The sequence below is a fragment of the Glycine max genome, chromosome 8 (assembly GCF_000004515.6).
Source record: "Glycine max cultivar Williams 82 chromosome 8, Glycine_max_v4.0, whole genome shotgun sequence".
In the NCBI taxonomy this organism is placed as follows: Eukaryota; Viridiplantae; Streptophyta; class Magnoliopsida; order Fabales; family Fabaceae; genus Glycine; species Glycine max.
In genome coordinates, this window is record NC_038244.2 from 16,351,931 (window position 1) to 16,487,275 (window position 135,345).

A 135,345-nucleotide genomic window follows, 5' to 3' on the forward strand; every position below is an offset into this window, starting at 1 on the left:
TTTCTCTTGCACTCATGTGTCTCATCGGAGATATAATACTGATCTAATGATGAAGAGAGAAGAGAAGGAAGAAAAAATTACGGACTTGAATTTCCCCGAAACAAAAATTAATAATATATTAAAAATTAGTATTTACTATAAAAAAAATGTATGCGGTCACTTGTTTCTTTGTAAAGAGTTAAAAAGCTTAATGTTTTGAGTGGTGGAAGGAAAGGGATCAGAATCTGGTTTCTCAAGTCATTTTCAAGTTTGGCAGATTGTGGCTCATTTTTTTTTCCTTTCTCTCATTACTATCTCCTATCTTGATAAGAATCCCACCGTGGACAATGATCATTCCTACCTATACTTGCATCAGCATCAAAGATAACAGGAATAGCAGTAAGGTATATTTATCATTTTTCTTGTTCAGCCAATAATTAGCTCCAATTGTAGAAATACATGTCTAAACTATTTAAAGCCCATTTGAGTGGGGTACTATGAGAGAGAAGAAAATATATTAGACAGCATATGCTGATGATGTTTGTACTACGACCATGAAGAATCATTATTACCAACATAACCTAAAGAATTGAGAAAAAAGATCATAAGCAATGTCAATTTTTCATGACTTTTAAATCAGGATGAGATTTATTTATTTTTTAAATGTTGTAAACTAAACTAGAAAGTAAGAGATAAAATGAAAGAATATTTATCTTTAATTAATAACCTACCAAGCATAACAAATTATTATGTTTAAGTGCCTTCATGTCCATCTTTATGCCAAAAAATATTGATGGTCTATTCGAATCAGTCAGATTTGAGAAATTATTAAGTAATATAAGATCATATTATTTATATATATATATATATATATATATATATATATATATATAAAATTCTTATTTGACATGTATTTAATTTTTTTTAATTTACAAAAAATAATTAATAACAGTTAATTAAAATGTGATATGAAGATTAATGTGAATCATAATAATCTCAGACCACCCGATAATTTCTTGAAAAACAAAAAAGATCCCATGAAAAAAAGTGACATATGGACGAATTGCATTCAACCACATATGAGATGCCACGTCAAAGAATAAGCTTCTGATATGGGTTACCACGTTGAAGCATCAACAAGTGAAGGACCTGAGAAAAGGCAATACCTATTCTTTCCTTACCTCATCAAGAATGTGGTGACACGTCTTTAGGGTATGGAGAGAGGTTAGCAGAAGTTGCTTTCAAAGTGACTGTATTGTATTATATTCTATCTCCTCTGGCAGCATAAATTCTGCTCATCTTCTTCACAACAGAATCCATTGGTAGGAAGACATAACATATTGTTGAAAGCAGCTAGCATGCATGCCCACTAAAGACAACGCAACTTTTGATCTGTTCTCCAAAAATTTTATCCAACAAAAGATAAGATGAACAAGAAATGATCCTCGTAGTAACCTTGAAAAAAGGAGGGACCAACAACACACAACATCAAATGCCAACAAAGGACGATAGATAGATATATAACTGGCCAAATCAGTGAAAAGAAGAAAACACTGCCACCAAGTAATCAGGTACTCTTACTATCACTCACAAATGCAGTTGTCAGCATGTCCTAGAGACACGAGAGATATTGTCAATATAATCATGGCTTCTTATGCCTTCTATGTTGTCATAATAAAGCTCTTATTCTTATACAGAAAGAAATACATAACAATGCTAGGTAGGTAAAATTCGAGATTCAGAAACCAGAATGAAGCACAGTTCAGCCAATCAATCAAGCTTGGGAAACAAGGCTCAATAATTGATTATACGTACTCTATACAGAATCCTCTAAATTATAATTTGCAAGAATACCATATATCACCAAGTGTAAAAGATCAAAGAACTTGTATATCACTCAAGCCACACCCTTTGGATATTTTTTTTATCATATTAGGTTAAATTATTCATTTATTCTTTATTCTTTATGATTGTCCCTAAGTTTTAGGTTCTACATGAAAAAAAATATAATTCTCATGCGGTTTTTATTTATTCTTTATTTTTTTATAACAGTTTATTACTGCAAAAATGTTTTTATAGCAGTCGTTCTTGATAAATTATGCTGTGACCAATACCCCAGTTAGTCCTATACATGTGACCCATTATCAAGAAAAGAATTGCAATTGTGGTGTATAATATCCGTTAGTTATAGACCTCCAGTTGATCTAATCCTTCACCAAAAAAGTCAGAAATTCTGCGTATTTTGACCAGTGTTCAAGGTGAAAAAGCTACGATTCAAGACTAAAAGCTTAACTTTTAGACTTTCATTTGGAAAGGATGTGAATAAAAAGGAAAGGAAAAATAGATAACTTTTAGATTGTTTGGCTTGAAAGAAAAAAAAATATTTTCTCATGTTTAATCACATAGAAAAAATATGTATATAAAATTATATAAATACCTCTAATAAAAAAAAGTGTGTATAGAAATAAGGGTAATTCTCTACTATATCTCACAAAAGCTGCCCGCAACACCTTTTTCATACAAAATGAGAAAATTGTAAAAATAGTGGTATCTATTTACTTTTTTGGATTGTGTTCCTTCGTTTTAATCAATCAAACGGGACAATGGTTATTTTTTAAAATCTTTTCCATTTCCTTCCTCTCAGTTTCTATTATTCCAAACCAACGTTTATGCATTAATAAGTACTAAGTGTTATTCAGAAAAAAGTACAATATAAATGTCTGTTTTTTTTTCTTCAAAATTCCCACACTTTTCAATTCAATTGAGCATGATCAGGACGGACCTGCTTCTTGGAGGAAGGGGATAATTTTTCCCACTATTTTTTTTCTTAGTATAACATGTATGTGTAGTTATCTATTATTTTTATAATTTAAAATTTAGTTAAAAAAATAGGTTATAATATGAATCTTGCTCGGTCTCATTTATATATGTGAGTTTTGCTCCCACAACTAAAATATTTTGGATCTGTCCCTAAACATGATTAAGTAAAAGGTTCAATTGTTGAACAGGTTTTGAATGGAAAAATAAATACAACTTAAAATTTATTAGTCTTATATAGAGATCAAAATGTAAAACTTGTAACAGTGACAATTATGATGAATAGTTTAGATTAAATTTATATATATAGACTTTAAATTATCATATAAAACATAATAATCTTACAATATTATTATTTAGTTGTAATTTTTTTATCACAATTTTTATTTTCATGAGAAATAAGCACTTGAAATGGTTAGAATAATATAGAATACAAAATTTTCTCTTTGATTATTTAATATAACTGCATATTTAAGACTAAAACTCAAAACTATTAATTAAATTAGAATAATATATCTCACACCAATTCATCTACACAATCTCCAATACTTGATCACAAATTCTATACAAAAACAGCTAGCATATGTTGAACAGAGAATATGATCGAAATGAAAATCAAGAAGGGAAAAGTGTTAAAGGCCCCTGTATAATTATTAGATTTTTTTTTAGTCTTCAATAGTAACTAATGTTATCATGTTGATAAGTTGTTCATACTCAACTCTTCTACAATAATAAGTAAAATCCATAATTTCAAATTTATTAATTTAATGATTAATCTTTCTATATATTAAATTTAAAACTTCATATTAAACATTAAAACTTTTATCAATAGATTTTTACTCATTGTACCACGTGACTCATTCTACTCTAAACACATTATAATTTTTTTCCAAATATTATTATTTAAATTTATCAATCTTAATGTTAATACCAAAATATTTTATATCTATAAATTTGATGTTCATAAATTTTATACTGGGTTCTTCTCCCTCTACTTCCTTCCTCTCAAGTCTCTACCAAAATTATCCTTAAGGTTTCAAGCTGATCTAGAAAGGAACATATATTGTATAAGGAGATTCAATTCAATATTTATGTAAATGGATCAAATAAATTTTTAGTCTTTCTACATTTTGAAGTTGAATTTGATTTTAGTCTCAAAATTTTTTTGTTCGTCTGTCTAATTTTGAAATGCACAGCTTTTAATCTTCAAGATAACATTTAATAGTGCTTAAATATGCAATATTTTATTTCCATTTTTACTTTCTTTGTGATGGGATTTTTATTCGTTTAACTTTTGATCATGTGATTGAATGGATAGTTCAAAGAGATTGGACTAAGAGTTAATAAAGCCCATGTAATACGGATCAAACTATTCTAATTACTGGCCTTCTTCGGCCCAACTTCAAGGAGAATTATTTTTCACAATCTAAAATACTCTTTTTTTAGAGGATCTAAAATATTTAATTTTACTATTTTTTTTCATAATTATTATATTGAGCTAAGGCAAACCTATTCTCATGTAACTGATCCTGCACTCCCGAATGTTTGCGAGTTACTCTCCCCTTATAACAAAAAAATAAAGTTCAAGCAGATACGTAATAATTGGAACATAATTAAGTTGAGAAAGATTATGAAAGTTATTAAACAAACTTCATTTTTCTAAGGCACATATACTTAACTGAATTGCTAACTATAAAAATCCTTAATATATTATTTTTTTATTATGTTCTCTTAATTAAGTAGTAAAAATATCGAACAAGAATAATCAAAATAAATGTTTTTTTTTTGTTTTCTAAAATGACATAAAATGAATTAAATTAAGTCTATCCTAAAGAATTCACCAAAAAAAAGTCTATCCTAAAGAATAATAGATATAGATTTTATAAAACAAATTTGAAGTGCTCGGATTTAGATGACTCAGCTGATTTTATTCAAAGATTCCTATGCTCATTCGTATATGTACACTCAGGAGAGTGTGCTACATAGGAGTACAAGTTTTCTTCAACAGTCAACAAGTTACATTTGGTGATGCTTTCTTCTGGAGTATGTAGCACTGCACATAATCTAAATGATTATAATGAATAATTGAAAGGAAAAGTGGCATGCATAATAGTATACATTTTCTTTTTGGATCCACAATCTATATTATTGTATTTATGCTTGTGGATGCTTACAAATGCTTCATTTTCTAATTTAAATTATTGTCACATGAAATTCATATCCAAATACAAAATATTTCAAGCTCTGCTTGAGTCCATCTACCTATATTAACAACCACCTTAACTTCTATTCCACCAAATACAATAACTTGGGCAGAAAAGTAAGAAAAAACATTTTGTAATAAAAAAAAACCCAAAAAATTGAAAAATGGTTTATTTTCACTTCACCGGTAGCCTCTATAGAGTGGTGTATACATAGAGCTCTCAGCAAACTTCACCAAATCTTTTGGTTGAGGAAGGCTAGTGGCCAAGCCTGAGCAAGAATGTGAACTCAATTTCATTATTGTTGTAAAATTATTTATAATATTTCAAGGAGAAAAAGTATTAAAAACATGAAACATAAAAGCCTTTATTTAGATACTAAAAGGAAAACTAAGGCTCACCAAGCTCATAGGCCTTAGCAGCAACATTGGCAGCAATGCGTGCTGAAATCTTTCTGATGTTGCTGAATGGTGGGTATATGAGTCCCTTGTCATAGTCCTTCTGGGTCACCTGTGAAGCCAAAGCCTCAGCTGTTCCAAGAAATAGAATTTGTCATTTAAATAATTAAAAAAAGTATGTTCCAAGCTTAATATTTGAGTAAATGTTTGAATTTCTAATGCACTTACAAGCTGCCAGAAGCAGGTCATCGTGCACTCGAATGGTCCCAGACATTATTAAACCAAGACCAAATCCAGGAAAAATGTATGCATTATTAGCCTGATTAACAAAGAACACATTCAAATTAAATTTCATTTTCATATGATATGACAAATTTTTAACATTTACAAGAACTACATTAAGACCTGGCCAGGCACAAACACTTTTCCATCATATTCAACGGGGGCAAATGGGCTCCCACTAGCAAAAATGGCACGTCCCTGATAGAAATGCAAATGGATAAGAAACATAAAAAGAAGAAATGATAATAGTCATTACTCATCCATTCCAGCCAAATAATAGCAATCTAATTATATAAATAAGCTAGGTAATATTGTAATTATTATAATAGGAAGATGGTAGCTTTGTTTTCATATTACCTGGCTCCAAGTATAAGCTTCTTCAGCAGTGCATTCCGACTGTGATGTTGGGTTGGAAAGAGAAAGAATAATTGGTTTCTACAAGCATTACAAATGATGGATTAGATTCAGTGGCACATCAAAATGCATAGTAGGTAGGCAATTGTAGATTGACATATTACCTCATTAATGGAAGCCATAGCTTCAATAACATCTTTAGTAAAAGTTCTCCCTTGTCCTGATGTTCCAATTAACACCGTTGGCTTAATTTCCTGAGAAGAAAACAGTGAAATGTAAGACATTTGAAACTAGTGTTCTCTCAGGGTGGGAGAGCGAGAGAGAGACGGAGATCATACCTTAACAGCATCTACAAGTTCCTTAACAGGTTCATGTTCATGAGCCCATGGCTTCTTAAAATGTTGAAGTGATTCTTTACGGGAACTCACAATCAAACCCTGCCAAAGTAGGAACAAAAGATTAATAGATTGGAAAAGAAGCAATTTACTCTCTACAGGAAGGAACTAAATTGGATTTCAGTACTACCTTTGAGTCCACCAACCAAATGTTCTTGCGCACTTCATCTAGGGGGACATTTGTCTGTAAAAACAATAGTTAGTTTCTTGATAAATCTAGATCATTCATGCAATGCTCACACATCATAAATCTAACCCGTTTTGATGTTTCAAGTGCTATGAGTTCTGCTATTCCCGTGCCAGCCTGCAACCACAAGCCATACAATTCATCCACAAGGACATGCATGACATAATAGTTAGTTGTAAGGAAATGTAAGTGAACAATTCAAAGTGATCTGATAATGTTCAACACTTTTTTTTTTAACACCTTTTTACTCTGACAGGAAATGTTTAAACTTTCCTATCTCCAAGAAACAATGAAGAAGGACACATGATCTTAGAATGGTAGTAACTTACCTCTCCAGCACCAAGGAATAAGAACCTGTGATCAGTCAAGTCTCCCCCAACCAATTTTAGAGCAGAAACTACTCCTGCAAGGACCACTGATGCTGTTCCCTGAAACAAAGTGGATAAGATATAAGAGATAATTATCGGTTACCAAACTATCCAAATTCATTATTGAAAACATGCAATACTTTACTTACCTGAATATCATCATTAAAGACAAGATGTGTTGATCTATATTTTTCAAGTAGATCAAAAGCATTGTGGTTTGCAAAGTCTTCGAACTAAAATATGGCATAACAGATTCAGAAAACAGGAAAATTGAAATTAGCAAGCGTTGCACTTTCCGTCCAATAAGGCAAGAAATGATATCTTTGCATACTGCTTAGTACCTGAACGAGGATTCTTTCACCATAATTTTGCTTGACTGCATTCATAAATTCATGCAGAAGTTCAGTGTATTCCTGAAAACCGAAAAGGTAGAAGCAAATTTATTATTATGGCATATATAATTTGACAGGATGCCTGAAGCTAAAAATGAGGCCAAGTAAATAAAACAAATTATGAACCAACCTGCCCAGTTGCTCGTTTATGCCTGAGCCCAAAATATAATTCATCATGCAACAACTTCTGATTGTTTGTACCCACATCGATGGTAATAGGCAAGCACTGAAACAGGATGATAATATAATGATACAATTGTAATAAGTGGAAGCCACATACAATTTTTTAGAACATAGGAGCCACTCTACATAAACTTCCATAATTGAATGCTACTCATCAAGCTAACTTGGAATTAGAACATTACTTTACTTTTCTGTATAAAAATCATAACAATCACTGCAAATTTTAATGTTGCCCATTGTTGAAATCAAGATTTTTTTTCTTCCAAAGAGGTAAGGACCTAACTAGGGGCCAAACATAGGAATCTCTCAAACAACTTCCTTTCTTTTTTTTTTGTTTTTTTTTCCTTGCATTATTTTAACCTATTCAATATGTTGAGGGCTAAAATCTGCAGCTCAAATTTCAGTAGCATCTTAAAACAAAGTAACATATCACAAGAAGTTTGTGACAGGCATAGTAGACTGAAAATACTTACAGCAGAAGGACGAACTCCACCAAGTGCTGAATATAAAGAAAGTTTTCCTACTGGTATTCCCATCCCCTGATAATATAGTAGAAAAGGAGAGACTACCTTATTAGATCATACAATATAAACATCGTAAAATTTTTTACGTGAACAAGTATAATAAAATCACCTGACAACCTAGATCCCCAAGACCCAGAATTCGCTCTCCATCAGTTACAACAATGACTTGAATGTTCTTCTCAGGCCAATTCCTTAGTACTTCAAGAATCCTCCCTCTTTAAACCACATCCAAGTGAAAGTGGAATGATTAATTTAAGAAAAATAATAGAAACAGTACATTCAACTAAAAGGTTACAAGGACAAAGAACTCAAACTTACTTCTCCTTCAAACTTATATAAAGACCCTGAGGATGCATGAAGATGCTCCCATATTTCTGACAAGCTTCACCAACAGTTGGAGTATACACAACTGGGAGTAACTCCTCAACATGATCAAGTAGAAGCTTGTAAAACAGCCTTTCATTCCTCTCCTGCAACCCAGCAAATAACGAATGGAAAACATTAAAATCCACTCCCAAAATTTGCAAACCAAGTTCAAAACAGAAATCTTGACAAAAACAGTACAAATGTGCAGACAAGTCCAAATTTATGGAAACATACAAATCTTCACAGATTTCTATGAAAATGTTTTGGAGTCATTATTCACAGCTTATCTTATGCACTTGCAATTTATTGATGCTGCATTGTACGAATATTTCAGTTCCATACTATAAGCAAAAGGGTGTAGCCAACAACTAATGGTGTGTTTGGAATGGTGCTGATTGCCGTTGAATGCCAATCCAATGAAAGGAGGATTGGCATTCAACATGCATTGGAATGCAAGAATGCCCCATAGCAAACACACACTAAGGAGTGCCATAAGGACGATGCTTAAAGAACATGTAATGCACCCTATTAAATGTTCCTAGTTATTTATAAAAGCTTGTATTGAATTTTTTTTAATAAAAGTTTCCTTTTTCGATTGAAGTTTTCTACTTGTGTTTTATTAACATCATAACATGTACCGTGTCTGCCAAAGTAAAACTAAAATGGAGAAACAGACTGAAAACAATATTAAATATATAATTCTCTTAAAAAATAAGAAAAGGGAATTGTTCACAAGGGCACCTGAAGATCCATCATTGCTATGTACTTGTGCAATGGAACTTCATACTGGCGTATATGTCGGATCATTTTCGTCACCTGAACAAATGAGACATCAATAACTAGCAGTCAATGTAGAGCAGCCTCACAGTCATACACAACTTCAACAATTTTTTTATTAAGGTTAAACTATTCACATATTCACTATGTTCTCTTCATTTTTTAAGTTTTAGTTCCCATACAAGAAAACCATAAGCTTTAATTGCTATACAGTTTATCACCATAAAGTTTTCTCTAAGGACCAAAACTTAACTTTTATATATAAAGATTTTTTTTTTATCTAAACCACACGTATCCTCCACCGGTGACAATCATGTTTGAGTCGGGTAGGATCAGTATGACCGGCAAAACTCTCCCTTTAAGTATTTAATACAGCTATATACTCAGAACTCAAATGCGCAAAACCTCTGATTAAGCTTGAACAATCCCACCGGTTGATCCACATGCTTGGTGATTGCATATATAAAGACTAAAACTTACAGGTTTTTTTTTTTTTTTTGTAAAGGAACTAAAACTTAAAATAAAAACAATTACAGAGACCGGATGAATAGTTTAACCTTTTTTATTAGAAAAGGAATGTTATTAGGAACAAGTTACAGAATGAGATGATATACCTGAGTTTCCTGAGAAATAACTGATGGGGGAAGAAGGCCACGCAAATAGTGAGCATCCCTCTCTTTTTCAGTGAAGGCCAGTCCTTTGTTGTAGTGTGGATCTCTCAACAAAGAATATCCACTAAAAAAACAAGAGTGTCCAATTCATTCAAACAAAAAAACTAACTATTAACATTTGCCAATAAATATATATATATTCATTCATTCATCACAAACACAAATAAGAAAATGGAAGATGATGACAATTAAACAAGTTTCACTGACTCACCTAGCAACAGAGATACTCCAGGGAGTCACAAACTGATCCTCAGTGGCCTTGTCCTCGCCGTACACATCCCGAACGCCGCCGCTGGGGATGGGGTTGACGTCGAAGTCGTCCACCGTGGAAGAGCCATTTGTCTCATTCTCCATGACAACGCCGCCGTGGCTTTTGCTATTGGTTGGAGCACAACACGTGATTCTCGAAGAAGAACCCAAAAGCTTCCTCTGTGAAGCAGACAAGTTGCTGCACGAAGACCACCCACCTATGCCCGGCTTGCACTGTGCACAAAGTTGACACCAAAAACGGGAAAATGAGATGATTCTATGAATGCCAAGATAAAGAAAGGAAGAGTGGAGTTGGTTTTGGTGAATGTTGAATGTTGAATGTGGTATGAGAAGTGTTATAATTTACCATGAAGGAGTATGCATTGGAGGAGAACATGATGAGGAAACAAGTGTGTGACAGAGAGAGAGTTGCGGTAGGGAGAGAAGAGAGTCTTCAGGGGATGCTAATATGCTATCCTTTCTTTTCTCTTCCTCTGTTTTTGAGATGGATAGTGCCCGGAGAGGAGAGAAGGAAGCTAGATCATGAATGATATTATTACATTTTCATGTGTTATTTCTGTTACAATTATTAAATATGTTTAATGATATTATTAAATAGAAGTTTTTATTTAATAACTATAAAAATGGGTCATGTGCTTATATTATAAAGCAGCTTACATAATTGTTTAATTCATTACAAGTAATTATATATTATAAATTTATTGACTTTTATAATAAAATATTTTTAAAATTATACTATTTCCAATTGATTATGCCAAAGTTTTCTCTAAAAAAATGTTTTTTTTTACATTAACCATATATACAAATTAAACTCTGAAACATATGAAAAAAATACTTCATGCATTGATTGTGAAAATAACTTTTATATTATAATTCAATTACATATATATATCAAGTTAATTAGTTTTTTTTTTATAACAATCATTTGAAAGATTATACCATTTATGATTTCTAATTACTTGATGGTGTAAATTTTACACAATAGTACATAAAAATTAAAATAAAAAAAAATATTTTTAATATGAAAATATCAAATCATTATTATATTTTATTTAATTACTGCAAATTTTAGGCTTAAAAGGAGAAAATTTCTTAATGTTTTATTAAATTTTGATAACAGTTTTACCTATTGTTTTTTAGAACAAAGATTAAGAAATTAATTTTATTTTATTTTTGTTAAAAAGTAGCACTACAATTAAAGAGAAGTACTATGATGTCTTTGAGATTTACATAGAATAGTGTCTTTTTCGCAGAACCACCTAAAGACTCAATTAAAGAGATTCTGTACGTAGCTGTCATAAGGTTGGGTGTGAGTGAGAACAAAAAATTGTCCTGAGTTTTGGGAGTCTCTTGCATCTGCATCTTGTCGTGGAGATACAATAGCAGCACCTTCCAAATAGGGCAACTTTCAAGGGTAATGCTATTGCTGGCTTCTAATTAACAAAGTTACAAAACCTCAACCTGTTGTTTTGCCCACTTGTTTTTTTCGACCCCAAAAGATATACTTTTATGCTTTAAACACTGTCTTTGGAACATGCCTGTGAATATGGTGCTTGATTGTTTGCCAAGTTGACCTTCAATTTATAAAATATTTTTTGTCATGTTTAAATTTTTTATTCAACATTTTTTTAAAAAAAATGTGGCAAAACTTAAAATTTATAAAAATTAGTAGTTTGTAAGAAAAGACTAATTTGAGGAAGGTTTTATATCTTAGAAAATTCCATTTTAATAAAAAAAATATTTAACTAATATAGTCACACTAATTTTTTAATTTTTAAAAAAATACTTAATATTACACCCACGCACGTGCAAATCACACACTTAGTTTTATATTAAAATTTAATTCTAAAACTGAAATAACTAAAAATTTAATAACCAATTTTTTCCACCGCTGAAAAATTTGGAAAATTATATTTATATAATAGAATAAAATAATTAATAGATAATATAATAATAAGATATAAAATAAAATAATTGATCCATACATGGAGAGCATGACAGAAAAAGTACTAAATAAATAATATAACTATAAAATATTTTAGTAATTTCCGTATTTAATATGGCAATAATATTAGTTTCCTTGTAAAGTAGAAAGCTCGAACTCCACACTTGCTCACTGATTGAGACCACACACAGAGGTCCTTCTAAGTGGTGCTAAGGAGTTGTGTCCCCATGGTAGGTTGGTCGTCATAACATTGATCGTTGAAATAAGGTCACCAAGAGTGACCCAAAAAAAAAAGTATCATGCTTAATGATATCTAACAAAAAGGATCAGACTGTGATTTAATTAGGAAATAAAAAAATGACGAATCTATCATGGATAAATATTCCAAATTAATATTATACTATATAAAAATTATAAATTTATTAAAATATATTTTTATTAACGACCAAGATATTTTTTTTTCTCTAAAGTTAATTGCGCATTACAAAGACAGATTATAATTTGAAATGAAATATATTTTAAAATATAAAAATGATTTTTTTTAAGATTAACATACTTTGAGCTTATAAAAAAAAAGATTAACCTACTTTGATAATCACTTACAGTTGTATGAGCTTTAAGGATTAATTGTAGGTGCTAATAGGGAGAATTACATTGATTTTATAAAGTTAGCATTAATTATATTGTTATTTCTCTTACACGATAGTGTGATTTTCCTATGAGCTACAAAATATTTTACTAGCTAAACTCTATTTATGAATTATATAAAATGTATGATTCTTCAATTGTTCTTAAAATAATTTTAACTCGTTGTGTTTCAAAGTGATTCAACTCGTCGGGTTTACATAGTATATCTCATCACAATACTCATCGCACATTAATTCATCACCATTAAAGGGGTCTTACAGTATGTGATTATACAGTTCATAGTTTACAACTCAATGCACATAACATCTCAATACACGTATGATCTAATTATTTAACACTTACTCACCTTATCAGATACACCGAGTCTCAATCACAATATTATAATTTCAAAGCAATATGTTATCATACCTCATGAATCATATATATGTCACACAATTATTCAATTGTATTTAAAATCATTTTAACTTGTTGCATCTCAAAGTGATTCAATTTGTTGGGTTTTCATAGTGGATCTCATAACAACTTAAAGAATCTTACAATTGTGTGATTGCACAGTTCATAACTCACAACTCAATACATACAATATCTTAATAGGCATGTATCTCACAATTCATCACTTATTCAATTCATCACTTACACACCATTTCAATCAGAATTTCCTGATCCCAATATAATAATTTATCACGTTAATTTAGTAAATCTTGTCCAAAATATAAACAAATAATATAAAAATGTTTCTCACAACATGGGGAGTAAAACCCTTCAAACAATTTCACATAATCATAAAAATCAAAGCAATCAAAATCATAGGTCAAAAACATGAAAACACCAAGAACACTTAATTTTATCAACCAATTCACATCAGGGCATCAATAGGTTCGTCAAATACAATAATCTCGTAATTATAATTGTAAAGAAAGAATTATAATACAATAACCATCCTAAAATAAACCCCAATTTGATCATCTAAGGATCCCTACATATGTTCATTATAATCCCAATTATGATAAACTCATCTCTTACCTCTAAGCAGACTCAAGTATGTAGTTTGGCAGTGATAAAGGCGTCTCACGTGATTCCCTAAGATTCTTCAAGTTTTTCTTCTGGTTGTTCTGTTAGGATTTCCAAGCATTAGAGAGAGAAGAGATTGAAACTTCAATTTTATTGTCTCCGTGCGAGAGACATTTCTCTCTCTACATACATTATTTCTCAAATCCCAATGGTGGGACTATGACAAATTGAGTTCCAAAAGTGGTGCCCCAATTTCATGATGATCCAATGGTTAATAACTGTGGGATCATAGTTTTACTGAGATAAATTTGAGTGTATACGGGAAAAATAGCCCTTTTAGGAAATGAAGAAGGGAAAACGAATTTGAGAAAAAGAGATAGTAGAGACATATTGTAAATATAAAAACTGACCTAATATGTCTTTATTTATAACTAGGGTACTCTCAACGTATCGTTTACTCTATTTTTCTTTATTTTATTATTTATAAAAAAGAACTCTATTTTACTCTTTCATTGAATAAATAATCAATTAAAACATCCATTTATTTTTCTAAAATATCATTTTACTCTATTTATTTTCTAATACTATGAAACCCTTATTTTAATTAACAAAAACTCTTTTCTCTCATTTATTTATTTTCTAAAAACTATTAATTTTTAAATAAAATTATTTTTATTTATTTGACGAAAAATGTAGTGTTACGATGTGTTAAGATGAAACTTTGAGTGCAATTTCTTTCTTCTTTTTGTCATTTTCTTCATGCTGATTAAGTCTTGCAAGTTCCAATTCATGTCCTTGAAGTTTTCTAAAGAGAGTGACAAGAGTCATAGTGGTCAAATCCTTTGATTTTGCAATAAGCGTCACTTTTGGTTGTCATTGTCTATTTAAACATCTCAATACTTTGTTAATAAGATCCCCATTTGAAACTGTCTTTCCCAATAAGGCAAGATGATTAATAATATGAGTAAACCTCTTTTGTATGTCTTGAATGCTTTCATTTTGATTCATTCTAAAGAGTTCATATTCGTGTGTGAGAGTGTTTATTCTAGATCTCATGACATCACTCATTCCTTCATTTTTTACTTCTAAGGTGTCCCACATTTCTTTTGCACTTTGACAATTTGATACTATAAAGTATTCATCAATTCTTAAAGCAGATGTGATTATGCTTTTGGCTTTTAAGTTATGTTGTACCTTCTTTTTATCATTATCACTCCACCCGCCTATCTCTGGGTTTATCAATTATTTGGTCTTCTATCCTACTTTTAGGGATGAAATGGTCATTTTCTACAACATCCCATATATCTAAATATATGGCTTGTATAAAGATTTGCATGCGGGTTTTCTAATAATGATAATCATCATCATTCAAAATAGGAGACCTATTTATAAAGTTTCCTTCAGGAAAGAGAGAATTTGATGAGACCATAATTATTCTTGAATAGTTTAAGCCTTATACATGAATCCTACTTTGATACCACTTGTTATCCAAGTGACCTTAATGAACTCAAGAGGGAGGGGGGGTGAATTGAGTTTATAAAGATTTTCTTTGTTAATACAGTTTATTTCCTTTTTATATGATAAATATGATAATGCATTAAAACCTTGATTAAAAACAAAAAAACAAGTAATTAAGATCTCTACCAATATAAATGAATACAATGAATTTACAATAAAAATAAAGAGATGAGAGAAGAGAAAATTATTAACTCGGTTTATACTGGTTCAGTCACTTCTTGTGCATATGTCCATTCCTCAAGTAATCCACTTAAGAGTTTCATTATCTTTCAAATCCTTTACAAAAACAAAGCAGTTTTACACTTTAGGATTCTTCACCCTTTATGTTTGAGTCTTTCAAGAATTAAGAGATACCACAATCTTGTTCTTACAAGGGATGTCTCACTCTTTTCAAAAAGTTTAGACAAAGAATATAAGAATTCACTCTCTGGTTTAGAGGAAATGTTACAAACTAAAGCACTAGAAGGTTTCTCAATAATAAGTGTATTTGACCAAGTTTTTTTTTTATCAAGAACTTAATGGTTGAGAATGATTGTTAACAATATCTTTTTAGAAGTTTTTCATGCATTTTAAACATGTAAAAATGATGAATATTTATAGGAAAAATTCGTATAAATTGTCAGGGGTCATTTCCAAAAGACTTGAAAAATAACTTTAACGCTTTTAAAACAAACTTGAAGACTTAATTTAAATTAATCGAATGGCCAAATATTCTTGTTGGAAAAACCTTTTAACAATTTAACCTAAGTCTTGAATCTTCTAATTGCTTAACTTGTTCGTGTTCAAGATTTTTCATGTTATTTTGCTTTTGCCTTTCTATCGTTTGGTTTTTGGCATCATCAAAACCTACCACATTACATAACCACATTTGTCTTATAAATAAAACTCATTTTACGAAAATTAAAAGGTTAATTAGAGAAAAGTTGCTATAGGCAAACAAGAATAGACTATCTTAATAGAAAGTTAATGTAAAAGAATAAGCTGCTATTTATAACAAACAATGTTGTTGCAAGAATTGACCATAAGAAACATCTAACTTCTTCTAGGTAGCAAATCAAACTAATAACAGTACAATTGATATAGATTTACACTTGCTTAAGAACCCTCTGCTAGCAAAACTATCGTGGTCATCTATTAAGCTTATAATGTTGCATAATAAATCTTGAGCATTAACTCCAGCCTCAGTTATTTACATTCACAGGTCATTTAGACCGTTACAACATGCCGTAGCATAACTTGTACTTCCAACATTGATGAAGTTCTTTTATCTTGTTTGGAAGTTCAGTGCCTTGATGCAGAAGGAAAATACAAAGGCAAAAAAGACAGTGAAAGCTACCAAAACTGCAGCAACTGGACCCATGAAGTCGGATTTGAACCCGTAGTGGTCTTCAATATATCCTTTGACAGTGAAATTTTGAGTAGTACTCCCAGGCACAAAAAGTGGGTCCTCTATATCTCTATATTGAGAGACAATTAATCCATACACTGTCCATGCCACTGGACAAATCCAGTAATACCACACCCACCATTTAGGAATTTTCTGAAAAGCCAAAGTTGGTAGAAGAGTTTTTAGTAAGGATTATGTAAGATATGCTTGTTTCAATAAAATTACGAAACTGGAATGGTACTCACCGGTCTTGGGATAAAGAAACCAGAGAAGAGATTAAAGAGTCCATAGAATGCTGCTGCAAAGATTGATGCCACTTGGTGGTTTGGTGTGATGGACACAGTCATCATTCCATAATATGTGAAGTACAAGAAAGAGAAGAAGCTGACAAAGAAGAACCAAAAGAACTTCTCCACTTTCCATTCAAAGCTCACCATTGCATACACTATGAGTGAGTAATAAACAGTTTGGAAAAACACATATGGTATTTCGCAAAAGACCTGCAATTAAAAATGCATTGGCATAAGGATAACGTGACAAGGCAATGGCCTCATAACAAGCAACGAATACTAAAAAATAAAATTGTTCTTTGAAGTAAATCAATCCACTTACCTGTGCTAAGGCATAAGGCAAAGGAGCATACATTCCAGCAGCTCTTTCTCGATAGAACACTGTTCTTTCAACGGCTACAATTGGTTGAACAGTTTGACAATTGTTAATCCCAACAAAAATAACAGCAGCATACATTGCTCCTATAATCATTGTCAGATCAGCTGAGCTCTCCCTAAACAAGAATAACAAGAGAGCAATTAGCTAAAATTTAAAACTGATGATTGAATAGAGTTAGATTTAATCACAGGAAGCAACTCTTACCTGTTTTTGCCAATTCTCCAAAATACTGTCCCTATCATGAGGGCACAAGCCAAGGTGAAAAAATATCTGACGAGATTATAATCTGGACTCCTCCAGTATGTCAGCCACTGCTTCCAAAAACAGGATTTAAATTGCCCCAATGTGGATTGAGAATACTTGGTGGGGAAATACAAATCAGTAGCTCCAGGCGGGGGTGTGCTTAACTCCTTTACAAGAGCTTTGTTTCGCCTGTTTGGAAAGCATACGTGTTAGCTCAAACGAACAAAATCATGCAAACCCATTTAACAATGTAGGCTTTCTAATTGTAAGTTGACTTACTGGAATAAAGATGATGTTTTGTAGTATTCAGCAAAGTCCATTCCAAGACGAACTTCAGCTGCTACAGAACTCACTTCTAGCATCCATGTTGCTGGGTTGTACATCTCTTTAATTTTTGGGACCCCTGGAATTGCCTGTGACCAAGGACATGGGATGAAACTTGATACTAAACCCTATGTTAAAGTACATGATCAAATAAATATAATCAGTTTGTTGTAATACCTCAAAGTATTCCGTAATCTTGTGGGAATTTCGGCCTAATGGTCCTGAGTAGATCACTTGTCCTCCTCTTTTCATCAACAAAAGCTGGCGAAAAAAGAATATTTCATTAAGCATTAAAGAGGATAGGAGATACAAAGAAAAGAAATACACAACAAATGGTTTGTAGGTTGGTTGGTACCTCATCAAAGGCTTCAAAGATATCAATGCTAGGCTGGTGAATTGTGCAGACAACTGTTCTTCCAGTGTCCACAGTGTTTCTCACAGTCCTCATAACAATAGCTGCTGCTCTTGCATCAAGACCAGAAGTGGGTTCATCCATGAAAATAATTGAAGGATTAGCAACAAGCTCAACAGCGATGGTCAGCCTCTTTCGTTGTTCGGTTGACAACCCAGTAACTCCTGGAAGCCCCACTATAGCATCCTTGAGATTATCTAACTCTACCAAATCCATCACTTGGTCCACAAATTGCTGAAAAGATAATAAAAATAATTGGAATTTGTTAGTTCACCTTTTCTATGAACCCTTATTAAGAGAAGAATCAAAAGATATACTAGTGCTGAGTACTAACTATTTTTTCCTCCTTGCTAACTTCTTTTGGTAACCGGAGGAAGGCTGAGTAAAGCAAAGATTCTCTAATAGTAACTTGGGGTGAATGAATATCAGTTTGTTCACAGTAACCAGAGACTCTTGCAAAGGTTTCTTGGTTCTTAGGGAACCCCGAGATTCTAATATCTCCTTCAATGTAGCCACCCGTCTTTCTTCCTGCTAAAACATCCATTAAAGTTGTCTTCCCAGCGCCACTAACTCCCATTAGTGCAGTTAGGACTCCAGGCCTAAAGGAGCTAGTTACTCCCCTAAGCAGTTGTAGCCTATCTTCTGTCACTCCTTGATCTCTCATTTCCTGTGAAAGTTGTCAGAGTTAGAACTTCCTTTGTAGGTATGTCATGGATTGTTAATGATGTAGATTATGAAATTATACTAAACAAGTAATTGGATCCTTACTGCAGGCATGTCGACGTAGTAATTAACAGTGTCAAAGGACATTGCAAGTGGTTGGAAAGGTAAAATCATTCCTTTTTTGGGGGCAACTCCAGTAGCTGAATCGTTTGCCGACTCAACTTTTCTTAATCCACTGGTAGCTTGGCTACCCATTCGCTGCATTGCCACTTCTCCTGGAATGATTCACATAGCACCAACCCACATTACATCAATAAACATATTTTTAGTCAAACCATATAAAAACTAAGAAACTAACAATTAACATTTGCTTATAAAAAAAAATATTGTATGCTTTAGCACTTACTTGAATTGTTTCCATCAGCAGTAGATAATGATCGAAGCATTGATTCTCTGTTTGATGGGGGCCTTACAAGTCTGGGTTCTTCATTGGTGTCTCCTCCAGACTCCATTTCACTTGCATCTTCCTCAGAAATAATTGCTTGTTTCTTTCCAAGAGCTAATGCACCAAACAAGAATAGAGAAAATTAAGCTTTAGTAAGATAGAAAATGAAAGAAGTCACTTGAAATATTGATCAAGATGCAAGAGCTCTTACGGTTAAGGTACATAAGCGCAAGGGTGAAGAGAACGTTGTACAGAACTGTGAAACCAAGAAGAGCAGCAGCTCCAATCCAGTACCAATCTTTTTTAGCATAAACATCAAAGTTCCTTAGTACTGATAGACCCAATGTGGTATTTTTATCAGAAGAAGTCTGCAGTCAAAGGGCACGGTTCAAGTTAGAAACTAACAAGTTTTTTCCTTAGTGAATTATACTCATTTTCATTTTTCCAATTAAAAGCTTCTGCTATTAATTACCTGTGGATGCATCCACCTTGGAGCTAACATTTCATTCACAGACAAGGCATTAAAGCCGTATGTCAATGGTGACACCCAGTAAGCCCACACCCACCAATCAGGAATTTCACCTATAACCATTGAGCATCTAGGTGAGCACATTCTTTGAACAAATTTAAGTTTGAAGTCAATTTTCCGAATTCTTTTGCTTAAAAAGTTTGGATTTGTCACTCACGTTTTGGAAGGATGAAGCCTCCAAGTAGGAAAACAAGAAGGAGCATGAGGGCTCCTCCAGTGTTAGCTATAATCATTGTCCTGCACACTCCAGAAATGACCCTAAACATCCCAGCTGCCATTTGTTGGATCAGAAACACCAACAACAATTGCTTGAAGAACCTAAAAATTGGAATAGGCAGGAAAAAGGCTCACTTAATTATCATAAATACATCTCATCATAACATGATATTATAGATCGAGTCTTATAAAAAGAAACAAACATCATTTTAAACTTGAGTCTTATAAATAGGAACAGAGGGAGTATCAATGATATTATATAAGCCATCTCAATTAATGAACTAAACTTGTTAGGTTGGTAGATAGATGTGAGACACATGCAAATGAGTAAAAATGTAGATGCAAATTGTGAAAAAGGAAAAAGAAAAAAGTATTGGAGTTTACCTGCTGGCATCAGGAGCAAATCCTATGATGTAGTAGGTGACACCAACCCAAACAAGAGACTCAAACACAGAAATGGGAATACGCAACAAGAAATTGGGGAGGGTGTAAGTCCAAGCAGGGTGGAAAAGGTGGTCTCTGTGCTTGTAAAACACGGGAAGCCTTCCAATTGTGAGTGCTAGCTCAGCAAAACCATTGAACATGTTCATGATCATGGTGAACAAAATTGCACCAATGTAGAGTGCAGCATCATCTTCATTTTTCCGGTGCATTTCAGTCCTCAAGAACAGTGTCGCGGCTATGAAGGCAATGAAGATTATTTGGGCTGTCTTGAATATGTAGACGAAGGAGTTCCTCTTGATCAGAAGCCACTCCTTGTCCCAACATGCTTTGAAAAGGTCCATTGTTGGCACAGAGTTTTTACTATATACAAGAGCTGCTTTGTGTGCACTTGACTTGTCAAATGCCACAGACAACTCGCTCTCAAGCCTTATTCCAACATGGAATCTCTTGAACTTGTTTGCAAATTCAGTCACTGTAACATAACGGTATGGCATGTTTTTGTCTGCCCAATACTGCTCTTGGTCCTTCCTTGAGGTAACCTGTTCAATATTTCAAAGTAACATTGTAATTCTAATTGCCCTTACTCTTTTTTTTTTTTTTTTTAAATAACATCATCATCAGAGAGAGCCTGCATGTTTTGATTGAAGTTTAAAATATTATATGCATATTTAAATATAAATTTAATGAATAAAAATCAAAGTAAAAATTTTGATCCTTTGATAAAATTACTTTTACTTTAAAAATATTTTTTTTAATTTAAAAACTAAAGATACACTTATTATAAAAAGTTATAAAATAATAAAATAATTTATACACTCATATTATACTATAATCCAAATTCAAATTAGAAATGATTAAGGTATGATAAAATTATTAACTTTTATGAAAAATATTAATTAAAAGTCATATTTAATATGATTTCTGATTGATTAATGGTCCAAGCTCGTAAAATTCAGCTTGCCTTAAATAAGTTTTTATTTCTCGGAAGAAGAAAAAAGTTTCCATGATTGGAATGCGGCGTTTAAGTTAAGAGTGCACAAGTTATGTGATGTTTGATAAGGTATGTGAAGGTGCATGATAAAATAAGGTGGTTGTTATGATGATCACACACCTCTTGCAAGAAATCAGCGGTTCCCTTTCTTTCGGGACAGCGGAACCCACAGGATTCAAAGAATTCCACAATGTGCTCACGAGGGCCTTGATACACAATCTGGCCCTCTGATATGAGGATGATGTCATCAAAGAGATTGAAGGTCTCAGGAGCAGGTTGGAGAAGGGACATTAAGATAGTTCCTTCATTAAGGTGCACAATCTGCTGCAAGCACTTCACAATCTGATATGTTGTTGAGCTATCAAGACCCGTTGATATTTCATCCATGAATAGTGTTTTTGTGGGCCCTACAATCATCTCTCCTGTATAAAAATCAAAACCATGTCGTTGTAAGAAATCAATATAATTTGGATAATTATGCATTTGATCCTTGGATTGTCATAATCTAAGTTGGTTATACGTAGCTCTAGATATATTCAAGTATACAACGAATACTATGACAAAAAAAGAGTTTAACTTTAGTATATTTTTAATTAAGTAAAAAATATTTTAAATAGTTTTTAAAAGAAATATACATTATAGGAAAAAAGATTATACATTGATATTGTAAAAAAAATTATATAAACATTTCATTATAATTCATCATAATAAATTTATTAATTTTTTAAATAATTATTTTAAAATAATTTAATTGATAATTTATAATTAAATAATAGTGTAAAATTATTGCTTGGACAAACTAGATGGTAGGTGAAGAAAGAATAAGTGAGTGTGGGTGGCAAAAGTTCAAGTGGCCACGCTCTCTTAATCTTAAAAAATGATCTGGTTGAGTGTATCTATATATGCAACTTGTAGCCGTCTTCCAATGCATGATTAAATTAAGCTTCATCAAAGTGTTGGACTTTTAAATATTAGAGCAGGAGATAACCTTAGATTTGTTTTATAATTTGGAGCTATGTAATCTCTGATAAATAAAAAATAAAATAAAATAATTGGACATTTTAGTCCTTCTAACCTGTAGTGACACGCTTCTTTTGGCCACCGGATACCCCTCTGTGCATTTCATCACCCACTATGGTATCCTTACAAATATCAAGCCCCAATATCTGTTTCACATAACAAGGAACAAGAATGATTGATTAGGATATAAAACAAACCGTTAAGCATAGTGACTAGCAATAATTATGTTGATTATAAATTATAAAAAATCTAAAGAATGGGGGCAGTTATGGTAGTCCACATTGTCACAAGCGATGCTCCAATGGGGACATACTTAGCCAAAAAATACGTTGACATCAGTCAACATTGCGGGGTAGGAAGAGTAGAAATATTTGGCAAGAAAAACTATTTTTTTTTTATATTTTTGTGGAGTAAACGTGGAAAAGTTTTGAGAACATATCCATCTTACTGACTCTGCATCTCTTTTTTCTACGCGAAACAGAAATTGTTGAAAGAAGAAATGACTTACTTTGAGTGTGTAGTCGGTAATGAGACTGCTTTCTGTCCCTTCCATAGCAGTTGCCTAAAATGCAAGAATTCCATAGATTAACAAATTGACATAATTATCGACTATTACTCTATTACTTAGTCCATTAAGTATTATTTATATAATAGTTATTACTTAATTAGGAAATTAATGAAAATATACCTTCATGAAAAGGTCAACATCTGCCTCTGGGAATATGCCGGCTTCCTTCTCCCTTCTAGCAAGCTCGGTTAATAGGTCTATAATTACATTATTTTAAGACCAAGATAAAAATGTTAATAAACTATTTAAATGGGATTTTTTTTTATAAAAAAAAATGGGTTAAAGAGAAAATGTTGATTAAATTACCATATCGAGTCCCAACTCCTTGACATCTAGCTGAGAAATCCAGTGTTTCTTTTACAGTCATTTCTCCAACATGAACATCATTTTGGCTAATGTATGCTGAAGTTTTTCTAGGCTCAAACTCATTAAGTTTATGTCCATTGTATGTGATTTCTCCTTTTACCTGTTTCATCAAAACCAGTCATTTATTTTAATTAACTCTTGTTCATCATCATTTATCGTTATTCTTTATCAACATTATTATTAATTTATTATGTATGAAGAATAATTTTGTTAAGTAAAATGATGGGGTTGGAGCATACCCTCAATTCGGAGTCCAATTTTCCAGCCAATGCCAACAAAAGGGTCGTTTTCCCTGAAGACGGGGGTCCTAGTAGAAGGGCCATCCTGTGCAGAACCATAAAACAAAAATCCATATAAGAAGATCAACTAGGCTACAATTTGTTTTTTTTTATATCAAGATTATCCCAATCACACTATATATATGTAACAACTTGGTTGTGGTACCTTGATGGTTTAACAATGCCAGAGGTATTCTTAAGAATTGTGAGCTTTGTTCTCTTAGCTGTACTAATGCCAAAAATGCCAAGAGCTGATTCAAGAAGGTTCAGTGCAACATTTGGTAGGGTTGGTAGAGCTCTGCTGCCGACATAGGAATCTGCCTCAACAGTCAAATTTTGGAACCTCACTTCTACTGTTGGAAGTCGAATTCCAACCCTGGAATTGGTAAAACAAAAAAAGAAATCAATTCCACTGTTCCAATTGGTTAACAACTTGATCAAAACCGTGCACTTACAATTTCAAAGTAACATTACTCCAAAGTCCAAACAATTGAATCATGTAACAACATTAATTTGTCTACAGAATAAGTCAGTTCAAAAATTTGATTTCACCTTCATCAGGAGAAATTTCATCCACTCAAGTATTAGGTATTGACAAAAAAGATGTATTAGGTGTGCTTTTAATTCGATGTCTATTTTGTTTTGACAATGTCAAGTTTGAAATATGACGATTGGTTTTCAAAGTTTAAAGAAAAAATTAGCTTTGACAAAGATCCTGATTAATGAAGGATTGAAGTTTAAATTAACTACATCTTCAATAATATTCATATGTAGATCTGGTTCCCTCTACTTCGTAGAAGCAACACGAAACTGGTCTTAAACTTGATTTTGTCTTAATCAAATGACAAAGACATGTTCAACATGATAATATGGGGGGATAAAATGAAAGAAGGCACACAGTATAATCATAAGAGAAAGTAAGGTTTTCTAAATAGATGGGGTTCCTTGATTTCAAAGATTGAGACAAAAAACTTATGTAATCTTTGTTTTGTCTAAGTTATCAGAAACCTTACCTATTCTATTTGAAGATTTTTTGTGTGAACGTGTGGGGTAGGTTGGTGAGGAAGGGGGAACACTACGTGTGAAAAATCAAACAAAAGACTAGACTTACTTGTCAATTCTGTTTCTGAACTTCTTGAGGAACTTTTCATTATCTTCTTCAGCAACCTTGAAAATCTTGTCAATGATTTGTTGCCTATCATTCACATCTAACTTCCGAACATCGATTTCCTTGTGCACACCGGCTTGATCGCCCTCGGCAAAGGTTTGGATGATACTTGTTCTTAGCCTATCATAGGTGGGAAGTTTCTCTATGGCAGCCCATTTGAGAGCCTCCTCATCCTCATCCACATGTGAAGTCCTGCGAGAATACCTTCCACTCGCAAACACTTCCTCCATTTTCCAACTTGACCTGCTTATGCTCCTGCTTATGCTTCTGCTGAAATTATTCCCATCCATTTTTGCCTCCCCCCTTGTTCTGAAATTAGTAGAGTCAAAGTTGAAACATGATATTACTCTCTTCACTAATTCAAAATCAAGCCTTGAAGGAAACCAAAAACCATTTCTTTTTAAGAGATTTACATGAACAAAACAAACACCCTCTTGTTCTTTTTACTTCTATATATCTCTGACAAACCAAAGAGAGAAAAACATGAAAAGAGTATATACACTTACATGATAAAACAAGGAGTACAAGAATCCTCTACTCAACTGAAGGAGGTTTAACTCTTCTTTTACGTGTATGATTCTTCTCCCTCTTTGTTTGTTTGTTTTCTATTGTCACTTCATCAGAGTGATTCCGAGATATTGGCCAACTGACCAGAACTGAGTCTCAGTTCTAGGAGATAAGGAAACGAATATATTGGTGTAAGGGTGTTACAAACAACTATATATATATATATATATATTCTTCTCTTAATATATAGTACGTGTAGGTGGGATAGAGTGGCTCTCCAAGTAGTGGATGAATTGTCGTATTTGATAATCCTATCTATCTTTCCTAAGAAAAATAATGAGTACCCTTTTCTTATATAATAATAAAAAGCACGTTCCTGGTGGTGTTGAATGTAACCATAGTAACAAAAAGTCCATTCAAACATGACCAGCGTTTCCGCTTTCGCACCTGCTTCCTACGAATGCGTTGTTGTGAATAGAAAGTATATATTATTATTAGTCCTTCTTTTTCTTATATATATATATATATATACATATATATATATATATATATATATATATATATATATATATATATATATATATATATGGCTTTTTCTTCTCTTTCTTCTAAAATCTTGCTTCAATGTATCATTGAACAATTGTGCCACGTGACTCAACTGGGAATCCGGGAAAGTGTTAATAGTATATGATAATTTGATATTTAATTTGACAGAAAAATATCACAAAATAGTTTCCAGCAGCGTGATAAAGAAAAAACAAATACTCATGCAGTCATGCCTACTGGGCAATTAGAAAAACAATAACTGGGAAACTATATGTTTAGTATATATTTATCATTTGCTATTATATGATGTCAGATTCTTCTTTCAAGAATTAAGACTTTAAAAACTTCATCAGGCTTGAAATTCAAATGGAATAATTTTTCTTCTTTCGAATAAGAAATAAATGAAAAAGGTAAATAGTATGAATAAATGATATTTGTTACTTTTTTTTCTCATCTATTTTTGTTTTAAAGAAATGTTGTTGAGGATTTAGTCAATCTGTTAGTATGAATAACTTATGTCTAGTGCCGGACGGACGTTAATACTTGAATTTAACAAATTGAGTAATTAAGATTTAAAATATGTTCAAGAGGAAATTTATGTCTTAATTTTCACGGATTTGACTAAGTTATATATGCTTACCATACAATTTGGAATCATTGGTGAAAGAGAGCAAAATGTTACCAACAAATGAATGATGTTAGACTCATTCCTCTAAGATTTCGGATACAAATTTTATGGTTGAAAAAAATATAGAGAGATCTCACTAAAGATGATCAATCAAATTTCTTCATAAAAATTAATCATCGGTATAACTGATGAATATTCCATACTAATATAATGGTATAAAAAAATATAAGATAAGATGATGTACAATTATGTTCTTTTTCACTCACCATCTACTCTATGTGACTGTATATGTATATTTTTTACTCATCTTCTCTTATTTCTCAAATAAATATCAAACATTATTTACCGTCTTAAGAAAATCAATGCCAACTCTTCTTTCACATAAATCATACACCAAAGTCTCCACTTTCTTTTTTGTTGAATCATACACAAAAGGCGCCTCAGGAATGCTACTCTTTCCTGATTTTACAAAAAAAGAGGCTACCTTAACCTTGCTAAGTTGTTAAGGCTTCTCCAAACTTTTACATTTCTTATAATCTGTTTGTAACATAACAAATTGAAAATTTAGTTCAAAAGGAAAATTTCTAATATGTTTGTGTTTATGAAATATCTAAGATAATGTATTTATTGGTTTAAAGCATGTTAGAGAAATAACTATGCTTAATTTAATTTAGGAATGATAGGGATGAGAATAAGTAGTATATATTATCCATTATGAGGTCCATATTTAAAAAACATATATGTATATTGCTTTATATGTGGACAAATAACAATTTTAATTCTCATTTTTATATTCATTTTGGTACCTATATATATACTCGTACTCCACCTTCCCTATAGGTACAAAGTTGTGACAACAAAATTATAAGATTTTAGACAAAATTTATATTCAATATTTAATTTAATATAATTTGTTAAATATCATTTTATTTTATTTATTAACTAAGAATTATTGATCAAAGTTTAATAATTAAGTATTTTTAAATTTTCATTATCAGTATATGAAAAGACAAATTCATTCATTGACTAGTTCAACAAAAAGAACATTTAAAAATATTATTAATAATATTTTAGAAGTGATACATGTATTTGAAAAATAATATAATATTTTTATATAATTTAGTGAATTGTGAAATTTTTTTAAATATAATATATATAAAATATCTGTGCAAAACCTTTTTAACATATCTCTAACAAAATTTGATAATTTTATCACATCATACTATTCATTAATATAATATTGTCATATGGTGTTTCATATTGAATATATATGTAAAAAAAAGTTTTAGACTAACAATTTTTTTATTAACAACAATTGTAATTACTCGATTCGGAGTTTAATCATACTTAAGGCTCTTCACTCCTTATCAAGAGTGTATTATGTGAGAATTGAAACTAAATTTTTCCCTACAAACTTAACATGTGTTATCAACTGAATGAATTACATTCATTAGATCTAGCAATAGATATAAAGTCTTACTTTCTTTTTAACTTCTTACATATATTTTAATTGTATGTGTGTGTGTGTAAATGTGAGGGTACCATATTACCCAGACCTGCATCCATCTCCATTATACTTTGTAGGTAAATACTCAATCTTGGGGCCATCTCCATTAAGTGAGTATCTCTTATGAATACTTATAGGATTCAGTTAGAATTGTCATTCTCATTTTTTTGGGATCACCATGATATTGGTATAGAATATCTACTGATTTTACCGATAATTATACTCAATCGAAAAAATTTAGTTGATTGGCTCTAGTAAAATCTTCTTTCCTAACGATTTTTTTTTCATCCATTGAATTTGAATCCTATACATTGTTTTAGGAATTCGAGTCTAGAACTACTTAAATAGTTGGTTGTCATCCCATTTAAGAAGTTATCACATTTAAATGTTATTTTTTATTTGAATTTGATAATTACTTATGCACATTGCGTAAAAAAATAAGAAGAAAAGAAAACAAAAAAGCAAAGCATAGTAATTATAGACATAATAACATTAGTAATATATATAATAGAATTTTGAAAGATTAGTTGATAATTCAACACTACTAAAAAATAGTTTTTTATGACACACCTTCAACGACGGATCTCGAAAATCGTCTTAGTATATAAAGCGATGGTAACTTTGTAAATATAAGGTTTTTTAACGAAGACGGTTTTTGTCTTCGAAACTACCATTCGACAATGGTTTTGCAAAAACTGTCTTAGAATGGTTGTCATTCCAAGACGGTTTTTCAAAAATCATCTTAGAAGGTTGTTCTTCGTTGAAAGTGTCCTCTACTCTATTGCTTCTCACTCTCCCTCTCATTCTCATTCGATTCCATCACAAACCCTAGGACCTCCTTTGTTCTTTTCATCTTCCACTCTCTCCATCTTCTTCCTTCTTCTTTTTCAAATTTGTGTCTTCACAATTGTCACCGTCGAACAGTGACACCCCACTCCACCACACAAGTCAGTCGATCCTCTCCCTTGTTTATTTCGCATATCCCTTTCCCTCTTGGTCTCCGACGACAAAGGGAGATGTGAAATAAAGGGCATGGTGGTGGTGTAGAAAGAGAAAGGAAGTAAGAAAAGGAGAGGCAAATGATAGGAAAGAAAAGGGACATCATCGCATACGACAGTCGAAAATCACCATCGCATGCGAGCAACACTACCAAATTGCCATGGCAACACTCACACAATGAATAGTGGCATCTTCCATTCTTCATTCCTACACACTCTGACGCACACCATGCTTCTTCCTCTGTTTTCGCTTTCCCTCCACTTTCTGCAACTTCACATTGTCCCCTTCTAATTTTGCCGTGAAATCTTCTTTATGTCTCACTGTCATCTCTGTTTCATCATCCACTGAGCATCACCCTAACTCCTCCTCATCTCCATACCTCACTGTCCTTCTCGAAGTCGACGGGTGATTCTCTGATTCCTCACTCCAACAACCTTATCTCTCACTGTGTTCCGTGATTTTGTGTTCTTGTGTTGCTTCTCACACTCTTAAACTTAAACCTCTTGTTTTGTTGTTTTAGGGTTCTTATGGACTCATACTCTTAAATGAGACGATAGATATTTTCTTTTGTGTTATTATTTATCTTATTTTTGTTTATTCTGGTATCATGTATTAATTGGTCCATATCCTCTAATACAGAAATATGATTCATTAGAATAAACTTGGATCTCAACAAAGAGTTATCTACATTGGAGGTAAAGCTCGATGCTAGAGAAAAAGATGTTCTTATACATGTTCATATCCTTATGTATTCTTGGAAGTTATGAATACGGGTGGTCTTCAATGGTCCTATATAAAATTGATTTATTCTTTCCATTACTATTTTGCTACTTTGGTCGTTCAAAAGTTAGCACAATGGTTGAGCGTATGCTTTTGAATGTGTTATGGCTTCTCAATTCGTAATAACACTTGAAAATTTTATATTTTATAATCTCCATGTGAATTTTATAGAGCAATTGACAATTATGCAATTTAAACCAGAGTGAATGACCTGAAAGAATATAGCTATCATCACATACCATCAGTTTAACGTTATCTGAAAGACTTAGTTTGTTGATTAAGCACGTTGAAACTAGGATGAATCTTAAGGCCACAGAGTTGAGGTAAGGAAGTTGAACCTGATATGAATCGTAAGGCCTCAGAGTTGAGGTTGAGATTGCTTGGGGTGATAAGTTTCAAAAACGTTCATGCAGTGGCTCTATTGTAAGCCACAAGAGATCTTGCGAGAACCCATTATGGAAAGCCACTTTTGTGAGCCTATATGTTTTTTATTTTAGAAAAGAAAGGATAACTTCTTAGATGTTGTTGTTTGTCAAAACCAATTTTGTGGGCTACGTTGTTGAATTTTTTTCTTTTAGAATGAAAATGTTGTATTCAATTTTATCTTTTTATTGTCCACCAAATCAATGTCATTTTAATTATGTTAATTTACAATTATTTTTCCTTTAATATTTCTTTTTAGTTTTGCATGTTGTTGCCATCTATATCATTGGCTTAGTGTAATATTTTGACAAATAACAGTATTTATTAACCTCTTAGCATATTAGATATTCCAAAGTTTATTGCATCCTCAACAAGACTACGCACTATGTTTCACCATATAAGTAGTTGATCATGACAGGTATGATTTTTGTTTTGCCAAGTACAAGTATGACTAAAATTAGCCTAACAATTTGACTTTGTCTCACTATTCAAACTTTCCAATCAGATTTTAGAATCTTACAACTACATGTTTCGAATAAGGACTATGGCATATTACTTTAATCAAACATTTTCAAGGAAGGCTTTTCTTCTTGCTAATCATTTCTATCATATCATCATCAAGGTAATTCTATTTGTCATTAAAAAGCCTTGGTTTTCATTTGTGAATGTCTTTTACGTGTAATGGATCTAGTGTAGTATGGGTACCAAAATCTAATTGTAGTTGTTTTAGGTTTTAAATTGCAAGATATAGGTTTTTTTAGTAGTTTTAGTATAGTTACTGATTATTGATTGTTAAATCACGAGTTTAAAGTTTAACTTTTGCTAATTACGAGATATTTTCATCATCGATATGACTAAAATCAACTTCTGAATTATAGTTTGTCACACTATTCATTAGGTCCATACAGTTACATGTTTGGAGCAGGTCTATGACATACCATTTTAATGACACATCTGCTATGAAGGCTCCTTTAATTGATTGTTTACTATTCTATACCCTCACACTCTCAGGTATTATATGCACCCATGATTCCAATCCCAAACACTTTCTAAACCATAACCACTTATTCTACTCAACTGATCACAACACCATATATAAATGTTGAATTCTAACTAAAACAGGCCATATATAAATGTCCTAGATACTCATCAGCTACTATGAGGAAGTTCTTGCTATGAGTTATGAAGAATAGTTTCTTGCATAGGTAGCCTAAGGGAAGATGAATCTTAAGAACTTTACATTATTGTGGAGAAGTTGATAAGGTGTAGTTGGTGCTTATTGTGGTGTTTGTTAAAGGTTTGATGACATGGAGAGCTCTTTTTAAAAGAATAAATTAGGGTAGCAAGATGCACTTGATCGTTTTGATGATGTGATTTCATTTCATGTTCTCAAAATCACTTAATTTTTTGAGTTGTTCTATTTATTTGTGTTTTTTATGATATGATTTCAATATGATTGAATAAGGTGAAGGTGTTTGGTGAATGCAAGAAAATCAAGTTTTCAATTTAAAAAAAATCTACAAATATATTTTTAGTTGAATGGCCATATCTCTGCCCTAAGGATTAGGATCTTAACCAAGATACATTCTAAGACGATTTTTTGAAAAATCATCTTAGGATCCTTAATTTTTATTTTTTTTAAAAGAAAATAAAAAGATATTTTAAGATAATTCTCTGAAAAACCATCTTAGAAAGTCTACATTCTGATAAAACCGTCTTAGAATCTTTAATTTTTTTTTAAAAAAATATTCTAAGATGATTTTTCCAAAAATTGTCTTAAAAAATCTACTTTCTAAGACATTTTTGGGAAAATCGTCTTAAAATTTTTAATTTTTTTAAACTCTTAAAATTCTCAATTTTTTAAATATATTTTTTTAAAAAAACATTCTAAGAAACAAAATCGTCTTAGAAATTGTATCCTTTTAAGACGGTTTTTGTTTAAAACCGTCAACGAAAACCGTCTTAGAATCATTTTTTGTGTTTTTTTCAAAACTAATTCTAAGATGGTTTGTTAGTAAACCGTCATAAAAATGACACCTCCGAAGACGATCACAAAACCATCGTGAAAAGAATTAACTTTTCACGATATTGGTTTCAAAGACAATTCTAAACCGTCTTTAAAAGTCTCCTAGAATCGTCTTTGAAAGACATATTTTTAGTAGTGTACAACTAGAAAAATATTATGTGTGTGAGGCTCTGTTGTATTCATATATAAGTGAGAATAATCTATTTAACAAAAGAATTTGTATTTGATTCTCATCATATGCAAAATTTTCTTAGACTAATTATGTACTCTAAGCGGGATTAATCTTTGACTCAATAGATTGGGAGACACTTGTGGTCATTGACTCAAAACAAAAAATATAATGTCAAGAATTTTGTTATTATCATCTAATCGGAAATCATTATTCGTGATAAATTTATTAATTTTTACAATAATTGTATCTCTTCCAAAAAAATGAGTCTTTGTGGCTCCATCGCTTTTTCATGTGTTTCCAGTGAGTCAATCACTAAAAAATGACCTACCAAAAAAATTGAACTTCAATAAGAGTGCAATGGATCCAATAACTAGTTACCTCACGAGGAATTCCATGAATGACATTTTTCGACTAGCTAACAATAAAATTCTACTGCATATAGTCAATTCTTCCCACTTCACCTCTATTTCTCTATTGGAAAAATTGGGAATGATTTAAAGGGGAAAAGGCTGCAAACTTAGTGCATCTTTTGCAATATGCATTCATAACTGTATCACTAGAGCAAGAATGATAAGGACATGACTTGGAATTTTGTTATCCATCATTAGACCATGTTCTGTAATAGTTCGCATATTTTTTGTCACAGAATTGCAAACACTTACTATTGGATCTAAAGAAAATCCCAAGTCAACATTACCAAAAAACATATCCTTATTCTATATATCAAAGAAAGAAAGGCAATTCACGTTACTTATGTTTACTAGATCTGATTGACCCTATAAATTTTACAATTAAAACCAAATCAATTGATTAATTTAGTTAGTGTATTCTTTTCACTTCGGATCTTTTTCTTTTATCAACTATAATTCATTTAATTTTCAAATTTATCTTTTTTCAACTCAAAATAATCCAATGATCCATTCAACAAATTTTAACTTTATATCCATATGCTATAGAATTTAACACTTAAATTTCTCTTCTACTCAGCTCTGCAACCAAGATAATTAAATTAAAAACCTCAAAGAAAAAGAGTACACATGTTATCTCGCAAAATGGGAATCAAAATAATATAATATGATTGATGTAAAAAAAGAATAGTGCATAGTTGAATCTATGTTTTTTTAAGATATTTTTTTATTAGCAAGAATCGAAGACACAGTATTAAAAATTTATAATAATTCATATAGTTTGTTCAATCAAGTAGATTCTCTTGACTCTTGGATCTAGAAAAAAATTCTAACAATTTAAATGAGTTTGCTCGACCAATTGAGTCCAAGAAATTAAATGGTTAATATGAAAGTCGTGGGCAAATTCACACATAATAAATGTATTTACATCTAGTAGTTATTTATTTGTTCACTTCTTTACCTTCCTTATTCAAAAATCATTATTACTATTATGTTTTAGGGCACGTAACGTTTCCCCCACGCCAGTTGTGGTTCATTCCTTTCTAGAACTGGAATAAGTAGTGTATAGAAAAGATATATCAAGTCAATATTATATTCTCATGGTGCTCAAGCTAGCTAGAAACACTTTATTTGGATCCCCCACTGAACACATATTTAATTGCATTTTGCAACAGTATAAGAACTTGGAATTCAAGCTCAACGCTTCGCACTTGACTTGAGAATAGCATGACCATGGACCAATTTATTGATCGTTTGAGTTTTGACCAAGTTAACTAAAATATAGGCATAATAACATCTTATTTATATATGCATGTTAGAGACACGTATACTGCTTCTTACATATCTTCAATTCCATGAGGGTGTGTTACAACAAACATATGGGTTGTATATTGTACGGTAATTTACATATATATCTTCAACGATTGACTAGAGTAACCTTGAGCTACTGATAAACTATTCGCAAAGCATCCTCCCAAAATACAAGGACAAATTCAGTAAGAAATATACATTTTATTTTATTGTTTAGATAACACAATATATATACGTTTTATTGATCATGAAATCGTAATTACAAATTTAATGTAAGCAATATGCATATGCCATTGTCACTTGGGAACACTACTATGCCCCCTCCAACTTTCGCTCTATTGATTTTTGTTGGCTGATGCTGTTGGTGCATGTAGTTAGAGTTGGGACCTAGCTAGTTTCTTTTTACTCTTCCGACTTATAAAAACAAATGTACGCAAATCCCCATTCAAGTTTAGAACATAATTTGAAATAAGTTTTCAAGGATTAAAATTAATAAAATTCATATATGCATATCATAATAAATTACAATGTTACTTTCCACCGTTAAATTCTTAAATTTACTGTTAATTATAATAATGCCATACTTAATTTAGTTCAAAAAGTGCATTCTACATTTTAGAAAAGTTAAATCCATAATTTTTAATTCATTAGTTGAATGAATTTTTTAAGTTGAAATTATTGCTTAAAGAAATGGCATTACGTATACTACATGAAATATGTATATTTGAGTGTTGTTTTATAGAATAGTAAGTGAGAATGTTATGTATGTATGTATTATTATTATTATTTAGAAGCTTTATGAAAGAGTTTCAATATTTATCTTAATTAATATTATAACGAGAAATTGTGCGTAGTCTCTATTCTCTAATTTTAAGAATTCCGCTTCTATATAAAAATAACTTAATTTAATAAAAAAAAAAGATATATATATATATATATATATATATATACTATTTTGAATAATTAATCTTCATTATTAAGTGAAATTTATATAATTAAAGTTTTAAAATATGTAAATGTTAATAGTGTTTTATCTAATAGAAAAAATAATCACACAAAGTCACAAACTACATAAACCTAATTAGATATAATTAATGCGTTAATACAAAATGAATAATACTAAAAACTATCAAAAACGTGTAATTCAAGACTAAAAACATCATTCATTAAATTATATTTTAATTTGCAATATGAGGGGAAATAGTTGACTGACTACTCAAGTCTACGTGAAAGTAAGCAGTGATAGAATAATTAATTTGAAATCAACTGCCAAGTACACTTAATTCATTAGCTATCACCGTTTATCTGTGGTTATTTTTTTATCTCGTCTTCACTGTTCTCATATTAAAGTTGTTTAGCTACCTTTATTTAGAATTAAACAACAGCAAACAGGCAACCAATTAAATAACCGACTTTGAATTTTTACCTTTCTATGTCTCTCTCAACTAATTAACAAACCATTGTTGACTATATATTTAACGGTTCACTAACTCTTAACCACCGTGTATTATATATATATTATAATAGTAGTACTGAACGAAGTACGTAATTTATTTTATTTGGTTATGAAAGAACTATGTGATTGTTGGTAACAACTCAAAATTTTCTACTATCGTCGACTATTACTGCATAGTTTTTATTATTTTTATTATTTTATTTAGGTTGAGTCAGAGATAAGCAAAGTTGAACGAAGATGTTGAAATAAGAAGCAGAATTAATGATCTCATCAAGGCGTGCCCAAAACGCATCATGCCAAAGTGAGCGAAATCGGTTATGAACCGTCGGATAATCATTTACGAATGTATGGTTGCGATTAGAAGCAAAAAAAAATTGTTCAACCTTTCATTTAGAAAAAATTATGCACAACACAAAATAAATAAATGAGAGCATGACAAAATTTCAACGTTATTATACTGTATATTTTGAATTTATGTTATTTTCTATATAACTTACTTGTATATATTCTTTGTTTTGAGTTCACATAATATTTTCTATCTAGCTTACTCGTATATATTCTCTCTTTTTTTTCTCTCCAAATTTGATAGTATATAATTTCTTGACATGTATTATTGTCTCCTTTTTCTAATTTTTTTATTGACTATATAAATAAGGTAATGAAATTTTTAATAAACCAACACAATGACGGTTATAAACCACTATATTGGTAAAAAAAAATACATATGCACACAATTCATCTTCAGCGACGATTTTTGAGGAATTTAATTTTAAAAAATATTAGCATAATACTTTATACTCAGCATTTATTTTATACAATATTCAAATTATTGTAATGGTTTACAAATTACAATAACCAGTATTGTCATGAGTTATAACAACCACGCTTAACAAATGAGAGGGAAAAAATTTACGTAGCATAAGGATGACAGGGGTTGCAAATAGAAAAACCCCAAGCCCTACGACAACAAGGACAGAATAAAACACGTGGAATAAAATTTTAATATCAACATTTAGTTTTAAATAAATAAATAAAAAAAAAGCCAACCCGGTTCACACCCAATAATCACAACCATACATTCGTAAATGATGAAAATCGATTTCGCTGACTTTGACACGGTGCGTTGACAGTTTCACACTTTCACTTGCACACGCCAGAACTCGCCTCTCATGAATATACTTTGTGTCCACACTTTTCTTTTGCTGAGGGATTAATATTACCCAAAGTTATTTATTGGAGTAAGTTTTATAATTTTAATTTGTAGTTGGACACTCACTTAAGTAAATTGTATCTAAGCATCACTAAGTTTATGTTTGATAGTGTGAAAAAAAAAAGATAAAAATATAAAGATGAAAATTTTAAATTAAAATATAAAATAAAAGTGTGGATTCTATGAAATTATACTGTTAGATTTTTTTTTTTATCATCTTTGGCATCTATCAAATGCATGATAAGTCCATAATTGAGTAACTGTTTCGATTAATTATTTTTGTAAGTAAGTAAGATGCAGTAATTTCTTAAAGATTCTAGTTATATTAGATGTACGCCGCCAGATGTTAATACCTCCCCATAATCTGCAACATCTCAGTCGACAGCAAATTAACCTTGGCCCACTTTTCCTTTTTACCATCAAGGGGGAAACATTGCTATTTGCTAGTGCCTTCACCTAACCTATCAACATCTCAATTTATATGATTATAGTTCATAATTAATAAGTATTTTTTAATATATTAATTTTATAATAAATAATTTGAATTATGATACAAAATTAACTATTAACTATTTTATGTCATTATTTTACAAATTAATTTGGTTCGGTGGGCCATTACACTGGTCTGGCCTGGCCCGCTCTACTAAAAATCATAACTAAAAGATGATCAATGTTTTTAAATTCCTTAACATAATAGATAATTTGAAATAAACTAATTTTTTAGAAGTGATAATTATTTCAAGTTGGAAGAATATCATGACAAAACCAATGATTCCAAACATGAAGTCACGGACATGGATCCTGTGAAGGAATAATACTGCATTCGTTGAACTACTATTTATATACGGAAAGAACAATAAACATATTGAAGCAAGGGAAGACCTAGCAATGTTACTACAAAAACAGTGCCATCCAAGCTATATATATATATATATATATATATATATATATATATATATATATATATATATATATATATATATATATATCATCTTCCAATTTCACACGTAGTTTTCTAATTTCTTTTGCGTTTGTCTGTCCAGAGTGTGCTTTATCTATTTAGACTTAGTAAACAAGAGAGAAATTATGGAGCACTCGTAAAATAATATATACCATATATGTTAACAGATGGGTAAGTGTATTAATTTTATTATAAATAATAAAGATTAAACAAAAGATTGAATCTCAAGTCTACATGAACTTTATTTTATTTGTACTTGTGTTAATAAATACTCAATTTGTAAGAAAGAGAAAAGGGAATAGAATAGAAATAAGAAGAAAAAAAAATTAAAAAGGTAAGAATAATAAAATAGAAGAGATGAGTGTAAAAGATGATTTAAGGATATAATTATGTTGAGACCTAATATGTCTAACTATCATTGATGCAATATTAATGTTTTTCTTTGTTAATTGTTTTTTCAATTTTCACCCACAATTGCTAAGATATTCAATCTCTTGATCCCTCATGATGGAGAGCATAATTTATGTATTCTCTCCCAAGTTCTTTTGCAAAGATTGAATCATATGAAGATGTATGCAGAGGCACAACAGAATCACTCTATCTCTAATAATGCATTGTTGAGATGCTAGTTCTTAAGATATTACCATCTCTCAATATATAACTCCTAAAAATATATGCATGGATGACCAAACCACACAATAAAGATGAAGAACATAAAAGAGACAATAGAAATTGAGATTACATTAATAGATAAGAAGATCAGTTACATTGCAAGGACATTGGCTGCTAGGCTCCCAACAAAGGAGTTTAGCCTCTCATAACATAAGAGGCTTTACACTTGAGAGGCTAATAGAAGAAGGGATTTGGTGACTAATAGCAAGAAAATGGATAATGACTAAGAAAATAGGGTTTCTCCTAAGGAAAATGCTCAGACTTTGGATTTCTAGAGAGTTCTGAGTCTTGGTGTGTCTTTCCCTCCTACTTCCTCCTCCTTTTATGAGCTTCAGGTAGCTTAATTTTTAAGTTGACTCTACACTTAGCGCGAGCGCACCTTTGAACTTCATTGTGGACTTTTTCGCGCGCTAAGTCTATGTGCTAAGCGCAAGCACGCGCTAAGCCTAGGTGGCATGCTAAGTGAGTTATCAATTTCTTCAATTTTTTCTTCAAGATTTTTTCTTTCACTTTTTTGTCTTAATTTTCCTTCAAAGCACTTGACTTCTACTCATTAAAAAATAGCAAAATTTTTAATTTCTTTATTATTTCATTAAAAATAATAATAAAGTAAAAAAATTACACTCATTTATTAGACAAAATTTACTATCAAATTAACTCATATTTCATAGTTATCATCATAATTATAAATAGAGTTATAGAATAAGATATACTACAATTTTTTTAATTTCTATTAGGAACATGATCAAAATATACGGTCTTTTCGAGTTATGAACTTCTGATAGCCAAGTCCTAGTTCTACATATATATGAAAATCAACACGATTATTCAACTTTGGCATTCTGGGAAATTAGGCTCCTTTTTCACGTATATATATCACTATCTCAACATTTTTTGTGATGGGAACGGGGCCTGGGGGATTGGATTTTCCAATTGAAGTATATATATACAACATAAAAAAACAATAATATATCAGCAAGACGGCAAATTGTTGTTACGCGCAAGGAAATGAAGAATACAGAGACATAATGGATATCATCTAGCTAGGTTCAATTTATATATAACACCGTATTTTCAGTTGTTATAAAAACTAAGCTGGCGTGCAGGCAAATGTATTACGCTAAATTATCAATTAATTAATGCGTTAAAATAGTATATATGTTGCTATCATCAACATCATAGCCGGAGCATTCCCTTTGTCTCTTTTTTTTTTTTTATAATTGAATATCCTTACGTTCACTTCATCTAACACAGAGAAAATGACTAAACTCAACCAAAAAGAGAAAAGAAAAGATGGGTATAGAAATTGGTTTGTTGTTCTGGTTAGAGAAGTCCCTTGAAATTTTTATTTGTTTTTGAGTTCCTAGAGAGGTGGAAATAGTAGTCATAAGTAATGTAAAGGAGAATTGCAACCGATATGAAGGTGTAAAGTCCTAATTCTTATTGACTATGACATAAAAATTATTCTACGTATGTGTGTGCTTCAAAGGTCCTCAAGGTACTGAGGCGTATATATTAATCTATTGATTGTATATGGGTTCGGTATCCCTTGTGCTTGTTAATTAGTTATATATTATATTTTACTGATAAAAAAAATATGTTAAAGAAAACATGTATGAGTTTATAATGTTTTGTTTGAAATATATACAGCCTAAAACTCTATAAAAATGATTCTTGCACGTGTCAAATAAACTGTACGGGGGTGTCGTGTGTGTTATGCATGCACTTAATGTGTCAAGTACGTAGGCTTTTTCGTTAAACTTAACAAAAAATTTAATGGATGAACACTAGTGTAAATGGAAGATTATAAATCTAGGAACTACTTTTTGTTTATTAAATTTAAAGATTAAACTGATGATATTGGTCAAATTCAAAGATTAAATTGAGTTGATCCACTCACTACCTTTCTCCCGTTGGAAAACGAAGAAAACGTTTGATAATTGACTGGCAAAGTTAATCTGTTATTTTAATTTTGTGGTTGAAAGTTCACAGTTCAATTTTTAAAAAAAAATGAAAAATAGGAATGGGATATGAATTACGAACAATCCCTCATCCCTCCATTCTCTTTCCACACGCAAAGAACCAAGAAATGGACTTGGAAGTCTTTGTTATTTTCTTGTGGTTCAATATATTCTTCCCCTACATTGCTGATGCTCATATATCAAATTGAAACATAGTACTTTTGGCATTTTCTAACTAACATGTAAAATTTTAGTTATATACGACGCTATCTAATATCTCACACACACACACACATATATTTTAAGATACTGCTCATTTCCTAAAAATTATTGTAAAGAAATAGTTTTTTGATACAAAATTAACTTTATTAAAAAAAGTAAAATGTAAATGTGAATTTATTTAAGTATTTAAATGAGATACTACCACTCTAAGCAGATGGAGTATATACAGAGTAAGGAATGGGTATTCGGTATTGCACTGTATAATTTCTACCCAAACAGTATTGACCACTTTGCAACTTGCGAATATAGAAAGACTAGGTTGAGATTTTAAATTTGACATATTTACAGAAGACATTGCTAGTGGTTGCATCACTTTCCTTCCCTTCATTTATTTTTTCTTCCATTTTATGCGCGCAAAAAACTTGTTTTCTTTTTTCAAGTGGTGCCTTCAAATTAATTATTTTAAACATCACTTTCATTCTTAATGATTCATCTTTGATTCAGATGTCTCAAACTCAATTGAAAATTATGTCTATCTTGCGGGTGACTAATAAGGTAATTACACATCATAGAAATCTTTCTTTCCTTAGGGAAGTTGAAACATTACTATCTATACCGAATGCATGTGGTCTTTTTCTAATATTATTCTTTTAGGAATTTCTCCTTTATTTTTTTAAAGTTAGACTTCTTTTGAAAAAGATATAGTGATTGAGTCTCCAACAAGAAAAAAGACAAAAATCCCTAACTATAAGCTACCAAAGAAGACTAATTTTTGTTAGTATAATTTTTTAACGGCATGTGTTAGTATAATTAAACATGCTTACCGTAAATTAATTCGTGAAGAGCTAGGGCCCATCAATAAATACATTGAATGACCAGATACAGACATTTGGTTCTGATTAAAAAAGTACATCTATTTGCAAATAATTCGAGCAAGCTGGAGGACAATGTTATTATTACTATAAACAGTTGGTTAGAAACAATTCAATTTTATATTTTTACTCATGACAGTGATGGGCACCAATTGCTGTGTCTGCTGCTCAATATAATACATAAAAGAGTTATAGGAACTGCAAAATCTTATTGGAGACGCAAGGTACGGTTCATGTTTACTTCATTTTAAGAAAGATTCAAACCTTATGCATAGAAAAGCTATGAACAAAGCACACGTACGAAACTTAGTTAATCAGTTGAGGGAGACTCATCATATGGCTTTTGATTTCTAACCCATTCAATTCCCTCACATCTGTAATTAGCATAAGGAAAAAAACTGTCGATAAAATTTATTAAATTATATATGGATTGGTGTAAAAAAATAATAATGTGACTTTGTACAGATAAATACAAAAATTCAATTGCACAAAAACACTATGTGTAGCTTTTGATTTTATATTCTAATAAACTATTATTTTAAGAGTCTAAAAATTACAATAATTTCCTCTTGGTGCATAAAGAAGATATTACAACTTGGATTTAAGATATGTTCAAAAATTTTCACTCACACCAAATATATGAATCAATTGACACGAAATTATTTTAATTTAACTATAACTAGTCTCAAGTCAAAGTCTTAAAAAAACATTCTAATTCACACCAAACATCTATGCCTTGATCCCTATGCAGCCATAATCTGTTAAATTTCAGCATAAATTCTCCAAACTCAGGAATAGATTTTTCAGCATGCAATGAAAAGTGCAGAAGGTAATAGTGGGAGTACAGGTCCCAATTTTCTTGCCTCTCACGCTAAACTGACTAACTTAGGTAGAAGCCCACCAAGGAAGCCCAATCTTTGTTCGGGTATAATCCTTTAAAAGTACGCCTAATATTTTGTGGGGTGACAACATTGGTTTGTCAATTTCTTTGTTCACCCAGTATTTTTCTTGTACATCCAACACAAGATGGATAATTTTAATATTGTCCTTACCCATGCAAAACTCAAATTTGTGACTTTCACGTTATTAACATGACGCTCAAATCAATTGAGCTAATAGACCAATTATGTTATAAAATAATTAATGTCACTATATACAAGACTAAAATTTCTAATGTATATTTAATACACATATAAGTTTACATAATAAATTTTGTAACAATTAATTTTGTTCTAAGCTTACGGATTATGAATCTATAAATTTACAGATTACAAATCCGTAAGTTTGCCAGGAATAATTTTGGAAAAAAAACAAAAAAGTTACACATGTATTGTACAAGAAAAATGTTAGGTGCACAAAGAAAAAGCCCATATAGGCTCTTTACCAGTAACTTGTGAGTAACACATGTATTGTAGCCCATTAAATATGGACTTAATTCCTGTTGTCGTCGTCGTTTTGTTGATGCCAGAACTCGACTAGTCAGGTGTTTCTCCAATACTATTTAATTTTGATTTGGCTTTTGTTTATATTTAGATTGTTGGTGCAACATTACTTTTAGCATTGGATTAAGGAGCTTTTGCTTTTTGTTCAACCTTTTTGGTATCCCTTCATTGTCTATCATTGAATTCGAATTATGAGATTCGTTTAACAATTGAATTAACTTTTTTCTTTCTTTCTAAAGTCGATAGTTGTGTTGAATCATGAATGAACTTAGCTTAAAATACCACGATAACAAACACTCCATTTCTGAGCTAGTTTACTTCAAAACAATTCTACGATTAAAAGAATTACAGGAGACATTGTATTTGTATAACTTATTTTATATATAAAACTGTCACATTTAACATAATCTAGCATGATGAGATAAGTTCCAATGGAGTTAACTTTATACGTGAGATAACATGCAATAAAAAAAAAGCGTCACAAAGAAACATTATAGTAGTGACGCAAAATAGCCCCCACAAGGAAAGAAGTAATAATACACGTTATTATATTATTCCTCTTTCTGTGTGAAATGAAATGATGAGGAATATCTGGTAGCAGAGCAGTGAGCAAAAAGCAAAACGAAAAAAAAAGAAAAAGAAACGACGTCGTGATTATTCCCGGAATTAATGTTGGCGCTACAACGGACACGATGATCACCACTTTACTTTGCCACCAAAACCCTTCTCATTCCTTTCAAATAAAAATAACACACTCACAGTGTTAATGCAATCGCCATTAACGCCAATGCCGGATATCACCGTCGATTTCCGCGCTCCACCTCCCTCTCCGGTGGCTTCCGGCCGGAGTTCCACCGTCACCAACGACGACGTTTTGACGGAGTTTTTAGAGGCCTCGCTCCGCGTCCCCGATCTTGTATTGCCCGACAAGATCTTCCCCAAACAGAACCACCTCGAAGCACCTCCCGAGGTTGATTTCGTCTCCCTCTGCTTTCACTGCGACGACGCTCTCCGCGACATCGTTTCCGACTCGCTGGCCAGAATCGGATGCTTCCAGCTTCTCAACCACGGAATTCCATTACAGCTCATGACCGCGGTCGCGGAGGCCGCCGCCGGAATCTTTCAAGTGCCACCAGCGAATAGAGTGTCGGCCACAAGGTCGCCGGAGAAGCCCTGGGGGTTCGAGGAGTATCACGCTGGAGAGGAAGAAGGCGATGGGAGTGAAGAATTCGTGTGGTGCAACGACCACGAGTTGAAGTCAAAAATGGATGGAATTTGGCCAATTGGATATCCAAATTTCAGGTTACACTATAAATCTATAATATACTAATATATTATAATTTGGAGGAATGTTACCTATATTCTTTTATTCTTTACGTGATTGGTTAAAATTTATTAATAATTATTAATTTTGGTGAATCTTATATTTAAATTAAGAGATATGATCTACCAAAATGGTTAATCTTTAACAAATTTCAGTGAATATTGAAAAGAGTAGGCTAGGTGTTGCAAGCATTTTATGCATAAGCTTAATTATAGTATTTGTTTGAACTTGGTGCGTGCACGCAGTGAGAAGATGGAAAAGCTGAAGTCACGCATAGAGATGGTGGGTAGGAAAATGTTGGGTGTGATATTGAAGAAGGGGAGCATAGAATTTGTGGGTAGTGGGCATGAGGTTGGGACACTTTGCTGTGTTTACAAGCATCGAAGAGATGATCATAGCATTAGCAGCTCGTTGAAATATGATGTGATTAGAATGCTGATTAGGGGAACCGATTACTCCCATTCATTGTGCTTCCATGTTTGTAATGGATCTTCACAGTTTCACGTTTACTCCAAGAAAAGTTGGCTCTCTTTCTTCCCTCAGCCAGGTGCCCTTATTGTCACCGCTGGAGATCAAACCCAGGTCAGCTTAATAAATTCATACTTTTGCCTACATTATTTTCTTGCATAGTTAAATTTTGAAAATTAAGTTACCCTAATGTATCTCTCAATTAACGAGGTTGATATTGCTTGGCTACAGACATTCAGTGGTGGAGAGTACAAGCACGTGATTGGAAGGCCAATCTTTAAAGGAGAGAAAGAAGAGACCATTTCAATGGCTTTCCTCTATTCTACTCAAACCACCAAGGACAATTTTCAAACCAGTAGGGGAAGAACTATTTCACTTGGCCAGCAAGCCATCTTGGCTTTAATTCTGCCCCTTGTGTACCATGTCATCAATTTTTTCTACAAAAAACTTAATTAAAACGTATAATACACATCCATAGTATACCTCGAGTTCACAAACACTCTTGTACACTTGCCACTCTTAGGGTCTATAGTTACAGCCCTTATTACTTGTTCCCAAACATGGGACACTTGTACACCTTTACCATGTTTGTCCCTTTCCGAGTGTTAATACTTTTTTGGCTTTAATTTTTCAAATCGAGGTTATTGTAACCATTTTCACAAAACTAGAGTGGAGGATTTTAGTTTATCTGGCATTTCATTTTGATTTGGGCAGACTAAATTTTGCTTCTACTTAATTGAAAAAATAAAAATTGTTTTTGGCATGAGTTTTATATATATAGTGTTTGGATGCATCTTCTCAAAGTAGATATATCTATATATGGCTTCAGCCGTAACGTGGATTAAGGTATAGGTAGCAAAACGGATATCCGATCAAATGCGGGTCAGCTGGATATAGGTTGCAGGTTATAATGGATTGAGCCAAAAAAACAAGGAATTTAATTCAGATCTAAATTCAGAAACCCAAGCCTCAATTTTTGTGGGCTTTTAACAAGTTTTGGTGGACTCAATCCACATTTGACCATGATTGGGTTGGAATAAAAACTACACATTTTATTTAGACTAAAAAATTTAAATTAAGTCCTACATTTCATCTATGGTTTGGACCTAAACTTAATTATTTATTGTCAATTTCAATTCTTGAAAGTACCTTAATATTGTTCGATTTAAGTCACATAACTTTTTGAATTTTGAAACAAAATAAGTGATGATTTGCACTTTAAGGGATGTTTTAGACTTTTGGTGTAATCGTATGACAAATCTTGCATAGGAATCTTAGGTTTTCAATTTATTAGATTCTCACAAAAATTTTCATTACTTAGGTTGACATTCTCACTTTTGATTTGTCCACCATTATTATTGTTGATCCTCCCCTCTAAGGTAATGCTCCCTTACATATTCATATTTTTATATCACAATAGATTTACTAGATCGATTGTAAAGAAATGAATAATAATTATGCAGTATCATTTGTGGGCCTAAGGTAGTTGACATAATTACTTTATTGTATATAAATTTTGAACATAACGACTTTGATCACAACATAAGAAAAGTTGAATAAAAATATTATTATTCGCTTAAGTAATAAAAATATTATTTTAATGAAATTATGTATCTATTTTCTTATGCAATATATATTTATATTTTTAAAATACTTTGTACATAAGATGTCTTATTTCTTGTTTCGTCTAAAGCCCAAAAAATGTTAACATTGGGTCAATTGGGCCTAGTGATGTAGTAAATCGATTTTGTGTAATTTTATAAGGAATTTTGTGCATGGATCTTAGATTTTGAAGATATTAGTTTCTCATTGTAACTTTTACGTTACTCAAGCTCACATTTTTGCTTCTAATTCATCTATCATTGTTTGTGTGGATCCTTCCCTCTAAGGTAGAATGCTCACTTGTAAATTAGTTTTTATATCACCATAGATTTGGTAGATAGCTTAGCTCTATTTATTTTCAACGTAGCAATTTTATTTACTTATACAATAATTGTCTCTAAAATAAGTTTAGGGGTATTTTTAAACTGGGTAATGAAGGTGATCGGTAATGAAGGTGATGTTTTTTTGCATAGACTACATGCATGTATACTCTACCAAAAACATTATTGTTTAAATTAGATATGATCATTTTTTTATATCAATGTACATTTTAAAATTATATTTAAAATGTCAAGATTTGGCCAATTGGCCATAGTGCATCTAGCAAACCACTTTTGGTGTAATGTTATGCCAAATCTCATGTTTTCAACATTAGATTCTCATAAAAAATTTCGTTACTCAAGTTGACATTGTCGCTTTTGATTTGTCTAGCATTGTTCCTATTCATCCTTCCCTCTAGGTAGAATGCTCCCTTACAAATTCAATCTCATATCACTATAGATTGGTAGATAACTTGTGATAAAATGAAGGCTTAAATAATTTTAAGGTCCCTGGTAAATGATTGAATTTTATTTTGGGTCTCTAATATATTTTTTCTTTGTTTTGAGTCTCCAATATATTAAAACTTTTACTTTGAGTGCCTATTGTTTGTTAAGTGATAACATGACATTATTACAATCGTTGATAATATTTGAAGGAATAGTTTGTAAAGTGACATGTCGCCACTTAATTACTATGGTGGGGACTCAAAACAAAAGTTTCAAAATATCAGAGACTCTAAACAACGTAACAAAGTTCGGTAATTTATCAAGAACCTTAAATATATTTAAGCCTAAAATGAATAATAATTAGTGATAATATAAGTTGCTCTATTGTATATATAATTTTGACCTTAACGACTTAGACCATAACATAAGAAAAAAAAAATGAATATTCACTCAAGTAATGAACATATATCATTTTTAATGAAACATAAGAAAAATTATGGGTTTATATTTTTAAATACTTATATTTGAGATGTCTTATCTCTTATTTTTTGTTTGCCATGGGCTCACAAAATGTTGGGACTTGGTCAATTGGCCCTAATGAATGTAGTAAACTGCTTTTGTGTAATCTTATAACGAATTTTTTATAGGAATTTGAGGTTTTCAAGATATTAATTTCTCACCAAGTTTTTGGTCATTAAAGCTAACATTCTTACTTTTTATTCGTCCACAATTGTATGAGTGGATCCTTCTAAAATGCTCCCTTACATATTATGTATTAGTTTTTAATCACCATAGATTTGGTAGATTGAGTATCTCTCCTCAATTTCAATGTGGTAATTTATTGAATTTTATAATAATTGTCTTAAAAATAAGTTCAATGTTAATTTTTGACGGAGTAATGAAGGTGTATTTTTTTTGGTATAAATTACACATATACTCTATTAGAAGCAATCATATTTGAATTAGATAGAATCATTTTTATATCACCATAAGTTTTTAAATAATTTATAATGTGTCAAGATTTGGTCGATTGGCCCTAGTGTATGTAGTAAACCACTTTTTTCGGTGTAATCTTAGGTTTTCAATATACTAGATTCTCATAAAAAAGTTTGTTATGCAAGATGACATTCTTGCTTGATGTGTCCACCATTGTTTGTGTTAATCCTACCCTCTAAGGTAGAATGCTCTCTTACATATTCATTTTTATATTACTGTAGATTTGATGGATGGCTTGTAATAAAATGAAGTAATTAGTGATATTATAAGTTATGGGCCTAAGGTAGTTGTCTTAAGTGTTGTATTATATATGACTTTGACCATAACATAAGAAAAAATTGAATAAAAATATTCTTATTCACTCAACTAATAATGCATATAATTTTTAATTAAATTATGTGTCTATTTCCTTATGCAATAGATATTTTATTTTTAAATATACTTGTGCATAAGAGGTCTTATTTCTTATTTTTGTTTCGTCTTAGGCCCATAAACTGTCAAGATTGAGTCAATGGACCCTATTGATGTAGTAATCCATTTTTGTGTGAACTTATGATGAATCTTATGCAAGAATCTTAGGTTTTCAAGATATTAGTTTCTCACCAACTTTTTCGTAGCTCAAGTTGACATTCTCGCTTCTGATTCATCCACCATTGTTTGTGCAGATCCTTCCCTCCATGGTAGAATGCTCCTTTATAGATTACAAATCAGTTTGAATATCAAATCGCCATAGATTTGGTAGATCGCTTAGTCATGTTCATCTTCAATGTGGTAAGTTATTGACTTTTACAATAATTATCTTAAAAATAAGTTCAGTGGTAATTTTTTATTAGGTAATGAAAGTTGTATTTTTTTGGTATATATTACATATATACTCTACCGAAAGCAATTTTGTTTGGATTATATAAGATCATCGTTATGCCACCATAGGTTTTTAAACCATTTTTTAAAAGATCAAGATTTGGTTGATTGACCTTAGTGTATGTAGTAAACCAAATTTTAGCGTAATCTTATGGCAAATCTTGTGTAGGAATTTTAGGTTTTCAAGATATTAGATTATCACCAAATTTCTTGTTACTCAAGCTGACATTCTTGCCTTTGATTTGTCCACCATTGTTTGTGTTGATCTTTCCATTTAAGGTAGAACGTTCCCTTAGAGATTCATTTTTATATCACCATAGATCTGGTAGATCGCTTAACTTTATTCATCTTCAATATGATAATTTTATTGACTTTTACAATAATTGTCTTAATATTAAGTTTAGTGGGAATTTCTGACTAAGTAATGAAGGTGTATTATATAATATAGATCACATGTACACTTACCAGAAACAATCTTGTTCAAATGGAATAAGATTATTTTTATTATTTTAGCATAGGTTTTTAAATCATTTCTAAAATGTCAATATTGGGTGATGGTTAGTGTATGTTGTAAACTTGGTTTGGCATAATCTTATGACAAACCTTGTGTAACAATCTCAGGTTTTAAAGACATTAGATTCTCATAAACTTTCTTGTTACTTTGACTGACAATCTCGTTTCTGATTAGTTCATTCATCATTGTTCATATTGCCTCTCCTCCAAGTTAGAACACTCTATTACAAATTCATTTTTATATTATTATTATTTTGATAGATCTCTTAACTTTGTTCATCTTTAATGTGATAATTTGAGAGCTCATCAAGGCTAATGCATACCTCAATGTTCAAAAAATATTTATAAAAATACTTACAAATTATTTATCAATAAGGTCTTCAAACGGTCAACAATAATCAACCTAACTAACATTTGTTGGCAATGTAGTAATTTATTGATTTTATAATAATTATCTTAAAAATAAGTTTTTAGTAATAATTTATGACTTAATAATGATGTTTTTTTGTATAAATCACACGTATAATCTAAAGTCATGTTCAAATTAGATGATTATAAGACTAAAGGTTGACATTAAGGTTCTGCTACATTTAGATGAGTAATTTAACGGAATAGCATATGTTCAATCTTTAGTACAAAATTTCTTTGATCCAACTACGTAACACGAGCATATGCATATTAATAATTTATCGAGTGGATTGGGTATACTATATAAAGGGATCAAATTGTTACTTTTAAGACTTCGTTTATTCTTTCCAAAAGATAGTCATCGGCACACCAAAATATACTTGACAATTAAGTGAACGGAGAAACTGTGCTCTGCATTTTACTTCCATTTTCCTCCGCTAGTTACCAGCACCGGTCGCCGAATCCGAAAAGGTTAATAATTTCTTTGCTTGCAACCCCTTCTGGCTTCTTAGCTTCTTCTAATGCCGCTGCTAAGTATTCGTTTTAGTTTAGTGTTCTAGGTTTTTTTTTTTTTTATATTACCTTTGTTTCGGTTTAGCCTTTTATTTAGGTAACAAATTTTGAATGTGTGACCATTCTATCTTCATACCTACCTTAGCTTGAGTTTTTCTTCTGTTTTTTTTTCTTTTATGCTGTCTATGCATTTGACTGACCCTTTTTTCTTTATACACTAACCCTTTTGCTTCTTAATGTATGACAGTGACTTCAATCCTTTCCACTAAGGGTGTGTTTTGACTTCAGAGCAAACCTAAAGTGGAAAAGGGGATTTTTATTTTTTTTTTCTTTTTCATTTTGGCCATTCAGTTCTCTCTGGGGACATTTTTGTTCTCTCTGCAACTATGGAAAAGCTACCTTTAACTGAATATCCATTCCCTAAGCTCTCTTTAGATGAGGTAATAACAATATACAATCATTAGAATAATGTTCTGTGTTCCTCTTTATTTGTGTATTTTCATTGGATTATTCCACATTTTTTGGCTAATAATCCATGCACTATTCCTCTGCTCTACCCCCATTCCTAGATTCTGGAATTGGAAAGAATATACAAAGATGTGGTAGGAAAAGTGTTCAATCGGAAGTTGTGCCAGGAGATTGCTAAACGTTTTAGGTGAATTAAGTCTTATCTTTACCATAATTGGGATTTTGTGTTTTGTTTATAATGATGTTCCATAATTTGATTTGCTTTAATTTTGTAGTTCCTCATCAAATGGTGCTGGTAAAAATTCCTTATCATGGCAACAGGTTGTTTAAATAAATTTCTTCATCCTTTAGGCACATTTGTTATTTATGCTTAGTGTGTTATAATGTTTCCTTAGTTTTACTGGGTTTTAGGTGCAGCTGTGGTTCAGAAATAGTCAGAGAATGTTACTGGGTGAAGATATCTCATCTTCTGACCTGCTGAAAATATCTGCTGATCTTGCAGATTCACCTCTTTTAGGCAATGGAAAAGGTTATCTATCTTTCCCTTAGACTTTATTGTGGCTATGAATTCTGAAAAGTAATAAAAAAAGTCCCTGGCTGGAATTGGGTAGTTTTTCCTCTGTTTGAATTTTTGGTTTTCTAGAACTAAACCATTGGAAAATGTTCTTTAAATTCATCATGATCTTAAAGCCATTTGCTTGGAGCCTACAAGGTCTTATCATGCTGTCATTTCCTTAGGGGACAAAGTGTTCACCTGATTTGGGTTAAAATGTGCATAGCTCTGACAACAGAAGCTTAATTTGTTAGGATAAATGCTTCTATTTCTGATGTGGCATGATGAGTTATTTATTTAGATTACATTTCCACATTTTCTCTGAATATAGCATTCATACTACACTGTGATTTTTCATTTCTTTTTATATTAATTAGTGACGGCATTCAGTTTCAGTTCTCTATTACATTGAACATGATATTGTTATGCCCCATATTGACTAACAGCAATAATATGCATTGTGTGAATAATTACTTTCATCAATATTCTTCCTGTTAACTCATGATTCTTGATTTCGGTTAATGGAAATAAACTTCACAAGCAATAGTTTATCCTTAACCATGTTGTTTTATGTGGCTGCAGAAATTATGAGGCCATGGGTTTTGTAGCATTCATGTGTCATGTCAGGGTTGTCGACTGTTGAGACAGAAAGAAAGAGAAACCTAAAGAAATAATGATAATGATGATGATATTGATCCAAAATTAAAAATTTAAAAATAATGTTAATAGTAATAATTACAGTTCTATAAGGATTTGAATTAGTTTCAGTAAGCAATAGAATACAGTTATAAGCAATGTAGAACATATAATTGATGATTAGCAGTCATGTCCTGAGTTCAACTTGGCACTTATAATTCTATAGTTTAATTAGAATTTCTGTTCTTAATGTCAGGTAAACAAGCTACAGATCTCGATGATATGGGATTTGAAGCACGATCTACAAAAGACAATGCATGGTGAGGAATAATCTAGTTAGGCTGCAGCTGTGCTTAGCCATAAAATGCATCATATGTATTATATGAGAATAATAAGGTGTGGCCTGATTTTTTTTTGTTTCTTTCCAATCAGAAAAAGACTACCCCTAGATCCCATGTTTCTTCTGTAAAAGGGAAAGCCTTTATGATAGATACCATTAGTAGTTAGTTAGGGGTCTGTTAGTGTCTTTGTGAGGAGTTAGTTGGTTAGGTTAGTTGGGCAGCTTGAGATAGTAGAACAAATAAGGCATATTGCCTATAAATATAGAGGGGAGGTTGAGAGAGAAATCATCTTAACATTTGAGAAGGAATTTGACTCTTAGAGAGCGGGAGAGTCCTCATCTATCAATTATCCAGTGAAATCATTCATTTTGTATCTTCTACTGCATTGCCACAGCAATAGGGATTTAGAGTTCAACAATAAAATTATTTTTTATCACTTTATTGTTAATTTGTTACATACTCTGTGCCGAAGAGCTGATTTTTTTTTTCAATTACAGGCATGATGTTTCAATGTTCCTTAACTACAGAGTTCTGAGTACGGGCGAACTTGTAAGATTTTTTTATATTCTAATATGCGCATCTTAGGTTGTGAAGAAACTGAGACATTATCTTTAGAGTTTGTAAAAGAGGAGTGATAGTTGCTTTCGTGCCTGCCTCATTTTACCTAAAATATTTATGCATAAGTTGCTGCTCAATAATTACTTGTTTAAATATATTTACCACTTATATATGTGTGTCATGATTACTTTTCTTGGTTTGTACCTGCAACACAATGGTTGACTATGAAGTTTTTTTAACCTTGCATCTAAAATTGTATGTTATAATACAATACAACTAGAACAACCAAGCGTTTTTCGTGATTAAACTGGTCACCCCCTGAATTCTTTTTTGCTTCAAAATTAAAGGGCTGGTTTGCCCCCCCCCCCCCCCCCCATCTTTGAAATTGTGTCTCCTGTCCATGTGACTTGCCATAGGTAAACTCAACTAAGGTAAAGCAAGCATTGTGAAAGTTCAAATCCCCATACACATTGATTTGATCCTTCACGCTTATACTATTCATTTATTTTTTTGCTTTTGTTAGAAAATGATTTACAAAACTCATCCCACTAAAGTAAAATGCTTATTGAAAGCTGAAAATTTACTTGTGATTTTAATCAATACATAATGTTTCCAGTAAGATCTATAAAACTAAGTTAGTTTGTTTGGTTGATATGATTAGGGTAGATTTTTTTAAAAAATTGTGGGACTCACCTGTACTATTCCTCATCTATTTCCACTCATCTCTCTCCTCATTTCTTCTCTGTTTCTCTTTAACCAAGCACCTTTAATTTCTACTTTATTTCTCACCAATTTCCACTCATCCATTTTATTTTCATCTACCCTACTTCTCTCCTCTCTACCAAACGTGGCATAAATCTTGTATATAATTGCATTGCATGTTGTTGTTAGGGATAATTTCCTTTGCTGCATTGAGAAAGACTAGAAAAGTCAGAAAACTCACTATGCAAATTATATTTTTAATTTTATATACCTGTGAAAATTGTATGTTAGCCTGACATCTTGAAATATAGCTGTACTGGCTTATTGGATGCATTTTTTGGATATTGTGGACAACCAATTAATGGATCTTGACACATTCAATTTTAGGAAGTCCGCGTACGATATGCTGGATTTGGGAAAGAGCAGGATGAGTGGATGAATGTGAAATTGGGGGTACGGGAGAGATCTATTCCATTAGAACCTTCAGAGTGTCACAAGGTGAAGGATGGAGATCTTGTACTATGTTTCCTGGTAAGGGAACTCTGGTACCTTTTATTCTGCTTCAATTTATCTTCCCAATGTGTTTGTCCAGTAGTCACACGGTTAAAATATTAGCATAACCTCATTAAACTTGTGAAGGCAGTGATTTTTGGTTCATTGATTTGACAATGATTGAATCAGTGATAATTAAATATATTTATTTTTAGAGTACAACTTTGGTCATCCTATTTTGCCAAATCCACAATTTTGGTTCTCCTATTCAAAATAGAGACATTTGGTCTCTTATTCTAGAAAATCCGCAATTTTGGTCCAATCCTCAACTTTGCCTCCATTTATTAATTAAATCATTTCTCACTGGTACTTTTAAATGAATATGTTAGATCCATGGTTCAATTGAAAAAAATAAAAGAAATAAAACGTAAGCAAAATTGTTATTTTCTAAAATAGGAAGACTAAAATTGTATTTAAGTCTTATATTTTATATTGTATGATATATTAAGTAATAAACTAGAGTAAAATCACTAGAAATTAATAGATCATAGATGTCTTGTAAGATAAAAAAAAATAAAGTTGGATAATAACAATTTATGGGTACACCTCATTTGCGAAAGTTTGTAACTTAATATTTCATCTTGTTTCATTGTTTGACTATAAAAGGTTTTTTGGTTGAATAAAAAATAAAAAGCAAGCAGTTTCCACCCCTTTTTTTGGGTCTATTCTCTGCCGATTTTAAGATCTACTGCCGTTTTTCCAAATGAACTGAATGCCTGACCAGATTAATCAGTTTTTTTCACTTGAAATCCATTCTGGTAGTTCTTAATCTATGCATATGGTCAAAATAGGCATTGATTTATTTGGCTTTTGACTAATTTCCTTATTAATTGGAACTCATTAGGGCTTTATTGATTTTTCACAGGAAAAAGAAGATTATGCCCTCTATTGTGATGCTCGAATTGTAAAAATCCAGAGGAAGATACACGATCCAACAGACTGTACGTGCACCTTCATTGTTCAATTCGTCCATGACAACACTGAGGTGATCTTTGATTTCTTTTCTTCCTTATCCCTGAAACGATGACCATGTCATGAGCATTTATGCTATCAATTTTTGCTCCTTTTTTTTGGTCTTTTGTTAGGTAAATTCTTCGATATTAACACTGCTTGATGTTGTTTCATATGCCTATGCCAGGAAGGAGTTTCTTTTAGCAGGATATGCTGTAGGCCTACACAAGAGGAATCTGCTTGCTTCCCAGATCTTGCCCTTGATCCCACCCAAAGTCCCTCCCTAAATTTCCCCCTAAATACCATAGAGTCCTTGTGGGGATAAAAAGAGCCAAGTTTTTTGGTATTCCCCTTTCATACTTTTGGTTAACGTTTTGTGTTTGTTACAATGTAAGATAGTAAGGTTTTGATCTAAAAACGAGCCAGGGAACTTTGAATGGTTTCTTTATTTTGGTTTATTTTATTTATAGAGAAATATTAACATTTCATAAAATGGTTTTTACATCATTTTTATGTTTCCCTTGTCTACACATCATTTATTATGTCATAATAATAAATAAAATAGACACAAAAATTAATATTGTATAGATAATTATACATGTATAACATCTCTATATAGATAGATAAATAAATAGGTACAATATGGAGGATGTTGGATACATAGTACTTGTACCAATACCTGTTCCTAATAAATTTTGCAGCTAAATAACCCGGTCACAACTTACACTCATCGAGTGGATACTTACCCTACCCATCGTGAGTATTTTTTACGAGTACTCACAGGTACTCTCAGGTTTGAGTAGAATTCTTTCATCCCTAAGTTGAAGTAGTTAGTTTATATAATTTGTACTCGTAGGTTACACAGATATTTTATACAATATCTATAATTATTTTTAACAAAATACTTCAAATAAAACTTATTCCTAAAATAAGTAAATCACTTCATTTTATAAATGTAACATCAAATGAAATGACATTTGTTCTATAATGAATTTATAAAATAAATAAATCGAAGTTATTGAGTACTTTTTCTTATGAAAAAGAAAGGTCAAAGCCCATTCTTATGCTGTGTTTAGTTTATAAGTAAGAACTAGAGTAAATAGAAATGAGAGATAATTTGAAAAAAGGAGAAATAAAATAGATATCATATATAATCCGTTAATGATACTGTGTTTGGTAGGAAAAAAATAGGGTGGGTGAGAAGGAAAATTGTGTGGAATCCACACCTCCTACACTATAATTAAAAATCTCTCCTATTTTCATCTTCAGTATTTCCATCTCCTCTGCATGCCTTATTATCATGTATAATCCGTTCTCTCATGTTAGTCGTCTACCAAATTTTGAATGAAATTACGTTGTACCTACGTGATTATTGGACAGTGGACACTGATCCTTAAGTAACGAGGCGATTAAAAAATTAAAAAGGAGCCCCGTGCGTCTGTATAACTTAAACTAATCATTAACATAAAACAAATTGCACACGAATGGCACTTCGGTTATTTTAGTTTGTTTCAGTATAGACATTCATTCTGCTACATACAAAATATTAAAACTTTTGTCATCAAAATTTCTTGGGGCCTGGACTTGAAATATTTCGGCGGATCGTGCTTCTCAGCAGCCACGTTTACGGGGTCAAGAAACTGTGCGTCCGTAGCAAATGGAAGCAATGTAGAGGTTCTTTGCCCACTTCTCCTGTAAAACAAAGTATGATATATATTATCAGAGATCTTATTTAACTGTAAATGTAATAACCAAGAAGCATAAACAACAACAAGTAGTGTAGTATTGCCCACCTTGACATGTGTGCTAGGAAAAGCAGAAGTCCTAAGCGTTTCCTGAGTTTCATCCAAAGGCTTCCTTCTTGGCACACTCAGGACAAAAGCAGCTTGGTCCCAAGTTGCAGCAGTAGCTGTGATTCGATATCCGCAGTCCCAACGCTTGTGAATCCCCTCACTAGGATATAGAAAATCTAGTTCAACCACCTGAAATTCATAAACATGAATGGAGACTCAATATTCATTCTATGAAGTTGCATTATGAACTAAACAATTGACGGATGAAAGTTCAGTCCAATAAATAATAATCACCTGATCCGAAAATCCCGCACCACGAGACATGACAACTCCCCATCTTGACCCTGAGGTGGCCATTGCAGTCACGTAAAAGCCCTCCCTCCACTTTTTGTTAATCCACTTAAAAGGAAATGAATCACTAACTTTGTATGATTGCTGCAAATACTGTGTGCCTGGAGTCCAAGATCATAGTCAGCGGAAAACAAAATTGAAAATTGCCAAACTGACATAGGCGATATATACTTTAAGAGGAACTAACCCTTAGACATTACTACTAGCGAGCTACCGTTTACAGCTCCAGCAATTGCGCTGATATAGTAATTTTTTTCCCAGTGCTCCATGATCCATTCCTTCAGGTAAACCAAAACCAAAAATCCCCAGTTAATACGCATGCCTTGAGATTATATATTAACAGATCCAAGACTACAATCATGTAAGCAGAAATACGAGAATGCTAGCTATATAATCTCTTTTTTTGGGTTAAGTGCTATATACAGTCAGACACTTTCAAATAAATTCTTCATTATTAGGTGAATTATATGTTGGTTGGAAAGTGTGTTGCAAGCGTGTCTTCTAAACAATCCACAAATAGAAAATTAAAAGCAATGGATTGAAATTTACCTTATGGAGAAAGAAGGGTGAGAGTTCATAAACTTGAGCAGTGAAACCTGTCCCTGCATCCATGATTAACGCCCATAGGTTCTGACAAGAAGCAACACTGCTAATATATAAGCCATCCTCATTTCCTTTCTCAATGTGCTGGGATAGCCTTGTATCTGATACATTGTAGTGATATCTACAACAGAAAACACAATCACTCCTAATGCACAACAACTCCCTTAAATTGATAACTTCAAATGAAAAATTCTTAAATCCAAAATAAGTCAAACATACAATACAACAAATACACACAAAAAAGGTTGTAAAACAGATTCCACAAGATGGTATGGTAAGAAGAATCATCCTCTCCACCCTCAAGAATGGGGAAATGAGCAATTACCATCCCTATGGATCAATTTCAAATGCCTGAAATAGAATCATATTAAATACAGAACAAACTTCATGTCACACGGGAGTATACCTTTGTTTCATTGGTCTACGAGCATTGTAAACACTTATCCACTGGGATGCTGGCAAACCAATACGAATCTTCTTTTTGGGCTGTTCATCATCCTCTTCTTCCATCACCAACCGACCTCTCTTGTGACCAATGAGCTTCAGACAAAACAAAATTAGCGATGTCAAGAATCTTTAATACAATCTTTGAACGTATACCAAAAAACACAAGTATAAAGGTATAGCAAAACTGATACCTTTTGTGCCCCTTCTGTATTAATTGGTCTAATATCTGGGTTAGGACCCACAACCCCATCAAATAGAGAAATGTATTTTGCATAATTAGGCTCTTCATCAAACTTTAAGTTTACAACATGTTCAACAAACTGCTTAAAAGGGAGGGGACTAAAGCAGCATAGGGTCTCAGGAGATGTTCCCATTTTCTTCTTGCAAACCAGAAATCCTTTGTTTTCTCCCTAAAAAAATAATGTTAGAGACCAACCTTCTGAACGTAAGAATAAAAGAGTTATTTTAATGTCCAACCTGGAACCCCTGCCATGGAAGGCGACCTCGAAGAAGAAAAATCAGTGTATATGCAAGAGATTCCAAGTCATCCCTCCTGCTTGCAGTTCTCCCTAAATGTGCATGCACACTAGCATAGCGGACTGTGCCCCTGAAAATATTTTCCATACAGGTTAATATCAATACAAAAAACTGCATAAATAGTTGTATCAACATTTTCTACATAATCCGATTTCAATTATAAATACCTGAAAACATCAGGCCTTTGGTCATATTCCACATGCGAGCCTGTTGTACTATCCCTCCACTTAGTAGCTGTAAGCCCAAAATAGCAAAGGAAGTGAGTAAATTGAGTACTGCCAAAATACGAAATATAATTAATAAAAAATCAGTTGACAACTAAATCATACCTAATCCCAGATCTACAAGGAACAATTTTTTCTCATCAGGTGTCCCAGGAGCACCAAGCAGAAAATTTTCAGGCTTCACATCCCCATGCACATACCTGCCATATAATGTAGCCATACATTTTGAGGAACATAATTTCAAGCATGATGACACATCATATATACATTACTAATGCAGTGAAAGTAAAGGTATATATGAAAAATCATATATAGCTTCACAAGAAGTGTCTGGCAAATATGAAATGTTCAATGTCTAAAGGAAATAAATGCAAAAATTTATCAAGAGTTTATGTAATTCATGTATGAAATTAGTGGGTGGTATGAAAATTACCCTCGAGAGTGCATTTTTTCCAATATAGATATTGCTTCAATGGCAATACAAGCAACCATTTCGGTGGTCATGCTGGAATTCAGAAAAACAGATTAGCACAGCAACTGAAAGTCAAAATCAACTACAAAGTATACAATTGTATTCATATCTGACATAATTTCAAGGACTTACTGATGATTGCTATTATTCCAAACGTCCCAGAGGCTAGGTCCCAGCATATCCATAACCTGCACAAAGGAAATATGGAATCATCATTCAAAATAATAGTCATAATAATGAACAAACACTCAAGAATAAGACTCAACAACATACCATGACATAATAGTCACCCTGCCTGCCCTTGTAGTGTACTTGAGGTACACCGTGACTGCCACCGAGAGTGCTGTATAAATAAGAGGGAGACAAGAAAAAGATGAATGGGATAGCCTAAAAATAGAGGAAATAATGGGAAACTATAAAAAGGAGACAGAATAGCACTCACTTGTACACTTGCCACTCATAGGGTGGTCCATAGGTACATCCTTTACTAGTTCTATGCTCGAGTTTTAATGCAACCTGATCAAAACGTGAATTTCTGAAATTAAAAGCTTAAGAATTTAAACATAAGAAATATGACTTCTCATTCAATACTGAAAGGATACACATACCTCTACAGCTCCAGGTCCAGTTCTTTCATTCAAATTTCCACCAGTACGTCGCCCGACGTATACTTGACCAAATCCACCCTTGCCAAGTTTTTTTTCTACTTTATAGGAAGGAGAATTACCTACTTGAATCTGTCAGCATAAGAGAACCAAATTAGGATACAAGTATCACCAAAACAAGTTATCATGCCTAATATGCTTCATAATTTACAGGGTTCAATTAGAGCAACTGAACATTTATAGCAAGGAATTACATTTATTGATATCCACGATTAAAGAGAAATATGAGAAAACTAATAGGACAAACTGTAGAGACTGTGAAGTGATAAACAACTGTGTTTTCAATATGCCTGCTCTTTTTAATTTGTAAAGAGTGACTTTTCAATCTGCTGGTGTTACACAGCAAGCCAAACATGTTTTTTGGTTTGCATCCATAATCTCAATCCAACCTTTACTCTAAAATGGAAAGGCGTGCCACTGGACTGAAAGATCATATTGTACTATTCCTCGTGCAAAAATCATATCTGTAAGGACATGAAATGTTGACTAATTTTAAGTAGTGCCAGCTAAATTTTAGAGTGATAAGTATTAGGTTGGGGCATCATCACAAATATGTAGCATAGACAAACATCATCACAATTATCAACGCACTAAATACTCACTATTCACTTTATACTTGAAATAGGATTGTTTCATAAGTATGGGCATTGCATTAGCAGTGATTTATTTCATAGAAAGACTGGGTGGACATGAGTGCATGTAAAAACAAAACAGACAAGGAACTTTGCCACTATCAGGGTGTTTGTTTCTGTGTCGGGCTTGAATGTTACATGCGTTCTACAGAAGCGATAATATACATTCTGTGTATTTGAAGAAAATTGGCATGATTATGTGTCTATTGGACATGTGTCGAAACACACACTATGTATTAAAAGAAAATCAAAAGCAAATGTTCAAAACAACAACACACCTAAAAAACCTGTTTTTTTTCTTCCAGAAACCAATAAAAGAATAACATGATATTTCTCATTCCCTGACCAAATTACAGACTAGAAAAAAGCAAGGGAAAATAGAAGACTGCTACACTTCACAGAAACCAGCATTGTCAACCATGATTTCCACTTCTACATGTACACTTTTACAAAGCCGAATTACAAAATGTCAAGTCAATTTTCAACAACCGACTCATGAAGTAATGATCATATGCTATCTGTAACCAAGGAGTACAGTTCTAAGGCAGATTTCAGAGCCTGTGCTCCACAAGCAAGGCACACTCAATCACACTCACAATCAAGACTTAACAATTACAAGAGGGAGGCAAACCCGACCACTAATAAACCCTAAACAACGTTTCAATGATCTAACTCCAAAAACTGTCAGTGTCAACCAAACTAAAAATACACATTTCTCAAAGACAATGATTTCCAGATTTTCAAAAAATGTCCGTTACAAACCGAAAGACTATACATTGACCATACCTTCTGAGGAACCTGAGGGGTATTGGCGTCATCTTCACCAGCTGCATTGGCCTTACCATTGCTCCGTCCCCCACTGTCACACCCACCCATCTTTTTCTCCGCAACCTCTTCCCTCTCCGCTCCACCACCCCTAACAACACCTTCCTCCTCCGCGACTCGATTATCTTCTTCCCTCGCCGCAACAGCTACGTTCTCATTTACCACTGCCACCTGCTCCACCTGTTGCTGCTGGTTATTGGTATTGTTGTTGTTGTTGTTACTCTCCGGCACTGCCGCTGCTGCAGCCGCCGCCGCACGCCGCCGACGCGTCCTCGTCGCAATAGCCTCCCCTTCCACCACAGGACTCTGCTGCTGTTTCTGTTGTTGCTGTTTGGGTGCTGCCCGGCCCTTGCGCGCTCCGCTACGCAGTACCGGCATCGTTCATCCTTCGAATCTCATCCCCCTTCGCAAATTTCCGACGAAAGAGAAAGGATATTTGAAAATTCTAGAAACGTTTCGATCAGAGCAGAACGACGACGCCCAAAATTGGCCAAAAAAACCTCGAAGAAGTTCTCGGAAGGAACCGCGCTGGTTTCCGCCGAACAACGAAAACAGAAGAAGGAGAAGGAGCAAGAATGTGACCAAGTGAAAAAGCTTCTACAAACGATCTACACTGTCTAGATTACTAGAATCTGTGTAAAACGAGAGATCGTCGCGGCCGAATTAGGGTTCTAAAAAAAAAACCAAAACGATCACACAGAGAACGAAGAAGCCATGGACAAGGATGAAAGAGAGAGAAAGAAAAATAAAGAGATGAAGAAAACTCGAGTACTTGCTCAGACACAGTACACGAGGTTTTTCTATTTATAATACTGTGAAATTGATATGTAATGATAATTTATTTGATTATTTTCTTTTCTTTTTTGGAAATAAATTGGCTTGGGTTTTCCCAGCCGTCTGATTGGGGAGATTTGACGGTTTGATTTTACTGTAAGAATAATATATTTTTTTATTGAAATTAAAATGTGATTATAGGGTAATTAATTATTTTGAGACGCGGGAAATTACTGAAAAGTGCTCAGACTTTGCAATTGACCTGCGAAGCAAGTTTTGCCTTCCGTGCTGGTGTAGTTGTGGAGGAGCGCTGCAATGCACCGTCGCCCACCATTCTTGTGGTGGGGATGCTGACATCTCTACCATTCATTCTTTGATTGTAGTACGGTCTTGTGGGACCCAAGTCAACTCAACAAGAATCGGATGACTTTGAAGTTTGACCTCGTCATTGGAATTTTCCTTTTTTTTAATAATTAGTAATTAATTAATAATATAATCTAGAAAGGTTGGGAGTTATATTCATAATTTGTTAACATCTTTTGGACTAGTTTGAATTATTTTTGAAATAATAAAGAAAAATAACTTTAAAAAAATTGTATTCGAAAAACATATTACTAACAACGACAGCAAAGTAAAACAAATTATCTGGTATTGGCTAGCTAAAAATGATGGGCTGACCAGCTTATTATGAGCAAGTGAGTCGGTGAATTAGCGGAATGATTTGTCATTTAAAAAAAAATCAAATAATCCAAATTTAATTAAAGAATCTAAAATATTAATAAATTTGCCTAAATAATAATATAAAATTTCTTATTTTTGAATCTAATAATAATGCTTTGTATATTTTGAATATATAAAAAAATGTGTAATTTGAATAACAATAAAAAATGAAATCACATTAGAATGTGTATTTTTTTATCATCACCTTAATGCATATTATCCATTAATTTTATTGATGATTGTGGACGAATTAACTAATCACCTTTAATGGGAGCTTCACTTTCAATCATATTTTTTACAAGACTCAATTTCAAAATCTTGTTTAAGTAAATTAGTCTAAGATTACTTGAGTCAATCTAAAACATTAATAACTTTTCCTAAATTATAATATGAATTTTCTTCAAAATATTGACTTAATAAAATAAATTAATAATTAATAATAACATATGTGTACTTTAAATAACAATAAAAAAATTTAGATAACAAAAAAAATTAACTTAAAAATTTACATACTCAAAAAACATATTACAAATATGTACAACAAAATAAATTAAATCATCTAAAAATAGGATGGGAAAAGTTAATCCACCTACCATTAGTGAATTAACTCTCAAGTAAGTGAACTAACCGTCATTATTTTTATTTTAAAGAACTAACTTCTTACTTCACATTAAATCAAATTTAATTAAAAGACCTAAAATATTAATAATTTTGTGTAAGTTAGACTATAAATGTTCTTATTCGAAGAATTTAATTCAAGAAATAAATTAATAATAATAATTATAATAACTTAAATAAATAAATTGATGTCAACTATTGACTCATTATGTTTATCCATGACAATAAACATTTTCCTTCTCAAAAAGTGAGCTCTTAGGCCATATTACATTGACTAAGTAAATTAATAACATATTAAAGTAATAATAGTCATCTGCTAGCAATTTGTTCATGCAGGTTAATGGGTTGAACCGCCTAATGTCCATTAGCCATTTTTTTTAGTTGATAGGTCGGCCAATCAAGTTTAATCTGTTTTATCATCCTTTAAGTGCAAAGAATAGGAATGATAAATAGCAATACATTTTATGATTAGGCATCAAAATTCATAATATAGGTAGATTAATTATTCAATTTTTTTTTTAAATTAATTATTTAATGGATGAGGATACAAGTATGTGTGATTACTCACAGTATATAGATATTGCGATAAATTTAATATTAAAATTATTAATACTTTTTAATATTAATTATATTAATACAATTTATTCATTAAATAAAATAGGGAAATGAAGGGATTAAATGATGGTGAATAAGGTTCAATTTAATTCTTTTTATTTTAAAAAGTTTTGATTAAGCCATTTATTTTTTTAAAATGAATTTAATTTGATCCCATTTAAAACCAAAATTAGTCCCATTTTTTTGAAAATGTTCAAAGCTTTTGAAAGAAGAATAAAATCAAATTAAATTCATTTTAAAAAATAATAAAGGACCTAATTCAACATTTTAGAAATAAGATAAGAAGAATAGTTTTGACCTAAAAATAAAATAGAAATTAAAACAGTAATTAAATCGTTATTTAATCAAAATCATTTATGTAAATAAGTAAATGTCAATAATTTGACACCTTGTGTGCCCAGGTCACCCAACTCTCATGCGTTTTTTAAATATTAAAAGTTAAAAATAACTTGATGCTAAAAATTAACTCATTTGTTGCACATCTGAAACTTACTTATGATCATGCTCTGCCTTAATCGCGTCCAATCAAATGTGTTCAAGGTAACCTTTGTGATACTCTCTCTCTTCAATTCCAATTATCATATGTCTGTGTTCAAATTCAAGGTTGACGAGATCTAGCTCCTCCTCACTCATCACAATTTGTTCTTTATTCCTCTGTTTTTGTTTTCAATTTTAATTTTGGAGAATACAATTTTGTGATTTTGGTGATCGAAATAACCAAAGTCAATTATGTTTTTTGGTTAGTTGTTATGTTTTGTTTTTTGACAGGGGGTTAGGGGATTTCTGTGTTTGTTTGGATAGTGACTGTTTTTTGCTTTATTGTTGATGTTTGGGTTCTTGGATTAGGGTTTATGTCTTTTGTGGTTGGTATTAAGGGTTTCCGTTCTTTTATTATTTATTTTTGTGATTTTTTTAGAAAAAGGTACAAAAGTATTTACTTCATCTTTTCCTTGAAACCTTAACCTCCTATCTTTTTAATTGCAGAGGAACGTGAACAAAAGTCATTATGCTGCTTTGATAGGAAAATGTATTGCTCTATGCAGTTTTATTTTTATATATTTTTATTCTTTATTGTTATTGTATTTTCTAATTATCTTGTGATGTTTGCGATTTAATTTATTAAATTTTCTTATCATACTAATCACTTTGGTAATGATATTTTATTGTGTGAAACATTTTTTGACCTTTCTCTATTACCAAGGTAATATTAGTGTGACAAATCCATGTTAGAAGATCCATGTTTTGAATTGTGGTAAGGTGTGGTTTGTGTCTTCTTTAACATAAATGCAATGTATGTCCATCCTTCCTTTCTTAAACTATTATAGGATACATTTGTCTTGTTTTTTTCATATGCTAGATAATTTGGTTTCAAATGCCAAAGGATAGTGTTACATTTAGTGTAAACATATGGGATAAGGCTGAGTGGGATTCATGTAGTTTTACTTGGTTTCTTTTTGTAGGATCGGGTTGGTCCCCTTTTGGAATAAGAGGTTTAGCATAGTATGACAAGTATATCAATCAATGTAGTATTTTTACAATTTGAGTACAAAGTTAAATTCACAATGACTTATTTGTATTAGGCTACTCGGTAAATTCAATGACTAGGCAAAGGATATTTGATTTTAAGATAAAGATGCAAAAATTAAAGATTAAGCTATAAAATAAACAATTACAAACCTCACATAATTCTAAGAGACAAAAACACAAAGAGCTAGTATGTAACTAAGGTTTAAGTGTAGAATTAATGAAATGTTGGGGGTTGGCTACACTAAGTTAATAACTCTGGTAATTATAAAGGTTTTCTTTATTCAATTTTAACTCTAGTTCTACCTTAACATGCTATAATGTTTTAATCATGATTTCTCATATGAAAGAGTTTAAGTTGTTTAACCTAATTCATAATCCTTTAACATGTTAAGTTAAACCACTTGGATTCAAAAACCCAGGTTCAATAAGACGAATAAGTGTTATTTCATTCATAGATATAACACCCATTATAAGCTACTTTCGATTCTTAGTTAAAAAATATTTTCCAACAACATTTTAAACTATAAAATAGTCATACATGGGTGATTAGTCCATAAATCAAACAATAACAATAAAATAAGCAATAACACAAAAATCAACATTGAATAAATATAAAGATCAATTATTTGAGAATATGCTTAGTATACCAATTCCCCAGCAATGGATGAACTAGCTTTTCTTTGTCACAAGAGACATCAAAATACAAAACACAATGCAAGAGGAAAAATGAAGAAAAATAGAAAAATGAAATAGGTGACACATGTAGTCACACACAATTCTAGATTGATATCCTTTTTTTCCAATGATAAAAGTGCCTGGAGAATATGTGTTTTTTCTTTTATGCATAAAGACACTCTCTCTTGACAAGGAAAAAATGCTAAGTAAATTATAATTAAATTCATTTTTTCCTTTTTGCAAGGAGGTTTACTCTCTTAGCAGGACAAGCTTATGTGGCTTCTTCGAATACAATCTTGCTTAGCCAATAAGTGTCAGGTGCTCTCATTTGAATCATCTTCCTCGTTGAGCCTCTGGGTCTATTGACTAAGTGAGTAGTCTTTCAATTTGAAACTTTTTTTCCTCTTTCAGGTGCACTAAGACTCTACAAAAACACATAAACTAATAAAATTCCCTAGATCACAAAAGGTACGATAGTTTTCACAAGAAAATGTTTTTTGGTGTAGTGAACAAACCCATTTTGCTTCCTCTATCTACTTTTTCCTCTCTATTTGTTCAATGACCAAGGTCACAACCATGAAGAAAACTCTTTTCAAAACAACAATAAGAACAAGAAGAAGATCAGAAAACACATTTGGTTATGCAAGGAAATGAATTGAATTTGAATCTTGGAATTTGGAGGAGGTAGCTGGTAGTGTCAAATGCAACGAACAACAGGGGGGGTCGGGGGGGGGGGGGTGGGGGGGTGGGGGGAGGGGAGAAAAATAATGAGGAGAGTGGGGGTAAAATTTGGTGTTTTTGTCTTTTAGTGTTTGATAATCCGGAAAAAAGTTGTCTCATAATTTTGGAACTACTAAATGTCACATTATCCATCCATATTTAAACCATATTATGTCTTTCTTGTACAATATGAATATTTGTTTAGAATAGAAGGAAGAAATAAAAAAAATAAAAGAAGTAAAGTAAAAAATATTTGTTTAAAATATAATAATTTATGATTAGATAAATATCTAATTACATTATCAATGTATAGTGTATTTACTCTAAATTTAATAAATTTTGCTAAGTAATTACAATAAGTTTGTTGGATAAATAATTAAATAGAACAAATAATATGATCAATTTTAGAAATATATTCATAAAGTGGAAGGGGGTTGTCAGTTAACTTAGCTACTCCACTCCTCGCATTTATAATATAAACACATGATGACAATTTTCTATAGCAGAGAGTGAGCTAGAAAAAAAGTATGAAACAAAATAAATAATGTAATAAAAATGAGCTTAATTTTTATATACTAATTAAGGGATCTACTTTCGAATATGATGTTTCTTCATATTTATCTTCAATTTATATATTAAGAAAATTATTATATCTGTGTAATGCTTTTGACATTGTTAATCAATCATAATTCATTATATGTGTGAGTTTTAATGCAATTAAGATAAGATTCATTTTTTTAAAATGTGACATTCTATGAAATGATTGATGTTAAAAATTCTTACACTATTAATGAATACTAATTAAGTTGATAAAAAAATTGTAGAAGTTGTGAATGGAAGTAGTAAATTTTTTTTCTGTTGAATCATATAATTTTAAATATGATAATGGTTGGATTTAGACTTTTTAGTAGACTGAAATTGGTGAAATTAATTGTATAAATAATAATTGGAAGTTTGTATCAAAAGCCCGTCTAGCTCAGTTGGTAGAGCGCAAGGCTCTTAACCTTGTGGTCGTGGGTTCGAGCCCCACGGTGGGCGTTTTTTTACATTTAACGACCCTTGGAAATATTTTCACCTATGCTATGTGTCTTAGTAAACAAGAAAAGCCCATGTAACACAGCTAGTCATCTTTCTCTGGGTTGGGTTTCTCATGATCATTGTTGGCCCAGCAATAATTGCAGAAGACTGTTACGCGTTTTTTCCTTCCTTTTTTTTTTGCTGCTAAATGTGTATGATCATATAATTAAGGACCCTGGCTAACTTAAAAGATGCTTTTTTTAGAATAACTTAAAAAGATGCTACTCCCTTCATTCTGCAATTATTGATATTTTAACTTTATTCTTTTATTCTAAAGTTATGGATGTCTTATAAATGTAAAGTCTTATTAAGTATTATTTTTATATGTATTTCTGTTTAACAATTGTTATTTTTTTCTTTCAAATAACTTGTTTTAACCTTCAATAAAATTCTATTTTTGTAGCTTATTTAAAATTTATTTTGATAAAAAAAACCACATTTATATTCATATTAAATAAATATATTTTATATGAAATACAATAATATTTTATATATATTAAATGATTTTTAATCTATGTATGTTCATACTTAAACATCAATAATTTAAAAATGGAAATAATATTCAATAGCTTAGAAACAGTATAAGAAATGTTGAAGAGAGGGAAAGAATTTTTCATTCTCTATACTTTTGATGTTTTTACACTTTCTACTAAAATATTTTTTGAATGGTGCAACTATAACATTCTTAAATGTTTCTACGATTTATTTTAATCTGGGGTAAAAGGCGTAGTAGGGGCTATGAGCCCATAAGAATTAATAAGTTTTTTTTAGGTTACCTTCTCTCATTGAAAACTATTCCATGAGTGTGTTTGATATTCCATTAGTTCTTACACAAAATGCAGCATTTGTTGCTTTGTATTTAGTTCCTTTTGATGTGTTTTGTTATTGTTAACGCACATATACAACTTAAAGACAAACACGTACGAAGTTTATTTTAGGATGCTTAGCCGAATATGTGCATTCTGGAATGAAATAGCTGGCATATGTCAAGGAGATTGTCGATGGAAGACAATCTCTATATAAGTTCAATTCGTTTATTCGTATTCCAGTTTTCCTTTATTTTTCTCCATCAAATATGATTCAGAGATGATTATGCCACTTACCTGGATACGTTGTCTTACTAATGATATCATTTTAAAAAATTCGAGCAATGGTATATATTTTTTCTAATAAATATATGCTGGAAAAAATGTTAGAGTGTAGTGCTGCTTGGGGCTGATTGCCCCAGTCTTTCATTCCCCCCACCCCCCAAATAAAAAAAAAATAGTATTTATTGATATTAAGTCCTTTTTTTATATAGAAATTACAATACTTATCTTTAAAAGTTATTTTAGGAACTACTTTTTAATGAGAATATTTTTATAAGTTTTTCTTTAATAAGAGTGCTTTCATTTTTTCTCCTTGACATCTTGTCACTATCTATCAATACTATCTTAATTTCTAAATTAAATTTAATATTTTTAAAATAATTTATCAATAACTAAAAATAAATTATCACAGTGGTTCAACGATGACGAATAACAAAAGCTTTTGATTTTTAGAGAAACCAACCACAAGATTTTTGAAAAAACCATTGTTAATATAATGACCTACTCTCAACAACACAACTTCCGTTAATTACAAAAATGTTACTGTGCCTCTTTTGAAACGGTTCTGCTAAAACTATTGTTAATCCAACGACGTGAAAAGACTTTTTTTAGTAGTGATAGTATTAAAAAATGTGTTGTATGCTGAGTGACATGCATATGTTTTAAGAAATTAGAACGTTTAACTACGGACACATGGAAAAAAAAAAACTTCATTGCAAATTATAACAAATCATAATGTTATGATCTTATTAATTATTTGATCGATCAAGAGAACTCTATTAATGTTAGAAAATATGTTGATTAGCAAGATAACATATTCTGATCAACATATTTTAGATGAAAGTTTTTGAAAAGATTTTTTTTTAAATTATTATAAAATATTAACAAATATGCTACTATACTAATATATATATATATATATATACCTTTTCAAATTCAAACGTCATATTTAGAATTGACCAACCTATGTATAAAACACCTTCAATTATTAGCTTTTAGAAAGAAAAGAAATAATACTTATTTTAATACCCTTGGTAGTTTAATTGACTTTGATAATCATTAACAATTTAACAATATTTTATGTTCAATTCAATAATATATATAATTATGGAAAAACGTACATGTATTGTCCTTATTACAAGTAGAATACAAAGCAGTACTTTTAGAATATATATATATAAGTTTTTTTTTATATTCGTGAACATATTCTTAGATGATCAAATAAATACAACTCTTGTAAATCTGAGTTTCTGTTTTTAAACATTAGAATTTTTTTTTGTTGTGTCATCTTTTTTTATCTTGTGATAGAGTAACTTTACTAATGTTTAACATTTATTTTTACTTTTCTTTAAACAAAACTTATTATTCATTTTAATTTTTTATATTAAAGATTTTCTTAAAATCTAATATTTTAATCACTTTAAAAATTATATTATTTTTCTGTCTCATAGGATGCTTGCTTATAATTTTTAGTTTCAGTTTTTTTATTATATTCTTTCGTCCCTTAAATCTTATCTGATTAATTATATTATTTTCCTTTTTGTTTAAATTAATTGATAATACTTTTCTTATAATTTTTTAATTGTATTAAATAAAAAATACTCATAGATTTTTGTTAACAAGATTTTAAATCATAGCTAGGTTTAATAAATTGATTTCAATTTCAATATCAAAACAACTAATATTTCAAAATTTTGTTTGTGAATTTTCAATAATTATAAATATCTTGGTAATCCACGTTGATGTGTATAGACACTACTAGAAAATAGACTTTTAACATTGATTATTAAGAATTTTCAACATCAGTTATTAGCTTATGTTAAAACTACCGACGTTGAAAGTCTCAACGTTAACGTCGATTTTTCAAAATTGATATTAAGTAAATTACACAACATTGGTTTTGTATAAAATCAATGTGGTATCATAAAAAAAATGTATGTAGAAGTCCACATCGGTTTTGTATGAAAATCGATGTTGTCAGTCAAAAACAAAATCAGTTATTTGGAAAATGATGTTTTTTTGTATTTTTTTAATTTTCTGTCTATTTTTTTAATTATCCCAATTAACATGTAAATTAAAAAGAAGTTTTGTCCATTATATTTAATTGAATATTTACAATGAATTATAAGAAAAATGAAAGTCAATCCATACCATCATTTGTAACCTAATCTAAATTAACATAATAACTACTCTATCATTCTAAAATCACTTAAACTCCTAGTGTTTGATTTTTTAACTTTCAAATAATATCTTGCACACTGAATACGAATTGCCTTCATTCTTTTCGATTCCAATGGTCTTTGATCAATAAAATACTGTTGTATTATGTAATAAAACATAAGTTAATAAATGAGTCTAAATACTAACAATTATAAAAAATTAAATTAGTTTTGGAGTAAATAATTATTGTTTCCTAGTTATCCTTGAAACCTTCTAGGACTATTGACATCCAATGTGTTACATAGTACTTGCACTAAGTGTTTTTTTTTTTTTGCTTATTATCGGATATTTAGATACTCAAAGTTAACTCAAAAGTAATAAAATTTAATTCGCATTATTCAAAGTTAACTCAAAAGTAATAAAATTTCTTTGCAAAGATAAAAATAATAAATCGCATTAAGATTAGAGATGCATGAAATAGGCTAAACGAATATCAATATATTTCTAGCAATGATTTTATTTAGATACCTTTTCTCAATTCTTTAGAAAATAACAAATTTTCAATGTATTATCCTCTAAACACTATATGGATGGTCAAACCATAACAAACAATTAAGCATAAAAAAAGAGCAATGGAAACATGATTGCATTAAATAGATAATAAGAAAGACTTAAAATATAAGAGTTGACATATAAGGCTCCATAGGCCATTACACATTATTCATGGAAAAAAAAAAATAAAGAGAGGTCGTGCTCCATAAACACGACTTATCCCATTTTATGTATTAAAACCAAATTACACTAATTTGGTAAAAAAAAAATTCAGAAGGACAACTAATCCTGTTGTTCCCTCTGCTTAAAAAAAAACGCTATTGTTCCCTTTGATTATTTTTATTTTTTTCTTACTTGATATTTTTTCTTTTGAAGAATCTTGATTTTTTTAATTTAATTGCTGTTTCTTGGTTGGAGTCTCCTCTAGAACATTAAATCATCATTACGCTAGCCTGTGAACAGTAACATTTTGGGTTGAACCCTAGCTAAACGAAGTTTCAACTAATACAAAAAATTTGAGCACCGAGAAAAACATAGTTGAATCAGCTTTAACAAAGGCGCGCAAATGTATAAAGCATGGCTGCGTTAAGCTTTTAAAAAGTAATGCGGGTGCTTCGTTTTTCGTCATGTGGAATTTTTAGTCACGGTCAACTTCCAAAATTATAATGTCATTTCATGCTTTTTCCCTAATTCTAATAAAGAGAGAGCACGCTAGTAATCACGTTTGAAACAAAACAACTAAGTCAAAAGGCCCCTAAATATATAGAATATCTTTAGAGGTGAATAAGACTATGCTAGCTAGCCACATGGTTAATTAATCATATTGATTAGGTTCTTAACAAACTAGTGACAAATTTCACTTTAATTTCAATGCATGTGAAATGTTTCCTAGTTTCATATTATTTATTAATAAAAAATATCATTTATATAATTTTAATATAATTATTATAAAAATTAATAAATTTATTATACAAATAAGTGCATCGATTATTTTTTTTTTATAAAAAAAGCCAAACCATAGTCTTTTAAATTCTCACATCCCCTATTGAGATGTATTAGCGAAAACCAGTAGCAGTAAAATAAAAGTTTCATCCCCATAAAAAAAAAAGTTTCATGAAATTTCTTTTTTCAAAAATTCATTATCAATTATTGGTATTCTCAACTTCAAGTTTCTAGAAATCATTAAATTGGGCCCAGCCAAACCTTTTTGAACTTTTGAAAAATGTAAAAGCTCATAGATGGAAAGCTAATTAAGACTTACTACGTAATCATTTGAGCACTCCTTAGTTGTGACTAACAATAAAAAACGCAAGGCATGCATAATTATCTCGCAATTTGGACATTCTTTGATTTGATTTATTTGACAAAGCAGATTATTTTTTCCCAAAAGGTCCACTGATCCCCAATAAATCTGTGCATTTGTCACTCGGTCACATAAAATGCCCCTTAATGCAGTGACAATTCATTTGCCTTTATTATTATTATTATTATTATTATTATTATTATTATTAAATAACTATCAACACTAACAACCACATAGCTTGTTTGTAGGTTTGCTTTAATAGCTGATCGAAGTGCACAACTTAATAAAGTTCTAAATCAAGAAGTCATGAAAATACAAATGATTTGGTAGCCTCCTTCAAATTTATGAATAAAAAAAAAGCGTAAATGAAACGTGAATAAGTGAATTGATTATAGACTTTATGAATCTTTCCCTGTTGCCAGCTTTCATAGTGAATAAACTAGTTGAAACAACCTAGCTTGCTAGTTTTGAATTTTCCATCTTTGCCCGCAATAAACAGCGATTAAGGTATCCAGCTTTCATCTTTAGTTATTATTGATCGAAATCAACATTTTAATTTGAACTTTTTCTCCTTTTCTAAAATCAATAATATAATGCATGACAAAATAATGCTCATATTTCTTTATTAATTGGACCTAATAGTCCGACACTGCTCTTTTCAAATCATTAACGTAATTTTTGTTCTACTATACACGTTAATTCTTTCACTGTGATGATCAATATAATTAATCATATGTATTTCAGTCCTTCATCAGAATTATTATTAGTCAAAAGATGACAAGTCTAAAAGTAATTAATGGTCAGAATGTAAAATACAACAATAATTATTTCTGCAACTTTTTGGTCTAAATACAACAATGACTATTTCGATCGTGTCATTTCTGATGATCGTAAATTAAAGAACTTCAATTAATTTAATCTGATCCAGCTGACACACAAATATATAAATAATTTGTTTGAATTGCCGTATACATACATATTATACACGTGCAACCCAGAAGCCTACAAATTTCTCAACCAGTCGCTGAGTATATAAGATGAAAATTAATTTCTTTGATCAGATGATACTATAATATATGATATTTAACACGTTCTTTCTAACTGCTATGGCTTAATTAATTAATCACTACTAAATCAAAGGATTGATTTTAATCCCTTTTATATTATAACTACATGATTTGTATCTTATCTGTTATCACGGCTATATACGGTACAAGTGAAAAGATTGAAATGATTATAATTATTTGGTAACACAGCCAATGTTGTCACTTGTACGTGGGTCTTTCTTTCCATGGAAGCGCTGATATCAAACATTCTTCTATAGCAACCAGCTTAAGTAGCAGAAAAGTGGTATCTTATAAAACTTAAAAAGTCATTAAATGCCAAAAACAAAAGCAAAAGCAAAAGAAGGCAGCAATATTTTGAAGAGGGGGCCAGCTATAGTTTCACTTTGACATTAGTGGAATCATATGAAGACAATGTAGTGGTGGTCTCGCTGTTAAAGCCAATTTAACTTTAAACCAAATCAGGCTCACCAATTACACACACAATCAAATGCATATATGCATGTCTAGGGTAGTCCAAATCTGTAGTCATGATTTTGGCACAAATACACACCACAATAATTTGTCACCAAATGTTGTCATTATACATTTGGAGTGCTACATATACGAAAGGAAAATAATTAATACTAACTTATTGAAAGGCGTATAACAAAGATCCAAAAGAATAATAATGTGTAAGGTAAAGGAGAGGGAAAAAAAAGCTTGATTATAAACAATCTTGCGAGCTTGGATATGCTACACTATCATTTCCAAATGCAAAGATTCAATATATTCTTTGAGTACAAGGGGTTGTACGATCAACAGAATATATATACCTCCATAAGGAAGATTCCATCAATGATTAATCGTCCCCCAGCTTGTTAGGAATAGTGTAATTTATATTAACCATGAAAGATAAACCATGCCCATGTTTAAAGCCATTAGTTAGACTCGTTCGAATTTTAATTATTTTTTCAATTCTTTAAGTTGTTGGAGAATCATTTCCACAGGTTCGAACCAGAAAGGACCATGTTAACATATTTAGGTGAACATGCTGCATACTATATATAAGCTCCTTCAAAAACGTCAACACATAATTTAAAAACAAAATAATTAAAATTGAAGAGAAACAAGGCGTCGAGTTAATTAATTACGTACTAGTTTACTTCATATTTATTGTTCATATATATGTCAGAAACAACCACTAGTAGACTTACAAAATTCCCTGAATGCAACTAAATAACTTGCATCCTGTCCTAATTAGTCCACACAAATTATCATCAAAAGACAAAAATTATCATCAAAGGACAACATCCAAAACTGCTCATTAGGTTAATTACGTTCATAATGATCATAATTAACGTTATGAAGAAATAAATTAATTAAGAAAGTCAAGTCTGCTTCCTCAACTCTTTGTAGAACCTCTTTATGAACTCTTCCGCAGCCTTGTCCACTTGGTTGTCCTTGTCATCCTGGGACTCAACAAGTGGGAACGGAGAGTCCGTCACCCTGATCAACTGCCTCACCATAGGGCTACGTCCGAACCCGGGAAGCGCGGCCGGTGATGCCTCCACGACGGTCTCATTGTTCAGCATCTCCAACACGCCCTTAACTGCATTAACCGTAGCCACGTCGTCGTCGAGGGTGGGCGGCGCGTGAGCGCACGTGAAGAAGGGAATGTGGCGGTGGCGCTTGTTGCTGCTGGCAATGGCCGCGAAGAAGTTGTTTGGAGTGTTGCTGCAGCTGAACTCGTACTCCCTGGCGGCGGAGAAATGGAGGCTGTTGCCGGAGACACCGTGGTTGTGGTGGAACATGAGGTTGGCGATGGCTTTGCCGGGGCGTTTGAGCATCATGTTGTTGAGGTGCATCATTAGCTTCCCCTTAGAGATGCCTTTCCTCAACATGAACAAGGCCACATGTATTATGCTCAATTCTTTCTTTGCTATTACAGGTGTATTGCTTTCCATTTCTATTTGTTTTAGGTTATTTTTTCGAATTTTAGAGAGGGAGAGAGAGAAGATGGAATGGGATGGGTTGAAGAGGAAGAGAGGGCAAGGGGGCATATATATATATATGTGTGTGTGTGTGTGTGTGATAGTAGTGGGAAAAGGAGGGGATGAAAAATGTGTTGGTTTTGCATTTGAATCAACCTACCCTAGAATATAAACTGTGGGTGTGCTTAGCTAGATATTTTTCATTTATTATTATTATTTAGGTTTTACTTTTTATTGTGTAAGTTTTCCTCAACCGACAATTATTGGTGGGAGGTTGCCTTAAGGTAGTGAGTTGAACCACACGTGAGTTTGTGTAGACTTCTCACGTGAGTTTGAAAATTTATAAAATCACTCTCTTTTGTGTGATTAAAACAGAGAGGCGACTAATAGCCTACATATGTGCAGAAACTAAAAGCTGAATTCACATGTAAGGCACAGTACAAATAAAATTTGACACTAATTCAAAAATATGAAACTGATTCGGTAACTGCATTCTATACTTAGCTAAAACTATTAGCTACTTGATCATCTACATCTTGCAAAACATGAACCTAAATTATATCCCCCTTGGTGCTAATGAATGCTATGGATCCTTTTTAATTACCAAATTATAATAGGGATGCGAGGACAACAATCTTAGCCCTTAATTGCTTAGTACAATAGAAAAGAAAGTAAAAGAGAAAGAAGATCGAAGTGAGTGGAAATTACTATTTCCCACTTGTTTGATGTTGAAATTGAAGTAAAAATTTTAAAATTAATGTTGGCTCTCATTGTGCAGGATTTCTCCACAGATACGTGAAAAAAAAGAGAGAAATGAACAGTAGACTTAATGTTTGATTTATTTCTCGTTAGTAAAAATAATTTCTCTCTTTTTTTTTTTATATTTACTAAACAACTTTATTTCAAATATATTTTTTATATATTTTTCATACTATTTCACTTCAACCGAACAACATTAACTTTCACTTTATTTATATTTTATTTCTCTTTTTTTTTTTTACATATTTAATTTCTTTCCATTCCTTCGTTTTCTTTTCTCACAACCAAAATCTAATGTTAATTAATTTGGTCAGCAGACTCGACACAGCTTGGAGTCAGAATACACTTTAAAATCACTCCTTCTTTTTAGAGGATTAAAATCACTCCTTTAATAGACATGTATTCATGCAAATACTTTTTTCTTTTGTACGAATAAATCCATTTAGTATTAAATTATACTTAAACACGTACCTACACGTTCGCTAAGAATTGAATAGCTATATCACGCCATTATTGCATCATTCCTTTTGTTTTGATATTTTATTATTTTAATGTAAGAATTTATTTGTGCTACCAGTTGCTATATCACTACAAAAAATTATAAGGTTTGTCAACCCCTTAATTAAGAGAAAATTACAGTTTAGCTACACACATAATTTCGTCGGGTGTCAGAAAAATGTCATAATTCCATTCTCATTAGGTACGTTCATTCAACGTTTCTAGTTCAGGTTTTCTATTTTGTTGTAATTAGCTGGTTCGTCTACGTGCACTCTAGTTTAGTTCTTTTGGTGTTGTGCTGAATTTTTGTTTGAAATATCTTCAAGAGGGAAAGGAGCGACTAGGGACTAAGGGAGATTCATCGGAGTTCAAGTACCTGATGGAGCCAGTAATAACTCTGATAATAAGTTGCGACTTGTGACGAGTTTGTGATTTATAAGTTGTATTTGTCCATTTGAACTTTTTACGCATATTTAATTTGAATTTAGTTCGTGATAAAAGGTTGTTGTATTTAATTTTAGAAGAATGTATATATTTTGGAGATGTGCGTCTATGAAAGAAATAATTGTATAACATGTCATTTTTTTTATGTTCTAATAATGAAACTCAAACAACAACTTGCTTGTAAACTGCAGACATAAATAAAAAGAAATCTAGCAAAGAAGTGTAAGAGGAAGTTGATTATAGCAAGTGGCAATGATGCTTATATGCTGTTCTTAACCCTTATAAACTCGATTCATCCCTCCGTTGTTTTGGTGCTTCCAAAGTTCCACCAATTAATGCGGTTTAAGTTGCTTTATGAGCTGTGGCTCATCCCCGTGTTTCTCGCCCAAATGAAACTCTAATTCTATCATATAATTTTATAATGAAAAATGTTTGGTGGACACCTAATATATATAGAGTAAAAATAGAAAAAAAAAACATATAAGTTTGCTATAACTTATGATGTAATAAAATGAAACATAAAGAGAAATGAGTAGTGTTGGTGAGATATATAAAATTATGAGTGATTGATGCATTATTATTCTTAAATAAGCTTATGGAAGGATAACATTATTTTAACTAGTTTTTTTAAATCTATAATTTTGGTTCCTTAGATTTTAGTTGTTACATTTTACCCTCTAATCTTATAAATTGGTGACTTTGATTCTCCGGTAGATTATTAACAAATAATTATGGTTAAATTATTAAGTTAATTCTAAATTAATCAAAAATAATTAACAATTAAAAAATTATTAATCCTAATTTGCTATAACGTTGTGTTCATCTTTTTCTCTACAAATATCTCTTCTACCCTCTATGGTAGTACATGACTCCATTCGCAGTACCATCACATTAATGTTAGTAGTCTTTTATTAAAAAATTTTAATAATTAATAACTTTTACTTAATTTATAATTAATTTAATGTCTCTAATAATTACGATTATTAGTTAATAATCTATAAAGGGACTCAAATAAAAAATTTATAAAATTAAAGGATCACATGTTATAATTAAAAATAAAAAACAACATGAATTTAAAAAATTAGAAAGAGTAGAATTATAATTCAACCTATTTTAAATGTTAAACATTCTATTAAATTTACTAATCGTTTAATGAGGTTATCTCCCTACTAATTAAGCAATACATACATGTTACATAAAAAAAATACAAAAATATGGTAAAGACTTCCCTCTTGCGTTTGGTAACTAATAATAATAAACATGGAAGAAAAAACTAGTTAAAACGTGCGATACATATCACAAAGCATTCAGAGCATCAAGTAAACTTTATTCCACTTTATGATTAGTAATATGGTAGAATACATCTCACAAAATTACAAAATAAACATAAAAAAAAAACACTAAACAAAAACATAGAAGAACCCTCTCTCTAGTTAAGGAAATGCAAACAATATCTCAGAAGAAACCACCCTCCAAGAAGGAGTGAAAGGTTACTATATAACCCAAAAAACCTCAGAAGTCAACTTCGGTCTTCTTCGACATAAGGCCACTATTTTATCCCGAAAGACAGCAATGGTAGCATTTGTAAACCAGATGAACAAGAAGCCTGTGGGGTTCTTAATAATTGCAGCAGAATATTTAATCCAAGTCCTAGCTAGTGTAGTCAGCCGATAAAAATTAAGGAAACAGCTAACTAATTAAAGATACAGAATTAAACCATGTTCTTTACACGAGTTAAATTAAGCACTAATACACGAAAAAAGCTTGCATCACTTGTATTGTAGTAAAAAAACCACTATTGTTAATTGGCTATTTTGATATCATTGATCTCTCTTGTGATTGCTGGAATGCAACTTGAGCTACGAGAAATCCCTCCTTTCTTTGCACCTCCTTTGTCCCTAGGGCTAATAGACTTAGCCCTTCTACCATCTAGGGTATTCTTTTTCAGCATCTCTTTCATGGCTTGTGCTTGGAACAGAACCGGGAAAGCCCTACCATATTTGTTGAACTTAACACATGCACTCATGTGTGCACTCACAGCTTCCTCCTTTTTCCCTCCATTTTTCTCCAACTCTTCCTTTACTGCCTCAGCACACAATCCACACACCCACTTCCCGTTGAACTTCTCGCGCACACGGTCAATGTATTCCGGTGTGCACTCCTCGCACATACCACAGCACTCACAATTTGCATTCTCGACCTCGGATATTGCTGGCAGCTTCAAATGATCATCGATCTCTTCTTTTGCCAGCTCGAAAGAGATGTCTGAGACCGTTCGTTTAAGGTTCTCTGATGAAAGCTTTGGTGGCTTTGATGATGTTGGCATGTTGCTTTTCCTAGAGAAAGAGCTTGCCAAAGACTCTCCATGGGGTGCCATATCTTGATCAATAATAAGAAGGATATATATATGTGTTAGAACTAACTTGGTTCTTGCAAAACGGGGTTTGAGTTAATTATTAAGAGTGTTGGAAACAGCAATAATACACTATACGGAAAGACTTGAAGAAGGAAGGAGCAATGCTATTTATAATAGTTCTACTTGGTTTGGTGAATCTATTAGCGTTGTGAATTTGGGTGGATATAAGAGACTCATGTGTCAGTTTTCCATAGTCGTGAACTTGGTAGATTTTTCACGAAAGAGTAAATGAGAAAGCAATGGCTTGTGTAGCTTTAATTTCGAAATTTTGAAATAAATGTGAATCTCATTAATCTGAAAGATCTGTGTCCTTTTGTTGTTATCTATATATTACTTACTTGTGTACTTCCGTGCTTGGTAGTTGTGTTTCCCAAAAAAAAGAAGAAGAGGTTAAGACACATACTGCATGCATGTTTTCTTTTTAGAGAAAGAGATAGGAAAATAATTAACCTCCACCCCATTTTTGGGTGGAAGAGATATCATGTTGATTTAATAAAATTATATAGGAATTTATATAATACTTCTTTTTTGTCAATTTCTTTCCCCTTTCTAGTAATTTCATAATAAGGTATTTACATGTACTATCCACGCATAGAGGGAGTAAGAGATAAATATAGAAGATGCACTTAACTTACACCAATGTGAATTACATTTCCTTTATACTATTCAGTAACTTTTATTGGATAGTTTCATCTCAAAATTAATCATTGGATTATATACACAGTTTTAATTAGATTATTCCAAAAAATATTTGAAACTATTTATTTATATGTATAGAAAAATTAACATAATATATACTTTTAAATGACACAATTAATATTTTTTTTATAAAAAATAAATTTGTAATCCAATGTTGAATAATTTTGCTCCTATTTTAAGCGATTTATTTGTGAGTATATAATCTAGTAATATATATTTATTCATATTTTAAAAAACGTACATTTCGTATTTCAAAATAAAGCAATGTGGTTAATTTAATTTTAAAATTGTAGAAATTTTATAAATTAACCATTTTATGAGAGTTTAAATCTAATGGTGTTAAATTCATATATTTTACTTTTTTTGTTAAAAATTTGTTGAAGGTGACACATGCTATCAATTGATCCATGAATAAATCTTAGACATTCGCTATGCTTAAAAACATTTTATGGATCGAATATATATGGTGAATTTAACAAATTTATATGTTATTGTCATATTTATCATACATATTAAACTTTAGATAAATTAAGCATTCATATATAATTTTGCAATTAATATTTGTTTATATTTTAGTGAAGTTGGTAAATCATTAACCAATTTAATTTTAAATTTATGAATGTGTAGAATTTTTCCCTATTTATTTTTGTGTTAGAAATCTGTTCTCACGTTTTCAATGAAAAACACTCGTTTCAATGCATCCTAATTATGTTTAAAAATTAAAATAAATTTTACATACCTTTAAAACAAACAAACCCTACCCTACTAAATAATATTGAGAAGATTTAACTAAAATTTAATATTAATAAAAAACTGTTTAAAAAATAATTTAATTATACCTAGTTACTCCTCAATATATATATATATATATATATATATATATATATATATATATATATATATATATATATATATATATATATATATATTATAGTGTAGAAAAATAAAAGGTTTTTAAAATTATAATTTCTACCGTCCAGCATGACCAATAATATTCACGTACACACTTTATCTACGGTCTACACTATTTCTTTTTTCACAGCTCATTTTACCTTATGCATACTTGCTTGTATGATTGGTTCTAACTCTTACCCTAATATAAGTTTCTCTTTCCTCTTTCTTTATTATAAAAAGGTCGGATGTAACATGGGAGGGTAACATAAAGAAATAATATATATATATATATATATATATATATATATATTGGTCATTCGTTAGGTTAAAAGTTCAAAATTGAATACTGATGTCATGTAATTGGTTTGAGTCAATGAATCTTAAAAGTTAAGTTTGACATAATCATAACAAAATCGTAATTTTCATGTTCGGTTTACATACGAATGTGACAAACTATATACACAATGTTTTTTTTTTGTGTGGAGAAACTCCCCCTTTGGTTAGAATGATAATTAGGTATCGGTATATTCATTCATAATTCATGGTAGTGTATAAGTTTCTTTTCATTTCTAAAAAGTTCTTCCTTTTTTAGCAATCGATGAGATGTGGTCCAATACCTAGTGAGCACCAATACAACTTGTGGGGTATTCACATGCTAGCACAGTGAAACCATATGTATATACTTTGCTTCGGCTTTCTTCTTTTGGGGTAAAGTTATATACTCGAAAAAGAAGGAAAGGAACGAGCTAGATATTCGAGACCTTTCCTCCACATACATGAACTTTCATTTCACGAGTGAACCACAAAAAAGGTAGAAGGAAAGTAGTTGAAGTTTGTTGCATGAAAGGTAGTGATTAATTAAAGTTGAAGCTTCTCTCATACGAGTACCTCTTGTTATAAAGGATATATACTGAATTGCGGTAAGGATCTGCAAATAAAGAGGATAAAGATATTAACGTATACATCTGGCAGTGCTAAAGCAATGAATATGTATTATATAAAAATATAAAAAAAAACATTGATTATGTGAATCACATTAAGCCTAAGTGTAATTAATACACGTGACGAAGAGAATCATGCATCCACACATTAATAATAATAATAATAATAATAATAATAATAATAATAATAATATATTATTATTATTATAACTTAAAGTCTTAAACTTCTGGAGTAGATAATTAATTCTACTTAAAAGACGAGAACATTAAATTTATGTCAATCCATTATGTTATTTCTTTTATTTTTAAACATTATCAAAATAGAGAATATATCTATTAGAAATGAAAAATTATCTACTCTATCTTTTCTTTCTAAAATTTAACTTCCAATGACACCCTTAAGAAACAAAAGGTAAATACATGAGTTTTGGCCAAGAGGAACAGGTGTAGTTTAATAACGTCTCATTTTATATTTTACGTAATAATAATAAAAAGCAAAGTTTTGATTTCGGGGAAATGATGAGTGCTTTTCCTTTTCCACGGCTCAGGTGCTGTGAGGCATATCATTTTCATTTTTCATCTCTATATAGTATATAAGTCCACGCAGCAGTAAATCTCATCGTTAATACGAGATGTTGACTCAATGACATTCATAATTTCGAAGCTCAATTACCCCCGACATGTAACTAAAACTCATTAAGAAATTAAAAGAAAAAAATATTGTAAAAATCATATAACGTAAAAGAAATCATGTCCTGCGTAATTTATCGCATTTCAACACCAACAAAAAAAATACTTTAAACTCGATCCTTAAACAATACTCTTAGACACCTGATTAAAATTTATCTTTATAATATATATATATATATATATATATATATATATATATATACACACTGTATTCAGAGTACAATTTTTTATAACCTGATGCTACACCAGAAAGTATTGATTTCCCTTGTCCTGGACCACTTCTCTTGAGCTTAAAGATCTACCATCGTTGACACGCAAGGTGCATAAAGCACAGATTAATGCACGACTCTATCCTACGAGTATGTTTGATTTAGATGAAAAAAATAAGATAGATGAATAAAAGAAAAATAATTAAAAAAAAGAAATAGAGTAAAAATAAAGTGATACGTTTGTGTTGTTTAACTTAAGAAAAATATTAGAAATAATATTGTCAGAAAAATTATTTGTCTAGAAAATCGTTTTTTCCCCCTTAAAAATCGATTTTCGTATAACAAGAAAGATGGAAATTTTAAACTATAAGCCCACCATCAGTAACTTTATTCTCTCATACCAAACTTCACCACGTCATTTCCATCTTCTGACTTTTATTTCTCTGGCCAACCAATCACAGCCTACAAGATGCATCAGTCTTGCATTTAGATTTATTCATCTCTGTCCATCCAAGTTATATTCTCCTGAAACGAAAAGGACCTGACAGGAACTGCCTCACATCCAATCATCTTTCTATGAAACAAAATGTAGTAGTAAACAAGCCAAACTTCTCAAAAGAAAGGCCAACTTGTTAATCAACACAACCATTCGTGTGCTTAAGTTAATATTGTTACTTTACCGCTTTGTTTGATTGTGAGAACCCAGTTTATTTGATAATTGTAAATTATGCACATAGCCCAACAATATAGAAAGAAAGAAATCATCCCATTGTCACATGACATATGATATGACTACACTTTGGAAATTAGGGTTGATCGACCAATTTTCCTTCTCATAAGGGCATCATAAAACAAGTTTATCCCACATAAGAAGCTGCAACACTTCTTAATAATGCATAAATATTAGCTGGATGTTGAATAAGGAAACAAGTTACATAGACTAAGAAATAAATAGTCATTTAATGTGCAATCCAAGTATTTAGTGCAAATACAGTAAAACATCAACCAACAAAGCACGAGTGTCTTGGAGTAAATCCTTATCTTACACTAAGATACAATAAGCCCAAGTGTACTCAGAACAAGATGTCAAACAAAAGACCAGTTCACAAACATAAAGCAAATACAATGAGCATTCTCTTCTTCATTCAGCACCTTCCAAGCAACAACTCTTTCGTACGAGACAGGTCGCCCCATGCTTGAAAGACAAATACCACCTTGAAGACATGCAAAACCCTACCAAAAGAGGAGAAATTAATAGAAAGCATCAGTTTTGTGGACAGCATACCCCAATTCAGAGGGGGAAAAAAGAGCAAGTTCAGCCTCTGCAAAAATAATTTATCACATGAAGCATAATCCAAGATGCAGAATAATTATAGAACACATACAAGAAATGTGCATGCCATACAAATAGTTAAAAAAAAACATTAAATAGCAAGCCTTATGGAAGTGGAATACATGCTTTATTACAAAAACAAAAATAAAAATAAAGTAGACCTGTTGTATAATCTGTGGAAACTCTGAAAAGAGAATTTTTCGTCCATGATCATCAAATATTTTCTCTAAAGTTATATCTTGTAATGCAACTAGGGTGGTCTCTAGCATGTCAAGCCCGGCCTGGTTCGAGAAAGTGAACACTGGCAATGCCTGCATAAACAAAAGTTAAAAAGAATGTGCCCTCGAACCAGATAGAATACCATGATTAGAGTTGAAACTGTTTTCAAGCCATTTCCACTGTTAGAACAAAATTAGACAGTACAGAATAACATGTCATCCATGTTGGGTTATACAACTTATATGCACTGTAGTTGGAAGAGGAATAAATAATAGACTTGAAACGCTGACAAGTGACCAGTAAAGCTCTTTGCAGAATACTACCCAGAAATGGGTCTATAGTTGAGGTTGGGGGAAATTTTTCTTGGACCAGGTCAGGGCAAATTTAACTTAGGCCAGCATAATACAAATTCATCTCACATATTTTACTAGGCTACTACTCAGGCTATATAGCCCATGTTGATACAATGATACCCTCTATTTCAGAGTAAAACCTTTATGAGTTAGAGAATTTGAATTGCATTATGGACAGAGCACAAAATAGATATATATTTTTTTATAAGCACGAAATAGATACATGCGCTATGAAATTGAATTAAATTTCAAGCATACCTTTAGAGTGCAGCACAATATTGCATCAGAGTGATGCCACAAGGACTTGAGCAAAGATTCATTCCCCTCGTTATTAGATTTAAGTAGCTCCACACCCAAGTAGCACCTAAAAAACTAAATAGTCAGACAATAGCTGATTTTAAAATATCAGTTTCGGCAACCTATCCATGACATTGAAAAAGAGGAGGTACAGAACAATTACAGTAACTTCAGAGTTCTCAGCTGGAACTTACAAACTAGAAGTAATAAGTAATTGCACAAAACTGAACTGCTAATACCTCCATAAAACCACAAAACTGAATTTGCTAGCACTTGAGTCAACTTTTTTGAGCTTCTCTTCACTTTAAAGGTAAAACTCCTTCAGTTCGCTTTCTATTGCAGGTCTGTTTTTTTTTTTTTCTCTAATATATATATATATATATATATATATATATATATATATATATATATTCAAGAGCTTAAGAAATTGTTTGGGCTAAGTTTTCCTTTTAAGGAGAAGAGAAGCCCAAAAAGGCAGAATTGATCACTACATTAGAAAATAAACCCTATGCTCCATTATAGCTTGAACCAAAGCAACAATGGATTTTATTAACAGCATTTTAAAAAAATATAAAAATAGGGAGGGAAATTCTGGTTCACAAATTTGTGAGTACTGTGAGTTCATGAAAGACGAAAAAAATGTCAATCTAATTCATATGCAGGTCTTGAATTTTAGATCGAAGTCTCTCGATTAATCCTTGTCAGAGTATTTGATGAATGATGACACAAGATTTTACAATTTATGAGTATTTGCATCACTTCCAGTGCCAGCCAGTTAGAAACTTAGAAGTAATAAACTACTTCAAAACTTGGTGCCATGCTGCCCATGCATCTTAAAGAACTCAGCATCTGCGCTGGTAAGATTATTCTATGCAAATATGCAAACATAAAGGAGGTGGGATTTGTTTAGAAGACAAGAACTGACAATCAGGAAAGAGGAAATTTCACTCTGCATGCAACTCACCAAACCTATCATTAAGTTAGTTTCTTTATTTAATGAGAGCATATTAATTTTGGCTCTCTTATAAAAATCAAGAATAACAATGCTATCAGCCTATCGCACAGGGTAAAATGCATTGCATGATCCTCAACCTCAGTATGCAAAGACAGTAAATTTGACAAACCTATAACTGTTGCAGATCCAATGAGCAAGGGTTTGTGCTTCAGGAGTACCCAATGGTGACCTAAGCCCTGCATGTGAACTCAAATGAGAAGGAGAAAGTGCTAATGCTACCCTTTGGACTGATGATATAATGCTCCGAACATATTGGCGTGCCATAGATGTTACATGCTCTTGCATATGGCTTTCAAATGCAAATTCAAATGCTATTGTCATCACAGATCTCATACAGCTGGAATTTCCAGCAGATCCATTTGAAGCTCGGTTTCCACTGGGACCAACGTCAAGGGAAGATGCAAGGTCAAGTGTACGATTGGGGCTGGAAGCTTCCTGTGAAAATTGCATAGTAATAATTAAAAGATTCTTGTCGGAAAAAATAAAATAAGCTGGTTCAACAACGTATGAGTATGACGCAAACCTTTCCAGATTCAAGAGGAATGATGCGAAATCCAGAAGGTAGAAGGGGGGCATCATCAGCAAACGAAGCATCAATTGGAGCAGATATAAGTTCAGCACAGGTGCCAACAGCATTCTCATCCATTCCACTGCAGAGCTACCAAAACAACAAATGAATTATAAGAAAGAAAATCACAAAGGTGTCCCAGAAACCATTAGAATGTTATGAACAGAAGGTTCCCCATTCTAACAGCAAGAGTCCAACGAATAATGAAGTAAACTAGCAAGCTATGCATTCAAGAGCCTTGAGGATATAATATTTTTTCCCTCATCATAAATAAAAGAAAGAAGAAAGTGAGCACAATGAATTCTGATAAGTATTTCAAGTTTCCAAGCATATTTTTTATCAAGAGTATAAGTTTTTCAAGATAAACTCCTTAACTAGTTCAAAACATAGAGATAGGACAAAAAAATAAAAATGCCAAGACCTGAACCAAATTTCACATAAGTGTTATGACTAAGTGTATCAAAACATGCTTTTACATATTAGTGCTACATACATAAATCAGAATAAGGAAACTGGGTAAGTGGCCTCTATGAAAAAATGAAGCAAAGAGCAGGCAACAAGAGGGAAAAAATAACTTACTTGCAAAAGAAACATTTCTCTGGGCATTATTGTGTCTTCAGGAGAATGAGCTATTCCTTCCAATTTAATGACTTCCAAAAACTAACACAAAGAAGATAGAAATTAGTAAATGTCGAATTGCAAAATTATTACTACATTTATTGCATAGTTAGTTCCAATTTATCACCTCCTCATGCTCAATTGTGTGTGCTAGGGGGAGTATAACTTGACCGCCAAAGTTTCCAACACAGGATCCTGATAGGCTGCAAGGGCCAACTTTAATAGCAGCAGCTGTGTAAGCATCCATATTGTTGTCTGCCCATTCTGATCTATGCTCCCGCAGGAATCTTAGGAGAATGGCAGGGGGCACATTCTGGACAAGAGAAATGGCACATGGCAACAGTTACATATCAGGAAATAATATAAACAATTGGATATCTGCAACTGAAATCGTATTTCAGTTTGACAAATTCTCTAGGAGATGCTTTGTTTTAGGAGAACAGTAGGACAAGCAAAGGGCATTAATAATAATAATATCACAAATAGATCATTGTTAGGATCTAAGTGCAAGGTATGAACTTGAGTCCCACACTGGAAGTATGGGATTCTAGTATGGGGTTTATATATAAGGCCTTGGGCTCTCCAACTACACCAGCTAGCTTTTGCCATGTGGTTCTCCCAAGGTTCTTATCAGGCATGTTCATCAATAATTGATAATTGACTGGGAAGGTTGATTACTTGATCAAACAAGTCCTTATCCCATCTGAGCAATATTTTATTAACTAGGCATTCAGTGATCACCACTCACTATTAGTGAAAATTTGGATCACCACTCACTATTAGTGAAAATTTGGATCACCACTCACTATTAGTGAAAATTTGGATCACCACTCAACTACTAATGCAAAGAAAAGACAATGCAGTAAACATTATGTACTTGATATTTACAATATAATAATATGAGCTTGACCTGTGTCCTTGTACAAAAATTGTGTGCAGCAACAAAATAAACATATTTGATTATCCAAAATTTTATTTTATTTTATAAATATAAAGGAAATTCATTGAAATTTCTTAGGATCCTGACCTGTAATAGCATGGATGCTTTGGCACATAGCACTGCATTACTGACAGACGGAAATCCATTGGCAAAGGAAAGATTCAGACCCATTAACTTGTCAGGGGATGAATTCACTAGAATAGTAACATCATCTACACCATCATTGCTAATTGTTGTCCATCCCTCATCGGTAAATCCATTGAGTGCCTCATTGAAACCCCTGGCATAACATAAAATAGAAGTGAGATTCAAAATTTATTTGCAAAAAATTTGAACAAAATCACACTCCTGTAGTAGAATATATTAACCGGCTCAATCTTTGGCTAAGAGCTCGTAGTGCCGCTGGTCGTCTACCCCACCCAGTGACATTGGACTGAGAAACTTCATGTGAAATCTGCCTTAGATGACGTAGGGCCTACGTGGAAAAGAAAAAAGACTTAAACATGCCATAGTCCTTTTAAATCAGTTAAATATAACAATATGAAGAAGCTTCAGATGAAAAGCTTGACTGCCTTCACCAAACACTCAGCTGGTTCAATTATAAATACACATAACTGTAGCTTACAAGAGAAGCACAAAGAAGTGCAATGAATATACCTAGCCTACTGCCAACTAATCAACACAGTAGATAATACACCAAAAGTCAAAAACAGAACAGTAGCTGGTACAATAGATATAGAAGGTAACCTATTTTTCTAACATTAAACAGGGACAATAATTAACCAATACTATTGTTACTATAAAATTAAATATTAAAATCATATAGACATATACAGGGACTAAAAGAAACACATGCAGTTGTATCATCAGGAAAGAGACATACTGCCATAGTTGTCTTCTGAGCCAGTACTGTTGATGATTCGTACAGTGGGCGTAGCACTTCTGGCACACTCCATGGCTAACAATAGTATAAACATGGTCAATTTTGAGTTAAATACAAAACAAATATATATATATATATATATATATATATATATATATATATATATGTGTGTGTGTGTGTGTGTGTGTGTGTGTGTGTGTTGATGCAACAATTCAAATTAATGTACCTCTAAATCCATATGATCAACAATGTGGATGATGGAACCACCTCCTTCACAAGGTCTGATCAGGTACCCACTAGGCAGCATCTCTGCCCTAACAAAATGCTGCACAGGAGGCATGCTTGGACCATTTTGAGTATTTTTAAGAGACCTCTCACAGATCTAAGGCACACATTAAGAATGATTTAGACACATATGCATAGAAGGAGAACTTAACAGTGGGACTAGGACATTGCACAGGTGAGATTTATTATTAACTACAATATCTAATCAAATACAAATTTTTGGATAAGAATTTTTAGTCATTTACCACTAGGCTAATAATTTTTAGTCATTTACCACTAGGCTTCCATCTTCTAAAACAGAAGTGTAGCGCAACAACCAGAAGTCACGAGCAGGAGCCAATGTGGTTGGTGCATATAGCTGATCATCAATGGCAACAAGTAAGCATACAAATAAGTGATTTGGTTCCAATTCATTAAGATAAAAGTCTTCATCCAAGCACTATAATTTTTTACTTTACCTGCATATAAAGCAGCTCAATGGTTCCACCATTTGCTGTGGGCAGAACATTGAGAACATCAACAGCTCGGCAATCACGAAACCACAAAGGCCGATCTTTGAGGATTTCTGCAACCTGGAAAGAGTATGTTTGATCATGCGAATGATAAACTCAAGCCAAACCATCAGTAAATATAAATAATAGTTCGATCACTTACCCTAGTGGGTTCTAGTCCCACTAGACCACAGGCTCTAGCTGCCACACCAGTGCAACCATGAGAAATAGCAACGATTCCAATGGAATCCGGACCAGGCTGAGCACATTCAACAAGAATTAGTGAAGACGCGTGATTTTATAAATGTTTATAGAAACATGTATGCCACTAATTTATTCGAAAGGATGGAAATCATTGAGAAAGAAGATTATCAGAACATGGGTGGTAAGTTATTCAACGATGACAATTTTACAATTCCTTTACCATTCTGTTTATGGTTTATCCCTATTAAATAAGTGAAGAATAAAATAATTAATTGGTCAACCAAAGAAAAGAGTTACTGGGATACCTTCATTCCAGGCATTTGGACCCACTCAACAGCAGTCCCAGTAGCCTTAGAAAGAAATTCTGCTAAAGTCTCTTCTGCAATGGACAAAAGCCTGGGAAAAAGAATAAGACATAATTCCATAAGCCATTAATACACAACCAAGTTGTCTCAGACCACAGTGAAAGAATGGGAGCCAATAATGATAGTCCCACTAACCCTGCAGGACTTGCATCCCGTGGGGGATGTTGAGTTGTCAAATTGTGCTGACCACTCGTCACAACTGATTCACAGTTTGTGTCTTTGGTTGCCTGCGTTGTCTGCAAATAAAAGCACCATTCTAACTCAAATTCTAAAGCATTCACATATATATATATATATATATATACATAAAAGGGCAGACGAAAAATTAAGCGCACAATTTGCTAAAACTACAGAAATAAATATTCAAATTTGGGATCTTTTAAATTGGGCCTCATTAATAACAAAATTACAAAATCCAATAACAAACAAAAATCTTACAATCTGGGTGTGTTGACGAAAATAGCCATTTTCATAGACGAGTTGAGAGACCTGCTTCTGCAACCTATCATTCTCCTCCATGAGCAACTTGTTCATGGCAGTCAACTTCCTATTTACAGCTTGCAGCCGCGACGACTCCTTCCTCTGCTTCTCTCTACATCTGAACAACTCACAAAAACAAAACAAAAAAGTTACCTCAACTCAACATAACAAGTAACAACATAAAAAATTTAAAAAGTAAAGTAATTGTAAAAACGGTAACTTTAGTTTAGGGTAGGTACCTTCTGTTCTGGAACCAAACCTTGATTTGTTTGGGCTCAATGTTGGAGAGAATAGGGCACTCGCGAATGAGCTGCTGGCGGCGAATGGAACTAGGTTTGGGGCAATCGTGATAGAGCCTTTCTAGGGCTTCAACCTGCTCAGGCGTGTAACGGACATACTTCCCGTTATCCATTCCGATTCCGTTTCTGCTACCATCCTTGCAGGACATTATTTCCACATCCAAAATCAAACCTTGAAAAGAACCAACTACCAAGTACCTTCTTCTACTTCTAGTTTCGCTTTCTAGCTCACGTGATGAATCTCGTGCAACGATCTGCTCCGCCGGATCACCGATCTCCGTGCATGGGGTTACGCGAATATGAATCGACTCTGCTTGATCTGCGAAGCATCGTTTCAAGACATGGATGGATGGATGGATGGATGTGTGAAGTGAAATTGGCAGAAGAGAATCTTTGGCACTGTGAAAGTGTGAATTGTTTTTTGCTTTTCTAGAAAGACGAAGACGTGGGAGAGAGGAAATGGGGAAAGTGGAAACCCTAGCTAGCTCAGGAGTGGTGCGCTGTTTTCAGCCTTTCTTTCTTTTGCTCACTGTTTTCATTGTTGCTTGCTTCCTCACTCTGTACCCAAATCCGGCACTGTTATTTTTTTTTTTATAAAAAAAAATGAAAATTCATAATTGAACTTCACGAGACAACAGACAGTTTGGACCAATAGACCGAATTACCCTTCTCCAGCGGCGCCACTTTTCATTTATTTAACCACTTACTACCTGCATATAAATAACTACATAATGCATTTATTCTTCATGTTTTACATCGTACTTTTGTCTCTTGTCCTACATTATGTTTGTGAAATTTTTTATTCAGTCATTTATTTATTTCTTTAAAGAAATATAGTATTAGATTTCATTGCATAAAAATAATTGTACATCAGCAAAGAAAAGAAAGTCCACCTAATATGGTCCTTCTTCATCCCTGAATTCTTTTCTGAAAATCATAAGCTAAATTTGCTAACTTACTATATTTCCCGCCCTCTTTATAAACACAATATCAAAACTTGAGAGTTACTCACTCAACACTCTACAATCGTCCAAAATGTTGTGAAAATAAGATATAGGATCAGTCCTCTTTCCCTGCCATTGTTGACATATCTGTAAGCAATATGTCTCAATTATAATATTAGTAAAAGAAAGACGTATAGTTGTTTGAATAGCTCGTCTCATAGATAGAGCCTCAACTAGTTTAGGAGATGGTAGTTTTGATTGATGTTAGTAGCTTTTGCTAACGTGTTTCCTTGAAAATCTCTCTTCGCATTAAACCGAGACTTGCACTCGTACCTTGCTTTACAACAAAATCAATATTAATTTTAAAAACATCTCACTTGATTAAGGAGGAGTCCACACCTTTGGATAGGAGCAGTGGATCCAAACTAAAAAAAAATCTAAATCAATTGATTTGGTTTGAATTACCGGATTTGTCAAGTTATCCCTTTCCGATAATCCATTTATCTCTTTGAGCCAAACAGACCAAAGAATACTAAAAATGTGCTTCATGAACTCGTCATCATGTAGCCGGAAGCAGTCTACAAGCCATTGTTTAAATGAGTCGTGGTGAGCACTCATCAGTCTACCACTGACTGGACTGACAAACCAGGTTGATTGCACTTCCTTACATAGAAAGAGTACATACATGTTCCATCTACTCAAAGTCCTCCCCACAACAAGGACACATAGGATCAATATCCATCATCTTTCTTTGAAGATTACCCCTCACAGGCACAATATTCCTACATAATACTCTCCAAATAACATTATAGCATTTGGGAACTACTTGGACCTTCCATATTAATTTTCTGTCACAACGAGTCAATATTAGCTCTAGATGAAGCTTTTGTCCCCTATTATCTTTTGAAGAGCTTGGTGATACCTTGATTTCACATAGTACAAGCCATCATTTCTATGTTTTCAAGTGAGTTGGTCTATAGATGGGTTGATCCTCAGAGGAATATCTATAATATTTGCAGCAATAGATTGTGGGAATAAATTTTAGATTTTATGTTCATCCCATGATCGAGGTTCATTGTGAATGAGTTCAAAAACTTTGAGATTTAGGTCAACCTCATCAGGTATCTGAATACCAACTTTATTGTTCCATGTTCTTGTAACCCATTTGTCATGTCACACCCTTATATAAAACCTCATTTCCCACCTTCCATAGTGTGCCCATCTAGATCAATATCCTTAGTTAAGTGAATACTTGTCCGTGTAAAACTTGCCCAGAGTCCATGTTTTGCCTCCATAGCTCTTGAGTAAGGAAGATACTTTGCTTTTAAAACTTGGGTCATTAGAGAGTTGTTGCAATTGGCCAATCTCTAGAGTTGCTTAACCAAAAGAACTCTATTGAATGCTTCTCTATTTCTGAAGCTTAGTCCCCCTCTCTTTTTGGATGTTTGACAATTTCTCCCAGCCAATAAATCTTCTTTTCTCTTGAGTATTCTCACTCCAGTGAAATCTTGTTGTGAGGCTCTCAATCTAATTGCAAATAGCATTAGGAAGCTTAAAGCACCCCATAACATAAGAGAGAATATGACTTTTACAACATACTTTATCAAAATCTCCCTTTCAGCTTAGGATCAAACCATCTCCTTTCACCCTTTTACCTTCTTCCATACCTTCTCTCAAACAGATCGGAAAACCTAAGTTTTGGACCTACCAATAATAATAGTATAAGGTTAATCTTTGTTTTATTTCCATAACCAATTCAATTATTACTGTATGTGTTAATTACTTCTTTTATTTCTTTTTATCAATTTGTGTAAGAAGCAACACATAAATTTTTAAAAATATAATTAATGTATTTATTTATATTAAAATTATTTATTATTTTAATATGAATTCATTATTACATTTTTATTTGTGACAAGTCTATAAAATATTTAAGAGAAATAAAATAGCAAACTAGTAATTAATATTATCTTAAAATTTTAAATAAATATAACTAAAACATTCTTTCAAAAAATGAATAAATAAAATGATGCATACTTATTTTTAAATTTTATCACTCACTTTTTTATTTAAAAAATATACTTTATCTAAAAGAAATAAATAATTCGTTCTCCTTTTATATTATTCACATATATTATCCATTTTATGACAATCTAAATAAAATTCTACTGAACTGTGTATACGGATAGATAATAAATTGCAAAAAAAAAAAACATGTCTCTATAATTTCTTATTTTAAAGCTTGCAAACCAAACTCACATGAAAGAAAGTACTCAACCCAAGTTTCTTGTTTCTCCGTATTATATCATCTCCACTCTCTAGCTAGGTGTCTATAACCAGTTGGCAGAAACCTGCACATTATCTTTATTATAGAGCTGTAGATGCTGGCATGCATGCTAGCTAGCTGCAAATGCAATGGTGTTGAATGAACTCCTTGGTTGAAACATGTCGAGTTTGTCAAGTCAAAATGCCATCATTCATTTTACATTGACACTGACAGTAATATTTATTTGGACCTCTAGCTTTATTTACTCCACTAGTGCATAAATTATAAATGCATACTTATGTTTGAAATGGGGGCAAAACCGTCATTGCAGGAGTGGGGTGTGATTTCTGTGTTTGTGAGTGAATTTTGAGCACTGCATTGGGGGGAAATATGACAAAAAGAATAGAAAACGAGGGAAGATAATGCGCGGATCAGAGTCTTAAAATACACAAAAGGTTACTAGGACACAATCATGACCTCTTCGCATGCGTACTTTCTCTATTAAATAACCTTTTAAATAAAAACAAAAGAGTAAGTACACAGCTATACTATACTTGAAAAAATCAGAATCAATGTTAGTAGTATTGTTAGAATGAAGTTGATAAAGTATTAACCAATTTAATTTTCTAGAATTTTTCCCTGTTTATTCTTGTGTTGGAAAATCAATTCTCACGTTTTCAGTGAAAAACAATAGTTTTGATGTGTAGGCAATTTAATTTTCACCATATGAGAATTTTTAATTTTTAATGTATTTTTTAAAATTAAAATTTCCATATTATGAGCATGAAAATTTATCGATTTTCTTTTTGCATTTGAATAGATGAAGAGAGAGAGGAAAAATGAGCATGAAAGTTTTTAAATCCGTACTTCTTTTTAGATTTGAAATTCTATAATTTGAAGTAATTAAAATACTTTAATAAGTTATTGGAATTTTAAATATTTTTTAAATATACTATCCAAACAACATAATACAAAAAAAAATCACTTAAATTGAATAACTCGCTTAAATTTCCGTATCCAAACTCCCCATAAGAGTTTTGATCAATTGATCATGTAATAAACGTGTTGGGATGTCATTCACCTCCATGGCTATTAGCAAAGCACGTCACGTCAATATCGATACATAGCTTAGTAATAGCCTTTTGTATTAGATTTGTTTCTCCTACTAACCAAGTGTTTCTTGAAAGCTAGAAACTAGAAAGACTTCATCTTTATAAATTTAGAAGTTTTAATGAATGAAGTGCATGTAATTGAAAGTTTTCTTGCATTTAGATCTATTCATCTCTGTCCATCCAAGTTTTATTTTCTACTGAGAAGAAAAGGATCTGACAGGAACTGCCTCACATCCAATCGTATTTCAATTTAACAAACAAAATGCTAAGTAGTAAACAAGCCTGCCTTCTCAAAAGGACTACCAACTTATTAATCAAAACAATCATTCGTGTGCTTAAGTTAATACTACTTATCTTTTTGTTTGATTGCGAGAACCCAGTTTGTTTGATAATTGTAAATTATGCATAGCCAAACATTATAGAAAGAAATAAATCCTCTCATTGTCACACGACATAAAGATATGACAACGCTTTGGAAATTAAGGTTGATCAACGAATTTTCTACCTTCAGGGCATTATAAAAAAATTATCCCACGTTAGAAGGTGCAACACTTCTAAAGATTGCATTAAATATTAGCTGGAGGTTGAATAAGGAAACAAGTTACATAAGCTAATAACACATAAAATAGTCATAAAATGTGCAATCCAAGTATTTAGTGCAAATACAGTAAAATACCAACCAACAAAGCTCAAGTGTCTTGAGTAAATCTTTATCTAACACTTTAGATTACAATAAGCACTACTGTACTTAGAACAAAATGTCAAACAAAAGACCAGTTCATAAACATAAAGCAAATACAATGAGCATTCTCTTCTTCATTCAGCACCTTCCAAGCAACGACTCTTTCGTATGAGACAGGCCGCCCCATGCTTGAAAGACAAATACCACCCTGAAGACATGCAAAACCCTACCAAACAAGGAGAAATTAATAGAAAGCATCAGTTCTGTTGACAGCATACCCCAATTCAAAGGGGCAAAGAAAGAGAGGGGAAAAAAAAGGAAGCAAGTTCACTCTCTACAAAAATAATTTATCAAGTGAAGCATAATCTGATATGCAATATAACTAAACAGCACATACAAGAAATATGTAGCCATACATTTAGTAAAAAAATAACATCCAATAGCAAGCCACATGGAAGTGTGGAATCAATGCTTTTATTACAACAAAATAGTAGACCTGTTGAATAATCTGGGGAAACTCTGAAAAGAGAATTTTTCGTTCATGATCATCAAATATTTTCTCCAAAGGTATATCTTGTAATGCAACTAGGGTGGTCTCCAGCATGTCAAGCCCAGCCTGGTTCGAGAAAGTAAACACTGGCAATGCCTGCATAAACAAAAGGTTAATGAATGCGCCCTCAAATAAAATAAAACGAGTACAGAATAACATGCCATCCATCTTGTGTTATACAACTTATATGCACTATAGTTTGAAAAAGAATAAATAATAGACTTGAAACACTGACAAGTGACAAGTAAAGCTCCTTGCAGAATACTACATAGAAATGGGTCTATGTTTTACTAGGCTACTCAGGCTATGGCTCATGTTGATAAAATGATACCCTCTATTTCAGAGTACAACCTTTTGTTAAAACCTTTTTGGGTTAGAGAATTTGAACTGCACTATGGACAGAGAAGGTACACGAAATAGATACATGTGATACGAAATTGAATTACATTTCAAGCATACCTTTAGAGTGCAGCATAATATTGCATCTGAGTGATGCCACAAGGACTTGAGCAAAGATTCATTCCCCTCGTTATTAGATTTAAGTAGCTCCACACCCAAGTAGCACCTACAAAACTAAAATAGTCAGGCCATAGCTCTGTATTTAAAATATCAGTTTCGGCAACCAATCCATGACATTGAAAAAGAGGAGGTACATAACAACTACAGTAACTTCTTTGAGCCTCCGCTGGAACTTAGAAGTTATAAGTAACAAGTAATTGCACAAAACTGAACAGCTAATGGCTCCATAAAACCATAAAACCATAAAACTGTATTTGCTAACATTGGGTCCAAATTTTTGAGCTTTTCTTCTCTTTAAAGGTAAACTCCTCCAATTAGTTTTCTATTACAGGTCTGTTTCTTTTGCTTTCTTTCTTATTCATTAAAAAATATATTTTTATGATGTAACACTTTCTTAGTCTGTCACGTCATCACTCAATAAAACCTGACTAAGGACATAACTAAAATCAAACAAAAAAATTTAGGTAATAAAATCAAAATGGACTATATTACAAATATGAAAAACATATTTAAACCTTAAAAATATTATAAAATAGGGAGTGAATTGATGCAATCCTACCCCAGGAACTTCTGGACTACAAATTTGTGAGTACTGTGAATTTTTTAAAAGATAAAAAAAATGTCAATCTAATGCATATACAGGTCTTGAATTTTATATCAAAGTCTCTCAACTAATCCTTGTCAGAGTATTTGATGACACAAGATTTTATAAGATATGTTAGGGTATTTGCATGACTTGCAGTGCCAAGCAGTTAGAAACTTATAATTAATAAACTACATCACAACTTGGTGTTATGGTGCCCATGCATCTATTTACAGAACTTAGCATCTGTGCTGGTAAGATTATTCTCTGCTAATATGCAAAAATAAAGGAGGTGGGATTTGTTTGGAAGACAAGAACTGACAATCAGAAAAGAAGAAATTTCACTCTATGCAACTCACCTAACCTGTCATTAACTTAGTTTCTTTATTGAACGAGATAAGATATTAAATTTGGCTCTCTTATAAAATCAAGAAAAACAATGGTTTCACATAGGGTAAAATACATTGCATGAGTCTCAGCCTTAATATGTGAAGACAGCAAATTTTACGAACCTATAACTGTTGCAGATCCAATGAGCAAGGGTTTGTGCTTCAGGAGTACCCAATGGTGACCTAAGCCCTGCATGTGAACTCAAATGAGAAGGAGAAAGTGCTAATCCTACCCTTTGAACCGATGATATAATGCTCCGAACATATTGACGTGCCATAGCTGCTACATGCTCTTGCATATGGCTTTCAAATGCAAATTCAAATGCTATTGTCATCACAGATCTCATATAGCTGGAATTTCCAGCACATTCATCTGAAGCTCGGTTTCCACTGGGACCAACGTCAAGGGAAGATGCAAGGTCAAGGGTGCGATTGGGGCTGGAAGCTTCCTGCAAAACTTTCTTAGCAATAATTCAAAGATTCTTGTCGGAAAAAAATACAAACAAATAAATCGGTTCATCAATGAATGTGGCAAACCTTTCCAGATTCAAGAGGAATGATGCGAAATCCAGAAGGTAAAAGGGGGGCATCATCAGCAAAGGAAGCATCAATTGGAGCAGATATAAGTTCAGCACAGGTGCCAACAGCATTCTCATCCATTCCACTGCAAAGCTACCGAAACAACAACAAATGAATTATACGAAAGAAAGTTACAAAGGTATCCTAGAAAACATTAGAATGTTATGAACAGAAAGTTTCCCCATTCTAACGGCAAGAGTCCAACAAATAATGATGTAAACTGGCAAGTTATTCAAGAGGCTTGAGGATATAATATTTTTTCCCTCATCATACATCGAAGAAAGAAGAAAGTGACCACCGTGAATTCTGATCGGTATTCCAAGTTTCCAAGCATATTTTTTATCAAGAGTATAAGTTTTTCAAGATAAACTCCTTAACTAGTTCAAAACATAGAGATAGGACAAAAAAATAAAAATGGGGTACGAAGTTTGACATTTTTTTTATACGCAAGGGTAAGGCTGCGTACAACATCCCTCCCCCATACCTTCGCATAGCGAAGAGCCTCTGGGCAATGGGGTACGAAGTTTTTTTTTTTATTCCAAGTTTCCAAGCATATTTTTGATCAGGAGTATTTCATGATGACTAAACTCCTTAACTAGTTCAAAGCATATAGATGACAAAACTCTTATAGGACAAAAAAAATATGAACACTAAGACCTGAACCAAATTCCACGTAAGTGTTATGACTAAGTGTATCAAAACATGCTTTATACATATTAGTGCAATATACATAAATCAGAACAAGGAAACTGGGTAACTGGCATCTATGAAGAGGGAAGCATAGAGCAAACAACATGAGACAAAAATAACTTACTTGCAAAAGAAACATTTCTCTGGGCATTATTGTGTCATCAGGAGAATGAGCAACTCCTTCCAATTTAATGACTTCCAAAAACTAGCATGAATAAGATAGACATTAGTGAATGTTGAATTGCAAAATTATTACTGCATCTAATGCATAATTTGTACCGATTTATCACCTCTTCATGCTCAATTGTGTGTGCTAGGGGGAGTATAACTTGACCTCCATAGTTTCCAACACGAGATCCTGAAAAGCTGCAAGGGCCAACTTTAATAGCAGCAGCTGTGTAAGCATCCATATTGTTGTCTGCCCATTCTGATCTATGCTCCCGCAGGAACCTAAGGAGAATGGCAGGGTGCACATTCTGGGCAAGAGAAATGGCACATGGCAACAGTCAAATATCAGGATAATGTTAAGCCTAAAAATCGATATTGACAATTCAATATCTGCAACTGAAACCAATTTTTAGTTAGAAAAATTCTCTAAGAGATGCTTTGGTTTAGGAGAACAGCATATCAAGCAAAGGGCATTAATATTTAATAATAATTTTTTTTTTTGGAAGGCAAAGATAATTTATATTATAGAATAACAAGTACCAGAGGTACTACTTAGTACAAAAAGGGGTCCTGAAAAGTCAGGAGATACAACACCCTACCCAATTGAATACCCTACTAACAGAAGCTTTAATTAAAAGCTATAGACATATTTGAAGACCAACTATAATAAGGAATCTGGAAGTGCCTTTCCCAACCCCTCAGCCAGGTCCATAAAAGGAACAGAGTGCTATCTGTCAGCCTAGTGATATCAAACGTTTGATTCAGAAAAATGATATCATTTCTGAGCCTCCAAATTGAACTTGTAGCTGCTATCCACCACATTGTCCTTCTTGTGTTAGAATCCTTTGAAGCTGCTGAGGAGTAGTGCTGGAGAAAATTATCCAATGGTCTGCAGTGAAACACCTTGTCTTCCTTTACCCAAGATAGGAATTCCCACCATAAAGGCATAGTTTTGCCACAAGTGAAAAACAAGTGGGATGCGGTTTCAGGTTGACTATGGCAGAAGGGACATAAATCATTATCCACCTGAATCTGCCTCTTGATCAAATTGTCCTTCGTGGGAAGTCTATCCCATAATAACCTCCAAACAAAAGATAGGGCTTTAGGAGGGAGTTTGATCTCCCAAAGTTTCTTCTATCCCAGGTTCTTTAATAATAATGATATAACAAATAGATCTTTTTTACGGTCCAATTGCAAGGTATGGGACTTGAGTCCCACATTGGAAGTATGGTGTTTATAAGGCCTTGGACTCTCCAACTACACCAGCTAACTTGTCACGTGGTTCTCCCAAGGTTCTTATCAGGCATGTTCACCAATAATTGATAATTGACTAGGAAGGTTGATTACTTGATCAAAAAAGTCCTTATCCCATCTGAGCAATATTTTATTAACTAGGCATTCGGGGGTCACCACTCTGTACTCATGATAATTTGAATGACATGACTTTTTTTGTCCATAGAAAATTTGCTCAACTACTATTGCAAAGAAAAGATGATGCAATAAACATTATGTACTGGATATTTACAATATAATAATATGAGCTTGACTTGTGTCCTTGTACAAAAATTGTGAACAGCAACAAAATAAACATATTTGATTATCCAGAATTTTATTTTATTTTATAATTTAAAGGAAATTCATTGAAACTTCTTAGCATACTGACCTGTAATAGCATCGATGCTTTGGCACATAGCACTGCATTACTGACAGACGGAAATCCATTGGCAAAGGAAAGATTCAGACCCATTAACTTGTCAGGGGATGAATTCACGAGAATAGTAACATCATCTACACCATCATTGCCAATTGTTGTCCATCCCTCATCAGTAAACCCATTGAGTGCCTCATTGAAACCCCTGGCATAACATAAAATAGATGTGAGATTCTAAATTTATTTGCAAAGAATTTGAACAAAGTCACAACCCTTTAGTAGAATATATTAACCGGCTCAATCTTTGGCTAAGAGCTCGTAGTGCTGATGGTCTTCTACCCCACCCACTGACGTTGGACGGAGAAACTTCATGTGAAATCTGCCTTAAATGACGTAGGGCCTACATGAAAAAGAAGAAGAATTTACCATGCCATAGTCCTTTTAAATCCATTAATCAATACTATTGTTACTGTAAAATTAAATATTACAATCATATATACATAAATAGGGACAAAAAGAAACACATGCAGTTGTATCATCAGGAAAAGAGACACAACCACCATACCGCCATAGTTGTCTTCTGAGACAGTACTTTAGATGACTCGTACAGTGGACGTAGCACTTCTGGCACACTCCATGGCTAACAATAGAATAAACAAGCTTAATTTTCATGTTAAATACAAATAAATAAATATTGATGAAACAAATCAAATTAATGTACCTCTAAATTCATATGATCAACAATGTGGATGATGGAACCGCCTCCTTCACAAGGTCTGATCAGGTACCCACTAGGCAGCATCTCTGCTCTAACAAAATGCTGCACAGGAGGCATGCTTGGACCATTTTGAGTATTTTTAAGTGACCTCTCACAGATCTAAGGCACACAGTAAGAATGATTTAGACATATATGCATTGAAGGAGAACTTAACAGTAAGAGTAGACCATTGCACGGGTGAGGTCTGTTATTAACTACAATATCTAATCAAATACAAATTTTTGGATAAGAATTTTTAGAGTCATTTACCACTAAGCTGCTATCTTCTAAAACAGAAGTGTAGCGCAACAACCAGAAGTCTCGAGCGGGAGCCAATGTGGTTGGTGCATATAGCTGATCATCAAAGGCAACATGTAAGCATACAAATAAGTGTTTTGGTTCCTATCCATTAAGGTAAAAGTCTTCATCCATGCACTATAATTTTTTACTTTACCTGCATATAAAGCAGCTCAATGGTTCCACCATTTGCTGTGGGCAGCACATTGAGAACATCAACAGCTCGGCAATCGCGAAACCACAAAGGCCGATCTTTGAGGATTTCTGCAACCTGGAAAGAGTATGTTTGATCATGTGAATGATGAACTCAAGCCAAACCATCAGTAAATATAAATAATAGTTCGATCACTTACCCTAGTGGGTTCTAGTCCCACTAGACCACAAGCTCTTGCTGCCACACCATTGCAACCATGAGAAATAGCAACGATTCCAATGGAATCCGGACCAGGCTGTGCACATTCAACGAGAATTAGTTAAGAAACATGATTTTATAAATGATTATAGAAACATGTATGCCACTAATTTATTCAAAAGAATGGAAATCATCGAGAAAGAAGATTTTCAGAACATGGGGTGGTAAGTTATTCCAAGATGACAATTTTATAATTCTTTTACCATTATGCTTATTGGTCTATCCCTATGGAATAAGTGAAGAGTAAAAAACAACTAACTGGTCAACGAATGAGAAGAGTTGGACGGATACCTTCATTCCAGGCATTTGGACCCACTCAACAGCAGTCCCAGTAGCCTTAGAAAGAAATTCTTCTAAAGTCTCTTCTGCAATGGACAAAAGCCTGGGGAAAAAGAATAAGACATTAATACAGAACCAAGTTGTGACAGAAAGGGAGCCAATAATGATAGTTCCACTAACCCTGCAGGACTTGCATCCCGTGGGGGATGTTGAGTTATCAAATTGTGCTGCTGACCACTCCTCACAGCTGATTCACAGCTTGTGTCTTTGATTGCCTGCTGCTTAGTCTGCAGAGAAAGTGCCATTCTAAAACATTCTCATAGAAAATCTATGAAAGGGTAGAAGAACAATTTACCAAAACTATACAGTTAAAATTACATACTATTCTGTTATTATGATTAGATAGTAATTAGTGATTTAGACATTATTACTCATTATTAGATTGATCCTATGTAATCAATATAGATCCTATTTACTAATTATAAATAAAGGCTGTGTGTTCATACGCAACACACAACACACAACATTAAAGTAAAACATTGTAATATACACAAACAAAAGATTGAATATTTGGATTGGGCATCATTAATAATTACAAAATCTATAAAAACAGAGTAGTAGATTGTTACATTTTGGGTGGTATGTTGACGAAAATAGCCATTTTCATAGACGAGTTGAGAGACCTGCTTCTGCAACCTATCAATCTCCTCCATGAGCAGCTTGTTCATGGCAGTCAACTTCCTATTTACAGCTTGCAGCCGCGACGACTCCTTCCTCTGCTTCTCTCTACATCTGAACAGTTACCTTATTAACAAAACATTCATTTTCAAGTTCACTCAAACACAGAATTAAATTAATTTGATGAATTGGCTTAAAAAAGAAAATCAAAGCAATAGACTTCAGTTAGGGGTAGGTACCTTCTGTTCTGGAACCAAACCTTGATTTGCTTGGGATCAATGTGGGAGAGAGTGGGGCACTCGCGAATGAGTTGCAGGCGGCGAATGGAACTAGGTTTGGGGCAATCGTGATAGAGCCTCTCTAGGGCTTCAACCTGCTCAGGCGTGTAACGCACGTACTTCCCGTTATCCATTCCGATTCCGATTCCGTTTCTGCTACCATCCTTGCAGGACATACTTGATCTATTAGGCTTTCCACCACTGCTCCTAACTAAACTAAGATCGAGTCATGTATGGAATCTCTGCAACCATTTGCTCCGCCGCTTCACCGATCTGCCAACCATGATGGAAGAACGATATGGCATGGATGGACCATGGATGTGTCAAATTATTATTATTATTAGGATTAATTAAGTCAAAAATGAATTGTTCTTTTACAACGCAAATCTTGTCATGCATAATTGTTATACCTTTAGAAGTGTTAGGATTTATTGGAGTGAGATTCAAAATAACTTTTTTCTTTTTTATATTTGGATAACATAATATTCTAATTATTTTGTTAAATATAATAAAACTTACATATAGATATATATGAGATATAACTTATTAATTATTATTATTATTATTATTATAGGGTCTTAAAATAGACAAAAAAAGGTTACTAGATAGGACACAATCATGACCTCTTCGCATGCGTTTCTCTCTTTTTAATAATAATAAAAAAAAACAAAAAGAGAATATTACAGCTATACATACATATATCATACATGATACATGAGAGATGTGGATGGGAACGGCATCTCCATATGCTGTGATGACATTGACATGACCCCGAATAGTATGTGAGATGATAGAACATGCAACATGGGAAGTTTTGATGTGACATGATGATGAGATGGAATAGTAGGTATGTACTGTGAAATACTACTACAGCGGTTGGATGGATTTGTCCGGCTGCTATTCACTTGCTTCTGACTTCTATCCCATATTTGGCAAAATCCGTATTTCTACATGTGCTTTTAAATTGTTTTAATATTAATTATTGCTATTGATACAATCATTAGGATACTAGTACTATTATGCGTTGATATAAAGGAAGGAAAAGTTTTACCTAAATTGCCAAGGACTCATACATCTTATATGCACAAGTATGGACACAAATAATTGGCGCCATTAAAACACAAAGAAGCCATGCGGAAATTGGTGAAAATGTTGGAGTATTTCATGTTCTCCTTACTCATTTTGTTTCGTTATACCTTGTATGCCCACGTTGATGCTATTGGGTTGTCATAGGATATTTGTTTTGTCTGGCATGGAGGAATGCAGAATGCATTGCATATGTAGCAAGTTTTTAATTCTAGAGAGGATTTTGGCTTGACAAATGTAACGTCGTATAACACTTTATTTTAAGAAAAATATTAACAGCATACTCTCCAACATACATTTATGGAGACACTCTTGTTTATTACTGCATGAAATCTATTAAAAATTATAAAATTTTGTGAATCTTAAATTCTATTTAATTACTTTTTATCCTGATTAATATTTTATGAATTTCAATAAATTTTAGTCAATAAAAAAGAGTGTATTTATAGAAGTGTGTTAAAGAGTATAACACTGTCACTCATCTTCTTTTAATAATAATAATGAGCTTATTTCTATTAGAAAAAGAAAAAAAAAAGCTTAAATATAAGCTCCCTTGAGCAACTTTTTAAAGTTTTTTCTAGCTTGTGCACAAAACACACCAATCTTCGAGTCCCAACTTCCTCATTTTATTTTAACTTTCTATAAGTTTGGATGAACGATTGTGTTTAATCCGATATAATTTATATTGTATGTATATTTCTTCTTCTTTTTTTTACACCAAGAAAATATTATATCATTTCATTCATCATAAGACCTTCAATACAGTGAGAAATAGACTAAAAAACATGATGACTAGCATGAAATTTAGATGCTCTTGCTAGACAATGAATAACTTGATTGACTTGCTTCCTAATAAAATGCATTGTGGCATTTGGGAGGGTAGATAGTAATAATCTAAACAATGTTGGAGAATACAACCAAATTCTGATACATTAGATGTAGTTCAAGCTAGACTATCAACAAAAAATTACCGTCAACAAGAAATTTACAATCAGTTTTTGCTTCATGTATTGGAGGTGCACCATTCTTGAGAATTGTTTTGACTGCAAAAAAATCACCATTATTGTCACGAATACATATGCCAGTGCCATAAAGATTCTTATCAACAAAATTTGTTGCAACCAAGTTGCAATTCAGATACCCTACATCTGGTTTGTGTCATCTAAAATTATTGACATTATTCTGTGTATGACCGTGGTCATTTTTCTCTCGAGCCTACTTCTAGTTATGCATATAATCACGAGTAAAATGTACAGAGATTTGAGGAGGTTGGAATGTATCATTTCATACCTTGTCATCCTGTCTCTACCAAAGACACCATGGATGTTTTTATATCAAAATACTTTTAATTTAAACGGACTTTTTAAGTTAAAAAATAAAATTTGACAAATTACTTTTACTTTTTTAAAAAAGTTTTTTTTTAACTTTAACTTAAAATAACATTTAACTAGAAAAGTAGTCAGGCTAAACATACAATAAGAATTGATTTTGAGTATAAAACAAGGTAAAAAATTTCACAGTTGAACTTACCTTGTTTAACCCAGTAACATTGTCTAGTTGCACGTGATGAGTTGATGACATTTTTGTCTTTCGTCTATATGACTTTCAACGATGACATAGAAATAAGGTCATTCATTTTAGTTGCTTACACTTTTCTGACATACGAACAATTCAAAGAATATAATAACATGGCATGAAAAGAGCTTTCTATTTTTTAGTTTAGTTTGTAGTCTGCTAGACTGTAAATAAGCTTTCTACTTTTTGCATCTTTTTTTGAATTTGACGTGAATTTGAGATAAAAATGTGGGTACTTGACACTGATCCAAACAGCAGAGTAATGCAATATTTTACTACGTGCTGCAGTAAGGTATTCACACTTCACCTTTTATTTATTCATTTTTCTTCATTTTTGTAGTTCTTCATATTGTTGTACTAGTATCAAATAATTCCTTAGATTACAATTACAGGTGTAAAAACCTTTATGGGCTTTAGGGTATGTGCAAGCACCCCATTGAATCGTACCATTTTTCTTGTTTTTTGGGTAATCATTGCACCGTTTTGTTGGGACAATTATTCGGTCAATAATGCTCTAGATTGGAAAAGTCCTAAAAGTTTACAAGAAACTGGGCTAAAAGAGAAGCCCAACATCAAACAACACTAACAATGTTCTTGCCACGTTCAAGTTTCCTAGGAAATGTTTTGATACTAAAACTCAAACATCACCTGGCCCATTATTCTTAGGCAGTTGCTATGGACACCCACTACTTTTGCTGGGCATCCAGCAACACAGTGAAAGGACTAAAATATTTTTTATCTTTTTTACAGATCGATAATAATGTGTTTCCCGCATTATTAATAGAACACTCAAATTAACTGAGATAATAGATACATTATGTTATAAATAAATAATATCACTATATATAACACTAAAATTTTTAATTTATATTTAATGTACATGTAAATTTACATAATAAATTTTGTGATGATTATTTTTTATCTAATAATTAATTTTTTTACATATATAAATTATAAATAAAAATCATATGTTTAATAAGTATTTACACATGTAAAAAATATCAAATTTATTTAATTATCAATTGCTATAAAAAAACATCTAAATACATCATTCAATTAAATATCATATTTATTTAATTTTTAATAATTATAATAAACATCTAAATACATCATTCAATTAAATATGATATTTAATTGAATGATGTATTTAGATGTTTTTTATAGCAATTGATAATTAAATAAATTTGGTATTTTTTACATGTGTAAATACTTATTAAACCTATGATTTTTATTTATAATTTATATATGTAAACAAATTAATTATTAGACAAAAAATAATCATCACAAAATTTATTATGTAAATTTATATGTACATTAAATATAAATTAGAAATTTTAATGTTATATATAACGACACTATTTATTTATAACATAATGTGTCTATTAGCTCAGTTGATTTGAGTGTTCTATTAATAATGCGGGAGACATAAGTTTTAGTAAATTAAATAATAAATTATATTTTTTTTAAAAAAATCCTATGGGCATACGGATTGGTAATCCGTAAAAAGAAAAATTCATACAGATCAACAATTCGTATTCATCGATTTGTAGAAAAGGTGAAGGACATTTTAGTCCTTTTACTATGTTGCTTGGTGTCCTGGCAAAAGTGGTGGGTGCCCAAAGCAATTGTCTTATTCTTATTGCTTATCACCCATTTGGGCATAAAGGCACATTCAATGTATATCCATCCGTCTACAACCCAAAAGACAATTTTGGTTCAACATTTTAATTTGGATTTGGTTTTCAAGACTCTTTTGTATTTTCAATGTTAAGTTCTAATGAATAATAATTCAGAAAAAAAATATTAAAATGAAATCAATACAATGAAATGATAACTTTTTTCTTAATTAACATAAATTATTATTTCTTCTTATAAGATGGCAAGGAGTACATAAAATATTTTTCTTCAAAATAAAGTGTTCAAATATTTGTTAAAATCGAAATAGGAAAAATAAATTCAAACTCAATGTAGTGGATCTTTTTTCATTGAAAAAATGTTAATCAGTATATTTAGGAAAGTCTTGAAAGAATTTTTAAAATAAATTTTTTCATTAAAAATAAAAAAAAAATTACGATGTTCATAAATTTTTTATCTTTTCTTATAATTTTTATTTTAAATACTTTTTTAAAAATTCTTTAATCAATTTCATAAAGATTATTGATTAGCAAGACCCTTCATTAATGAGTTACGTGAAGAGGGTGCACAATTAATTGTCTGCGGTGCACGTGGTACCATGTTTGCAATAGAACATGTGTGAGCCACGCACGTGTGGAAGGAAGGATGAAAAGAATGAAATTAAAAATCCTAAAATTTGAGTATGACCTTGGAACCAACTCAAGCTTGATTGAGAAGCCTCAGCCTCAGCCTCAGCCTCACAATCACATGATCGCTGACACACACACACACACATCTTTTCTTCCTTTCTCGCGTGCTCCCTGCATACCTCTATTTTTCTAATTCTTCAAAACCACACCAATAAAGAGAAGCCACTCCAACAATAAATTTCGCCCCCTCTTTAGCAATGATACTATTTTTTCCCCTTATTCTTACTTAAAATATACACTTAAAGAACAGCTAGAAATGAATGTTATTATTAAATATAAAAAAGTTGTTGTGATGGTAGTAGTAATTGTGTAAGGAAACCTTATCCATGAGTTACCGAGGGTTGATTAGTAACCTGGGGATCAGAGTCCGGGCCATCTGACTCAATCCTTGTTTGTTTATCTCAATGCGAATAATAAGGTCAAATGCTCTCTCAAACACCAGCATCCACATGATTTTACATCAAAATGTTTTTCAATTTGGAGAAGTCGGTCCAGATATATATACAACTTTGAAGGACCCAAACAAAATACACTTATTTGTCATATTTTCCCTTCTCCATAACTAAGCTTCACTTGTCACACCAAACCTATCTAATTCGCCATGCATGCTTTTCTATTTCCAATTATATATTATTATGCTCCACTTAATGAGACGTTATCTTCACTTCTTCAGATTAATCATGCTGCAGAGGCTAACCGTTATCAATTCTACACACAAGATTCTCCCAAAATTATGATAATATAAATATAAATACTGTAAATAAAAAAATTAAGTTACCCAACTCCCTTCATTTTTTATTTATTAACCATCACATTGGTATGAAATTATTCTTATTAAAAATGGTAATTAATCTTCGCCAAGAATAATAAATACACATAAAATAAATATTCTATATTGAATTGTGAATCAAAATTTGAATTCTGAATTATTTAATTAAAAAATACAAATTAATATAACTTATTTCGACTGCCTCCTATTTTAATTACACAAAAACAAAAAGAGGATCCTAGACCTCAATTATATATCCTTGGACTTGGTAATATAATGGCTACTATGTTGTTAATACCGAACCTAACAAATGTTACGGTTAAAAGGAAAACAAAAAAGTAATCCTATAATGAGCACGAATTTAGCTAAGGTAGCAGGTGAGATTAAAGTAAAAATGTTGGTAAACAAGCCACGTGGATGAGATCATGGCCATTTTTGGATTAAGTTGAGCTGTAAGCGTCGTGCTGAAACGTGAGAAGAGGAATATAAAAAAGAGGCCATGATAGGACAAGAGGGGTAGAAAGTATAATTAATTGAACTAAACTAATGTAATAAATCAGAATGAATGAAATAAATAAAAACTTCGCACACCTCCCGAAGTAATAATATTATTAGCAGCAGAGGAATCCGGCTAACTTGGACCCTATTGGAGGAGTCACAGCGACAAAACCTGCAAGAGATCGATTCTTTGAGAGGGTTGAATTTTATCAACATTAAATTCTACCCCTTTTAATCATTGTTAATTAAGACATTAATTATCCAATTATTCACGCTGTAAATGTATTACTAAACTATTTAAGGTCTCTGCCGAGTGGTTTTACTTTATGGCCAAATTTAGTGTCTAAACTGACATATTGAGGAAAGTGAGCAGTGTGTGTCTGTGGCCATACCTGTTTTCTTTCCAAGTGACAGCCCACCATTGTGCTGTTGCTTAACACTTGATTCCTGTTCAAACCACATGATCATTATTCATTGCATCAATTAATCCTTCTTCTTTTTTCTCTGCTCATTTTTACTTTACATACTTGACTTTTTAATTAGTAATAGACTTATTTTGAACACATTCCTAGCATACCAATCCTTCAAATATACTACTAATTATACAAAGAATCTCAATCAAAAGTAATCAGTACCATGTCAGTGTGTGATATTACTTCATTAGCATGAAACTTCAACAGTTTAACTAAGTTTTTTTCTATCTACAAGTTGGCAATTTCACATATCAAGTCAAGCAATCAATTAACGACATGTAAAAAATGATACTGTTTGTTAATAACAAAAAAACGAGGCAGTGATCATAAAGACACTTAAATATTTGAAAATAAAATGTTTTTTGACGTTTTATCAGTCTAAGTTACCCACACGCATTTTTGTTTTGAAAAATGTTTTTGAAGTTTTTTTTGAAGATTAATGAAAAATACAAAATATCTTTAATTTTAAAATTAATTTTACTAACAATTTTCTTAAAGACACTTATTAAGAAAATTTAATATATAATACATATTATAAAATATTTTCAGTTACTTAAAATTGCAAGTATCAAATAATTTTTTTTTAACTAACATTAAGGGTATTGGTCAACATTTGATACATTTGCCTTTTAAAAAAGCAGATTATAATTAATTGAATTAACACTTTATTTTATTAAGGATCTTTCTAATTACACTTGATAAAAATACAACAAACACATTAAATCATAAGAAAATAGGAGTAATTAATAATTTTCTCTTTAACAAATTAATTATTTCATTTTTTTTAAATAACAGCCATCTTCAAACAAAGAAATCGATGTACTAGCAAGCAACACATTTTCTATCCTGGACTTTACTATTTATCGAGTATTTGTACTTCAATTACTACCTATATTATGAGTAGGTTGTTGATATGGTTATTCATCAATGAAAGAAAAAAAAACTAGTACTAGTAACTCATTATTATCGTTGTCTTCCTAGTTAAAGAGAAGGGCACACAATACGTACACATCCCAACTAGTAACTACTTAAGTCCATGGAAGATTTTGAAACGAAGAAGCTGCAAGGGCAACAATAATTTGCATTGGAGTTATTTTTAAAAGAATATTAAACCATTACTAGAAAGTAAAAAGAGGGGAACAGAAAAGAAAATCTGGAATGCAAAATAAAGGGGAAGGAAAAATGAAAGTGGTTTAATATTAACTTTACAGAACTTGCAAGTCACTTCCCCTATTATTTTTATTATTATTATTAAAAAATTTGTGCATGTGTGTGCATGAAAAAAGATGCTCCAATGTGTGAGAAATTTCACTTGTGCCACTCCTTTACTCCTCAAAACCCCACCCATCACTCCCACACCTCTCAGAGCCTCACACACAGGAAGCCAAAGCAATCCTCAAAACGGTGCGTTTCGCTCCTCTCTCTAAAAATAACATACTAACTTCTCTTTCTCTCTCTTAAACTTTCTCCCACTAAAACACACTATCTATATGGAGGCGCCGGAATACTTCGTCGGAGGCTATTTTGGCGCCGGAGGAGCCGAACAGTTCTCTCTGTCGGAAAAGCGCCACTCCGACCAGAAAACTGGCGAGCCTTTCGCCATTGACGACCTCCTCGACTTCTCCCATGCGGATGCCATTATGTCCGACGGTTTCTTCGACAATGTCACCGGAAACTCCACTGACTCCTCCACTGTCACCGCCGTCGACAGCTGCAACTCCTCAATTTCCGGCAGCGACAACCACTTCGCCACCGCCATTGTCCCCCGCTGCTACCACAGCGATCCTCAATTCTCCGGAGAACTCTGCGTTCCGGTAATTATCATTTCCGATTTCTCGCTACTCGAACACTAAATAACGAAATAAACGATAATTGTAATAAATTAAATTAAATTTGTTAAGTAATTTTGAAATTGAGTTTTCTATTTTCGTGATTTTGTAACAGTATGATGAAATGGCGGAACTGGAATGGCTCTCGAACTTCGTGGAAGACTCGTTCTCCGCCGAGGAGGAGCTGAAGACGCTGCAGCTGCTCTCGGGCGGCGGCGCCGCGTCCACCGCCATTGGCGCGAAACCGCAGACGCCGGAGTCCTCCTCCTCCACCGACACGCTTCCGCCGTTCGCCTCCGACGGCACCTTGCGAAACGCACCGTTTCTCCACTCGGAAACTCCTCGCCCAGGGAAGGCACGCAGCAAGCGCTCACGCGCGGCGCCGGGGGACTGGTCCACGCGCCTGCTCCACCTGGTCGCGCCGGAGAAGGAGAAGCCGCCGCAGGCGAAGAAGAGAGAGGGAACGAATGTGGAGTGTTCCGGACGCAAATGCCTTCACTGCGGCGCGGAGAAGACGCCGCAGTGGCGAACGGGACCGATGGGACCGAAAACTCTATGCAACGCGTGCGGCGTGAGGTTCAAGTCCGGGAGGCTGGTGCCGGAATACCGGCCGGCGGCGAGTCCAACGTTCATGTCAACGAAGCATTCGAATTCGCATCGGAAGGTTTTGGAGCTCAGGCGGCAGAAGGAGATGCAACGACAGCAGCATCATCAGCAGTTGATGAGTCAAAGTTCAATTTTCGGCGTATCCAACGGTGGAGATGAATTCTCGATCCATCATCATCATCATAATCATCACCTCCATTGTGGGCCAGACTTTAGACACGTTATTTAGACTACCTAGTTTTTAAATTTTCATTTTAATTTTAATTTAGGGTGCAGGTCTAAGTTTAAACTATCGTCAGCTTCAGCACTTCTTTTTTCTTATCTGAAAAATTTTGTCTTATGAATTTGAATTCTTAGCTTTTTTTTTCTTCTAATTTTCTCTTTTTTCCTTTATGGCAGAAAGTCAGAAAAGAAAAAAAAAAGGGCAATAGAATCATGGGGAAGGGTTAAAAATAGGGAGGGAGAGCTTCATTCGGCTGTAGAATCTACTCTTGATTGTTTTCTCTTTTTTTATATATATATATATTTTGGCCCAATTTGGAAAATTCAGAATCAAAATCTTAGTTTTATTGGAAATAAAAATAAATCAATGGAAATAATTTGCTGAGTAGCGGGAAAAAAATTTAACTAGTCTGGTCAACGTAAATGTAGTACACTCGTTTATTATTTTTATTTTACTGAAAAAATAAAGTGATAAATCATAATTTATAAAAAGATATTGAAAAAAATATCAGTGCAGAGGCTTTTCATTAATTGTGCATATAAATTAACAAATTATATAAAGGATGAGATAAACAAAAATCCATTTATATGGAAGATAATTATGCGTGAAAGGGAAAAAAGAAAACGCGGTTTCACTTTTCTAAAATCCACTGGTCCATTGCAAACTATATATGGAACCTGGATTTCTTACATACCAAGGGATTTTCAGCTTTATTAAAAAAAAAATGGCAGCAATAGATGGTTGCTTGATACAACGATACACAATTTGGTCAATTGGCAATCATGAAACAATGTGTTCATCTTTTGCCTTACCAAAAAAGTGGGTTACTCTTCATCATTTCTATAAACTCGTGAATAGTGTAATTCATCTAGATTTTCATTCTGTTCAAAAAGGGAACTTGAGTGATTTTAGATAGTAGTATTCATTTTTATTTTTTATTTTTAAATTCTCTTGATATCTTCGTTCTAAAATAAAACAGGTGGAAACGATTGTTAACTTTACCCATTTTTAAGGCTGAAGGATAAATATACCGACAAATTTTAAGGCCGAATTGAAGTGCTTGGTTATGTGCATCGTGAGAGAGTACCGAGGACCCAAAATTGGTGGGGATTAGAGAAGAAGTGTGAAATACTATATACTATAAGGATTGCATGGATTTCAGTGAAATTAGGAAATTGAAAGATTTTCATGTTTAGCCACTGGCCAGTTGTGCATCGTCCTCTGTACGTACCATCTACATGGAAGTGCGTTTAAGAAAAGGGAAAGAATGAAATTATGAAACCAACGTGGGAGGGGCAATATATATATATATATATATATTAAATATATTAAGAGTAATTAAAAGAATAAATGGCTGCTTAGCTTGCAAAATGGTGCAACAAGGTCATGTGAGTTGAGTTGTGAGGGATTGTTAAATAAACAAAGAATTAGGTACACATTGAGGGCTGATATAACTGTCCACCTGATCCTAGACATTTCCCCTTCCTATGGGCTCCACTCTTTCATTGTATATACACACTGATACTATTCACGGGTTAATTCTGTGATATATTCATATTTATTCCTAGGTTGCCATTAAGCATGATGGTGATCAAAGTCAATTTTTAACTAATTCTAGCTTCATCATATCGTGCTACTACGCTTACTAGGTTCCACTCTCTATGTATGTACGAACTATTGCTATTAATTTGTATTTTCTTAATTTGCTTCTAAAGAAATTTAAAGAGGCAAAACTTAGAAGATAAAGTAACTAATGAACCAATGATAGATTCCCTTATGGCGTGTATGTGTAGTATAAAACTAGAAATAGAACAATAGAGATATGAGAAGCAACACTACTGATCGATATATCTGTTTCTAATGATCACTTCTCCTTAATTTTCCTTTAAATTTGCGAAAATGACTAAAATATAGTATAGTGCAATTCATGCCGCAATCACATTGATTAATGGGTTAAGCAAAAATATTAATATGAAAAATAAAAAAAATATTTTCTTTGAACTTTTGACGTTATACGTCACCTTCATCTTCCTAATTGATAGCTTTTAGCTAGTTATACTTACTGGCAACTGGTGATTTCCCGCGTAAACCAAAGTTGAAAAGTAACTAATTGCCACCTAAAGAATGTGACAACGTGAAAAATAAATTGATGATAAAAATGCATAAATTTAAAATTATTAATATTAATTAAATATTTAAAATTATGGAATTACAAGTAAATTCATTAGTTAAAAAAATGAGAATTGTATCATTTTGAGTTTCAATAATAAATTTCATTCAATATATAATAAAAATTGTGTGAAAAAAATTTGTTAAAATGTTTTGCTAGATCTTTGTTATACCTTTAGAACACGTGATTCACTTTTGATTTTCAAACCCGAAAAAAAGAAAGAGTATTAATTGTTATTTACCAAAGCCTTTTATAATTTCCAGTCAATAGATGAAAAGTATATAGGTAACAGACAAAAGTTAACAATTTTTTTTTTATTATTTAGCATCAAAAGTTTTATTTTTTTAATAAAAATAAAAAAAAGAAAAGAGAAAGAGAATTAAAGGCTCATGAGTACTGAGGATTTTCATGCAACATTGAAAACTGCATGGCTAGCTAGGACATCCGTTATAATATATATTCCGAATACACACACAGACTTAGTTACTTTAGCTTTTCACAAAGCCACGATTTATTTTGAAGAAAGAGTACACAGAAAGTACAGTGTATGTACACATTGGTGTGTAGCCAATGTCGGTATATATATATATATATATATATATATATATATATATATATATATATATATATATATAACAATTTTTAGGTCCTATAGGATGGTGGAGAGTGCTGAAGTTATGATGAAATAGGAAGGAAGAAGCAACGCGACACATTAAGGGAAATTGTAGTGAAGATATATAATAGATGCATGTGGGTGATGAAACCAAGCACATGCGGTACGTGACGTGCATGACTGTTACTTTGTTGCTGAATGCTGATTGATCCATAATGTATCCAAAAAATTCACCATATGGCTTTGCTGCTGCATGCCCCATTTTCAAGGGGATATTTTCATGTTCGCTGTGTGTAAACGCAGCTCATAACCCAAAGAATTGATATATTAATATAAGGTCTCGTTATATTTTTATTATTGAAAATGACTTATTTATTAAGAAAATTTATATTTAATTTTTATGAAGTGAAAAAAAAAATTTAGATAAAAAGTAATCATGTATCACCAGCAAATTAATATCATTTTGAGTTACAAGACAGTCGTAATCTTCTTTAATACAAGACAAAAAAAAAAGACCATAGCTAATAATGGGTTCTTGTCCCCCTCACACCACCCACCCCCACTCCTCTCTTTACTCTTTTGGGGCCTTTTAAATTATTGCTATGTTTACTTCGTTACCTGTTTTGGTAAAATGGCACGCCCAGGGGTCTACTTGTAATTTTACATCCACGCTCATTGCGGTTTTTTTTTTGTCATTTTGCAAAGGGAAGGAAGCGGGGTAGAATTAGAAACTTGGAGAAGCTCACACATGGAAAAATATATCGCAGGAGTTCAAACTTCCATGCTTTTGTTACCCCACAATTTTATCATTTTGCTTTCTTGTAATTTAAAAGTAGTGTTTTTTTCGTACTTTCAGTATTAGCATATATGAGGAATTAGGGGTTTACGTAGGATGTGTACGTTGGGATGGTTATTTTTTTGTGTTTAATGTTTAATATTAAAAATGTTTAATGGTTCTGAACCGGTTTGAAAAAGAAAATTATATTATTATTATTATTATTATTATTATTATTAGGTTCGATTAACTGAACCATCTCTATTAAAGAAGTTTGATTAACCGAACATTTTTTTCTTTAACAAAACAGTCTGAAAATCAATTCATATTCGACTTTATTCTAAAAATTAATTTAAAATTTGTTAAAAAATAGTGTAGTTCAAAATTGATTTTCTAAAATCAATTCTCATTTTTGGTTTAAAAACCGAACCAATTAAACCGTTCGGGATTAGTTTGGTTTTGGTTTTTTTGCAATCAATTTTTAGTTTTTTACACACCCCTAACTAACTTGTTACTTTGAGTTAAGGAGATGCGTGTAAAATGTATATACAAGAGGTCGAATTTGATTGATAAATATATGTCAAATTTGGAGGTCATCTGACTCACAAAAGTAGAGGCCAATTGGTTTTGGAGTTTGAAAACTGTCATATTAACATGATAGAAGAAAAAATAAAGAGGTGAGATTAATTTTAGCACAAATCTTGAACGCATTTAATGGGAGTAAAATTTTTCACCTATCAGCCAATTCACATTTGAAGTAAGTAAACTGTAAAAGTAAGTTAAAGGGAAAAAATATTACCATATAACGATTGCGATGTACTATATAATAGCCTTTTAATATTCACAAAAAAAATAGCCTTTCAATTGGTTAATTATTATCTTGCGTGTAGAAATTGTTTATAATTAATTTCAAGGTTTCATATATTGTTATTAAGTTCATAAAATATTTTGTTTACGTGTAAAATATTGAGATCATTTTATTTCTTAGGAAAAAACTATGTACAAAGAAAAAGATCCAAATTAAAGTAATTTTTTTTTATCACATAAGCATACTTAATAAATATTTGTATAAAAATATTTTTTTTAGATGATAGGTTAAAAATATTTTATATATTGATAGTATATATATATAATTTATAAAAAGATATTTAATTTTAGACTTCTTGTTTGAAGAATGATTTAAATTTGTTATAGCACAAGACACGGGTTATATATAGGGTCATTGGTGAGTCATTGTCGTTAGGTGATATATAAACAAAGCTAGCAAGCAACATCATGGCTTCTTGGAAAAGTTGTGTGGTGTGTGTAAACTTCTTTCATTGTACGTGATTTGGCTCCAACCTTTCATGGATATGGTGAATAACAACTAGTTCAAATTCCTATCTCTTATTTTCATATTTAGGGTGTGAATGTTTGTTATGAGGTATGAAAAACAAAATCAGCAAGCGGAACTTAATTTATGGTGTCTTACTTCTTCCATGTGATGTTCTCTCCATATCTATGTGTGTGTATATATATATATATATAAAGTGAAACAAATTTATTTCACAGGACAAGAGTAGTAATAGAAACATCTAAAATATGAAACATTTTTTTTATGAAATACACATGAAAGTACGGACTCTTTTTTTTTTTTTTAATTCATTGTTACAACCGCAGAATAATTTCTAAGGATCTACAATAATTAGTTTGCTTTGGGTTCTATTAAATTCATTGCTCCAACCAACAAAAATACTTAAAGGTTAGTTTTAGGTTGTCTTGGCATCGTGACCAATGCTTAATTTGTCGAAGTTAATCTTTAGCGTCCGCTTCTTAGTAGTTGACGCTAAAGTGGAAGCTATGACAAATTATAAAAAATAATAATAATAATTGAAACTAACATCATAATTTATTTGGCCAAACTAACGCTAAGAAGAGAGGGAAAACAACGATAAAAAAAAAATGTTACTATTATCAATAGTTTGGCTTTGTTGCCATCTCAATGCCTCTATTGTTGCTCAAGTGACACATGATTTCCTCTTATATTTTCTCCCCCTTTTCTCATCCCTTCCATTTTATCTTGTCTCGCTCCATCTCTGCTTGGCACTAACACAAACTAGAATTCCCGTTCACCACCCATCAACACAGAACATTGTCGTTCAAATTTATCTTGCCCAAAACCTACCATCTATAATGAACCCCACACCCAAAACTTGCAACCAATAGAGATAGGAGAGAAAATTAGAGAAGAAATAGCAGTAGAGGAAAAGAAGAGAGTGAATAGAATGAGATCGAGTGAGGTAAGGATGAGAGATTGAGAGAAGAAGAAAGAGAGGGTTTAAAATTAGGAGGAGGAGGAGGCAAGGAAGGTTTTGGTTTTTCATGCTAAAATTCATAATCATTTGATATGAGTTTTATTTGGTATGACTTTAAAATAATTCACATATCGATATGTAATATGTATAGTTCAATCAATCATAAAACGTGATTTCAAAAACAACAAGAAATGATTATTATGTCATTTTTATTTTTTAATCCATAGATCTTAAATTGCCTAGTCTCTAATATAAGATTAAGCTAATTAGGTTAAGTTTTCTTAGAAAGATTAAGGATAAAGTGGTCTTTTTAATAAAATATTAAATTAAAAATCAAAATAAAAAATAAAATTTATTGTAAATGATTAAATTATACATAATACACAATGATATGATTCATTCTAAAGAGATACTAAAGTAACCATTTTTATTTTATCATTATTAGAGTTTAATATTTAGATTCAGAGGACTTTCAAATTTAGATGGAGTTGACACTATTTAATATTAAAAAATCAAAATAAAATGAGATTTTCAAGGTAGTGTTCATGTAACATTGGCTAGGTCAGTGCTACTAGTGTTGATATCGTGGTCAATGCCAAGCTTTCAACTCTAATACTTACATTTCTGGGAGTAGTTATGAAGAATTTTCCTTAACAATAGTATAAACAGTAACTATACTACTAATTGATCATTAACATTTTGCATTATATTTGACAATATTTTTAAACAAAATTTAATTTATTTGTGAAATTTAAAAGACTATTTAACTAGCTAATTTAAGCCACAACTCTCAGAAATAACTTCTCATCGTAGAAAAGGAAAAAAAGAAGTATAGAAGGAATGACAAATTTTCTACACTGTTTCATCAAAGGGCAGTGACATTATAATATGAAAATATGGCAAGGTCAAAATTGAGAGAGAGAGAGAGAGTGAGAAAATCGAAGAAGGAACCGATTCTTATGTAATTTAACCTTCCCCTCAAGTTATCTAAAAAAAAACTTCCCCTCACGTGCCAAGGATTTGCTATATATTTCGTTGAAATAATATAGAGTTAGGTTTTGACTCGAGTGGGTGACCTTGCTAACTGGCAAAATTTATTATAATACGCGGTTCACATATGCGCGATCGGTGCCGTATATTACATAAAAGAAATAGCAGCTATGTCTAATTTAAAAAGGAGATAGAGAGAGTAGGATCATAGACCTTAGTTTTCAACTACTTAGAGCTATCACCTACTGTATATTTTCCGATACATTTCCACATGAAGAAAAAAAATGAACATTTTTCTTTTTTACCTCCTTTTATGGCAAGGAATAGCGGCCCAGTTTGGTTCTCACTGTATCCAATTCTGTTGCTAAAAAAAATAAATTACAAAATGGTTATTCCCTGGCTATGGCATATTTCATTATATACTTTTAGAAGGTAGGAAGATATAAAATTGATTTGGTCATTAAGAATGAGAGCTTAAGAATAATACTTAAAACTAAAATTTATTGATAAAAACAAAAAAAAAACATTTTAGAAGTTCTTCTGGATTTCTTAAGAGTGATAATATATGAAGATTCATATATAATTAAACACTTCATTAATACATTTTTTTTCTTTATCTTTCTTCTTATAATATAACATTACTTCTCTCTAGGTTTCATCTAGAAATTAGGATTCCATAGATAGTGATTCGTATGGTTAACTACTTAACTTATATATATTGTACATGTCGTGCATAATTACTTTGTCAAACTGGTGTCAATAGCATATGTTTACAGTAAAGAAGGGAGAAAAAGATATTCCATTTAGAAAGAGATTAACGAGAAATGCCAGCTCTATTCTGTTATGGCAAAGTATTGCGGTAGTGTAATTTTGACCAAATGAAAGAGACAATTTATTTTTCTTTAGCCCAAAGAAGGCTCCAAATTTTAGGCTATTTTTTTTTATAAAAAGAAAGGTTTCAGAGGGTCCTAGTCCCAGTCAGGACTTAGCCCAAATCTTATTAATATATTGGTCATCTATATGATCCAAATCAACCTACCTACACCTCTCTTTGGGCCTAAAGGCTAACTATTTGACATCATTATTTTAGTCAAAATCACTAGTTATGCTCACACTTTGTTTCTTGGAATTAGAGTCAGTTTTGTAACTCAGTGGTTCAATCTATTATGTCAAAATCACCTCAATCTCATTTAATCCACATACTTTTGATTCAAAAATGTTTTTGTTAGAAATGTTTTCTGAACCCATATTTTGTTTTCATTTAGAGGAAAAATAATGCTTGAACAGAGAGAAAATATAACCAGCACTAGGTTTACTGCAATTCCAAAGTTTAATTTTGCAAACGTTATTTCTCCATATGGATTCTAAGGATTGTGTATGAAGGTTACTTCCTACTCCCAATATATTGATTTCGGAATCTTGAAATTCAAATTCAAACCTCAATATTCAATAGAAATGAATGATCCTTTATCCCTTGTACCATATCCTCCTCCAAAAATTCTATTACACTGGAAGAAGAAAATGGTTACTAACCAGGAATATAGGATGTACACTTTTAGTTATCTTTTATATGGATTATGGTACTCCTGTACCAACATCAATATATTTTCTTTTGCCGACAAACAAAAATTGGAAGAAGAAAATGTCTTCTTCCAAAATCAGATAGAGATATGTTGTTGAATGATGGCAGCTTATAACCAAATTAAAATCACACACACGTACATATATTCACTGTTATCCTTTAAAATCATGATGCAAGTATAAAAACTACAGCCAAATTCTTAAGGAGTAGGATTGGTCCCATTACCAAAGTCTTGAGATAAAAGGTCCTTGGAAATGCAAAATGGAAGATGCTGCTTGTGATTACATTTTTGTTTCTTCAAATGCCCTTAATATCTAAGGAACACAGAATGGTAACCTACATTGCACAAAACACCGACCAATCACTAAATCGCTAAAAAAGTGAGAGGATCAAAAGTCAGATGTGCACGTGCACCCTTTTCCCTTGGCTTATTTTGGCCACAATAATAATCTATTCAATGATAGACTTTGTAAACAGAGATCTTGACCAATGAAATGATTGCTAAGCTAAGAGCATTTGAAGTCAGAACTTACAAGCAACATTGAAACTTTGTCCTCCACTGAGCCACGGGATATGAAAAGAGCTCAGAAATATTTGCCTTAATGTTGGCCACAAACTTGTTCCCGTGACACAAAGACCCCGTGAATGTGTTGAAAAAATATCATACTCCTGATTGGTTATATATTGGCTAATCTATGTACATAAGACAATATTGCTTAAGGTGATGGGATACAATTTCTACTTATTAAATTATTACTTGTTGTGGAGATCAGATTTTTGTTTCTTTGTTAGTTATGGCGAACACTTGTTGTCCCATTGAGCTGGAGCCTAGGACACTGAATCAAGTGCAGTTCACTCAAGCAAGGGTACATGCATAACCTCTACCTCCACTATTATATCCAAATTATTTAGGTTGTACATTTGCTTTGGAGGCTAAATTTCCTAATATTTACCCATGATTCTTGATAATCTGTGTTGTTTCTTGCAGGAAGTAGCTGCAGAGGTGGTTCAAAAGTTGCAACCACGTGAAGCATCAGCTCTGTTTATTGAGGTAAGATCGATTTCAAAACCTAGGATATTTTGTATAGAGTGATGATACAACATAATTGATACTTGAACTCTTTTCCGTTCTAAATACTTCATTAACACTTAGAATTCTTATTTGTCTTTTTTTATCACACCATTTACTTGTTATACTTGCATTTTTTTTCTCTTCTATCTCTTTTTTACTATGATGTTCACAAGTCATTTTTGTTTTGTATATGTGCTTAGGCGAATTTTATAATAGACTAACCGGTGAACCCTGTAGTATTCACTGTTGGATTTTGCTAAAAATTAGATCAATAAAAATGTTCACAAGAAATGAGGCCTTTAGTTACAAATTTGTGAATGAATCGTCCATGTAAACTAGGCCATTAGATCTTATTATTTATTTCCTAAAATTATATATATATATATACCAACGACATGATGACTTAAGAGATTACTACCTCTAAAAATTCAATTTATATAGTTAGCTATAGCTTGAAATTGAACTAATTCTAATTACTACCTTAATTATATTGGCTGTAACAAAATCGAGTTCTTCATAATACGTAACATCCATAGCAACACGAGACATTCTTAAATGAAACAAATACAGTTATAGACAAATTAAAGTGGCCAAATATGTCTCTCACTGCGAGAAAATTGCGGGTTAGCGAAGTAAATAAAATATAGTTACTGTAACCGGTTTATTGCCCTCCAATGTGCTTCTTGAATTGCTTATCTTATCAATGAAACCAATGCTTATTGTTTGTTAATGAAGGGGCTCATGCATCCAATACAGGAGGTGATGCACATGGATGAAAACGGAAACCTAACTGAGAAGCTCGTTGATTGCATGAAGAAGGCTGAGTCTATCCCTGATGACAAAGCTTGCCATTGCCAGTGCTCGTGCGCTGCTGTAAACCCATTTAAAGAACCACTTTCTGCACCGTTTTGATTTATGCTTTATTACTTTACATGCTTGTATTAAATTCGTCCTTTTTCCTTCTCACGCGGGTGATGTCAATGCAAATATTGCTAATAAAGTGCAGGGTTCAGACATTGTTCCTTTTATTTTTTTTGGGTTATGGGCATGCATGATTTCAAGCCCACACTAATAACTCTAGGACTCATTGGAACCAACTCCATTATTATGCAAATATACTAAAGTAGCCTTTCCAGAATAAACGACCCGAAAATTTTCCAGAAAACATCAGATTTTTCTGATGTTTAGATCATCTTAGTTAGATTTGATTGTACGTTGGTTCAATAAGGTGTACCGTTGTTATCTGGGCTTTTGTTTTATTTCAATGTTGAACAAAAAACATAATTGAAAAATCTTAGCATGTCTGTATAACATTTCTTCTAGTGTCACCGAGGATTAAAAATTCAAAATAAATAAAATTAATTTAACTTTCTCGAATATTTGTTAAATTTGTGCAAAATATGATTTAGAATTTGAGATTCACGTGCATTTTTTATAAGGAATGTTCTGAATTGGGCTTAAGACTCAATTCATGTAGTGGGTCACCTCGGCCCAATTAATACTGGATCAACCTAAATCAGCACCCACGAACAAGACTTCAAAGATGATGTCATGAAGATCAAATTACATCCTCGCCCCGGAATAAAGTCACCATGTTATTACATTAAGGGAATATTGCCCTTGAAATGTTTAGGGTCTTGTGTCAGATAGTTCAACCCAATTTAGACATCTATAAATATAATCAATATCGTTGTAGTAGGTAAGCATTTGTTTTATATTGCTATTCAAGTGGAATATTCATAGACTTGAGCATAGGAATACCTTATATATGTATCCATCCATTTCTTAGTGTCTCAGCTTTGCTAGAGAACTCGAAGTTACTAGTGACTTTAGAGTTTGATCCAACATTACATAAATGTCAATCCAAATCAATCGTTTCATCCCAGACGCACCATTGCCTCAGCCCTCATCTTAGTTTAGAGATTTCGTCCTCAGTCATCAATAGTCTTATCTTAGCTAATCCCAAACACCTTTGCTCAATGCTCGATTCTAGTCAATTTAGGTTTATTCAAATTAGAAATATTTATATAATAGTAGGTTAATTTTTTAGTAAAAATTTATTCATATATAAAACTCAAATTCAATATGGGTTATATTCTATGTGAAACAGATTGTCTTGAGGCTCGGATGGCTATTTAATAACATGAATCACTCACAAGTGAATATTCATGCTTATGGGGATGTTATTTGGGAAGTCATAGATCTAATTCAAAGGGATTAGGCAGTGACAGTGTCTCATGTATGTTAATCGCAGCAGTAATGAAGTTGCTGATGAATTGGATAGAGCGTATGCAGCACTTTAAATGGAGTTTGCTATGCCTCCACATGAAGCCTTGAATGCTTTCCTGCACGACCAGGCTAATGTTGGCTAGTTTCTATGTTTGCTTTTTTTTTTAATTTCCTTATTGTAACAAAAAAAATATTTTCAAGATCACCCATAAAGAAAAATATGAAGTGTATATTGATAAAATCTAAAAACAAGGGCTATTTTTTTCCTCAATGAATAATCATGGATTGGTTTTTATATCTGGGATATGGGAACTTTCCATTCCAATCTAATTCTTCTGCATATCAATATACGAATAACGTAGATGACTGTTGTACCCCTTGTGTTGCGTGCGTTAGAAACAAGTCTCATTCATTATCCACTGTCAAACAATTTTTATATATGTTTGAGATGAACCATAAAGCCTTGGTGAATGTGCTGCGAACATTATTAATTGCCTCCTGGTTGCTGAGAGTGCAGGTTGATACACCAACTTGATCATTGATAACTGTTCAGTGTTCACAATAACACATTAATTAGCACATAGAAATTTGAATTGATCAGTGATCAGTCTGCGAACAAAAATATACTTGTCCCATTGGCTCCTAATAATGTCCAAAATTTATATTCCCTCCATTCTTATATATAAGATTGAAATTTAAATTTAAATTTTATAAATAAGAATGGAAGAATATTGTATTGAATGAGATATATTACAGTTCTGCGGTACTTTCAGCTTGGATTGATGTGTTGATATCTTGCTAACCATTAAACTTTGTAATAAAAACTACTTTTATGCAAAAAAAAAAAATACAAGTTGATTTAAAAAATTAATGTATTTTACTTATTTTTTGAAATAATTATATATACTTATATTTTAATTTAAAATCATCGTTTATATTTTTAAATTTGATTCAAATTAAAAATTACCTGTGCAATATTAGGATACTTGCTTGCTTAACGTTAATTTAATTCTTTAAAATCTATTTCAGTGAAGAACAATATTACACTTAAATATTTTAGACTATTTAAAACTTAGTAACTTACTAAGAAACCAATTGAAAAAAAACATGTTTTTCCATGACAAAAAAAAATATTTTTCTTGAAATAATTTCATATGTAGCTAAAAAGTAATTCTTTCATATTTAGTTGATAAGTTTCATCATTTAATCATAAAAAAATAATACCATATGTAATATTATACATATTTTTTTAAATAAAAAATGCATATTGCATTTATAAATATACCTCAAACAAACAAACAAAAAATCATACTTTATCTATGCAAAGATTCTCACATTATTAACTAATTAACTAATTAGAAACGACGTGACTTTTAAAGTAAATATTAAATAAGTTAATAGTTTTTATCATATATGATAATATAAGATTAAATGATAGTGATCCTAACAAAACGATAGTGTAATTTTTTTTTTACACTATCAATATCATTATATTTAAGTTAAATTTGTTAAAAAAATTCTTCTAATATTTCATTTTGTTGTTTACTTGTTTTCAAAACGTTACCCTTTAGGTCAATAGGTCATTGAATTGGGCACGAAATCTTCCTGAAAAATTGAATACACGTTTTGTATTGTTTATATGTTTAGTCAATGGCTCCATGATACTAAAATGATTGTATTTTCTTTTTCTCTTGTGTTTTTTCTTTTCTCGAGAGATAGAGATTGTAGCTTTGTTTACATGTAATTTCACATTAATATTTTTCTTTAAAATAATTATAAACTCTCTTCTACTATATTCAATACTTACGAATAAAAAAATCATACACTTCTGCATAATTTATTTATTTTAACATTATTTTTAATGAAGCTCAAATTGAGTATGATCATATTTTTAAAAGGAATTGAGTATGATTATTATGGTGAGTAAAATCCTACTTTTGAGTATTTGATGTAGTTATATATTAAGGTTTAACTTAAAATAATTAATTAAACTAAAATAATTTCACACTAATTGATTGACACATCATGAGTATGTTTGGACACAAACAAGGATAGACAAGAATTTAATGACTAAATATGAAAATTAAAATTAATCTAATAAATATATTAACTAGCATCGAAATCCATATAAAGTATTCATAATTATATATTTTTTAAAATAATCTAAGAACTATAATAGAAAATTTATTTACATAGCATATAAATTAAACATTTTTTAAACATTTGATAATGGGAACGACATAGTGATTTTTGACAGCCCTGGGGTGTTCTACTACATCAGTGGAACTGAATCTCATTGCCAGAACAGCGAGAAATTGATTGTAGAGGTGATGTTGCCACATTCAATTCCAAACTCTCCATCACCACAGGGTTTCTTAACAGGGGTGTGTAAAAAAATTGATTTGGATTCAATCAAATTGTAATTGAATCTAAATCGAATTAGTTTTTGTTTTTAAACTAGATCAAGAAAAATAACTAAACTGTTTTATAAAATAAATTCAATTAACCAAATTGTTTCTACAAAATCGATTCTATTATGTGAACTGATTTTCATTTGAATAGTTTTTTTATTTGAAAAAAATAGTTTGAAAACCAGTTTAAAACTGATCTACCTCTTAGAATCAGTTTAAAATTTATTAAAACCAATTCTATTAGGAATCAATTTTTTAAAATCATTTTAATTTTGAACCGATTTTCAAATTAGTTTGATTATTTAAATATAAAATCAAATCGATTAAAATCGTTTAAAACTAGTTGAGTTTAATTTTTTTGTTGAAGTAGTTTTTGCACACCCGTATTTCTCAGTATCGGCTCCTTCACCTTCTCATAGCTGAGGGGTTTCTGTCTCCATAGTGCTTGGTTCAGTCTTTATGGCTCTTTTGACCAGTTTTGTAACCCTCAACTTCTCTTCTTCTGGTCAGAGTGCTTAACTAGTTTTTTTTATTGCTTTTGCAATCTGATTTGTCTAGGTATTAGTATTAGCATTTCAGCTATAATTATTTTGTATCCATCACATTGACGTTACTATATATGTTATTATGTTTCCTCCATTTATAATCATGGCTCGACTTTCTTTTCATTTTTAAGTTTAATTGCTTTTGGATGCAGTGTTGTACTAGTTTATGGGGTGCTGACAGCAACTCAAATACTTTAATTACCCCCTCTTCTTGTATTTCCAACTAATAGAAAAGTACATTAATATAGAGTGCATGTTTAGGTTAAAGTTTATAAAAGTTAACTTTGAAATGGTTTTTATTTTGCAAATTGAGTTTGAAACTTGATTTTAGGAAATATATAAATGTGCAAAAGTGCAAACTTAAAAATCCAAACATACCTAGAATCTTCCACTACATGCTTTATATATTCGATGTTCTGTTGCATGCGGTTTTAAATGCATGATGTAGAGTGTAGACTTTCATGAATGTTGATTATGTTTTATGTGTAAATAATCATTTCTTGTGTTCTATTAACCTCCTTTCCACATGTACTCTTTGAAAATTTTGGAACACTTTTCTGAAAACTTTTCTTCATTATAATCTTTTGTATATGAAAATTTTAATTTGATATGAATGTTCACGTAAAAGGTAAATAGTTTATTTGCCTATTATTATTTTGATCGAGGATATAAGGCTACCAGGTCATATATTGAAAATCATGGTAATTGAATCTTTAAATGTATAATAAACTTCTTGTTGCACCAGGATTTAATTACAAATTTAAACATTTATAAGTGAGATTTTTTTAATTATTATGAGAAATAGAACTATATATCTAATCTATATAGTATATATTTATTAATCATACATTCATATTAACGATCACATTATTTAAAATAATTATAAAAATTTACTTTTTAATCTTCATCATTCATATATAATAGAATAACATAAATAAAAGTTCTTGTTTATAAATTACAATCATATAAGTTTTCATTTGATAGTCTGATATAATAATATATGGATTTTGATAGTATAATAATATGATATTATAATCTCATCCCAGTTTAAGCTTTTACCATTCATGAGGCGTAATTAGAAAATAACTAAATTTTGGGCTCTATAAAAAATACAAGTGTTTGTTTCATGTACTTCCTTTTTTTCTTCTTGCACCCCCAAATATTTTTTAAATTCCCATATTAACCTTCCTTTATTTCAGAATAATAATTCCAAAAGTGTATAGGTATTCCAAAATACACCTATTTTGGAATACAATTTTCATATTCCAAAATAGCTATTTGTTTTTGTTTTTCAGCATGTGTGCCAGTGTGTCACATTGTTTAATTATAGATAGGTTTAAATTTTATTTTAGTCTTCTAATTTTTTTTAAGTTTAATTTGATCTTCTTATTATTAAAAGGTTCAATTATATCCTGTAACTTTTAAAATGATTGAATTAAGTCCTTTTATTTTAAAGTTTCAATTAAGTCCCTTTTTTTTTAAATAGATTCAATTTGATTTCATCTAAAAACCAATTTTAATTTTATTTTTTAAAAAGAATGGAGAAAGAAAAATGGGACCATGCAAAAATTTGTTTTCCGGTTATAATAATTGATACTTCTTTTCTAGATGAATTATTAATAATTTATATGTTTAAATTAGCTAATTAGTGGAATACTGGTAACACTCTTTTTAAAAACTGTTGTTAATATGTTGCCTAAAGTTTAGGCCACAACTTTTTTTAGGCCACATTTTCTTGGTTGTTGCCTAAACTCATTTTTTGTTGTAACGAGAGTGTCACTAATATTTCTCTAATAATTAAACAATATTATTTGATTATCTTTCTGTACCAAATATATATATATATATATATATATATATATATATATATATATATATATATATATATATATATATATATATATATATACTTGAGTCTTGATTAGATAAATTTCTCCATAAATATTTGTAGAAGAAGAAAATAAGAAAAAAAAAAATAAAACAAATTTCTTCATTAAGTTTTAAATTAACTTATATAAAAATTAATTTGTATAATTTTTCTTCTTTTTAAAATTATTTTTAACTTGTAGAAAATAAATTGTTGTTTTTTTATTCTTCTATAAATTCTTATAAAACAATTTACACCTTAAATTAATTTTAGGGTCTTCATAAAGAACTCAGTCAAGTGCTAGTCTTTGATTAATTTATAAATATCCAATTTTCTCTTTTGTCATTGTGTTTAATTCTTTCATATAATAATCCTCGCATTTGGCATGCTTCCATTTGGTTGTTATTATATTTTCTTTACAATAAACATTTGTGCATTATTAAAACAAAAACAGTCAATAAATTAACTCCTTGTAGAACAAGGACATCACACTAATTATAAGATCCCACCACTTAATAAAACTGCCATTACTTTCTAGATCGCAATCTATACAGAATATCTCCTTTTTAAAGGACAAATTTTAGTCTTCATGCATTATTGAAAGTGGTGGCTGTAATTATCAAGTAGTATTTAAAACCAGACACGGCTACTAATCATCAATATTACAATTTGTATCTAATATATCTCAAGGAATAAGTTTGAGTTTAATGATTGAAGAGCCTTATTTATTTATTTATATATATATATATATATATATATATATATATATATATATATATATATATATATATATATATATATATATACTTTTTTTGTTTTATATCAGAAGTTTCCTATAACTTTTAGGAATGATATTAATCATCCAACAAATTAAATGTTTTTTTAATAAATACCTCATCATATATATCATTCCTAAAAGTTATATGGAAACTTCTGATATAAAACAAAAAAATAACATGCATTATGTCCGGGATATGATTATCAAAAGGGCATGTCCAACAATTCATTGTTTTTTATTGAGCATACACGTTTGCAAAATTTGTTTTCTTTCTCACTTTTAAAAGCATCGTGACTCAAATAAACTTCCCTGCTTTGGTGAGCTATGATACTAGCTATTACCCCTTTTATGTTTCTTAGCTCTGTCCCTTGAATTTGAGTTTTCTCAAGTGATAGTAATCTAAATGGAAAGCTAGCTCAATTATTAAATAGTTTAGAGTTCCATATCTACTTGTAACCTATTTTATCGTTTGACTGGTACAAGTGTAGGATGCAAATCATAGAAAACATACAGCACAATTGTAATATTTCAAACAGCGAAAACAAGTATCATTATGTGATATGATCAGTAAAGACCAAATTTATTTCGGATTTTTTAAAGGAAAACTCACAATCCAGCTTGATAAGTCACATTGTTATGACAATCAGTGTCTTTTCTCTAGCTAGCAAGCATTAATTAGGAACTATTTATTGTCCCACAAACTTGTTGCTTTGGCTATTAGTCTTGCCATCATTTGTTTACACCGAGCATCTATAGTTGATTAATGGGTTTGAAGTAGAGGTTCTCCAAATTAAGAAATGCTAATTAGTTTCTTAGTGGGATCGTGAGTCCCATTGTAATGTAATATTTTATGAAGAAAAATGCTAGCAAAACTTTGTGATTGACCGAAACTTATTAATAATTATCAGTTTTCGTAAATCTTAAATTTAAATCAAAATAGGTAATCATTAAATGATAAACATATTTTACAAAAATTGATGAATTTTAATAAGTTTTTATCAAATTTCAGTCAATTATAAAGAATGTGTTAAAAAATATATTAAAGAGAGTGTTGTTACTATTTTCCTTTTATGTTTGATGCAAAGTCAATCCAAAAATGATGTAAATAATTCATTTATTTTTGTAAAACTTTTTATTTTACTACTACTATTATTGTTTGAAAAATAGTGTCAAAAGAATAACTTTTTCCCACTAAAAGATTGACTGATGTATTTTAATCATCCTACTATTTTATTAAAAAAAATTATTAATAAAAAAATAAGTTAAATTATAATTTTGATCCCTCTTTAATTCTGTATTTAAAATATAATAAGTAAATATCCTTTACTAGATAATATGCTAACTAATGTCAAAATTATGTAGTTTTTTATATATTACCACAAAAATAATATTAATCGCTACAATGGTTATATTTATTAAATTTATATTCTAACAAAATATTAAGTAATATAAGTACAAAAGTTTGAAAATTATAATAATAATTGATCAGATACTCAAAATTACAAAATCTCATATCGCTTGAAAAATAATAAAATTTAAAATTATATTAAGATCTTTGAAATTTTGAATTAAAAAAATTAAATTATTATTTTGATCTTTTATGTTTTCATGTTATTTTTTTCTTTTCTACTTTAGTTCTTTATATTTAAAAGTTTTATTTGATTTTTTATGTTTTTAAAAATCTATTTCCGTCTTTTGGTCAATTTAATCTTAACAATGTTAGTATCTAAATTTTAAAATAATTAATTTAATACAATGATAATTAATAACCACCCCTATTTGTAAAGGACAAGATCAGAATCACATATTCATGTAATTTATCCTTCACCTCAAGCATTCTTGAGCAATCAACCACCAAATTGGTAATTTGTCTCCATAAGGGGACTCGTCACATATTGAAGCTTCTAGCTAAGGAACAATCAAACAAGTACTCCATCAATCAATATTCATGTCATATATCGCTCATCGCAAGTATTCTTGAGCGCGCACACCCTTTGTTGGAGCCTATGAATTCTGGTTCTGGTTATGATTTGCAATTTTGTTTTGATTTTGTTTCTTGACAACTTTGACAGCGTGGAAGACAATTCTGCGCTCAACGATGAGTACGAATTGAGTACTATTTAGGTTTGGTAAAACTCAAACTTGAGGAAGCCACAATTGCAATGATTTGTAGAATGCTAGTGGCGAGGGTTTGGAGGGCGAGGGTTTGGAGGTTGATTGCTCAAGAATGCTTGCAATGACGCATAAATCAAATGTATATGTGATTGTGACAAAGATTTTAGTTGTCATTGTGTTAAAATTAATTATTTTAAAATTTAAAATACTAATGATATTAAGGTTAGGCTTACAAAAGGACTAAGAACTTTTCAAAAAATATAAAAAAAAACTAGAAAAACAGAACTTTTAAAACATAAATGATAAAAAAAACAAAAAAAAATATAAAAGATCAAAATAATAATTCAGCTTAAAAAATACAAAGACAACTTACCCCCTTCAACCTCCACAACCAACTTCTTGATTATACAATGCAAGTTAGGCATGCATGTTAATATATATGAGTATGTATGTATACCATTACCAACAATTTTTTTTTATCAACAATAATGATATTATATTAATTACACCATAGGTGCAAAAATATGTACATAAAGGATTGACAAAGCAGCCGACATGGTTGTAACTGAAAGCATAAAATAGTTGTCCCTCTAGATCAATTTGTTTCCTGAACATGAAAAAAAAAATCATCATTTAGAAAACGAATGTTTACCTATACAACTTAGGATTTGCATATGTAAAGATATGTACTCTGAGAATTCTAATAAAACAATTATCACACCTCCTAATAAGCATAACACTTCAACAAATAGTTAAACAAATACCTGGATCCGCTTGTCATTGTTGGAAAGAGACAATAAAATCACTTTGATGTCATTAACTATGAACACAGAATTTTATGCCATAATTTCTCCTCATCTAGTATTTGCTCTTCAAAAATTATCGTGTTCCTTTGTTGCCATAAGTTCCATACTATGGAACTCCACCCAACAAACCACCATAAGTTATAACATGAGATATCGATTGGATTTTCAATACTTCATACCATCTCCACCAAATAGTTTGTGCCACTTTACACAAGAAAATTACATGTGAAACATCCTCATCA

The 135,345-nt window shown here is 31.7% G+C and overlaps 11 protein-coding genes and 1 non-coding gene across 17 annotated transcripts; 5 read left to right on the forward strand and 7 right to left on the reverse strand.

Moving 5' to 3' along the window:
• Positions 1-4,920: 4,920 nt before the first annotated feature.
• Positions 4,921-10,687, reverse strand: LOC100785718 (NADP-dependent malic enzyme). Its single transcript, XM_003532994.4, has 20 exons — positions 10,511-10,687; positions 10,106-10,377; positions 9,838-9,958; positions 9,188-9,262; positions 8,399-8,550; positions 8,190-8,295; positions 8,030-8,095; positions 7,504-7,599; positions 7,323-7,394; positions 7,131-7,214; positions 6,943-7,041; positions 6,683-6,730; positions 6,557-6,610; positions 6,370-6,468; positions 6,196-6,285; positions 6,035-6,112; positions 5,801-5,875; positions 5,624-5,714; positions 5,399-5,527; positions 4,921-5,268 (listed from the first exon to the last, which is right to left on the reverse strand). The coding sequence occupies exons 1-20, from the start codon at positions 10,538-10,540 to the stop codon at positions 5,180-5,182; spliced, it is 1,926 nt and encodes a 641-aa protein (XP_003533042.1). The 5' UTR covers positions 10,541-10,687; the 3' UTR covers positions 4,921-5,179.
• Positions 10,688-16,255: 5,568 nt separating this feature from the next.
• On the reverse strand, positions 16,256-25,837 carry LOC100798588 (ABC transporter G family member 36). The gene is made up of 23 exons (XM_006585509.4): positions 25,516-25,837; positions 24,953-25,318; positions 24,008-24,217; positions 23,803-23,887; positions 23,504-23,663; positions 23,318-23,394; positions 23,138-23,191; positions 22,685-22,775; positions 21,730-22,031; positions 20,559-21,157; positions 20,116-20,276; positions 19,902-20,011; positions 19,641-19,797; positions 19,391-19,543; positions 19,090-19,259; positions 18,656-18,988; positions 18,265-18,555; positions 18,087-18,170; positions 17,865-17,998; positions 17,547-17,774; positions 17,286-17,457; positions 16,919-17,173; positions 16,256-16,826 (listed from the first exon to the last, which is right to left on the reverse strand). Exons 2-23 carry the CDS (start codon positions 25,297-25,299, stop codon positions 16,551-16,553), a joined length of 4,449 nt encoding a protein of 1,482 aa, XP_006585572.1. The 5' UTR covers positions 25,300-25,318; positions 25,516-25,837; the 3' UTR covers positions 16,256-16,550.
• Positions 25,838-43,627: 17,790 nt separating this feature from the next.
• Positions 43,628-45,689, forward strand: LOC100786234 (1-aminocyclopropane-1-carboxylate oxidase). The gene is made up of 3 exons (XM_003532995.5): positions 43,628-44,413; positions 44,681-45,017; positions 45,135-45,689. Exons 1-3 carry the CDS (start codon positions 43,878-43,880, stop codon positions 45,357-45,359), a joined length of 1,098 nt encoding a protein of 365 aa, XP_003533043.2. The 5' UTR covers positions 43,628-43,877; the 3' UTR covers positions 45,360-45,689.
• Positions 45,690-50,248: 4,559 nt separating this feature from the next.
• Positions 50,249-55,812, forward strand: LOC100799110 (protein SAWADEE HOMEODOMAIN HOMOLOG 1). Of its 2 annotated transcripts, none has more exons than XM_006585512.4 (10): positions 50,249-50,521; positions 50,811-51,003; positions 51,133-51,218; positions 51,307-51,352; positions 51,449-51,560; positions 52,477-52,540; positions 53,059-53,110; positions 54,209-54,352; positions 55,239-55,358; positions 55,512-55,812. In XM_006585512.4, the coding sequence occupies exons 2-10, from the start codon at positions 50,950-50,952 to the stop codon at positions 55,647-55,649; spliced, it is 816 nt and encodes a 271-aa protein (XP_006585575.1). In that variant the 5' UTR covers positions 50,249-50,521; positions 50,811-50,949; the 3' UTR covers positions 55,650-55,812. The 2 variants fall into 2 exon arrangements, with proteins under 2 accessions (XP_006585575.1, XP_006585573.1); XM_006585510.4 differs by having other exon boundaries at positions 50,254-50,521; positions 51,443-51,560.
• A 951-nt stretch (positions 55,813-56,763) lies between these two features.
• Positions 56,764-62,655, reverse strand: LOC100799630 (casein kinase 1-like protein HD16). Its single transcript, XM_003531603.5, has 16 exons — positions 61,835-62,655; positions 60,360-60,488; positions 60,194-60,267; positions 60,025-60,094; positions 59,884-59,939; positions 59,713-59,784; positions 59,385-59,479; positions 59,223-59,289; positions 58,996-59,125; positions 58,710-58,928; positions 58,478-58,611; positions 58,018-58,192; positions 57,656-57,746; positions 57,412-57,569; positions 57,118-57,306; positions 56,764-57,016 (listed from the first exon to the last, which is right to left on the reverse strand). The coding sequence occupies exons 1-16, from the start codon at positions 62,249-62,251 to the stop codon at positions 56,957-56,959; spliced, it is 2,136 nt and encodes a 711-aa protein (XP_003531651.1). The 5' UTR covers positions 62,252-62,655; the 3' UTR covers positions 56,764-56,956.
• Positions 62,656-68,487: 5,832 nt separating this feature from the next.
• Positions 68,488-68,560, forward strand: TRNAK-CUU (transfer RNA lysine (anticodon CUU)). The gene has a single exon. It is a non-coding gene; the product is annotated as a tRNA-Lys (tRNA).
• Positions 68,561-75,887: 7,327 nt separating this feature from the next.
• Positions 75,888-76,874, reverse strand: LOC100786760 (uncharacterized). Its single transcript, XM_003532996.5, has one exon. The coding sequence runs from the start codon at positions 76,806-76,808 to the stop codon at positions 76,137-76,139; it is 672 nt and encodes a 223-aa protein (XP_003533044.2). The 5' UTR covers positions 76,809-76,874; the 3' UTR covers positions 75,888-76,136.
• Positions 76,875-80,097: 3,223 nt separating this feature from the next.
• Positions 80,098-80,912, reverse strand: LOC100526996 (uncharacterized). Its single transcript, NM_001250116.2, has one exon. The coding sequence runs from the start codon at positions 80,815-80,817 to the stop codon at positions 80,242-80,244; it is 576 nt and encodes a 191-aa protein (NP_001237045.1). The 5' UTR covers positions 80,818-80,912; the 3' UTR covers positions 80,098-80,241.
• A 4,313-nt stretch (positions 80,913-85,225) lies between these two features.
• Positions 85,226-93,223, reverse strand: LOC100800165 (homeobox-leucine zipper protein ATHB-15-like). Its single transcript, XM_003531604.5, has 18 exons — positions 92,580-93,223; positions 92,299-92,458; positions 91,996-92,096; positions 91,801-91,891; positions 91,455-91,550; positions 91,259-91,372; positions 91,075-91,158; positions 90,742-90,897; positions 90,516-90,590; positions 90,001-90,107; positions 89,720-89,912; positions 88,820-89,005; positions 88,654-88,734; positions 88,030-88,164; positions 87,616-87,941; positions 86,453-86,558; positions 85,784-85,933; positions 85,226-85,522 (listed from the first exon to the last, which is right to left on the reverse strand). The coding sequence occupies exons 1-18, from the start codon at positions 92,786-92,788 to the stop codon at positions 85,376-85,378; spliced, it is 2,517 nt and encodes an 838-aa protein (XP_003531652.1). The 5' UTR covers positions 92,789-93,223; the 3' UTR covers positions 85,226-85,375.
• A 4,465-nt stretch (positions 93,224-97,688) lies between these two features.
• Positions 97,689-105,885, reverse strand: LOC100800697 (homeobox-leucine zipper protein ATHB-15-like). Of its 4 annotated transcripts, none has more exons than XM_006585513.4 (18): positions 105,435-105,885; positions 105,147-105,309; positions 104,698-104,804; positions 104,530-104,620; positions 104,180-104,275; positions 103,984-104,097; positions 103,800-103,883; positions 103,494-103,649; positions 103,338-103,412; positions 103,066-103,172; positions 102,785-102,977; positions 101,244-101,429; positions 101,078-101,158; positions 100,222-100,356; positions 99,808-100,145; positions 98,653-98,758; positions 98,140-98,289; positions 97,689-97,869 (listed from the first exon to the last, which is right to left on the reverse strand). In XM_006585513.4, the coding sequence occupies exons 1-18, from the start codon at positions 105,647-105,649 to the stop codon at positions 97,723-97,725; spliced, it is 2,544 nt and encodes an 847-aa protein (XP_006585576.1). In that variant the 5' UTR covers positions 105,650-105,885; the 3' UTR covers positions 97,689-97,722. The 4 variants fall into 4 exon arrangements, with proteins under 4 accessions (XP_006585576.1, XP_003531653.1, XP_014634618.1 ...); XM_003531605.5 differs by having other exon boundaries at positions 99,808-100,133; positions 105,435-105,882; XM_014779132.2 differs by having other exon boundaries at positions 105,147-105,321; positions 105,435-105,573.
• A 7,676-nt stretch (positions 105,886-113,561) lies between these two features.
• LOC100801234 (GATA transcription factor 9) lies at positions 113,562-115,007 on the forward strand. Its single transcript, XM_041018297.1, has 2 exons — positions 113,562-114,012; positions 114,143-115,007. Exons 1-2 carry the CDS (start codon positions 113,689-113,691, stop codon positions 114,860-114,862), a joined length of 1,044 nt encoding a protein of 347 aa, XP_040874231.1. The 5' UTR covers positions 113,562-113,688; the 3' UTR covers positions 114,863-115,007.
• An 8,842-nt stretch (positions 115,008-123,849) lies between these two features.
• On the forward strand, positions 123,850-125,366 carry LOC102668214 (uncharacterized). Of its 2 annotated transcripts, none has more exons than XM_006585514.3 (3): positions 123,850-124,146; positions 124,269-124,331; positions 125,088-125,366. In XM_006585514.3, the coding sequence occupies exons 1-3, from the start codon at positions 124,075-124,077 to the stop codon at positions 125,262-125,264; spliced, it is 312 nt and encodes a 103-aa protein (XP_006585577.1). In that variant the 5' UTR covers positions 123,850-124,074; the 3' UTR covers positions 125,265-125,366. The 2 variants fall into 2 exon arrangements, with proteins under 2 accessions (XP_006585577.1, XP_014634620.1); XM_014779134.3 differs by having other exon boundaries at positions 123,991-124,146; positions 125,109-125,366.
• The last annotated feature ends 9,979 nt before the right edge of the window (positions 125,367-135,345 follow it).

Bases quoted from the DNA above. Each gene is read 5' to 3' on its own strand.
- LOC100801234 (XM_041018297.1), top strand. From the start codon at position 113,689: ATGGAGGCGCCGGAATACTTCGTCGGAGGCTATTTTGGCGCCGGAGGA. The intron at 114,013-114,142 runs GTAATTATCATT...ATTTTGTAACAG, and splicing joins CCGGAGAACTCTGCGTTCCG to TATGATGAAATGGCGGAACT.
- LOC100799630 (XM_003531603.5), bottom strand. From the start codon at position 62,251: ATGCCGGTACTGCGTAGCGGAGCGCGCAAGGGCCGGGCAGCACCCAAA. The intron at 58,612-58,709 runs GTATCAGTTTTG...TTTTGTCTGAAG, and splicing joins ATACAGAAGGGGCACAAAAG to CTCATTGGTCACAAGAGAGG. The intron at 57,307-57,411 runs GTGATTATTATT...TATGAATTTCAG, and splicing joins GTGCGGGATTTTCGGATCAG to GTGGTTGAACTAGATTTTCT.
- LOC100786234 (XM_003532995.5), top strand. From the start codon at position 43,878: ATGCAATCGCCATTAACGCCAATGCCGGATATCACCGTCGATTTCCGC. The intron at 44,414-44,680 runs GTTACACTATAA...GCGTGCACGCAG, and splicing joins ATTGGATATCCAAATTTCAG to TGAGAAGATGGAAAAGCTGA. The intron at 45,018-45,134 runs GTCAGCTTAATA...GCTTGGCTACAG, and splicing joins CCGCTGGAGATCAAACCCAG to ACATTCAGTGGTGGAGAGTA.
- LOC100786760 (XM_003532996.5), bottom strand. From the start codon at position 76,808: ATGCCCCCTTGCCCTCTCTTCCTCTTCAACCCATCCCATTCCATCTTC.
- LOC100799110 (XM_006585510.4), top strand. From the start codon at position 50,950: ATGGAAAAGCTACCTTTAACTGAATATCCATTCCCTAAGCTCTCTTTA. The intron at 51,219-51,306 runs GTGAATTAAGTC...TTAATTTTGTAG, and splicing joins GAGATTGCTAAACGTTTTAG to TTCCTCATCAAATGGTGCTG. The intron at 54,353-55,238 runs GTAAGGGAACTC...GATTTTTCACAG, and splicing joins ATCTTGTACTATGTTTCCTG to GAAAAAGAAGATTATGCCCT.
- LOC100800697 (XM_006585513.4), bottom strand. From the start codon at position 105,649: ATGTCCTGCAAGGATGGTAGCAGAAACGGAATCGGAATCGGAATGGAT. The intron at 101,159-101,243 runs GTGATAAATCGG...TATTCATGCTAG, and splicing joins ACACAATTGAGCATGAAGAG to TTTTTGGAAGTCATTAAATT. The intron at 98,759-99,807 runs GTTCGTAAAATT...TTAGTTTTGTAG, and splicing joins TGGATCTGCAACAGTTATAG to GTGCTACTTGGGTGTGGAGC.
- LOC100798588 (XM_006585509.4), bottom strand. From the start codon at position 25,299: ATGGATGGGAATAATTTCAGCAGAAGCATAAGCAGGAGCATAAGCAGG. The intron at 22,032-22,684 runs GTTAGAAGGACT...ATTTTTATACAG, and splicing joins AAAGAAGCGTGTCACTACAG to GAGAGATGATTGTAGGGCCC. The intron at 21,158-21,729 runs GTGTGTGATCAT...AATATTGAACAG, and splicing joins CCGCTGATTTCTTGCAAGAG to GTTACCTCAAGGAAGGACCA.
- LOC100800165 (XM_003531604.5), bottom strand. From the start codon at position 92,788: ATGTCCTGCAAGGATGGTAGCAGAAACGGAATCGGAATGGATAACGGG. The intron at 92,459-92,579 runs GTACCTACCCTA...TGAGTTGTTCAG, and splicing joins GTTTGGTTCCAGAACAGAAG to ATGTAGAGAGAAGCAGAGGA. The intron at 91,892-91,995 runs GTTAGTGGGACT...TCTTTTTCCCAG, and splicing joins CGGGATGCAAGTCCTGCAGG to GCTTTTGTCCATTGCAGAAG.
- LOC100526996 (NM_001250116.2), bottom strand. From the start codon at position 80,817: ATGGCACCCCATGGAGAGTCTTTGGCAAGCTCTTTCTCTAGGAAAAGC.
- LOC100785718 (XM_003532994.4), bottom strand. From the start codon at position 10,540: ATGTTCTCCTCCAATGCATACTCCTTCATG. The intron at 10,378-10,510 runs GTAAATTATAAC...CTTTGTGCACAG, and splicing joins CCAATGCATACTCCTTCATG to TGCAAGCCGGGCATAGGTGG. The intron at 8,551-9,187 runs GTGCCCTTGTGA...GCTGGGTTGCAG, and splicing joins TAGCAATGATGGATCTTCAG to GAGAGGAATGAAAGGCTGTT.
- LOC102668214 (XM_006585514.3), top strand. From the start codon at position 124,075: ATGGCGAACACTTGTTGTCCCATTGAGCTGGAGCCTAGGACACTGAAT. The intron at 124,147-124,268 runs GTACATGCATAA...TGTTTCTTGCAG, and splicing joins TGCAGTTCACTCAAGCAAGG to GAAGTAGCTGCAGAGGTGGT. The intron at 124,332-125,087 runs GTAAGATCGATT...TTGTTAATGAAG, and splicing joins CATCAGCTCTGTTTATTGAG to GGGCTCATGCATCCAATACA.